This window comes from Marmota monax, unplaced genomic scaffold (genome assembly GCF_021218885.2).
Source record: "Marmota monax isolate L192 unplaced genomic scaffold, Marmota_monax_Labrador192_F-V1.1 WCK01_AAM20220418_F8-fsc00254, whole genome shotgun sequence".
NCBI lineage: Eukaryota > Metazoa > Chordata > Mammalia > Rodentia > Sciuridae > Marmota > Marmota monax.
The window spans coordinates 14,060-136,768 of NW_026694584.1; the positions used below are offsets into that span (position 1 = coordinate 14,060).

The 122,709-nt window shown below is 40.9% G+C and overlaps 1 protein-coding gene and 2 pseudogenes across 1 annotated transcript; 1 reads left to right on the plus strand and 2 right to left on the minus strand.

Annotated features, from left to right (window-relative positions):
• The first annotated feature begins 6,697 nt into the window (after positions 1-6,697).
• LOC124077183 (large ribosomal subunit protein uL22-like) lies at positions 6,698-7,237 on the plus strand (annotated as a pseudogene).
• Positions 7,238-16,961: 9,724 nt separating this feature from the next.
• LOC124077181 (zinc finger protein 850) lies at positions 16,962-94,772 on the minus strand. The gene is made up of 7 exons (XM_046421426.2): positions 94,610-94,772; positions 72,167-72,293; positions 61,153-63,476; positions 32,524-32,571; positions 23,623-23,749; positions 21,249-21,327; positions 16,962-20,027 (listed from the first exon to the last, which is right to left on the minus strand). Exons 1-7 carry the CDS (start codon positions 94,610-94,612, stop codon positions 18,395-18,397), a joined length of 4,341 nt encoding a protein of 1,446 aa, XP_046277382.2. The 5' UTR covers positions 94,613-94,772; the 3' UTR covers positions 16,962-18,394.
• A 24,331-nt stretch (positions 94,773-119,103) lies between these two features.
• On the minus strand, positions 119,104-119,979 carry LOC124077171 (mitochondrial nicotinamide adenine dinucleotide transporter SLC25A51-like; annotated as a pseudogene).
• Positions 119,980-122,709: the final 2,730 nt, after the last annotated feature.

Sequence of the window (122,709 nt, forward strand, 5' to 3'; positions counted from 1 at the left end):
TCCTTGTCAGAGAAAGATAGTTTAAAATGTTAACTGTGCTCATGACACTGTGGTTTTTATGCATAACCTAAAATTTACTGTTAAAAAGAGGTTTGGCATAAATTGGATTTATAAATGTATTAGAGAATATTATCTGATAGATTTGCAAAATTAAAGTGCTAAAACATCAGCTGGTAAATATAAATTCAAATAATTTGGCTTATTAAACTCAGTAATTTGGGTCTACTAATCTGGGTTCCCAAACACCAAGCTGCACTCAGCTCCAGTATCTGCTAGGGGCAATACTTTCTGTACAGTGTTTGGGGACCAGTGGATGGCAAGTTCCACATGTCCCCACATGTCTCCACAGGGTGGGCACCTTGACTGGATTCCCAGTCATACTGGAACAAAGTCTCTTCATCCCCCCAGAGTAAGACAAACCATCTTTCATTTGCACAGCCTTGAAGCCAGCCTCAGCAAAAGCAAGGTGATAAACACTCAGTGAGACCCTGTCTCTAAATAAAATACAAAGTAGGGCTGGGATGTGGCTCAGAGGTCGAGTGTCCCAGAGTTCAATTCCCAGCACACACACCCCCAAAAATCACACTGAGATGCTACTATTCATCTATACAATGTCTAAAAACCAAAAAGACTAACAACTCTGAGTTTTGGCAAGAACATGAGGATGTGGAGGAACTGGACTTCTCCTGGATTGCTGAGACCACTTGAAAGACCGCTTCTTAAAAATATCAAACAGAAGCCTAGGATTTGACTCAGCCATTCCACTTTTAGTTAAATGAAAGCATGTGCCACAAAAAGACTTGAACCTGACTTTTGTTTTTTTGTACCAAGCATTGAACCCAGGGGCAATTAACCACTGAGCCATGTTCCCAGCTACTTTATTATTATTATTATTTTTAATTTTGAGACAAGTTCTAACTAAGTTATTCAGGGACTTGCCAAGTTGCTGAGGCTGGCTTTGAACTTGCAATCATCTTGCCTCAGCCTCCCAAGCCACAGGGATTACAGGCGTGCAACACTATGCCCAGGTGTTATCCGTCTTAAGAAAGAAGGAATAATGGCAAGAGAAGACAGCTCACAGTTTTTTTCCTCTTGTGCTTTTTTTGTGAGTTTTTCCTAAAAGGAATTGGGAAGCTTTTTCATTTCCTATTTCTTATGGGGATGATTGGGAAATAACCACTGTGTAAAACCGAGTCTATTTGGAGTTTAGTTCTTCGCTTTTGTAATTTTCTCCATGCATTTACAGTTACTTGTTCAGTGTTTTTCTTCCTTTCTTCTTTCACATCTAGAACAAAACTTCTGAGATCAGCTTTTCTTCAACAGTGCTAACCTGGAAATAACCACACACCCATCAATGGGTGAGTGGAGAAGCATATTTTGATATAGGCATACAGAAAATACTTCTCAACAATAAAAGGAATAAAGAATTGATAGTTTCTAAAACATGAATGGATCTCACACTAAGTAAAAACATCAGACAAAAGAATATTACATACTATGTGATTCTATATATATAAAATTCTAAAAATATAAGTGAATCTGTAGTGACAAATAGAATATCAGTGGTGACCGTGTGACTGGGGATCCTGAATTGTTTCAACACACCAAATTGCACCCTTTAAGTTATACACCATTTATTTTCTTAAATTATGCCTCAATAAGGCTGTTGATGAACATTCATTCTAGACTTTCCTGTTCTCCAAAGTTCTATTTTAGGCTTTCCCCCTCCAGGAGTTCTCATAGTTTCCCCCCATCTTTGATTATTCTCTCTTCCCCTTTTCTTATGTGAACAACAAAAATTCTCTCTTCATTTCATGAACAATTCTGCTCTTGTCTTCAACTCTTAACTTGTGACTCCAGCTCTGACTTGGACCCCTGGCACTTATCCATCTTGTGATTAAGACCAGAAGTTCTAGAGCCAAAGCACATGGATTCAGAAGCACTGCTCTCCTACTTCTTAGCTGGGAGCTTCAGCAAGTGGCTTACATCTCCACATATCAGTCGCCTTTTTACAACTTTCAAACAACACTAATTTGGAGAGAACCATCTTGGTGAAGTGCTCTCCTACGCTTTACATTTTAAAAGACTTGTATGCTTGGAGAACATGAATGAATCTAATATACAAAGGAGTCAGTAATATTGGCATCACAAATATACAGATGTCCTGTATGTTAACTTAGCTTTTCCTTTAAAATGAAATTTAGAATCTGCAATGAAGGTGTTTATTTAACCAGAATTACAAAGCAATCATTTAAAAAACTTTAAAACAAGACAGGTATGAATCCTAATTATTTTAAGATTTATTTTTTCTAAGTAATAAAACCTAGGAAACACAAGAAATTATCTCAATAAATAGAGATAATGTTTTAAGAAACTCTTGTTGTTTTAACACATACAGGATTAGATTCTGGTTTATATCAGTACAATAAATGTTGACCTTAGAAAAAGCCTTAAATAACTTTAATTGACTGTGATAATTATAGCTGACATAATCACACACACAATTTTTTACCTTCTAAAAAGCTTTTGATACTTAGACTTTACCATAAAAAAATATTTTTATCCAGACACATTCTCTTTTCCTTTTTTCTTACCAAAATATATTTCCATGTCTATAACTTTTATATTTCCTTTTTTTGGTGTTGACTCCTTCTTAAATTTACATTCTGAAACATCCTTACAAAAATTGTGGATTTAAAATTAATCATTTTTAATAAGATGAAATATTTTTCCTCTTACAGATTTTCACCGTAACAGCACAGCTTAATTATTTTTATACTTTTCATATAGAATTGCATGTGTTAATTAGAATTTTAACTTTTAGTAACCTTGCTCTTTGTGAAGAAATATTTAAAAAGTAATCTTAAATTATTTTTGTATATAGTGATAATTTATAAAAACACCTTAAGTTCCCAGGACCATATACTCATACTGATGCCTATGGAGGACAGACAGAGTAAAGACAGTGTCCTTACCACTGAGGATAAGTCATTTGCCCCCATAAGCACATACAGTACATGTGTCTCCTACTCCAGAGAACATCTGAGTATAGGTGTGCTCTAAGGACTGTGGCTGTAGACCACGGTGGGGAAATCTGGCTCTGTGAGGGAGTTCTAAAGGTGGTTGTGAGAGGATGTGCAAATCATGCATGCCAGGTCCTGTCACAACCCCAGAGGACTAAATCAGGAAGCAGTACAGCCTCCCAGGGTATATGCAGCAATTGGAGCTACTGTCTTGGAACTGGAGAAGATGGGTGTAATTGAGCCCACACCGCCCCTTTAATTCTCCAGTGGCCATTGAAGAAGCCTCATGGCACCTGGAGCATGATGTGGCTTATCAAGAACTGAATACAGTGGGGCCTTCTTTGCATGCAGCAGTTCTCTCAGTGCTTGACATCATGGACTAATCAACCTTGCAGCTGGGCACTTTCCACTGTGTGTTGGACCTGGCTAACACTTTCTTCTCTATTGCTCTGGCTCTGGAGAGCCAGGATCAGTTTGTCTTCACATGGGAAGGCCAGTAGTGGACATTTCAACTGTTGCCCCAAGGTTATTCGCATAGCCCAGGTTTGGTGGCCAGTGGACGCAGTCACCCACTGTACATTTCATTATGTTGATGATGGGCTGTTGACTTCTGACTCTGATGCAGATTTAGAGCTTGCAGCCCCAGCCTTAGTCCCATGGAGACATGTGGCTGGGCAGTAAACAGTGCCAAGGTGCAGGGACTTGGCATGTCAGGTTCTTGGGTGTGGTTTGGTTCGGGGAAGACAAATTGTGCCAGAAGCTGTTATTGATGAAATCCAGGCCTATCTGGGACCAACAACTGTTGCGCAATTGCAGATCGATGTGGGCTCATTGGGACATTGGTGACCTTTATTCCCCATTTAGCCCAGTTGTGTCATTTCCAGTATGTCCTAGTGAAGACAGGAGCTCAGTGGGGACTGGACGTAGCAGCTGAACAGGGCTTTCAAGCCATAAAGAGCCATCCAGCAAATGCAGGCCCTACAGGCAGTAGACCCAGCTTGCCCGCTTTGAGCTGGATGTCCATGTAACCCAGGATGGTTTGTGTGAGCCGTAGGGCAGAATGATGCTTGGAAACCAGCAGGTCTGGTCATGGTTGTGGAGGGGTGCAGAGGCTCCTTACACGTGGACAGAGAAGAAGCTTGAGGCCCTGGTGGCCTCAGAGGCCATCTGATGCTGCTGAGGTTTTTGTGTGCACGGTGCATCCTGTGGCAGGATGGGTGTAGAATTGAGCAGTCAGCCCGAGGACAGGGGTAACCCAGACTCCTATACTAGCAAAGTGGGGCACAAGTTTGGAACAAAAAGTGCTTTTTCTACTAGTCCCTTGTCCCACAAACTTCAACAGATTCTAGGGCCGGTACGATATGCAACCGAGGAGGCCCCAGATCGTGCTGATGCACCAGAGACAGCAGAGCCATGGCCCTTTAAGGAATGAGCAGCCCCCGAAAGTGACCACACTTGGTACACCTGTGGATTTAGCAGAGGGTCCTCAGCCATGGGACTGCTGTTACTAACAGCCCTCTACTGACACCTTGTGGCACGATGTGGGAATAGACAGCAGCCAGCAGGCTGGGTCCTGCGCCTTGGCAGTGCATAGACCACGACCCCTGATCGTCTGTACAGACAGCTGGGCTCTTTTTCAGGGGTTAACTTGTGGACTACTACATGGAAAGTGGACAACTGGATGTTAGGGCATCGGCCTTTGTGGGGTTAAGTCATGTGGCAGGATCTTTGGGCCACAGGTCATGAAAAGGGATAACTGCATCACAAGTCACTGGCCATGCCCCCGGAGTAGCCCAGGGAATGATGAAGCAGGTACTTGGGCTAGGGTGCTGCAGTTAGAGCGGCGCCTCCTACCAACTTGGCAGGCAGGCTGCATCCACTTACAGCATGCAGGGGGGGATCTGCCTTTAGGGTAGGAGGCCCTGCTAGCGGAGCCTCACCCCCTACACCGGGGAGCCCCAGGTGGCCAGGAAATGCAGTGGTGCATCCCTCTGCCACGATGGCTGGTTGCCTACATTGGCCCTTTACCAAAGGCAGAGTGACCCTATTTGCCTTGGTGGCAGTGGACATGGTACACGCTTGTTTTTTGCCTGGCCCAGTGGCCAAGTGAATCAGCATGCTACGATTGGCACCCTGACTATGTTGACAGCCTTGTATGGTCCGCCCATCACAATAGGAAGTGACCGAGGGACTCAAGTTACAGGTCAGAGTGTGCAGTGATGGGCAGCTCAGGAACAGATTCAAGGGAAGCCACGTGTCACATACCAACCACAGGCTGCAGGCATGACAGAGAGCTATAATGGCCTGTCTAGCAAGGACCCAGAACGGCAGTCAACCCACCTCCCGTGAAGGGGTGGGCCCAGCACCTGTAGGTCGTTCTGAGGGCTCTGAATGGGCGTCCTTGTGAGGGGACTAGCTCCTATGGAAGTTTTGCTGCATGCATAGCAGCCCAGTACAGGTCCAGGTGACAACAGAGGGTGTTGTACTTAACCCTGGGTTTGGGAAACAAGTTAAGTGTTCTTTTGTCTGCCCTATCCCTGGACTGAATAGGGGACAACTGTGATTGCACATGGCCCTGGACAATGAAGGCCCTCCACCTTCCTTGGGTAGCCTGTTATCCCCATGAATAAAGGGTTGGAAGCGTGTTCTCCTTGTAACCAGTGAGTGGACCCCCTGGGTACATGTGACTTGGACAGGTCCCATGGGTAGGACACAGATTTTACAGGGCCTGTTTGTTATTTCCCTTTGGCCAATTATGAGTTCCCGGGTGCACACTAAGCCCACTGAAGTTCAGGCAAAACTGTACGAGTGTGTTATCACCACCCAGGGAAGCCACTGTAGGTGGTCACTGTGCTTTCCCAGGATTCAAAGCTGACATTCATTTTCCCAGATGGATGTGATTTTCCTGTTCTAATGCCTGTAACTGCCTTGCCCTTTCATCTGTAGGGGTGTTCTGACCAATACCATTGTGAACTGGACACATAGGCATGCAGAGGGGTCCTTCTGGGTATACACTGAAATGTCTGTGAGTTTTACTGGACAACCCTGATGAATCTAGTCTGTCCCTGGATAATTGGATATGACTGGAAAAGACTTTTATTGCCACCTCAATATGGGATGAAAGCAGCAATGATTTTTAGTAATCATAAGTGATGGGTCTTGGCTTTGGGTTGCGTGATTTTGCAGCCTGTATTATTGTTGTGGCCTGTGGATGCAGGACTCTGCCCTCCTTGCTAAGGGATCATTATGGATTGTAGATGCGTAGATGTATGGGTTGTTGGGTGAGGAAACCTAAAGGGGTGGGTAGTGGGGGCAGGCCCCAAATGTCTATAATTAGGCTTCCTCGCTGAGACTTCTGGTAGGCTATGTTGTGTGTTTAGTGTATAGTCAGCTGGTTAATAGCTATGGCCACCTCCCAAAAAAGAATGACCAAGATTCCCACTATGCCTCATCTTCTTTCAATTGCCACATCCTTGAGCCTTGTTTCCTGGGTCAGAGCCCCTGCATGACAACATGCTATGTTCACATAGCTGAAAACCAAGTATAAAAACTCCCTCCACAATCCAGTAAAACTGCTGCCTGTGTATGAGCTAACATAAAATTGACATCTGATTTATCCACAGGAAACATGGAAGCCAGAAGAAAATGCCGCTGCCTGAGATGATCTGTGAAAATGGTTCATTACTCTCTTGACCTGGAAAACCCCACACAATCATGCAAATCAAAAGCTCAAGTTTTTGTGTTCACTTTAAGAACACCCATGAAACTGTGCAGGCCATCAAGGGTATTTGAAAAGTACTGAAATATGTCACTTTAAAAAAGCAACGTGTGGCCTTCTGGCATTACAATGGTGGAGCTGGGAGGTGTCCCCAGGCCAAACAGTGGGGCTGGACACAGGGTTGGTGGCCCTAAAAGAGTGCTGAATTTTTGCTGCTCATGATTAAAATGCAGAGTAATGCTCAACTTAAGGGTTTGGGTAGAGATTCTCTGGTCTTTGAACATGTCCAGGTGAACAAGGCAAGCAAAGTGCCTCAGCACATACAGAGCTCATGGCCAGATTAATATTCATACATTAGCTCCCCTGCTGCACTGAGAGGACCCCCACCAAAAAGGAGCACTTTATTCCTAAAGTAGAAGAGCAGGTTGCACAGAGGGAAAAGATGTCCCAGAAGAAACTGAAGAAACAAAAACATATGGCCCAGGAACTTAAATAACTCATGGCACATAAAAAATGCAAATGAAAGTAAAAAAGTAAAAAAAAAAAAATGAAAAAAGATAATGCAATGTAGTTTTTAAAATTTTGAGAAAAAAGATCTCCAGACTAGAATTCTGAACCCTACAAACCAGAAATTTTGCTTTCTAAAAGAAAAAAATAAAGAATTTTTGCTAGTAGACTTGTCTGGCAAGAAACGTTTTAAAAATTCTTCAAGCAAAAGAAAAATGATAGCTTTTAGAAGCTCATATCTGCATAAATGGTGTCACAGAATAAATAACAGAAAGTAAAATAAATGCTTTATTTTTATGTGTACACTTAAGTGTCTCTGTTCTACCATTGCTAGGTAGGAGTGCTCGGTGTTTGTCATGTCCCTTGGTCCAACATGAAGTTGGCACCTTCTGTTTCCTTGTTGATCTTCAGTCTGCTCTGCCTGTACCAGAGTGGAGTATTGTATACTGGTGTGCTTTCCTCTTCCTTTCCACAATGTTTTCTTCATATATCGGGACATTTTATTTGGAATTTTTATGTTTATATTGATTCTATCTTCTCGGGGAATGGATCCTTTCCAGCACACAATGTCTTTGTCTCCTGTGATGATTTATGACATAAAGTCTGTTTAGTCTCAGTATAGTCACCTCTGTTCCCTTGGAGCTAAAACTTGCATCAAATTTTTCTTCCAATGAAAAAAAGATAATGTCAGCCAAGGCCACAGAGAACATATCACCAGTGACTCTGGTGTTGACAGAGTCGCTGCCCCTGAGGTTTTCAGAGGACTGCAAGTGAGACCAGCCATTGTCCTGGGCTCCATGTGCAGGCCTAGAAGCCATCCAGCAGCCTCAGCTTTGAAATGTAAGATCTCTGCATGAGTGGGTACTCTGGATGCTTGGACAGATTATGGTCACTTCACCAGGAAGGTAAAATGGATCTTTACAGAGGGGAGAGCCTGGGACTATTAAGGTCACCAGTATTTTGGCAGTACTACAACATTAGCCCTAAACTGGAAAAAAATCCCAGAAAAGCTGCCTGGGCTGTGGAGAATGGCCAAAGAGAGCCTGGCCCCTTCCCTGCTTCCAGCCCCTTTTGCTGTTGGGTCCATAAAGAATGTGGCAGTAGATTTCAGCATTGTCAACATATGACTGGGGACAGGCATAGTCTCTCTTTTTAAGCTTTGTCAGGACAACCCATGTGGCCAGGGGATATCCATCACTGGGGCATAAGCAATCTCTGCTATAACCGTATCCGTCAAAGTAAATACCTGGGGAGACAGGCAGAATAAAAAACTGAACCCAGAAAAGAAAAAAGAAACTAAGGCCAACTCATGTTTGTAGGCTGCATCTGCAAAGGGATCATCAAGGAAGCCTAAGAAAAGGATGGAAAGGGCTCCCCCACTGCATATCAATATGACTAGCACAAGGAAAAAGCCCCAAGCAGCCTCTGGGTACAATGATGGTAGGGAACCCACTTAAAGTGGACAGCACTAGGAAAATAATAATGGAGACAGATCAGAGTCAAAAATATCCTGTGCTCCAACCCCTTGAATGCAACGTTGGAGAAAAAAGATTAAGATATAGTTTTTGTATACACTGGATTATCCAACCCTCTCCTAGGATAAGTTTTGTTGTGTAAATTAAATGCACCCACAACATTCATAAAGATTGTTCCAGAATATGAATTTAAGAAAGGATCCAAAACTAGATAATGTAAAAAAAAATACATATGGAATTACTTTAGTATGGAAAATTAAAGGTAAAAGAAGTGTTTCTGGATAAGAAAGTATTTTGTCTAGTAAAGTAATATTCTTGTGCTAAAGTCCAAGATGAAAGAGGGCAAAACTAAGGATGTAAAGAAGTTGTGAATGTTTAAGTAAGTCACAGAAGGTTTGCAGAAGGTAAATCTCAAAAATTTTGTGTTTGTGATTAAATTGGCTATAATTAGCACAGTTGGCTAAAGTTATTTCAATTTTAGTATACTGATATAAAGCAAAGTCTGAAACATCATCTCCTTTTATCAAGATAAATTTCTTGTATCTGTTAGGTTTTATTACTGGGTGAAACTAAGTCTTAAAGGAATTAGGGTTTGTACCTGTTTTAAAATCTTAAATGATTACTTTGTAACTGGTTAAATAAGCAACGGTTATTTAGGTTATAAAAATACAGTTGACATCCAAAATATACGTGACTAAGTATATGTATGCCTCTCACTATATCTGTCTAAGCCTTGTCTCAGAGTTAGGTACTAAATTTATAAAGTAAAAGTTTATGTAAGTTTACTGGCAAGATAACAAATAAGTGTTCTCTTTTATACATTGTATCTGACATAGAAGGGCCACACTGTCATTTGAAGACCTGTCTTATATCTGTTTGCTTTGACTAAGGTAATTTGATCCTTAATACTGTTTCCTAAATGTCTGAGATTTAAGGCTATCCTTTGATTTTGGTTAACCCATGAAGACCTGTGATTATTTTTACCATATACTCTGGATTCTAAATTGTACTTTAAAAGTTAAACTTAGTTAAATCTAAAGCTTAGGAGAGCACTTTGCCAAGTTGGTGTCTCCAAACTAAAATTATCTGAAGCAATAGTTTCAGATGTGTATAGAAATAACAAATTGTGTTGGTATTTATTCCTGTCATTTGCTGTTTTATAGTTGGATAAAATAACCTATTATCAATAAATTATATATACAATTTTGTTTTACTCTTCACACTGGAATTGGAATTTACATGTATTTTTGAAAGATAATAAGGAGAGCCTCATCTGTTTAAAGGGAACATTGTAAACAATGGAAGCATTTTGCCACTTTTTACACAAAAAGAAAGTTAAAAGCTCTCTTAGCCTTTCTTTGATTCATGTTTCAGATGTGATGTTGTATAATTTGTGAAGTTCCCTTCCTTACCTGAGATAAGGCTCTGCCACCACCTTACTCCATGTTAGAATGGCTCCAAAATAGTCTAGGCTTCAGCTCATCTAAAGTTGTGTTCAAAAGATTGATTTTTGTTGTAAAGATTACTGTGATCTGAAACAGGGGATATAATATATAACTAAGTAAGGTAGAAGATTATAAAAATAATTTTTCTTGGTTCATAGTTATTACACAAACTGAATGTTTTTGCTCTGTTAATTTCATTTTATATTTTCCTTGTAAAGTTTATAACTGTTGCCTGTTAGTATTTTGCAGAGATGGTGTTTCTAAAAAAAACCAACCTGGGTTAATTTGATATAATAAGCCATCATTTATAGGAAAGATAGTATATAATGCTGACTTCCAGTACTAATAGAATCCCCAATTAATGAAAGAGGTAATTGTAAAATTATAGATATTAAAGTTACTCCTTCTTTAAAACTGGTGAACTTGGCTTACTGGGTGTTTACAACTGAAAACTTGGAGATCAAAGTCAAGTAAAAGGGCCAAGGGAAAAGCAGCCAACATTTTGGCCCTTGCCTTCTAAGGTCAGCCAGGACCCAGTGAATGATGGGACCCCTATCTGGGTCCTGCAACTCTGGTGAGTCATCTGATCTGCTGATCAGGGAGATTGAGTGGGCCCAGAGAAGACAACCAGTGCACATTTTGCAAACAGAAGGGTCATCAGAGACAGAAATGTCCCTAATGCTTCCAAGAGAAGCCATATATGGACAGCAGGACCCTGACCCATATCCAGGTAGATGGGACCACTGGTAGAGGAAGCTAAAGGAGGCTTTGTGTACATCCCCAAGAGTGACATGAGGAATCTCAGCCAACTCTTCAGAGTAGATAGGAACAAGGTCAGTTTTGACCAACTTGCTTTTAAACACCTGGCAGGAGAGTATAGCCTCAGCAGCCCTACATGGGCATTTAAAAGGAAAAATGTAACTTACGATGTACACTTGTGTCAGCCCTGCCAAAAGTAAGTAGAGCTGGAGAATATAAAGTAAGGGTTCTTGTGTGGGAGTGCTTTATAGTAATAATCACAAAGGACTCTAGAGTCACAGTTAGTCCTGAATTGATTTGAGTCTAATCTCAGACAATAAATCTTCCTAACTTCCTACTCTGATAAAATTGATCTATTTTTCACTGTTGTAATCATGAGTTCCGATCTTTGTGGTTTTCAGAGACTGGCTGAAGTACTTATTGATTTTGTGCTAATTGTTTACAAAAAAGTAATGATTTGCTGTCTTTATTGTTGTCTTAGCATGATCCCTGCCCTATGTGTGCCTTTGTCCACTCACCTGCCACTTCACACTGTGGACCTCTGGACAGCTATGATGATAAATGTTCTTCACTGTCCGCGCCCCTCTGATAGAGAATAAGGGCTATGGGTCACTTCCTTCAACTTTTCCCCCTTTCAGCAGGAAGCAGTTTGGAGATGTTGTCACCCATTTTTCCATAGAAATGGCATGTAGAACTTGACAGTGGGGAAATGCAACAGTGGTCTACTTTGTGATTTAAATACAGCCCTTCCTGTTTTGCCACTACAGCTTATTTTTTTATCTTTGTTTTATTTATTTATTTTTATGAGGTGCTGAGGATCGAACCCAGTGCCTCATGCATGCTAGATGAGCACTCTACCACTGAGCCAAGATCCCAGCCCCACTACAACTTCTTTTTAAAGGAATGTCTCTTCCTCTCCCCCTAATCTCTTCCCCTCCCTAATATCAGGGGAAACATGATTACCTTTCTTCCCCATTCTAGGCTGATTTTTCTGTCCTTGAGTGCACACCCATCAAAGGAAAAAAATAATGCAGACTCTGGGGATGGTATCACAAGAACTCAGAATTGACTATCTCCCAAATTTAACAAGTGAATTAAAACTCCAAAAGAGAACATGTGGAAAGTAGCCCTTAAATCACCTCTATAAAAGCCCCCTATTCCTGTGGATGGAGAATCGTTGTCTTTGGGACAAGAGTCCCCTGTGTTTCTCCTTTGTGAGAAAAGCAATAAACATTCTTTTTCTTTCTTTTCAAAAAAAAAGAAAAATTATTCAAGGAAAAACTGGGCTTCAAAGGACAAAGGTGAATTTGTACCCTGAGCAGTTTGTTGTCAGTAACAACCTCTCAAGAAATGCTAATAGAGCTATGAAGCATAAATGAAAGGATGAAAGACAGTACCTTGAGCCCATGTGAAATAACAAGAAAAAATGGTAAATACAGCCACACAGGTAAATATGCACTCTACTACCACAGACATTCTAGTTTCCTATTTCTATTTGTTTAAAAAATATAAATATAAAAACAATACATAAAAATTTAAGTTGAATGACACTGTGAGAGTCCCTTTTCTATTGCTCTAATACCCAAGGCTAGTTACTTTATAATAAAAATGTCATTTACTCAAAACTTCAGAAGGCTGAAAGTCCAGGATCAAGGTGATCTGGATTCCATCAGTTTGGCCTCTGGGGGGTACACACTTTGTTATGTCCCAGTATGCTGTGTGACATTGTGTCAGGAGGATGGGAAAGAAAAAATCATGTGGACAGACACAAAGCCAGAGAGCAGAGAGGCAATTACATAACAGGGTGACTACAGCTATTCATAATGCACTATGTACTTAGAGGTAAGAAAATAGGCTCAAATTTCTCCCCATAGCAGAGAAAAATATTTGAGGTGAAAGATGTGCTAATTACTGATTAGATTATATAACACATACATGTATTTGTGATGTGAAAGTATTAAACACCTGTGCACCTCCTGAATTTTGTACATCAGATCCAAAAGGCAATGAAGACACTCAATTTACACTGGGTAATGTTTCTTTTAGCAATAATATGGAAGCAGAAGCAAAGGTGATAGTTGAGAAAGAAAGAGAAGAAATTACATCACCAGATTGGGTAAACACCAACACCTGAAGCCCTGTAGCTGGCAGTCCTGGGGCAACACTTCAGGGTCCTGACTGGAAGTCCCAGGCAAAGCAGGTGAGACTCTGAGATCTTATTCCCAGTGGGGCTCTTCAAATACAAGTTAGAGCAAAGAAAGCTCTAGTCTAACAACTTGCCTGGCCTAGTTATCCCCTCAAGGACGCTTCCTCACTTTACAAAGACTGGCCAAATCCCTGAAGGGAGAAAGTGCTAGGGCCTTGAGATGAGTTCATAACTCTGCAGAGTTGCAGGGCCTATAGAAGTATTGTCACTCTATAAAGATGTTAACGTTGAAATTGAAGATACGTAAATCTGGTGCTTATTTTCATATCCTCATATCATTCCTATAACTCTCTTAATTTGTTCATCATTACAAACAGAAAAAATGTGTAAAGAGCTAATTTATGCAAATGGCAATTCCCAAATACAGTCTTAATAAAATGTGTAAAAGAATTAATGGAGATGTGGCTATTAAGGCACTATTTACCCAATATTATGTTTTACTGTTACATAGGTCCTCTAGTAAAGTGGAATAGTGTGATATCTGACATAATGACATGATTCATTACATGACAGTGTTGACATTTACTTTTATGTAGTAAAAATTTCATATATAATGTGAATACAAGTAAAAATTCACTGTAAACTGGGAATGGTGGCCCATGCCTGTAATCCTTGTCCTGTAATCCTTGTGGTTGATTAAGGACTTTCACAAGTTTAAAGCCAGCCACAGTGATTTAACAAGGTCCTGAGCAACACAGTGAGATATTGTCTCAAAATAAAAAATAACAAAGGGCTGGGGATGTTCCTCAGTGGTTATGCATCCCTGAGTGCAATACACAGAACAAAAAATGGAAATTTAAAAATTAAAATTGAGTACAAAATCCCTCAAATACATTTTTCTTTTGTTTTTAATTTTAAAATTTTTTTCAGCTATATATGACAGTAGTGTATTTTTACATATTATACATACATGGAGTGTAAGTTAGGGTTAGGGTTAGGAATTTGTTGAAGTCTTCAAGATTCTCTATTTTATTGAAATACAAATTTTCAGAATAGGTTTTCATTCTCTTTGGTATTTCAATAATGTCCATGATGATACTTCCTTCTTTGTCATGGTTTTAGTAATTTAAAAAATTTCCCTCATTCTCTTGGCTAACTTGGCTAAGGGTTTATCAATTTTGCTTTTTTTTCCCCCAAGAGTCAACTTTTTGTTTCATTGATATTTATATTTTGTTTCAATTTCATCAACTTTGGCTGGTTTTAATTATTTCCTCTCTTCTCCTGCTTTAGATAGTCTTATCTATCTAGACCTATGTTAGGCTTTGTGTGTGTGTGCGCGCGCACGTGACTTTGTATTCTTTTAATGAATGAGTTTCATGCAACCAACTTTCCTCTTAGAACAACCTCCACAGTTTCCAGAGATTTTGATATACCATGTCACTATTCTCACTTACCACTAAGTATTTTTTGTTTCTCCTCTGATTTCTTCTGCTATCCATTGGTGATTTAATATCATATTACCTAGTCACCAGGTGTTAAAGTAGCTTCTATGTTTTATTTTATCATTGATATCTAATTTCATTCCATTATGATCTGATAGAATGCAGGGTAGTATCTCTATTTTTTTTTAATTTGCTAAGCGTTGTTTGTGGCCTAAGATATAGTCTATTTTAGAGAAGGATTCATGTGCTGCTAAAAAAGTGTATTTAGTCTTTGATGGATAAAATATTCTATATAGTCTGTAACATTTAAATTATCAATATTTCATTTAAGTTCAATAGCTCCCTTCTTTAGTTTTTATTTGGAGGATCTGTCCAGTGGTGAGAGAGGAAGTCACCCAGTGTGATCTTTTACATTGAGTCTGCAGATGTCTTTGCTTATGAGGTGAGTCTCCTGGAGACAACATATTGTTGGGTCTTGTTTTTAAATCCAATCCGCTAGTCTATAGCTTTTTGATTGATTTTTACAATGTTATTACTGAGAAATACTTTTTATTGCTCACCATTTTTATTTATGGTTTTTAATTTGAATACTTTCTCCTTTGATATTCTTCTAGTGTAATTCCTCCCTTTGCTGGTTTTCAATTTTATTTTTCTACATTGTATAGGTATTCTAAATATTCTTCATGAAGCATTTTCTTGAATATGTCTTGTGGTACAGGTTTTCTAATTGTGAATTCTCTTAACTTTTACTTACCATGGAAGATTTTTATTTCATCATCAATTCTGAAGCTTTATTTTGCTGGGCATAATAGTCTAGGTTGCTATCCATTTTCTTTCAGAGTGTGGTGTATATTATTCCTGGACCTGCTAGCCTTTAGAGTCTGGACTGAGAAATCAACCAATACCTGGATTGATTTCCCTTTAAATGTGACCCGTCAGCTTTTCTGGCAGCCTTTAAAATTCTATCCTTATTTTGCATGGCAGACCATTTCATGATAATGTGCCTTGTGTGAGCATGTTTTAATTTTGCGTATTTGGAGCTTTGTGGTCCTGCATTTGATTTTCCATTTAATTTTTAAGATATGGGAAATTTTCAAATATATTTGAGAACACCGTGCATTACTTTAGTTTGTATCTGAGCCTTCATTTATCCCAATAAATCTTATATTTGGTCTTTTCATGTTGTCCCAAATTTCCTGGAAGTTCTGTTTATCGACTCCTAACATCTTTTCTTCAGAGTCAACCTTATGCTCAAAATTACATATTTTGTTTTTCTTGTGTGGAACTCTATCTTCCAAATAGTCTATTCAGCCAGTGATGCTTTGGGTTGAATTTTTAATTTGGTTTATTGATTCCATAATTTTGAGGATTTCTTTTTTTAATTTATTAAATATTTATTTTTTAGTTTAAACAACACCTTTATTTCACTTGTTTATTTTTGTATGTGGTGCTGGGGATTGAACCCAGGGTCTCACACGTGCAAGGTGAGCACTCTACTGCTGAGCCACAACCCCAGCCCCAAATTTTGAGGATTTCTGCTTGACTTTTTCCCCAAATCTCTCTTCATTGAAGTGATCTTTCACTTCCTGTATTTTCTGATTACACTCTTTACTTTGTCCTTTGCCACACAGATCAGTTTAAGTATGCACTTTCTAAACCCCTGCTCTGGCATTTCTTCCATGTAACATCAAAGAAATCTGCTATTGTAGTATTATGCTTTGCTTGTGATGTTTTGTTCCCTTGCTTATTCATATTGTTTGTGTGTCTACCCATCGAACAGTATGGATTTTATGCAGCTGAGTTTCCACCCTGTAGACTTATAGTGTCTTTGAAGGTTTTCAGTACCTCACAGCTTAGGGGTGTTGTGATGAGATTACAATAAATCACCAAGTCGATATTAAAGCAGGAGAAGAAAACTTGATTCATTAAGTGGTAGTCTGGATTTACCATCAGATGGGCCACGGATAGACTGCAAGTCTACAACCTTTGACCCCCTCCTAGAGTTTGAGTATACCTTTATAGTCCAAAACCATATTGATCATAAGTGGCTGTTACTACAATTCAAAACCATAAACTAATATCATGAGATCTAAAATCATAAGTAGAAAGGGGAGTGGGCCAAAACATCCCTAGTTGAGTACAAGTTAAAGAATGATTACTAATGTTTAGATAATCTCTGACAGGGTACATTGTCCAAAAAATACAGGAATCAAAAAGAGAACAATTTTACATTGTATAAGAATTTTTTTTTTTTTTTTTTGCCAAATATGCTATGCTACGCCACAACTGATGGATACAGAGGCAGGTGTTCCCACAGGAGAAGCACTTCTTACATGATGTGGAGTCTCAGGGTAAAATGGAGTCTGTTTGGTCACTTCCTATATAGCCTGGCCCATAACAGGCCAAACAAACAATATACAGCATTAGAGACAAATAACATACAGCATTAGAGCAAATAGTTCCTGTTTTGATGTCTACAATGTTATTTATCACAATAAACAGAAATGATGTGATGTGGTTTTGTCCACATTAAAAACAGTAAGTTTTCAAAAGGGTTTACAATTTTCATAGTGAACAGGGAGTAAATGGAAGCAATAGTAGTATGGGGTGTTATGAGGGGGGAGAGAAGATAGAAGAAATAAATTAAAGGAAGTGTGAAAGAGAGAATAGACTTTTGCTGTTAGCAGAATTAAAGAAAGAGACTCAAGAAAAATAGATAAGTGAGAAAAAATATGTAAAGTAAAAATAAGTTAGAACTAAAAGAATACAAAACCAAAATATGCTAATCAAACAGCCCTCAAAATGCCAAGCCATGAAAAAATAACTGCCTCCAAAAAATGCTAGAAATGAGCAGAAACAAATATGCATATGTATAATTGTCCATGAATCACTCAGATCACAGTAAACAAAATTAAAAAAAAAAATTAAAGGTTTTATTGAAAACTTTTAAAAGCTATTTCCATTGGAGTTCAAAAAATTCTTGGCTTCCCTTCTCAGCAGTGTTGGGTGGGAGGTGGGCTGGAATGTGATGTTTGTGCCACACACAGGGAGGGATCATTGGTGTCTGAGAGATCCTGAAAACAGATACTGGAAGTGAAATTTAGGCTGAGGTAGGCTCCATGCTCTTTTTTGAATGGTGATTGATATGAAGATTTTAAATCAGTGTACCTACAGGTCCCAGCAGTTGCCAGTCCATGGTGGGGGACTGAACTCCAGTATCTCCCCTCGGTTCCCCTTGTGTCTAAGGCACCAATCTTTTGTCCCCTCCATCACTCACTGACCCCATTTTTCTATTCTCTAGGGTTTGATCTCCAAACACAATCACCCCCACTCCTGTCCTTTCAAATTCCTGGGCAGGCAAGTCTCTCCCAGGTTGTCCTGTGAGCTGCTGGACTCAAGGAGAGAAGGAAACAGGGTGGGTTTCCATGACCTGTATCACCCCGTGTAAACCCGTTTGTTCTCCTCATCACTTAGGCACTCTCTTTGTCATGTGGTGTGGGTCTGCCTGGCTTGTAGTTTAGGTCCAGGTTGGGTTTCCCTGGAATAGGCTCCCCCAGGTGCCAATTTCCACAGCACAGCTGCAAAATGGCTCCCTCCTCTGACCTGTGTAGGGTGTTAGAGGGAAGTGGCTTCTTTACTGCCCTAGGATACTGATACTATGCACATTATACCTTTCAGGTTAGTATAGCAGTGACTGATCTCTGATCTTTCTGTACCCAGACATGCTACAGGCCTCCTAAAAATGTGGGCTCCTTTAAAGCCCTTATCCCTCTAATTTGCTTGTGGAGGGGCCACGTAACTGGTGCTAGGGATTTCTTCCTTATTTGATTGCATCCAACCTCCTGAGTCATCCATCTGCTTACGAACTCTCTCTGTTCTTTAAGATTTGTGTTTCATTAAAACCTCTGCCCTATTCTTAACATTGTAGGGCTTCTCTCCTGTATGCATTCTCTGGTGTTGAGTAAGCAATGATCTTCGAATAAAAGCTTTAGCACATTCTCCACATTTGTAGGGTTTCTCTCCAGTATGAATTTTCTGGTGATCTTTAAGACATGATCTTTGATTAAAATCTTTGCCACATTCTGTACATTTGTAGGGCTTCTCTCCAGTATGAATTATTTGGTGTTCCGTAAGAAATGATCTTCGAATAAAAGATTTGCCACATTCTGGACATTTATAGGGCTTCTCTCCTGTATGAATTCTCTGGTGTTCCTTAAGATTTGTTATTTGATTAAAACCTTTGCCACATTGTTCACATCTGTAGGGCTTCTCTCCACTATGAATTCTCTGGTGTTCTTTAAGATTTGACGTTTGATTAAAACCTTTGCCACATTCTTCACATTTGTAGGGCTTCTCTCCAGTATGAATTCTATGATGTTCAGTAAGAAAGGAGCTTTTAGTAAAGGCTTTGTCACATACTTTACATTTGTAGGGCTTCTCTCCAGTATGAATTCTCTTATGTTCTTTAAGATATGATCTATGATTAAAACCTTTGCCACATTCTTGACATTTGTAGGGCTTCTCTCCACTATGAATTATCTGGTGTTCAGTAAGAAATGATCTTCGATTAGAAACTTTGCCACATTCTTCACATTTGTAGGTCTTCTCCCCAGTATGAATTCTCTGGTGTTTTTTAAGATTTGATGTCTGATTAAAATTTTTGCCACATTTTTCACATTTATAGGGCTTCTCTCCAGTATGAATTCTTTGGTGGCAAATAAGATACGATCTTTGATTAAAAGCTTTGCCACATCCTCCACATTTGTAGGGCTTCTCTCCAGTATGAATTCTCTGGTGTTGAGTAAGCAATGATCTCCGAATAAAAGCTTTGCCACACTCTCCACATTTGTAGGGCTTCTCTCCAGTATGAATTCTCTGGTGTTCAGTAAGCAATATTCTTCGTTTAAAATCTTTGCCACATTCTTCACATCTGTAGGGCTTTTCTCCAGTATGAATTCTATGGTGTTCAGTAAGAAAGGAACTTTTAGTAAAGGCTTTGTCACATACTTTACATTTGTAGGGCTTCTCTCCAGTATGGATTCTATGGTGTTCTTTAAGATATGATCTTTGATTAAAACCTTTGCCACATTCTTTACATTTGTAGGGCTTCTCTCCAGTATGAATTATCTGGTGTTCAGTAAGCAATGATCTTCTATTAAAACCTTTGCCACATTCTTCACACTTGTAGGGCTTCTCTGCAGTATGAGTATTTTGGTGTTGAGTAAGGATTGAAACATTTTTTAAGACTTTGGCACATTCTTTACATTTTTGGGATCTGTCTCCAGTACAAATTATCAGGTGTTCAGTGCCAAGTGAGCTTTTTTTTCCCTCAGTGCTATGATGTCTGAGACATTCAGAAAGGGTTGAGTAATTGTTAATGACTCTGCCACATTCTTTAGATTTGCAGGGCTTCTTTCCAGCATAAATCCTCGGATGTTTAACAGGAGGTGATCTCTGATTAAAAATTTTGCCACATTCTTTAAATTTGTGGGGTTTATCACTGTCATGGTATCTGTGGGGTTTAAAAAGGGTGGAACAATGAAATGCTTTGATACATTCTTTAAACCCATAGAACCCCCTTCCAGTATAAATTATCTTCTATAGAGGAACTTTTGCAATTTGATGAAGAGCTCCTTCACACACCTTACACTTGCAAGGCTGGTTTTGCCTATGAATATTTGGATGGGTAGTAAGTTTTGAGCACTGAAGTAAGGCTTTCCCACATTGTTTATCTTTGTAAAGGGTCTTGGAAAAGTGAACATACTAATGATTTATTGCAACCAATACTAAATTTTCATGAGTGTCTCTATATTCAAAATTTTTATCACAAATAAAAACACACTGGTAATTAACCAGGGTAAAGACTTGGCTAAAGGTGTTACTTGTTTCATTATGTATGTAGTATACTTTCCATAAATCTATATCTGAATGTTCATTAAACAATAGTGGGTAACTAAGGACTTCCCTAAAATCATTATAATTGTATGTTTGAGCAAAAGGAGAAATTATTGTTTTATTGCAGAATAACACTGTGTATAGGAACTCTCAAAAGGATCACTTTTAGAAATTTGTCCTTAACTTTTTAAAATTTGTTCTTATTATTATACATGACGGTAGAATGCATTTTGATACATCATACATAAATGGAATATAACTTCTCATCCTTCTGGTAGTACATGATGTAGAGCTACAATGAATGTGTAATAATATATGCACATACAGTAATAATGTCTAATTCATTCTATTGTCCTTCCTAGCTCTATGTCCCCTCCTCTCCTTTCACTTCCTTCTGATAACCCAAAGTATCTCTATTCTTCCCTAGTCGCACCCCCACCCCCTGATATTGTGTGTCCTTTACTTCTAAATCTCTTATCTACTCAATTGTTTGACTAGAACTTTAACTCAATGCATTTAAAATTGGTCAAGTTAAAAATGAAAGCACGGAATAGATCTCTTTTCAAATTTTCCACATTTCCTTTCAGAGGAAATGTAAGTTTCAAAAATTGCTGTGGATGTATTCTTAAAGACATACATAGCTCCTCAAAATAACTGGCATAAATTGAATTCTTCTCTGTTGTATTAAATGTTCTGGATGTCTGTTGGCATTACATTACATTACAAACAGTCACTGCTAATTGGCTTTGTCCTTTGTAATGATTTCTAACCTTCACGCTCACTTTAAGTTTCCCTTATTTTTCTTAGTTGTACATAGTCAAAGTCACAATTTTCATACCTTCCCTTCATCATTTTTTGAAATAAAGATTTTATTTCCTGCTCTGGTGGAGATTCATGGATATGATGAGAAGTTGTGGCTGAAATAAACGAAAATAACAATTATTTTACTTATTGGACTGGAGTGAATATATTTAGCAAAGATAACAAAATTTTACCCATGTGAGGACATCAGCAGTAAATCCAAGACATGAATCATTACTTCAGGAATACATAGACTAAATAAAAACGTACAAACTTGTGAGACTGCCCAAACCATTGTAGAGAACAAAGGATCCAAGATGAGTACATTACTAAGGAGAAGAATATAGTAGAGGGAAGGAAACTGTGTTCCTTTTATCAACCACACTCTACCCTCCTCCACAATTTAGCATTGTGCAATTAGAAAAAAAAAATCTATCAACTCCCTTCACTCTCAGTAGTATAAGGGAAATATGAAACTTATACAAATATGTGTGGCTTTCATGGAGAATGTGTGATAATTAGTTTCTAACTGCCATGACACAGACACCTGGAGGTAAGAAAGATTTTGGATGAAATTACCACAGAGATGTTCAACAGGGAAAAAGACACTATAGACTATGAAGAAGAAATATGAACAAAAATATTAAATTGGAAAAAACAACACACATGCTTCAAAAAGATTCACCATGAAAAAAAGCTTAAGAAGCAATAAAACCAAGCATGGCCTATGACCACATTACCTGGATGAAGCCAACACATGGCAATCAAGACACACAACTTGTACTTTTTGTTATTTGTGGACTTATTTCATTGACAAATTTTATATATGTACTAAGCATGTCATATTTTGAAATACATGGTAAAATGAATAAATGTAGTGAATTAATGCATGCATTTTTTCACATAATTATCAGTTGTGTGCTGAGAAGGCATTACATTCATTCTATTAGCATTTATCAAAAGTACAATATACTAAACTCACCATGTACTAAAACACAACTACATCTATTGATATTATGCCCAATTTAAAAAAAAAAATATTGAAGAAAGCAAGTTTTGTTTTGTGGTTTTGAACAAAATCACAATTTCAAACAACACATTAGTTAAATGGAATTGCAAAATTTTTGAAAGCTACCATTAAAATGCTATGGTTTTAACCTATAAATAAAAATAAATTCATCAATATGTAATTGATGGTTATGCATATAATCTCTGCTTCTGGCAATTATGAGGCAGGAGGATTGTAAATTCAAAGCCATCCTTGATAACTTAGAACATTTCTCCAAATATAAATAAAAAGGGGCAGGGGATGTAGCTTATTATTACAGTACCCTGGAATTCAATCTCCATTAAATTTACAGATAGAAAATTTTCATTACTATGTACATAGGCAGGATGAAAAACCAATGCAGGTAAAATATACAAGTCATTAAAAAAAAACAGGTGTAATATTTATCAAAGCAAGTAAAAGCACGTGTAATTTTATTGGCAACAGAAATGTGGTTTAATCATATTTTAATTTCAACTTCCATTGTCCTAATTTTTGAAATGATGGAAATTGCCATCTAATCACAAAATAAAACAGTATAACTGATGTGAGAAAGCCTACTTTATAAAATGAAAGAAAAAAAAACGAAATCGTAAATAACCACAGATGCATTATTTTATAAACCCTTTTGTATAAATACAATTTATACCTGTAACTGTAGACCCAAAAAGAGCAGCCATTGTGAATCTTGACATTCATTACATGGCAGAAAACTTCACAGGAAATCCATTACTAGCATTCAAAAAGAGCTCTGATAAGGGAATTTTAATGAATAAATATACAAATAATGTAAGAGAAACTGATTTATGATGTTAATATATTACAATGATTTGACTTAGAGTTCTCCAAATATTGGCAGAGATATCCAAGAGACCCACAAATACTGGAAGCGCTGTCAGATCATGCTGACCCTCATAAGCAAAGGGAAGTGCTGTGGTGGGTAACTGGGATGAACTGGGGCATCCGTGGAGGAAAACGACAATCTGAAAGCATGACAGATGTCACACCAAGAAAGGGAAAGATTAAAGACTAAAAGAAACATAATTAATATTCTATCTGTATCCAAGCATGCCCTATCTTTTTTTTTTAGAGAGAGAGAGAGAGAGACAGAATTTTAATATTTTATTTTTTAGTTATCGGTGGACACAGCATCTTTGTTTGTATGTGGTGCTGAGGGTCGAACCCGGGCCGCACGCATGCCAGGCGAGAGTGCTACCGCTTGAGCCACATCCCCAGCCCCCTATCTTTTTTCTTGAAAGCACAAATCTGAAAATTATTATTGTAGAGAAGTTCCCAAAAGATATTCTGTAAGAGAATTAAATATAGTAATTAATTAGGAATTCTGAAAGGAAGTCATCCTCACCAAGGAAGACCAGGTTTCTGTAGTTCTCTAACATCACGTCTGCATATAAATTTTGCTGAGCAGGCTCCAGGCATTCCCATTCCTCTTCAGAGAAATCAACGGCCACATCCTTGAATGTCAACAGTTTCTGGAATAGAAATTGTATGTAAATAGCACATTGGCCACATGACCATTCACAGAGTTTTAAATTTAACTGAAGTTGAAATAAGATTTAGTTCAAATGGCTGTCTTGTAAGTGAGGGACTTTCAGTATTTAGTGAGATACTTTTGAACACAGTGATACTCTCTATGATCTAACGCCAAGGAAAAAGGGATGTAAGTCCAAAAAGAGTGCATATACTTGACTTTTATAAAGTAAAATATAAAATTAAGGCATACACAAGAATAGACATTTTAATTGTTATTTTATATATCAAAGGATAAACTGTGTATATTCCTCACATGAGAGAGTTATGGAAGGGTAATTCTCAAATTTTAATTGTACAACCATGAATCAGAGATTTAATAAAAAGGAGACCCTGATTCAGTAGTTCTAAGATGAAGCCTGGTTTTATGAATATGTGGCAAGCTCTTTGGTGATTTCAATAACAGCAATACAAGAAAAACTTGGATTGCAAGGAGGTAGACCACTAAAAGAATCATTCATTGATATTCAAATATTGAATAAGATTTATGTGTGTTATTAAATAGCAAAAACCAACAATTCTTTTTGATAATTTGAAATGTGTACATATCACTCTAAGAGTTTTTCATATCTTAATTCATAAAACCCAAAATAATGGGATAGCAGTAAGAGTATTCATTTTTTTTGTGAAAATATATGAAGCATTCAGTAAATGGCAGGGCTTGATTATTACCAAGTTTGTTTGGTCTGGAATTCAGAAGAAAAGAAACACTAATGTCAAAAGAAAGTGTGAATGATAAAAGAGTTTTCAGAGAAAGGCTGTTATTATAAATGAGATCAGTTTTAGAAATATGTTAAGACAACAAAATCAAATTGATCAAATGATATTTATATTTTCCATACACAGACATAAAAATGTCAACTTTTTATATAGTAAAACAACGACTTAATGTGAATGAAAGAAATATCTTCAATTTTTAAAAACTTATACATGAATTTGGGATAGAGTCCTTTTTTTCAAACACACTATTGACCCAGGCTTGGTGACACACTTTCAAGATATGAGAAGGATCTACTTACAGTTCAGCCCAACTATTAATTCTGATTTTTCAAATATTATTGCTGCACTGAACCACCACAGCTCATGTGGATATGAGGTGTCCATTAAAATGGCTTATTTCATAAACATGTCACCCACCTGGGATTCCAGATTAGCCAATGACCTGAATCTCAATGTCAGATAAAAAGCATACTAGCTTGAGCGATAAATAAGTCAGGACCAGAGACAGGTACATGGGCTCCTGGAAATGTCAATGTTATGATTTAGATTTTAATTGTCCCCAAGATGCTCATGTATGAGACACTGCAAGGTTCAGACATGAAGTGACTGGGTTATGACAGTCTTACCTAGTCAGTGTATTAACCCCTGACAGCTACAGCATGGTAACTGTAGGCAGGCAGGGTGTGGCTGGAGGAGGTGGGTCCATGGGAATATGCCTTTGGGGTTTATATTTTTTCCTTCTTGAGCAGAGCTCTCTCTGCTTCCTGGCACCTTGTTCCCGATTGCTTTTCTCCAGCACAGGCTTCTATCATGATGTTCACCCCGAGGAATGGAGTTGGCCACCTATGGACTGAGACTTCTGACACTGGGAACAAGCAAATAAATTTTTCCTCCTCTAAAATTGTTCTTGCTGTGAATTTTGGTCATAGCACTGAAAAAGTGGACTAGAACAGTCAACATGCTGCCATAATTGGGTCCCTAATTGTGGACTAACAGGTAAACTCTTGTATGAGGCCTTAAAAGAAATAAATAAAACATTTCACTTACACACCAGAATGCCAAGGTGCCTTTGAGAAGTTAAAACAAAGTCTCATGAGAGCCCCTGCCTAGCCCCTTCTGTGTCTGACTCACAGAAGGTGTTAAGACTCTATGTGAATGAGAAACAAGGTACAGATGCTAAAGTTCTCTTACACACACTGGAGGTTTACTGCAACCAGTAGCCTGTGTGTGGGACAGCTTGACCACACCATGAAAGGAGGGTCCTGTGGGGTGTGACTGACACCAGTGATTTACCACAAGAGGTTTAGAAACCCACTCTAGAACAATCCATCACTGGGTTTGTTGCTCACCAAGTCCTGTCCTACTAAAACAGGATGGGTGTCAGCTGACTGCTGGGAGGGTAGGGAGATTCCAGGCCATCCTTTTTGACAATCTAAATGTCAGCTTCAAGAGAAACCATGCCACCTTAAATCAAGGAAACCTGTTGCCAGCAGATGACAATGGCCCAATACAATGTGACTGCTCAAGATGACTTGCCAGACTAAAGTGTCTTCACCAATGAAAGCAAGTTCATAGGCAATGGCCAGTGGATATCTGGGTATTCTGCAGTCATGGCACAACAGGCTGAGACTCTGCTGCTAACAACATCAGCCCAGAAAACCAAGCTAAGTTCTCTCACATGAGCTCTGACAGACCAAAGGAAAGAAGGTAAGCAAGGGGCTGGGGTTGTGGTTCAGTGGTAGAGCGCTCGCCTAGCACGTGCGAGGCCCTGGGTTCGATCCTCAGTACCACATAAAAATAAAATAAAATAAAGATATTGTGTCCAACTAAATATAAATACATAAAATTTTTTTTTAAAAAAACATGCCTCCAAGATGGTACATGCACATGGAGACACCTGGAAAGAAAGAGGATTCCTCACAGCTGAGAAGAGGACACTAAGGATGCCCTTGAAAATACTGTCAATAATACAGGCTGTGTCCACCCCATAGAAGGTGGTAATCCTGCACTATCCTGCCTTGAGACAACTGATACCTGCCTGTGTGGCCAGGAGAAATCAGGCTGCTGACAGGGCAATCAAAAGTGTCAGGAAGGACAAACTCCTTTGTCAGGGCCCTAGCATCTCAGCTTGTAGCAAACCAATTCCAAATCTGTTTATACTGAGGGTAATGAGAAAAGGGGCAAAGAATGGAGTTGGGACTCTGGGACAACAGTGCCAGGTGCAGACAGAAATCGCATAGGCTCACCCCTCTTCCTGAAGCACCCTCTGTTCTTGATGAAACACTCCAAGGAGAGTGCTACTAGGGGAAGGGTGTCGATTTCATCAAGCCCACTTGTGAGGGCCACGCCTCCAGTGGACTGTTCAGCAAGTGATTCAGAACTGTATCTTCTGCACTCAAACAATTCAAAGTCTAATACACACTTAGGGTATAAAAACATAGCCTTCTGATGACTGACAAGCATACTTTACCCAAATGCCCATTCATATAAACCTATAAATATTTGCTTGTACTGGTAGATACATTCTCTGTGAGTCAGGCTGATTCTACCAGAACAGAAAAGACTTCAGAACACTAGTCCTCTTAAAGGAGCTGATCCCAAGTTATGGGCTCCCCTCAATACAAACTAACAGGGACTATCTTTCATTGCAGAACTGACCTATGAGTGAGCAAAATATTGCATATATAATGGAAATATGTATTCTGAAGACCCCAATCTACAGGAAAACAGAAATCATCAATCATACCTTTTAAAAGAAGGTGGCTAAAATATGCCAAGAAACCTACCTGCTGTGGGATAAGGTGCTTGTCAAATGCTCTCCTCAAAAAGGTATCCACAGAACAAGGATCAAATTGAGTATGGGGTGTGGTGCTGAGAATCAAGGTGTCTGACTAACTTGTGATTGTGGTGCGCTTGTGCTAGTATTCCTCCATATGAAAGTATAGGGTTAACATTTCCCTGTGCACAAGTACAGGGTTAAGATTTCCCAGTTGTTATGGCAATGCTGGCTACACTAAAAAAATGCCAAACAAAGGAGAAAGCAAGTCAAGTTAAAATGAATAATAACCCTGAATGTTAATGGCCTAAACTCATCAGTTAAAAGACAAAGACAAAGACAAAGACTGGCAGAATGGATTAAAAAAAAAAAAAAGACCCAACAATATGCTGCCTTTAAGAGACTTATCTCATAGGAAAAGACATTCAGACTGAAGATGGGGAAAAACATATCACTCACATGGACCATGTAAACAAGCAGGGATTTCCATCCTCATATGAGCTAAAGTGGACTAACCAAAGTTAGTCAGAAAGGATAAAGAAGGTCATTTCATACTGCTTAAGGGAATCATACATCAACAAAACATAACAATAATAAATATCTATGCCGCAAACAAAGGAGCATCCATCTATATCAAACAAACCTTTCTCAAAAATTTGATGCTAGATACAACTTAGAATTTTATTTGTTTGTTTGTTTTAACATTCATCTTCTGGGAAGTAGATGCTTTTTATAATGCCCCTCTCAGCCTGTGCTGAACTTGTAAGTAAGAAAACCTATCATTACAAATTTTAAATTGCTTTCCACTTTCATTTCACATGAACATGAAATTGACTCACCTTAAAAATTCTTATTTTTTTACTTTAACTGACAAAAATTGCCTACATTTATGGTGTCAAACATGATGTTTTGATAAATGTATGCCTTGCAAAATGGCCAAAACCACCACAGAGACTTAGGGAAATCACATGTGTCCATGACAACATGTAAGAACACAGCTGTATTCATCCAAACATGGGAAACCCAGGAGGATGGTTCAGGAGAATGTACATTTTGGAAGAGATAAATGAGGAACTGTGGGGAAAATGGTTATTAGGGGCCAGCCACATTCTTGCTCATATCATATCCAGTTTTAAAATAGTACAAAGCACCACATTTAAGTTTTATATAGGTGTCACCTGCATGTGGTATTTCACATGTATACATGTTGAAAAATAAAGTATGTAGAAATTATGACAAAATAAAAATAATCAAAAGCACATGAAAGACTCAAGCACACATCCCATGTGTAGATGTGACAAAACCCGTCATTACAAAGATGACCATTTTCCCCAAAATTAATCTCCAATATTTTCCCATCAAAATTCCTTTGTACATATGTTAAAATATCATAGTGAATTTCATTTTATATATATCTATGAAGCAGGAGTTTTAAAATCAATAAATAAATAGACCAGGAAACAGCGAATGGGGAAGATTAGGAAGACAGGGCAAAGGAAGTACTGGGGCCTGACATGGAGCATATTATATTCCATGCTTGATGATGTATGTCAAAATAAACCTCAATAGTATATATAAATGTAATGCACTAATAAAAAAATTCAGCCTACACCCAAAGGACTTAAAATCATCAAAAAATCATCAAACTACCGTGATGCAGCCACATCAATGTATATGGCAGCACAATTCACAATAGGTATACTGTTGAACCGTCTCCCCGCCAGATGCTCTTCAATAGGTAAATGGATAAAGAAACTGTGGTATATATACACAATGGAATATTACTCAGCATTAAAAGAGAATAAAATTATGGTGTTTCCAGGTAAATGGATGGAGTTGGAGAATATTATGCTAAGCAAAATAAGCCAGTCACCAAAACCAAAGGCCAAATCTTTTCTCTGATATGCGGATACTAGGGAAGAATAGAATTACCTTAAGATTTAGAGGGGAATGAAGGGAGGGAATGGGAGGGGATATGGGAATAGGAAGGTTAATAGAATGAAATGGACATTATTACCTTATGTACATATATGACTGCATAACCGATGTGATTCTAGAACATGAACAATGTTGTAGAATTAAACCTCCTCTATGTACAATATATCAAAGTGCATAAATGCATTCTACTGTCATGTATAACTAATTAAAACAAATTTTAAAAAATTAACAATTCAGCATGCTTTACTTTTTTAAAAATCTTTTATTCTAATTTGTTATATATGACAGTGGAATGCATTAGAATTCATATTACACATATAGAGTACAATTTTTCATATCTCTGGTCATATACAAAGTATATTCATACCATTTGTGTCTTCATACATGTACTTAGGGTTATGATGTCCATCTCATTCCACCATCTTTCCTACCCCATGCCCCCTCCCTTCCCCTCCCACAACTTTGCCTTATCTAGAGTTCATCTAATCCTCCCATGTTCTCCCTCCCAACCCACTATGAATTAGCCTCCTTATATCAAAGAAAACATTTGGCATTTGGTTTTGGGGATTGGCTAACTTCACTTAGCATTATATTCTCCAACTCCATCCATTTACCTGCAAATGCCATTATTTTATTCTCTTTTATTGCTGAATAATATTCCACTATGTATATGTACCACATTTTCTTTATCCATTCATCTACTGAAGGGCATCTAGGTTGGTTCCACAGTTTAGCTATTGTGAATTGTGGTACAATAAACATTGATGTGGCTGTGTCCCTGTAGCATGCTATTTTTAAGTCCTTTGGGTACACACCGAAGAGTCGGACAGCTGGGTCAAAAGGTGGCTCCATTCCCAGTTTTCCAAGGAATCTCTAAACTGCTTTCCATATTGGCTGCACCATTTTCCAGTCCCACCAGCAATGTATGAGTGTGCCTTTCCCCACAAATCCTTACCAACATTTGTTTGTATTCTTAATAGTTGCCATTCTGACTGGAGTGAGATAAAATCTTAGAGTAGTTTTGATTTGCATTTCTCTAATTGCTAGAGATGTGGAAAGTTTTTTCATATATTTGTTGATTGATTGTAAATCCTCTTCTGAGAAGTGTCTGTTCATTTCCCTGGCCCACGTATTGATTGGGTTATTTGGTTTTGGGGTGTTTAGTTTTTTGAGTTCTTTATAAAGCCTAGAGATTAGTGCTCTATCTGATGTGCAAGTGGTAAAAGTTTGCTCCCAAGCTATAGGCTCTCTGTTTACCTGATTGTTTCTTTTTCTGAGAAGAAGCCTTTTAGTTTGAATCCATCCCATTTATTGATTTTTGATTTTAACTCTTGCACTATAGGAGTCTTATTAAGGAAGTTAGGGACTAATCTGATATAATGAAGATTTGGGCCTACTTTTTCTTCTATTAGGCTCAGGATCTCTGGTTTAATTCCTAGGTCCTTGGTCCACTTTGAGTTTTGTGCCTGGTAAGAGATAGAGGTTTAATTTCATTTTGTTGTATGTGGATTTCCAGTTTTCTCAGCACCATTTGTTGAAGAGGCTATGTTTTCTCCAATGTATATTTTTGGCACCTTTGTCTAGTATAAGATAACTGTAATTGTGTAGGTTAGTCTCTGTGTTCTCTATTCTGTATCATTGGCCTACAAGTCTATTTTGATGCCAATACCATGCTGTTTTTGTTACTATTGCTCTGTAGTATAGTTAGGTCTGATGATGCCTCCTGCTTCATTCTTCTTGCTAAGGATTGCTTTAGCTATTCTGGGTCTCTTTATTTTTCCAGATGAATTTCATAACTGCTTTTTCTATTTCTATGAGGAATGTCATTGGGATTTTGAATGGAATTGCATTAAATCTGTATAATGATGTTGGTAGTATGGTCATTTTGACAATATTAATTCTGCCTATCCAGGAACAAGGAAGATCTTTCCATCTTCTAAAATCTTCTTTAATTTCTTTCTTTAGTGTTCTGTAGTTTTGTTGTAGAGGTCTTTTACTTCTTTTGTTAGGTTGATTCCCAAGGTTTTTTTGTTTTGTTTTTTGAGGATATTGCAAATGGGGTGGTTTTCCTCCTTTCCTTTTCAGAGGACTTGTCACTGATATACAGAAATGATTTTGATTTATGGGTGTGGATTTTGTATCCTGCTACTTTGCTAAATTCATTTACTAGTTCTAGACATTTTCTGGTGGAATTTTTTGGGTCTTCTAGGTATAGAATCATATGGTCAAATTAGCAAACAGTGCTAATTTGAGTTCTTCTTTTCCTATTTGTATCCCTTTAATTTCTTTTGTCTATCTAATTGCTCTGGCCAGTGTTTCAAGAACTATGTTAAATAGAAGTGATGAAAGAGGGCATCCCTGTCTTATTCCAATTTTTAGAAGTGATGCTTTCAATTTTTCTCCACTTAGAATGAAGTTGGCCTGGGACTTAGCATAGACAGCATTTACAATGTTGAGATATGTTCCTGTTATCCCTAGTTTTTCTAGTGTTTTGAACATAAAGGGGTGCTATATTTTGAAAAATACTTTTTCTGCATCTACTGAGCATGCTTTACTTTTAATAAAAGAAAGCAAAGGAAAAAGTCCTAAAACTCATCTACAATTAAATGTGTTAAGTAAGCCAAGAAACTTGAATTACAAGAGTAAAAAAGTAGCTAACATTATCTCCCACAAGTATATTAAATATTATACTAAAAAAAAGAGCAAGGAATCACAATATAAACAAGTCCATACAGGAACCCACTATATGTAAGAATTACATTCTTCATTACAATAGAAAAATCTCTATAAATGGAACCATAACAAGGCCAACCTCAGCTACTTAGCTAGTCCCTGTCTCAAATAAATAAAGATAAAGTACCAGGACGTAGCTGGTGGTAAAGCACCCCTGCGATCAGCCTCCAGGAAAGAACCAGGAGAAGAAGCTGCTAGCCCAGGGGAAAGCCAGGTCCCTAGACCGCAGCTCTCCCGCAGGGAAATCCCACGAGCAGGGCAACCCAGACGCCGTCCAACTTGTCAATCACCGCGCCTTCAGGGAAGAGGCCAGCGGCCGCGCTCACGCCAGAACCGGCCAGAACCGACCTGCCGATGCAGCCGAGGACGCCCTGCGGAACCGGGCCGGTTCCTCAGGACACTGCCCCAGAGCGGGGCGCAGGCCCACAGACCCCGGGGGCTGCATGAGTCCAGGCGGTCAGCTCCGTTCCCGCCTCAGCGGCCCCGCGGCAACCAGGGTCTCCCTCCCCAGGCCCCCTCCGCAAGCTCCAGACGCCCCCGCACACTCACCATTTCCCGGCACTGGCGAGCCAGGCCGGCTCCCAGGGACGTCAGCACCTGCAAGCAGAGCGGCACGAGCCTCCAGAGTGCCCACTAGAGCCCCGAGCCTGAGGGCAGGAATGGCGGAGTCCGGGAAAAGCGCCTCGGCTGCATTGCGGAGCCCGCCCCCTCCTCGCCAGCCGTGAGCACGATTGGACAATGCTCACTACACTACGCGCTCCTCATTGGACACGGCTGCAGACCGCGCCCCCTGAGTGTGAGCCCAGTGAGCCTGCCTTCTGAGTGACAGAAGAGGACAACCAATCCAGGCATGCATGAGGCCAGAATGACAGGCTGCAGCTTTCTTTTTCTTTTTCCTTTTTTTCCCTTTGAGATCTGGAAAGGACACCCCAGAGCTCCAGACTGCAGTGATTTTAAGGGAAATTTTCCTCCCAGAAGCAGGGTCAAGCCCAACCATCAGAATATTTGCACTTTAGCTTGCATATGAGGTCATCTCAACTTATGGACTGTATATGTTGCCATATTATTCATGAATGAAAAGAATATAATGACAGTTACTGTAAAATGTCATTTAACTTTTCTGCTCGCTAGTCTTGTGAGGAGACAGATTAAACTTTGAACTGGGAAGCAACCCCCTAAAGCAACGATATCCCATGAAAACCATATGCAAGGCATAGGACTTTTTCTAGTATTTATATCATAAAAGAAAAGAAACAGTTGAAATTGATTTTAATAACATAACCCGATATTTCAGAATATTACCTTTATGTGATTAAAGAAATACTACTAGTAAAGTATTGTTATTTGGAACAACACCCTCAAATCTCTCTCCGGCATATCTCAGTTCACAGCAGCCACCTTCCTGATTTGAGAGCCATGGGTGCCCTCCATTAGGGAGGTAAGGGGCTTGGTCTAACCCTCTATATGCTAGCATTGAGGGATACAGTTGCTTACTAGTATTTCTTCTCAGGTCCAAAGAGCAGGAGAGACAATGCCCTGAGTGAGAGCAAGGAGCTCCAACCAGGAAGTGTCCACTTGATGCTGGTCAGAGGTTCTTTACCATTGCAGAAATCAGACAGCAAACAAAGGAAAATTGGGTACCAGGAGGTGAGGGACAAATGCAATCTGTCCGCAGCCTTGACTCCATTGTTTAAATACATTAAATGCAAACTTCTCATTTGGCAATTTGGCCTTAGACGTAATGGCCAGGCTGTGATATCTGTTTCCTCTGTGGTCAAAGTTCCACAACTAACAAGGAACTAGGCTGGGACTCCTGATGAGCCAAGTCTCATTCCAAAGCCAAAACAGCACCAGGCTACAAGGTTCATGCAACATTTTGTATTTTCTTCAGACTTGGAAAGTGACAATTATTCAAAAAACACAGAATCTGTGAGATATAGGTATAATATAGTATAGTGTATATAGTATAGTGTATTACATATTATAACACAAACAGAACCCTCTCAAATATCTGAGTCATCTTGGGACTCCCTTTCAAGGATCCAGGGAATCTGGTTCTGTTTACACCTAGAGAAAACATCAACTAGAATTAATCTCAACCCACCATTACACAACAAAAAATAGGTTGACATTGAAAATGTGGTGCAGTTAATCAGGGTTTATCAACTATAAAACAGGCTGATCTGGAGGGTTATAAAAGACCACCAAGTCCTGTGTTTTTAAAACGCAGATGGACAGGCACTATAGAGGCGAGCAGCTAAAAACTACTTTATTGGGAGTGTAGCATGAAGGGAGATCAAAGGGGGACATATAATGATTGGCAGAACCACGAATCAGCACAGAATTGGAATCTGGAGCTCAAGACAAGGAAGCTTGAACATGTTGTATTGGAGCATGTGAACAGCATGAGTGTCCATGATGAAAAGGCGTAAGTTTCTGAAACAAAATTGATATGGTGTCAGGTGATGGTCAAGCAGTGCCTACAAAGCAACTTCAAGGTGTTTAGTCACCTGTGGACTCACTGTATCTGCTTATATCAAGAGTCTCCATGGAGCCATTATCAACATAGTCCTCAAAAACCATCCCCAGTTTAGGGAAGAGAAAACACAGGGTTCTAGACATCACATGGCTTCTCAGCAGCATGCATCAGAACTGAGAATTCCCCACAGAGAGAACTGTATAAAATTCCCCCTGAGCTCCTCAATGTCTGGTTTGTTTCTGTATGGAGTATGGAGAAATATTATTTCTTCCTTATTTTAAAGAGAGAGTCTAGAGAAGACATCCCAGGAGGTCCCTTTGGCTTAAGAGATACAATTCTTTGTCCTTCTTTCATGTTGCAGAAAGTCTTCAGAAACAAAGCTTTGTCAGCTCAGATTCCTCCTAGACCACAGGGTGCAAGAAAGCACATTACGGGGCCCAGAACCTGAGGACAACTCTGGGGAGGAAAAGTCCAAATGGCTGAGAATGAACTGAAAGTGACTCAAGTTTGTCAGTTGGGAAATTGGAAAAGAATGGAGCAGTGTGATTTTATTTGCCACGTGGACAGGAGATTAGCCAAACAAAAAAAAATTTTAAATGCCAACACCCAGGGAATCCTGGCTGCAGAGAATCAGCTACAGTCAGAGATTTCTGGTGGCAATGTAACTTCTGCAGCTCTTTGTGATGTAATCTGACTGTGGCTATTAAAATGTTCCCTGTGCATATTTCTTCACTCAGTATTGCCTTTCCTGGGAGTCTGTCTTCAGCAGGAGACTGTTTTAGGTCATCAGCTGAATTGTGTCCTCTCCCCAAATCTCATATGTGGATATCCTAAGTACCAGTCCTTCAGACTGTGACTCTATTTGAATATATGGCTCATGAAGACATGATCAGTGTTAATCCAGTTAGTTGGGGTGAGGGATAATCCAATTAACACTTTGTCCTTATAAGAAGTAGCAATAAGGACACAGAGAAGCACAGGGAAATGTCATGGAAACAGACAGAAGATGGCAATCTCCATGTCAAAGAGTGGGCCTCAAAGGAAATCCTTCTAGCCAGCACCCTGATATGTAGCCTTGGGAATTAGGACAAATAAACTTCTGTCCTAAACCCCCATCTGTGGTATTGTCTTTTGATGCCATATGGTACTGAGGCAGCCCACTAGGACACACATACTCTGTCCCTGCAGCGTGTCTGAATGAAGATGTAATTAAATCACCTCACATTCCACCAGCACTGAAAGGCTGAACTGCTGCAAGAAATGACATTTCTCACTAGAACATTATGAAGGCAGGTGAGGACACAGCTGCTGGCCTGATGGGGCTTTAGAGATTTGTTTTGTGGTGTGGCACAGTCCTGAAAAACTTAGAGAGTACTTTTACCTCATTTCTTTGTGCAACCCTCACTCCTCTTTGTCCCAACACTTTCCTGGCAAAGGTGTGAGTTTTTAAGTCTTGTAAAGGAGTGTAAGTACAGTGGAGATGACTAGCACATGGGCTACCTGGGGCAGGTAGCTAAAACAAAAACAGTAGCCACAGGAAAAAAATATTCAGTGGCTAGTAAACATTGAAAATGATGTGAAAATGTTTTCTCTGTTATTTCTACAAGTGTGCAATCTGGAGATTTACACCTATTCAGTTGCCAAAGGGAGGAATGCAGTCTAGATTTCTTGGGCAATGGGAATGTAGGTCATTCGAGTGGTCAAGTCCTCAGACAGAGACTAGAGGAGTCCCCATGCTTGGCTATTTGTCCTGGCCTATCCTAGAAATCTCCCGTACCTGCTATGGAGACCCTACCCCAGTAGGCTCATCTAACCTCAGACCAGAGATATCATTGTTCATGATGTGGTGAACTTCCTCTTTCCCCAAGGAGACAGAATTAACAAGGAGCTGCATGGAACTCGCAAAGAGTTTGTCTTACATGTAGGCCAAAAATTAACGCTGACCATCCTGGCTGACTCCACAGGGGATACTTTCATTGAAAATCTTTATACCCAGATCAGGTAAATGTGAATAAGTACATAGGCCTCCATACAGTGGTGACACTGGGTCAGAATAAGGTCTCTGGATAAATATTTGGGTAGCAAAACTAGGATCCAATACTTAATAACCAGGCATGTCCAGTGGTACAAACATGAACATTCTGCCAGTTTCAACATGAGATACCCTACTCCTGTCATTGCAGGTCGCCTACAGTCTCCACAACCACAGAGTGAGGGAAAGAGAGGGAGAGAGAGAGAGAGAGAGAGAGAGAGAAGGCCAAAGGACTTCCCAGGGGTGATCACAGGACTGGCCTGAATTGGTCCTCTCTGGGCTGCTCTTTTACCCATGGGTGCCTCCTGATAAGCTGCCACAAGGGTGTTGGGTCAGGGCTGAGTTGACATGTGAAAATGCTCCCACTCTAAACTTTTGGGGCCTAGAACCTTGGAAGGTTTGGACACATCAAAAAAAAAAAAAATCCTGCTCTGTTGTGCATCTCCTTCATGTGAGCTGAATAGGGGACTGTCTCTAGAATGAATGTGCCTGGTCACCAGAGTTCTATGTTCTGTTGGGTCCTAACGCTAAGAAATTGACATCCCTTCCTCCAAGTGCAATGACCTGGACCTCTTCCTGTACTAAGACCTCCCTAAAGTGTCCTTTGGGATGCTGACTGTTAGAGTTGTAAACAAGTCAGGATGGCGCCTGCTGTTAGAGTCTGTAAACAAGTCTGGATGGTGCCTGGCAAAATGCCAGAGGGAGTGGTTTGTGAAGTAACGCCAGCGAGCCATTAAGTGTGGAGATTCCTTATTGGTTGACTGATGTATCTAGTTTATGCTAATTAGATAAGCTGTGTGGAATGTATAAATACTGCTCCTGTCCTGCAATAAATGGCTCCCACTCCTGCTGTATCAACGTACACAAGTTGTTCATCACCCCCCCCACCCCGCCTCCCGTCATTTTGCCCAGCCAGCCAGGCTGCGGCAGCTGACTTGTCATCTGCTTCTCTATGCAAAATGGTACAAACAGCTTCTACCCCTTGGGAAGCTGTCAGTGTGTCGCTGCCCACCTCGGTGGAGGCTCATGGCAGGCCCGGCAGGTGTCCTGGAGAAGACTCAGACCCGGATGGCAACATGAGAACCCGATTAAACTGAACCTAGTTTAATCCATATCTTGAGCCTGTGTTCTGGCTGGAGGCACAAACCCATGATCATCACAGAAGGGGAAAACCCGTCCTGTGCCAATGTAAAACCCAGCTGGGCCTGGGCTCCCTGGCTCCAGGCCAGGCCACTTTGGGAGAGAAATGTCTGTGACGGCCACATGATGGCAGCCTTGCACAAACCGAGGCCAACCTGAGTGCTCTGCCTGGTTCCAGCCAGTCACAGGGATCCCAGGCAGTGGGTGCACACCTGCCTTTCTAAAAAACTTCAGAGGCCCTGCCCAGCGTGCATCCTAAATTACAGCTGGACACTCTGCACTTTACAAGAGAAAACACAGCATCAGAACTGCCCACCCCTGCCTGTCTTGATGCAAACAGAGCTGGTCTTGGTGAGAGGGGTGGGCACTTCCATAGCTAAGGCCATTTCCCCAGCTAAGCCAGCCTCAGACTGGAAACAAATGTGCCCAATGTCCTCCCAGCCTTGGTGTGCCATGTGACTGTGGGAGTCACAACCTGAGGTCAGAGCACTCTTGTCTTATGGAGGTTCAATTAATGCAGCCATTCCTTCCAGGGACCTTGGGCCAGGTGCTGTGCTGAAGGCTGGCACAGACTCTTGGCATGGCAGACATGGCCTGCTCTCTCCTAGAATTTTCTGGCCAGTACAAGTGGCAGCCTCAAGAAGAAGAAAAGGCAGTAGGGGACCAGGCTCTAGTTTCAACCTCGTGTTAACAAGCAGCCTGTGGCCTTAAACAGTGCTGATGAAGGAACTCCCTGCTGGGGTCCTGCTGAGGGGTTGGGCAGCAGGGAGACAGAAAGAGACTCAGAGAACTGTAGGAGTGACTTGTGGCATGGTCTTGTGACCTTGAATTCCCCTGCATGGCCAGAAGAGCAGCCAGAGCAAAGGGTTCACTTGTGAGTATTCACCCTGGATGGTAAACTCCCTGAGACCAGGGTCAGGGCTCAACGTCCAGGCAACACTGACAAGTTCAGCCCCATAGGAATGTCCAAGCCTGAATATTTAGGGGGAAAAACTCAAGATGACTTGGGCTCTGACAATGGAGTGCCATTCTTGGTGTGGCAACTTCCAAGAGGCAGGACATGCTGAACACATCAGGATGAGCTTCCTAACCTGAGTTCCCAGTGACAGCTGTGCGGGGCCTGAAGGGCAGAGCTGGGTGTCCCAGGCAGCTCTGAGGCTCTGAGTAGGGACAGGGGCATAGATGGGTCATATCTTTCTATATTTTACACACCATCCCAGAAGTTCACTAGCACCACTATAGTTGTATATGCTTCGAGACCTTTAGCTCAAGAAGTGCAGCCTCAGAGAGCACAGTAGTAATTTCATCATGTATACAATTTACTCTTTTTTTTTTAACATTTGAGCATTTTCTGAGTTACTGAACCACCCATATTTTTCAACCATTTTTCTTGTGTCTGAACATAAGAGCAGATGGTTGAATCCATCCATATTTCTCCTCTTGAATATTGAGGTTCCTTCTAGTTTTTAGCTAGTATAAAAATAATCTGTAAAATGTAAAGATCTTACCCCAAATAGTAAAGCCAGAGTGAGGGTAGAGGAAGTGTTTTTGGATGGGGGGGGGGGATTTCTGTTCTCTCCCATCCCTTTCCCATAAGACCAGACTTCCTTGGATCCTGTCTCCTTGACACAAGCTCTGCCCTTGAATGGTCTTTGTCCCCTTAGCCTCTTTGTGTCTCTTGCCCCTACTCAGCTCTCTTCCTGGGGTAGTTGTGCTGAATGAAGGTGGTGTTAAGCAGTGGCCCCTCCTGTCCATCCCCCATTAGCACTGGTAGAGGAACCAGCAATGGCGAGACTGAAGCTCAGTTGTAGAATAGGGCTGAGCAGCAGGAAGCAGAGTGGCCCACTGTGAGAGAAAAGGGCCCAGGCCACAGCCTGGCTGCTGGAAGACTCAGTGACTCCACATTGCTTCCTGGGAGAGGTGAAATTTAGTCTGTGTGCAGCATCTGGTTTAAACAGTCACATGAAGCCTTCCCCATCCATAGGGTGGAAAGTCTTAGAGTCTTCAGGATGAGGGTGGGGTGGGATGGTTTAGTCCGAGGCCAGTGCAGAGGGTGTGAAAGGTTCTGTCATGCGGGGAAATTCTCAGGAAGTTTAAATTAAAGACACAGACACCATTTTACCTTTAAACCAGCTCCAGGAAGGCTCCTCAAACCCCCAGTCTCAAGCTCCCCAGGGGGGCAGTGAGGTTTTACTGAAGAGGCTAGGGAGAGAGAGTGAGCACACTAGGAAGAAGGCTTTTATTGGAGAACAAAGAATTCTGGGGAAAATCCCATCCAATGAAGATCAAGGGAGGCAGTGTGGCAAGGTCAGGTGCGATGATTGGATCTTTGGGGCAGAGGTGAAACACGCCTCCATATGTTTGAGCTCTGGAACCCAACAAGGGTGGGGAAAGTTCTACCACATTAAAAGTGACTGAGTGCCTCACACCCAGCTGGGGAGGAAACTCAGTCACGTGCAAAGATGGTCTCCCACAGGAGGGGCTCTTGTGGTCTTTTGAGGTGACCCAAGCCTCTGATGTCCACTTCTATAGGATTATCAGAGTTTAGCAGGTAACGTGGTTCATCTACCAGGTGAGAGAATGTCATTGTGACTGCATGGCCATACCACAGAGACTAGATCATTCTAGAGTGAGAGGTTTGCACTCTCTGTCCTTGGAGCTAGAAGCTCAATGTAATTTGGGGTGGAAACAGTCTCAGTTGAATACAAGAGTCAGGGGACATTGATCCACTTCAGCTGTGCCCCAGCTGGTTGTGCAAGGTGGGAGACAGGGCCCCCCATGGCTGGTTTCCCTCTCTGTACAGTGAGGGGCTTCTTCCACATGCTCTCAAAGGCCCTATTGCCTTTGGAGTTGGTGGCTCCTATGTCTTTCCATGGAAATTGGAACAGCAACTGGACAGAAGGACAGTGGGCAAAGATGTGACTGTGCTTAGCCTAGTACAGCCTGGCTTTCTGGGGACATTGTGCAAAATTGTTTTCTTCTTTCTAGAGCACTTACCCAGAAATAATCACAGAAGAGGTAAATTGGGAGTTATGACATGACTCAGTGATCAGGAAAGAAGGTGTTGGAAGGGACCACAGCCCCGAAAAAGGTCATATGTCTGCAAGGATATGTGTTGGAAACTAAGGATGCAGTGGCCAGGACCAGGAGTCTTGTGATGGGATGTGTGCACTTGGCCACATTTGGGGTAGAACATCCTGGTCTCCTGGCTGAGAGGAGCTGGGACCTCCCTCACCTTGCTCTCAGAGTGCAAGGGAGATTGCAGGCATGCCTGGAAAACTGCATGTGGCAGAGGAGCAGAGGGGTCATTTGTGTTCTAGTGTGACCTGGTAGCTCTAATTCCCCATACTGAGTCTGAACACCCTGCCTCAGATGTGAGATGATTTTGAATGGTGTGCTCTAACTTCCAATAACTGCTCTAGTAGTTCTATGGAATTTTGAAGTTAATTTTTATTTGAGGCAAGTGGTACACAGTTTGATTGACAATCCAAAAACAGTAGAGGTTCTAAATACATTTTTGTAAGCATAACAGGCAAGGTGACATAAGAAAAATAAGCAAACAAAAAGTAATTCAAGTAGCAAAATTGCAAAGGTGATATGCAAAAAATATGTGTGGAAACTTCTAGAAGATGTGAGTAGGCAGGAAGCCTCCCAACAAACTGACCAATACAAGGCCTCTGTGGGGACCTATCGGGTAGTCGTCATCCTTTCTGCTTCCCCTCTTTCCCCTCTAGGTCTAATAATCTTCGTGGATCTGAGGGAAACTAGCAGTGAGCTGGGAGGCCAAGATTGGTTCAAAACATACTTTGGAGACTGGATTTGGCTTCATATTCTGGCTCTACCACTTTCAAGGCCAGTGGCCTTGGGCAGGAAGTTTATTTAACTCCCTCAGAGCCCTGGTCTCCTCATCTATGAAGTGGGGATGTCCTGGTCCCTGGGTGCTTGGACAGTGCCATGAGCTGACATAGACAGGGACTTCCCAGCTCTGTGGAGTAGCCAGCTGTTCCCCTGCAGATCAGAGGGGAGTCTGCCCAGAGGGTGTTATCTGTCTCCAGTGTCTGTTTTCTCTTCTTCCAGGAGTATTCCTGATTCTTCCTGGGATCCCTCCTCTGCATTTCACCCCATGTTGGGTGAGTGGGCAGGTGACTGGGCCTAAGAAGTCACAGCTTGGGGGCTGGGGATGTGGCTCAAGCAGTAGCATGCTCGCCTGGCATGCATGCGGCCCAGGTTCGATCCTCAGCACCACATACAAAAAACAAAGATGTTGTGTCTGCCGAAAACTAAAAAATAAATATTAAAAAAAAAAAAGAAGTCACAGCTTGGAAACTCTCTGAACAAGGAGGCACTTAGCCTGCCAAGTTGGCTTGGGTTGGTCCAGACAGACTGTTCTAGAGGCCCACAAATGACTGTAGGAAGTGAGCATGGAAAGCTTAGTGCCTTCTTGTGTCCAGGGGAAGGCCGAACGTGGAAATGGAGAGATAAGACAGTGGGTCACTGAAACCAGCTGGGCCTGCCCTCAGAACTACCCCCAGAGTTTTCACTTGTAAAAGAAAACACCCCCCACCTTTGTCTCTGTTAGTTTGAGTTGATTTTGTCACTTGAAACCAAGAGTACTGCCTGACCTATTGTTTTTCTCAATTCTCTTTCTTTTATAGTAATGGAGGGACAAGAGAATGGTCACAAGGGTCAGCAAAGATTAAATCTCCAAAAAATTCCAATAACCCAATTAATAATTGGCAAATGAACTAAACAGACACTTATCAAAACAATAAATATAAATGGTCAATATAATATCAAAAAAAAAGTTCAACATCATTACTAATTAGGAAAATGCAAATTAAAACATCACTGAGATTTCATCTCATATCAGTCAGAATGGCAGCCATCAAGAATACAAATAACAATAGGTATTGGAGAGGATGTGGAGAAAAAGCAACACTTTCACACTGTTGGTGGGACTATAAATTAGTACAACCACTATGGAAATCAGCATGGAGGCTCCTCAAAAGACTAGGTGTGGAACCACCATATGACCCAGCTAGACCACTCCTCGGTATTTATCATGAAGAATGAAAGTCATCATACTACAGGTGTTCATGTGTACCCACGTTTATAAGCAGCACAATTCATTGCTAAACTATGTATTTATCATCAATGGATGAATGAATAAAGAAAATATGGTAAAGATACACAATGGAGTTTTATTCAGCCACAAAGAAAAATGAAAATGTTATCATTTGCAGGAAAACAGATGGAACTAGAGACCATGATGTTAAGTGAAATAAGTCAGACTCAGAAGGTTAAGGGTTGTGTGTCTCTCTAGGGAAGCTAAAGAGGAAAAAGGAAAACAAAGCTGGGGTTGGTAAAAATCAAAGGGCAATCAGTAGAGGAAAGGGACAAAGGAGTGACTAAGTGGGGAAGGAGGAAGGGGGAAATAATAGGGAGTGATATTGGCTAAATTATATTGCTTTCTTGTGTGCATGTACAAATATGCAACAACAAATCCCAGCATTATGTGCAACTATAATGCACTAATAAAAATGTGTGTGGGTGCGGTTAAATCCATACAACCTTTGAGAAGTACCTAATTCTGGCAACCGGTTGGAGCACGGCTTTCCAGAGACTTGCTTTTGCCTTCGTGAGGCCCTTGCTATGCAAAGAAAGTTAAAAGTTACATTTTGCTACTGGGCTGGTATGAAGATGAATATAATCCAAGACAGACTTTATTTATTTCAAAATAAAACGTTTCCATGCAACATAGGCACTCTGCCTATTGTGTCCAATGGGTAAATCAACTCTGAAAGTGCTTGCTTTTTTTCCTGTATTATACATACATTTCTGTCAGTGGGCAAACACTTGTAACCGACAATTTCTGTCTAGTTTCGGGCAAATCATTTTTCACTACATCTACCATGCACATTAAGAACCACATATTCCTTTGAGTGATCAGAACAGGTGGAGCCAGGTTGTGGATTCCTGTCACAGGTGTCAGAGCCACAGTCAGTTCTGATTGGCCACATGTATTAGAATTTCTTTAGGCTGAGCAGGATGGAAGGGAGGACTTCAGAGCACTGCTTACTTCTGATTGACTGGACTGAACAGTGGTCTTATTGGACCCAGTGGCTGCCAGAGCCCCCACATGCTGAACACTGCAGGCTGGAAATGGTCCTCTTATGGAATCCTGCCGGTTGTATGGCACAGAGGCTTCCCATCTGTGTAGGTGAATCTCTAGCAGGAAATGTCTAACCTGCAAATCTTTGTATAAAAGTGATGGAAACGTATGTCTGTCTTGTGGAGACATCTAACACATGGCCTGGGGACTGTGGGTGATGAGAACCTGGCCTCACTGACCATGGGCTGCTGCAGCAGGGACCAAGGGCCTTTGCTGCTCAGGAACAGGGCCCAACTGTATCTCCCAGGGGACCTCCCGGCTAGTGTGTGAGAGGGGAGGACAGTCCTGGGGTTTGGCTCTGTCTTATACTTTCCCCTTTGGCTTTTCCTGAAAGGGCTGAGACGGAGGCCCCAGAGAGCTTGGCAGTGGAGCTGGAGCCGATCATGAAAACCTGTCAAGTCTTCACTGTGGCAGGGCTGGTGCCTTCTGGGAAACTGGGGCAGCATAAAGAGCCCCAGCAAACCTGGATTCTTTCCATCAAGTCAGAAAGAGTTCAGAGATTTCACTCAGAGTAATAGGCATAATTTTATTGAAGGGATAGAAGAAGGAAAAGGGGACACTCTTAAGGGAGAGGCTGGGTTCTCCCAGAATGGAGAGAGACAGTGTGCCTCTCCTGCCCTCCAGTATGACTGGGGATCCCTGAGAAGTTTCCAGAGAGTCCTGCCCAGGTTCACCTCTTGACTTTTGACTGACAGCTGCATGACATCAGACTGTGAAATCCCCAGTGACATGACAACTCTAGCTCACTTTGGCCCATGCTGACTGGTTCTCATTGGATTCTTTTTTTTTTTTTTTTTTTTTTTTTTTTTTATATTTATTTTATTTTTTTAGTTTTCAGTGGACACAACATCTTTGTTTGTATGTGGTGCTGAGGATCGAACCCGGGCCGCACGCATGCCAGGCGAGCGTGCTACCGCTTGAGCCACATCCCCAGCCCCTCATTGGATTCTTAACCACAGATTCTTACATATTTTATGGTTAGGAAGAATCATCCTTAGCCCCTGGAATTTTGAGATCTGGCCTTTGGAAAGGATCACAAAAGTCTCCCTCTTCAGGGTAACTTGGGTTCCTCTTACTGATGTTATTTCAGGCCTGAATTTTTCTTGCCAATAACAGGTAGCTTGCTGAGGAATGTGACATAGCCCCTCCACTTATGCCAGGCAGGGACTCAGGTAAATTGCTTCCTGGAAAAGACTTCATGTGGGGGTCAGCACACTGGGACCAGTGTATTAAAATTATTCTCTTAACCTCGTGTTCCCACCAATGATGTCTATCTCCTATCAAAAGGACCTCCCTCTGATACTCAAATAGAACCTACACATGTTCTCTCTGTACCCTTTAAATGATCTCTCCATGACAGATATCACCTAATGCAACGAAAATGCTATGTGGATGGTTGCTACACAGAATCACATAGGGAATCTTGTCAGGAAAGAAGTCTGCTCATTTGGTTCAGGCAAGCTCTTCCCCAAGTGTATCCAATCAGTGGCCACTGAATCCATGGATGCAGAGCTCACAGACACAGTGGTACAACTTTATGTGCCAGGCCTCCTGTGCTGTGCTGTGGTCTGTATGGCAGGCCCAGGTTGAGATGCTGATCTGCAGGGCTGCCAAGTGAGGTGAGAGCAGTGACAGAGGCAGAACTGGTAGCAAACCTTGCTTCTTCCAGGAATTTTTTTGTGAGCTCTGCATCCATGGAGTGCTCATTACCCATGTTATAAGAGGAAGATTTGGTCTCAAAGAACCTCATGATTAATGGTCAGCTGTTCTCTTTGTACCGAGGCCCAACAAACAGCCAGTCTTAGCTATTCAAGGAGTATCCTGAACACCTGAACAGGTAAGATTGGAGACCAAAATCCTAATGGCACGCTCTGCCCTTCTTGTTTTTGTCAAAACTCTCGTGAGCATAATTATCCTGGGACTAGTATTTCCACTGGCCCATCCCTCATGTTGGTGCTCTTTGGATAGAAGCCTTAGCCTCCTCAAAAGCTTTGTTTCTTCTTTACACCATTCTAATATTCTTTCGTTGTCACCTGATATAATGGTTGTATTTGAGTCCTTTAAATTTTGTGCACCACAATTGCACAGATGTTCTTATATTAACTTTGAAAATAAAATTTAGAATCCACCGTGTACAGTAACTATAATCATAGGTCTGCATAGGTTGCTAGGAAAAATCAAAGGATAGCCTTAAATCTCGTATAGTAGGATTTAGGAAATAGCATTAAAGATCAGAAAAAGCCTTAGTCAAAGAAAATGGGTGTAACCCAGTTTTTAAATATTGATGTAGCCCTTTGGTGTCAGATATGATGTATAAAAGAGAACACTTATTGGTTACCTTACCTGTATTAAACCTACACATCTTCTGTTTTACAAACTTTTAAGTAACACTCAGATAAATCTTAGACAAACATATTTAGCTCTCAGAGGTATATATCTCTACTCACATATATTCAGGGTGCGAATCATATTGCAACAACCTAAAATCAGTTGTTTATTTAATCACTTATGAACTAATCATTTAAACGACTTTAAAACAGGTTTGGACCATAATTCCTTTAAGACTTAGTTAAAGTGATAAAACCTAACAGATAAAACCTAAAAAAAATTATCTTGATAAATACAAACAGATCAATGTTTGAAGAAACTCTTGTTACTTCAAACAGAGAGAATTAGAGTCTGGTTTATATTGGTACATTAAGATTTGACTTTAACAAAAACATGAAATAACTTCGGGCTAATTATGTCAACTTAATCACATACTCAATCTCTCTGAGATTTATATTGCAGGAACCCTCTGCGACTTACTTAGACATACTACAACTTCTTTATGTCCTTGGTTTTATCATCTTTTTCATTTTGGACTTTAGCACAAGGATATTACCTTACCATCCAAAATTCTTTGTCATCTATGGGGACAAGTGCATGGAGTGCTGCATCCATGGCATAGGTTAAGGGTGTCTGAGTAGCAGGCCACTCCCCTCATGCCAGGCATGTGAGCAGCAGGCCGCTTACCTCATAGGCACAGCACTGGGCATGAGGCCATGTGTTACAGTCCCTGTGCTTGCTCAATGGCCCACTCCTCGTTTGGTCACTGCAAGGACAGTTAGCAGACATTGCATTGGTGGCTTCCTGTAATCTAATTAGCTACTGTAAAATCAGACCTGCTTCCTGCTTGGTCTCTGGAGGGCTTCATTAGTGACTCCTCCGCCACACTCTCTTCTACCCTGTTCTGTGGACCTCCTCACTGAATGAGAGGCCACAGTCATTCAGAAACATTTCCTATTCTGTAAGAATTCTGTGTTTGAGATTGGGGTCTCTGATGACTTCATGTCTGTGACATGTATGGCGACTGGGAAAGTTTCTATACAAAATCAGGAAGCTTAGCTGCCGTGAAAGTTTCTGTGCAAAGTCACAGGATGCCTAGCTGCTGTAGTAATGCCCTCCATAAGCAGGCTCTGTGCTAGAGTTTTATCAGCCTTGACTTTGATCTCAAGCACACAGCTCCTGGGAATGAAGAAACTCTCTTGCTAGACAATCACAATGTTTCACCAAGCTCCACTGTGCCTGAACCTGTCCACATAACAGTAACTTTAAACAATGGACTTTCTTGAGAGCCACACAAACCTCCTAACTTTGCACATTAACATTCAGGGTTATTATTGAAATATGATGTGTATTCCCAGCTAGTTTAGTTTAGTTGTTTTTTAACTTGACTTGGTTTCTCCTTTGATTGACTTTCCCTTTTGTGTACTTCCTCCCTTTGCTGATTTTCATTGTTGTCTTTCATTTCCTCTACATGGAATATGTTTGAGAATGCTCTGTAATACAGGTTTCTTATTATAAATTCTTTTAACTTTTGTTTATCATGGAAGATTTTTATTTTGTCATCAAATCTGAAGTTTAATTTAGATGAATATAAGATTCTTGGTTGGCATCCATTTTCTTTCAGAGCTTGGATTATGTGTTCCAGGATTTCCTAGCTTTGATGATCTGGGTTGAAAAATCTGCTGAAATCTGAATTTGTTTCATCCATATGTAATCAGAAACTTTTCTCTTGTGGCTTTTAAAATTCTATCCTTATTCTGTATGCTAGGCATTTTCATTATAACGTCCCTTGGTGTGGATCTGTTGTAATTTTGTACATTTAGTGTCCTGTAAGCTTCATATATTTGATTTTTCACACTAAACAGAGGTTCAACCAAGAGATTTTTGGAAGTGAGGATGGCTGCCCACCCGCCCAAGTTGGGAGAGCAGCCATGTGCCCACCGGCACCAGGTTAAGTAGGTTCATTAAAAGGAGGCGGCATGATTTGGTTGGGCCTGAAAATTTTAAAAGGGCAATGCTCTCTCATGGTGTCCTGCTATTTGGAAGGCGGGCTCCTAGTGGGACCCTGCTATTGATGGGTGGAGAGCAGGCAGGGTGACCCACTGCATTGTGTCACTAGGGGGGAAAGGGTGGTGGAGCTGGAGGGGGTAAGGCTTCCACCTGGAAATGGAAACTTAGCTTAGTCAGAGCCCCAACCACAGCCATATAATTCCATTCTTTTTTATAGCTGAGTAGATCTATTGGAGACTGGTGATTGTTATAAAACCTTGGGTAGGGAGTATACTCATTACATTCATCTCCTCTGGCTTTTTCCTACAATGAAGGAATTTTCTGTATCAACATCATAGAAGTTTGGTGGAGATTTCAATATCCATTGTGTGTGTGTGTGTGCATATACATCACAATTTCTTAATCTATTCATCTATTGATGGACACCTGGGTTGATTCTGTAATTTGACTCTTGTGAACAGTGTTGCTATAAACATTAAGGCAGCTCTATCATTCACTATAATATATTGATTTTAGATCTTTTAGGAAAATACCAAAGAGTGGGATAGCTGGATAATGTGGTAGTTCCTTTGCTGTTTTTTTTTTTTTTTTTTTTTTGAGAAATATAGAAACCATTCTTGATAACATAATGTGATTTTGGAGATTGGAGTCCAGACAGTTGTAGTGAGCAGACTCGATGGGTATGGAATTTATATAGATAGGTACAGAAATTGCATTTTATCTCCAAGGATTTCTGTGAATGCCTGGTTGAAAAGTGGAAACAAGTCGGAAAGAAGATTGATTTGGAACAATGTAGTATACCTGACTCACAAATAGAATGGCCCCAAGATAGAGGCTATCTACACCCAAGGGCCTCTTTGAGCCAAACCTATATAAATTGGTGTAAGCCTTCTCTAACCAGAGTAAAAGATGTTTAATTGAACTCAGCTGAGAAGGCAAAGGTCACTGGAAGTCCCTTGTTGCCGCAGTCTGGCTGGGCACAAAATAACCCAGCCACCACACTGCCTTGTAGGTTCAAACAGCAGCTCTCATCGGCACTCTACACACACTTCCCGGGAACACACTGCCTCCACTGGGCTCTGCGCACCAATTCTCTCAGAACCCCGGGAGAACTCAACGGGAACTCCAAAGTAGCTGCGCCCCAGGCAGCAGGATCCACCCTAATCCCAGCAGGATCCGCCCTAATCCTGGAGCAGGGTCACCTTTCAACCATTCCCTCTGGCAAAAATGCCAGGTGTCATTCTGACTAAACTGTGGCTCTCAACACCTTGTCCTAATGGAATTATTATGCAAAGCTGAGGAATTCTGAAGAAATTCCTCAACGGTTTGAGTGCAGGAACTGGTTAAAAATGTTTGCCAAGGCAGACTGAGACCATTCCTGCCTGGCATGTCTTGGGAGGAAGAATTTATATGATTGAGAACTGCTTTTCAGATGTGGAGTGTATGACCTTGGTGGAGGTGAGAGAAGTGAAATGTTCTGCCAGAAGCAACACTTCCCATCTGGGGACATACACAGTATCATTATGCCACCCAACTACTGGGCATAATACATGCTGCATGTTGAGTCCTCAAACATCATTCTTTTTTTAAGGCTAAGCTGCTCTACTTGAATAGAATTTGGCAAGTATTTATGTTTATCTTCATATACACATTCATTTTTATCTCAGGTTTCCATAGGAAACTGAAGTGTGTCCTCTGAATATTTGCCAGTTTACAATGTGAAAAATTATCCCTAAATGCCTATTATATGCCAGTCTAGCTTCCCTGAATTTACTGTAACAAGTTCTTGCTGTGAGGCTTTAGGACAACATAAAAATTTGGCCTGGTAACTCAGTGTGTTTGGGGAAAATTCATAGAAATTCTGGATAAGAAATATTGAAATCTCAACCAAACTTCTATGATATTGACACAGAAAATTCCTTCATGGTAGGAAAAAGCCAGAGGAGATAAATGTAATGAATATACTCCCTACAAGGTTTTATGATATAACCATCACCAGTCCCCAAAGGATCCTAACTTAAAAAGAGGACTTTTACATGGTCATGTCTGTGTTCCTGGAAAGAATCCAGACTACTTTCTTCTAGTCCCCTTCATTGTTATCGTGTTGAAAGGATAAATATCTTTCCCATTTACCAGATTTGACATGGTCTGGGAGATTGACCCTGTCTTCCTGAACATGTAGGGTGATTTTTCCAATGAGTCACAGAAAATTCTTGTCATAATGAATTTGTTGGAGGTGGGACCCCCAGGATGGTGTGGGTGGGCAGATGCAGCCTGGTATGAAGTTGCTGAAGCTGGTTCTTCAAGGAATCTTTGAGAATGTCTGAGAAAAAAAGCTTGGATTACATGTATTTAGAATGTAATGTGGATTTGGAAAATAAGAGACACTTCTCTTGTAGGCAGCGTGACCAAGGGTTGGAAGGCCCACACTCCTGGGGGAAACGTATGGCAGAATATCTGAATTGGAATAAGCCTTCCATAGCCACAGAGAGGACAGCAGTTGGAACCAGCTGGGAATATACTGGACTCCTGAAATTCCTTGCTCTAATGGAACTGCTAAATGAAGGTGGAGAAAGCTGAGTACAACATTGCTCCAAGAAAAGTGGGCCTACATCATAGGCATGGCAGTCTGAGGCTTTTCATGGCAGGAATGCTAATAAATAATTTGAAGACTAAGGAGAGCCACTTCTCTGGGTGTCTTAGTCAGCTTTTTTGCTACTGTGACTGAAGTCTTGACCAGCACAATTGTTTATTTGAGGGCTCACAGTTTCAGAGGTCTCAATCCATAGACAGTAGACTCTAGTCCTCCAGAGCCAAGAAAATGAGCCATCAAGTTTTAGACATACAGCCTCTGGAACTGTGAGCCTAATAAATCTCCTTTCTTTGTACTTTATCCAGCCATAGTCATTTTGTTATAGCAATGAAAAATATATTAACACACATTTGAAACTGGAAATACGATTGAAAGTCATGTGCCCATTCCTTGGATCATCCTAGATGCCTGGGGAGAAGTTGAAGTTCAGAGGAATCCACAAAAGAGCATAGCTTCTTTTTTTGTTTTGTTTTGTTGTGTCTGTTTTTAATTACTACAGAGAGGAATGCAGAGGTGACACTTTTAGACTCTGAGAACACTATGTAGAATAAATTTGGATAAGAGGAACCTAAGGCAATCAGACCAGGGAGGGGACTCTTCTCTGCTCCAGGTATGACTAGGTATGAGGAGAGACACTGGTAATGTGGATAGAGAGGAATGACAAGTTTAAAAGCCATTTAAGGAGTATATTTGAGTAAAATTTTGGCCAGGAATGAGCAAAACTAGGAAAAGAGCTATGAAGTGAACTGCAGGATTGAGCAGATGTGAGGAGGGACGGATGATATCCAAGAAAAAATGATGGGGCATAGGATTGCTGGACACAGTAGGTGATGAGCAATTTGTCTGCCCAAATCTCTGGATGGAGTTGCTCCCAAAGAGATGACACTGGATTGTGGTACACTATCTTTTTGATAGGTTTTGTATGCAATTTGCCAGAATTTTATTGAGAATTTTTGCATGTATGTTCATCAGGGATGTTGGTATGAAGTTTTCTTTCCTTGAGGTGTCTTTCTCTGGTTTGGGTATCAGGGTCATATTAGCTTCCTAGAATGTGTTTAAAAGTGTTCCCTCTTTTCTTTTTTTTTTTTTCAGCATATTATTTTTTTTTAAAGAGAGAGAGAGAATTTTAATATTTACTTTTAGTTATTGGCGGACACAACATCTTTGTTTGTGGTGCTGAGGATCGAACCCGGGCCGCAGGCATGCCAGGTGAGCGCACTATCACTTGAGCCACATCCCCAGCCCCTGTTCCCACTTTACTTGCACGAATGGTGTGACTCTACTTCATGTACAACCAGAGAAATGAAAAATTGTGCTCCATTTGTGTACTATAAATTGAAGTGCATTCTGCTGTCATGTATAACTTATTAGAACAAATAATTTTTTTTTAAAAAAAGAGAAACCTTTATGGGCAGACACTTAAAGTGATGCTTAAAGATTGAGAATGCACTTTTGAAAGTAAACAGCTTGTCCCAGAATCACCAAAAAAAAAAAAAAAAGTAAACAGCTTGTTATATTTTTAGAATTTGTTGATAAAAATTTTCCTTGGTTTCCAGAGGAGGGTACTTTCAATTGAGACACCCAAGAAAACGTAGGAGAGCAGCTACAATGTTGCTATATTAATGAGGGTTCAGATAAAATTCCATGTCAACTTCAACTTTATGGTCATTAAAGAATTTAAATCCTACCCAAGAGAAATCAGATTACCACCCTCTACCAAGACAACAGATTTAAAACAGACTTTACATGGTGTCAGACTCTGAAGCCTTCTGCACCCTTTGCACTCTCTCCCTCTCTACAGATTGTATTGATAAGCTCAGCTACAGGTGACAAATCATTGCCCTTACAATATGTTCAAGAATTAATCTGAGGTGAATCAAGGTCAGCAGGCAGAGAAAGATATTTTTGTTAACATTAAGTTGCCCAGTTAATTACAAAAGCTTGATATCAAGTGCAGTGCCTCTTAAGACTGGATCCTTCTCTTACTGTAATTCCTTTTATTACTTCTGGGCAACAAGATTGGCTTTGGCAAAATTCCACAAGTTGGCAGATTTTTCTGGCCAAATAGTCATTACCCTGCTAATAAAGTTTTACAGTTTGCTTTTATGACTACTTTTGTTTTCCCTAAAACTGTTTGTGCTAAATCAATTTCTCGGGCATTAACAGTTTTTACTGATACGTCCAACTCAGGGAGGGCCAGATTTTATAACAAAAAGAGTCTAGTTCATCAGACAAGTTTTTCCTCTGCACAGCGTGCTGAAACATGAGCTATAATTTTTGTCCTGCAATACTTCATCAGAATCTATAAGTATTTACAGTGACAGTACTTATGCAGTGGGGACAACTCAAGTAATTGAAACAGTCACTATTGGACATACTAACTCTGAGAAATTATTTCAGCTTTTTAAATCTTTACAAAATACGATACAACATTATCCATATTTTATTGGTTATATTCTAGCTCTTTCAGGACTTTTAGAAGATAACAATGTTAAAGATCATCTTGTTACATCAATGAAATATATGTCACCTTATTCCTTAGCTCAAGCATCACACACCCTGTATCATCAAAATGTTTCTGGTTTGCAGACCTAAAAAAATTCACCTTGCTAGGGAACAGGAAAAGACCACAGTTAATGCCCTCAATGTGTTACTCACCTCCCCTTATCAACTGGGTAAATCCTCAGGGGCTAAAACCAAAACCTCCTTGACAGATGTTACCCATGCATGAGAATTTGGAAAACAATGGGTTCATTGACACCTAGTCTTATTTTACTTTTGCTACAGCACAAATGGGAGAAAATGCTAACCATACCATTAGTCCTTGTCTGGCTGTTTTTGCAATCACAGTCAAGTCTCAGGAATGCAAAACATAATGGTCCAGCTTTTACCATTTCTTCAATGCTTTTGTTCTTCTTATCAAATTATTCATAAGACAGAAATCCCATACAATGCTCAAGGACAAGCCATCGTAAAATGTGGCAATAAAATATTAAAAATTCAACTTCATAACCAAAAAGGTATTATCCATCTCTGCAGAAGGAATCACACCATGCTCTTCTTACTTTAAATTTCTTAAACTGTGACTAGGAGGAGGGCTGCACTGTGGCTGAATCTCTGGTTCAGTCTGTTCAGCAGGAATGTTGTGATGTACAGTCAGGAAAATGGAATGAGCCAGATCCAGCAATGATGTGGGGAAGAGGTTATGCCTGTGACTTTCCAGAAGGTAAAGAGAGAAGCTGATCTGGGAACCTGAGAGAACAGTGAGTCATCAACATGGATCCAAAGCCAATTCAAAAGATTGAGGACTGCTCCAGAAATGTGGTGCCACAGCAACAGCCATCCCCAAATCTCAGAAGCAAGGCTGAAACAAGCACCCAGCAAAAGGCACACTGAGTGCAAATTCTCTGATATGGGGTCAGATCAAGAAGTTGATATCAGCTGGCACAGTGGCACACACCTGTAATCCCAGTAGCTCAGGAGGCTGAGGCAGGAGGATCTCCAGTTCAAAGCCAGCCTCAGCAACTTAGCAAGGCCCTAAACAAATCAGTAAGACCCAGTCTTGTAAGGAAAATAAAGAGACACAGAGGAAAGATGCAGAATCATCTTTTCTGTACATCACACCATTCTTGCTGAACAGACTGAACCAGAGACTCAGCCACAGTGCAGCCATCCTCCTAGTCACAGTTTAAGAAATTTAAAGTAAGAAGAGTATGGTGTGATTGCTTCTGCAAAGATGCAGAGTGGCAGAAAGCTTTATTTATATCAATAGGTTACTTTAGGTCATTAGTGCCATAACTACATTTGGTTTAGTGTTCCTTTATTCCCAGGAGCTGATGTCTGAAATCAAGGTCCAGACTCTAGCACAGAACCTCTTCACAAAGGACATTACCATAGCAACTAGACACTGCACCTGTATTAGTTACCTTACTAGCTTCTACAAGAAACTGCCAAGCATTCCGAGTGTGGGAAATAGTTCCAGTTACCCTGGGAGTTTGCTCACCAGAGGAATGCATCCCTGTATACTTCCACAGTCAGAATCCCTACACAGTCTCAAATAAAAATATAAAAAAGGGAATGGGGATGTGGTTTGGTGGTTAAGCACCCTGGGTTTAATACCTGGTTTAAAAAAAAAACAAAAACCTACCAACAAAGAATTTTCTACTTAGCAAAAATAGTATTCATATGTGAAGATAAAAGCCAGGTGTGGTGGCACATGCCAATGATCCTAGCACTGAAAGAGGCTGAAGCACGAGGATTACAAGTTTGAGGTCAGCATCCGAAAAAGACCCTCAGCAACTTAGTGTGATACTGTCTCACAATGAAAAATAAAAAAGGCTGGGGAAATATATCACTGCTAAAGTAGCCCTGGGTTCAATCTTAAGTATCCCCACCACCACCACCAACCACCCAAAAAATAAATAAATAAATAAATAAATAAATGAATAAATAATAAAGGATAGATTTATATAATCAAAAATCAAGAAGTCTGTTGTTGGAAACAAATCCTACAAGAAATGCCAAAGAAGTCATTAATCTTAAATTGAAAGATATACAGTATCTTGAAGCCATGCAGAAAAATAGGAAACAATGTTAAAGACAGCTGCTATATAGGTAAATATATAAGCTACTACTACAGCAGAGTTTGTAACTCTTTATATTTGGTTTAAAATATAAGTGCAATATTCATATATTTGCCAAAGGGCACTGCATTTGACCATTCCCCAATGCTATACAAAAATATGGGGTACATTATCATGAAAAAAAATTTATTTCACACCAGGTCTGGAGGTTATAACTACAATATCCTGATAGCCCCATCAGTTGGTCTCTGGGGGCTACCCATTGATCAGCATAACATGGGATGGCACCAAGGGGAAGAATGTGGAAGAGGAGAAACTAACACGGACAGAAAGAGAGCAAAGAGGGGCAGTTTTGCTTTTTGCATAGCAACTTATTTTCTAAAAACTTCACTCCAAGAGACGAGCATTAATCCCTTTTGAGAGTGGTGCCCCCAATGAGACTTCCCTCCAACTAGACTCACCTCTTAAATCTCAACATTGTCATAGTAAGAACTAAGCAGGCAACGCTTAAATGATAGGGGGACAAAATCACATCTGAATCAGAGCAGGCACACACTATAAAAAAAGTAGCCTGTGGCAAAAGTATGAAAGAGTTTAGGGGAAAAGCTGAAAATAAGCAGAATTTTGTATGTTAATGAAACTAAACTGGTATGAATTCAAACCAATTTTTATAAAGCTGTTAATTAAAACTCATTAAGGAAAAAAAAAACATGTCCAACAGAAAATTAAAATGATACACTGGAAAATCAACTCATCATTAAAAAAGCAGTAAAAAAAAAAGAATGGAAAAACACAAAAACAGCCATAGAAAATAACTAGCAAAATATCATAAGTCCTTTTTAATCAGTGTTATTTTAAATGCAAATATTGCAAAAATGGATTGAAAAGGATGTGGTAGAACACACTTGTAACCCCAGCAACTCAGGAGGCTGAGGAAGGAGTGCAAGCTTGAGACCAGCCTCATCAACTGAGCAGTACCCTGTCTTGAAAGTAACTAAACAAGGGTTGGGGATGTCACTCGGTGGTAGAGCACCCCTGGATTTAATCTAGCACTACATAAAAAAAAAAAAAAAATCCAGCTGTGCACAAGAGATTCACTTTAGATTTAAAAACAAAAATTGGTTGAGAATGAAAGCACTACACAAAAACAACCACCATAAGGCAGCTGGAATGGCTTTGTGAATACCAGAAAATATAGACTCGGGGGCGGGGGGGGGGAGCTGTTGAAGAAAAGAAAGGGAAAGGCCATTATGCGTTAGCAAAAATTGTAAATATTTATACATCTAACCACAGAGTCCCAAAATATATGAATGAAAATTATCAGAATTAAAGGAAAAAAGAGTTACCAAAATGGTTGAATACCATAATACCCCACTTTCAACAAGGCATAGAATGTACAGGGAAAAAAAGATCGATTTTTAAAAGAAGGACAGAAGAATATAAACCAAATAGAACTAAGGGACTGTATAGAGGACTGCCCAATAAGGCAGAGTGCACAAGAACTTGTAAGTGCTCCTGGAACACTGTCCAGGAGAGACCATATTGGGCCTCAGAACGCTTTAAATGACAATAAACATAAAAAGACTGAGATCAGACTACGTGTCTTTTGTGATCATAATAAATGAAGCTAGCAAAAAATAATAAAAGGAAAACTAAAAAATTAACAAATATGTAGAAAATAGCATAAAGAAATAAAAAGTAAAATTAGAAAATACTTTAAGCTGAATGAAAAAGATAATACAACATTGCCAAAACATATGAGGTGAGAAAAAAACAATTATCAGAGGGAATTTATAGCTATAACCCTGTTATAAAATATAAATGAATAACCTATATTTTACACTTTAAGAAGAAAAGGCAAATTAAGCTAAATCCAAAGCTAGCAGAAGGTGAATATAATGAAGACCTGAGCAGAAATAAAAAAGAAAAACTAGAATAGAAAATAGAGGGGCAGAGGTTGTGGCTCAGTGGTAGAGCACTCGCCTTGCATGTGCGAGACCCTGAGTTTGATCCTCAGCACCACATAAAAATAAATAAGTGAAATAAAGGTATCATGTTCAACTAAAAATAAATATTAAAAAAAGAAAGTAGAATGAAAAAAAAATGGCTCCTTGTAAAGATGGATAAAATTGAAAGCATAAGAGAAAACACTCAAATTATCAAAATCAAACTGGGGACAGACATCAATACTGAATTCATAGGAAAAGATAATTTTAAAAGAATACCATGAACAACCATATGTCAATAGATAACCTAGATGACATGGACAAATTTTTTTAAATAAAACTGACTCAAAGGGTTGGAATTGTGGCTCAGTGGTAGAGGGCTTGCCTGGCACGCATGAGGCCCTGGGCTCAATCCTAAGCACTGCACATGAATAAATAAAGATCCATTGACAACTAAAATATATTCTTTTAAAAAGTGACTCAAAAAAAGAATAGGGGGCTGGGTTTGTGGCTCAGTGGTACAGCACTCGCCTAGCATCTATGAGGCCCTGGGTTTGATCCTCAGCACCACATAAAGATAAATAAATAAAGGTATTGTGTACATCTGCAACCAAAAAATAATATTAAAAAAAAAGAATTGAAAATCTAAATATACCCATAGTAAGAGATTGAATCAGTAATCAAAGAAAAATAAATAACATCTAGGTAAGAAATGAAATTAAACTATGTTAGCAGATTAAATGACTTTGTGAATAGAAAACCATCAGGAATCTACAAAAGAACTAACAGCATACAAAAGTGCAGGATCCAAGATGAATACACAAAAAATAAATTCAATTTCAGTAAATTATGATAGCATCAAATAATTAAATAGTAATAACTTTATTAAAAAATGAAAAACTTGCAAGTCTCTGGACATTAAAAATCCCACTGAAAAATTGGTAAAAGAACTAAGTTAATAGAAAGGCATCCCATATTTATAGAAGACTTAAGGTTAAAATGGCAAATATCAATTAGATCACATATTGAGGAAAACCCATCAAAATTTCCACCCGCCATTTTTGCAGAATTTTAAATGTGACCCACTGATTAATACTGATGTAAAGGGAATTGTGTACACAAAATACTCAAAAAAGTACAAAATTGAAAGACTGTACTTACAATTCCAATTCTTAATATAAATATCTTCAGTATTGCTCAAACTGGATATTCATCTCTCACTCTATAAAATCATCTCAAAATGAATAAAGACCTTTCTAGGGGGGATTGAACCCTGGGCACTTGACCACTGAGCCACATCCCTACCCTTTTTAATAAACTGGTCTTGCTGAGTTGCTTAGGGCCTAAGTTGCTGAGACTAGCTTGAAGTTCACACTCCTCTAGCCTCAGCCTCCAGTCACTGGGATTACAAGCATGCACCACCAATATGTTACCTCAAAGACAGAAACTAGAAGGATAAAATATAGGGTAACACTTAAGACTTACAGCATGATAAGGTTTTTATACAACCATAAAAGCACAAAAGACAAACACAAAAATAAACAAATGGGATTACAAACCAAAAGAGCTAGGCACAACAAAGCAAACAACTAAAAAAGTGGAGAGAGGACTAACAAATGGGAGGAAATCTTTGACAGCCATTCATGCAATGCATGAGTAATATGCAGTAATGTAAAAAAAAAAAAAATCTAAAACTGGAGCAATGACATGTAATCCGGGGGGGGGGGGGGGAGTTGTGGGTCAGTGGTAGAGCACTCACCTTGCACATGCGAGGCCCTGGGTTCAATCCTCAGAACCACATAAATATGAATAAATAAAATAAATGTATTTAGTCCATCTACAACTTAAAAATTAATAAATATTTTTAAAAATGTAATCCAATCTAAAAGTGGGCAAATTATCTGACCAATTTTTCATAGAAAATACAAATAGCTGATAAAATGTTGAATATAACAAGCCTTCAGGGACATGTGAATCAAAGCTACAGTGAGATATCATCTCACTGCAGTTAGAGGCCATTTGCCAAGAGGGGAAAAAACTAATTAATGCTCATGAAGATGTGGAGGAAAAGAATTTGCACACTGTTGGTAGTTGTAAATTTGTGCAGCCACTGTGGAAAACTGAAAGTTACACATCCTGCTTAATTTTAACCTAAAAAAAATCAACTCTGTGAATTCACTAAATTTTATGATGTAACATAACAAATTGAAAAAACATAAATTACAATGACTTAGTGTTCTCCCAATGAGAAGGAAATAATGGAATATACTAAGAAAACAAAATATGTATTAACATGACCATTGTGGAACTGTATCTTAAAACTAGTTTCTGAATAACACCAAATGTTCTAACCATCATTCATAAAATCCCTGAACAGGTGATTAAGTAGTGTTTTTATAACATTCAAGTCAGTTATATTAGGTATTACATGAGAAAAAAGAAAGGAGAACAATGAAAATTTGGAGAAATGAGATCATTATACCTAAAATAGGTTTTGTCTTTTTTTTTTCTTTAGGTATCTGAGGTTTCTAGTTTACTACTAAATCATCACCAATCTTGAAATTCTTTCAGTTGAATGATTCCCTTTCCTTCTAAAATCTGGCATAAGAAAACACATGCACACACACAGTTAGTGCCATGAGATTTATCATAAGATTATAACATTTGTATAATTAAGTCAATATGAATCAAACTAATGTTTTGTAGATGTTTTGTTGATACACCGAAGTGACACATGGAAAAAATACTATAGGATAAAATTTAAGATACAGAAGTCTGGATTTATTGGCATTTCTATTTCTCTCCCATAACAGTCTTAATTTACAACTAAATACAAAAAGGAGAAATATTTAAAATACAATTTGTGATAATATTTGCCACATAATTTGAAGCTCAATTACACTTTCTAAATGGTGTAATAACCATATATATCCAATAACATCTTCTATTATCTGTTACCTACAACCTTTAGGAAAGCAAAATTCTTTTATGCCTGGCAGAATAACATGTGACTCACTATATGACAGTGTTAACACATTGAAAAGCATTCACTTTATTTTATTTGAAATACTTTACTCATATTATGCATGAATGTTAACTATTTCAAATTCCATCGTGAAGTCTTTAGAAAAATACAGATTGAATTTTTCATTAATGAGTCTTCTGAAATAATTTTCTAAGTGAGAATTATAATTTCTTCAACTTTCAGGACTGAGTATATTTATGTAATCTTTAATTTATAAGTTGATGTCTTTTAGAGATGTGCTGCCACACTATTCTGATATCTGAGGATTTGTTTGTTTCGCATCAACTAATGAAGTCCAGTAAATTTTAATCAACAGTTAAAGGCAATGCTACCTTCTCCTTTTACAGAATTTCTCTCCATTAATAATTCTCATTTACATCTAGATATAAAGACTTTGCTATAATTTTCTCATTTGTCAAGATTTGATCTCCATTATAAACATTTTGCTGTTATATAAGGCATATATTTTGGACAAAGGTCTTTCCACAGACACTTAGTTCACGAGGTTTTGATACAATATAAATTTTCTGATGTAGAACAAAGTATGAAGTTTGATAGTCATTGACAAAATTATCTTTTTGTTCATTGTAAATGAACCTTTATTGTATTCACTTATATATGATGCTGAGAATCGAACCCAGTGCCTCACACAATAGGCAAGCGATCCACCACTGAGCTACAACCCTAGCCCCCTGACACATTATCTTTTTAAAGTTTCCGTACTATGAATTCTCTGATGTTGAGTAAGATGTGAACAACTACTAGCCACATTCCCTACGTTTGCATGATCCCCTCCAGGATGAATCCCTGATGTTGAGTAAGGATTTAGTTTTGATTAAACGTTTTCAAACAACATTTTCATTTGGAGTGCCTCTCTCCGCTATGAGTCCTGTGGTGGCGAGTTAGGGTTGGACAAGACTTAAAGGCTTTGCCACATTCTTTACATTTGTAGGGCTTCTCTCCTGTATGGATCCTCTGATGCTGAGTAAGGGTTGAGGTTTGGTTAAAAGCTTTGCCACATTCTTTACATTTGTAGGGCTTCTCTCCTGTATGAATTCTACGGTGACTAATAAGGTGTGAGTTTATATTAAATGCTTTGTCACAGTCTTTACATTTGTAGGGCTTCTCTCCTGTATGAATTCTACGGTGACCAATAAGGTTTGAGTTTTGAGTGAAAGCTTTGCCACAGTCTTTACATTTATAGGGCTTCTCTCCAGTATGAACTCTCTGGTGTTGAGTAAGGTGTGAGCTTCGTTTAAAAGCTTTGCCACACTCCTGACATTCATAGGGCTTCTCTCCAGTATGAATTTTCTGGTGCTTATTAAGGTGTGAAGTTCTAATGAAAGTCTTGCCACATTCTTTGCATTTGTAGGGTTTCTGTCCAGTATGAATCCAGTGGTGTTGAGTAAGTGTTAGAGAATCCCTAAAGGCTTTGCCACATTCATTACATTTGTACGGTCTCTCTCCACTATGAATTTTATGGTGTTGAGTAAGCGTTGCAATTTGTTTAAAAGCTTTACCACATTCTTTACACTTGTAGGGCTTCTCCCCAGTATGAATCCTGTGGTGTTGAATAAGGTGTGAACAATCCTTAAAAGCTTTGCCACATTTCTTACATTTATAAGGTCTCTCTCCAGTATGGATCCTCTGATGTTGAGTAAGGTTTGAGTTTCGATTAAAAGCTTTACCACATTCTTTGCATATGTAGGGTTTCTCTCCAGTATGAATCCTCTGGTGTTGAGTAAGGGCTGAACGGTCTTTAAAGGGTTTGCCGCATTCTTTACATTTGTAGGGCTTCTCTCCAGTATGAATTCTATAGTGTTTAATAAGGTGTGAACACTCCTTAAAAGCTTTGCCACATTTTTTACATTTGTACGGTCTCTCTCCAGTATGGATCCTCCGGTGCTGAGTAAGGTTTGAGTTTCGATTAAAAGCTTTGCCACATTCTTTGCACTTGAAAGGTTTCTCTCCAGTATGAATCATCCGGTGTTGAGTAAGGGTTGAGGTTTGATTAAAAGCTCTGCCACAGTCTTTACATTTGTAGGGCTTCTCTCCAGTATGTATTCTCTGGTGTTTAATAAGGTGTGAGCTTATATTAAATGCTTTGCTACAGTCTTTACATTCGTATGGCTTCACTCCAGTTTGAATTCTCTGGTGATTAATATGATTTGAGCTTTGATTGAAAGCTTTGACACATTCCTTAAATGTGTAGGGCTCCTCTCCAGTATGAATTCTTCTGTGTTGAGTAAGGCTTGAAATTTTCTTTGAAGTCCTTTCACATTCTTTACATGTGTAAGGTTTGTCTTCAATATGGATATTTGAATGGATATTAACTTTTGAGCTCTGATGACAGACTTTCCCACGTTTATTAACTTTGCAAAGGTTCTTTGTAAAATGAACACACTGATGTTTTCCATGATTTGAACCAAGGCTAATATTTTCATGAGTTTCACTGCATTCACAATTTTTTTCACCAATATAAATACACTGGTAATTACATAGGGTAGAGACTTGGCTAAAGTTCTTGGAGGTTTTATTATAAACATATAAAACTTTCCAAATATCTTTATCTGAATTTTGATTATGCAATAATGGGGAAGCATGAACCTCCCTACTTTGATTAAAACTGTATATTTTGGCACAAGGAGGAACAATTTGTTGTTGATTGCAAAATAGCAGACTTTTTGTGAAGTAACACTCAACATGATCACATTCAGAAATTTGTTCTTTATTTTTAACTCTCTTATCTATACAAATGTTTGAGTAAAAGTTTAAACCAATGCTGCAATTGAAATTGTTCATGTTGTTAACTGAAGCTTGGGACAGACTCCATTTCAGACTTTCCAAATTTCCTTTCAGAGGGAAGATATGGTTCAAAAACTGCTGTGGATATGTATTTAGAAACACAGAGAGCTCCTCAAAAGTGACTGGAATAAATTGAGCTGTTTTCTGAGATGCTATATGTTCTTGATGTCTGCTGACATTGACATTTTCATCATGGATAGTCATCAAACATTTGTTATGCTCATTATGACAAGATTTCGGAACTTCACTCTCTCTGACACTTTCCCAGTCTTTCCTTAGATGTAAATTTTCAATACCTTGACTTCCATGTCTTCCCTTGATCACTTTTTGAGATAAATGTTTTGATCCCTGCTCTGGCAAAAAGTCTTGGACTTGATGAGAATATACAGCTGAAAGAAACAAAAATAATCAATTATTTCACTTTCTAGACTGGTGAATATAATTTGCAAATATATGAAATTATACGAAGGTGGGACATCAATAAGGGATGTCCCACCTTCATATAGTAAACCCATGACTTTCATTATTCCAGAGAGATGTGAACTTCAAAACCATATTCTGAAAGAACTGATCTGTAAGAATCTTCAAAACTGCCTGAGACTTCACAGCGCCACAGATGAGCACATTGCTACAGAGACATGCAGTAGATGGAGGAAAGGGTTACTTTTATCACCCACAGCATTCCAACTCAACTGTGCAATTAGGGAAAAAAATATATCACCTACAACATTGTGACTCAACTGTGCAACTAGGGACAAAATAGCAATACTTTCTCTCTCAGTAAGAAAAAGGAACAGAAAAGCTTGCAAATATTTCTGACTTTATTGGGGACTTTCTAAACACTAGTTTCTGTCTATCCAGAGACTTGGAGCTAAAAGGTAGATTTTTGGATGACAGTACCCCAAAATCTCAATAGAGCAGAAGAACCCACGGACTTTTAAGAAGAAATATAAGCAAACTTTTATGATGGGAAACATACATATATACTTCTGGAGAAATATTCTGAAAAGAAAATTGAGAGGCAACAACAATCTCATAGAGCAGATATCAATATCACCTAGCCAAAGCTAACCCATAGGGATCAACCAAAATGACTTGCTTTATATTTGTTTCACAATTTTTTCTATTTATTAATTTCACTGACAAGTCAACCTTTATATACTTACCATGTACATCATGTTTTAAAGTATATATACACATACATGGTAAAATGACTAAATCTAACACATGCATTATTTTGTATAATTAGCATTTTTGTTATCAGAAAACTTTACGTCCATTCTAGTAGCACTTCCTAGGCACACATTACACTACCCGGGCATGGTGGTGCACAGCTATAATCCCAGTGACAGCTGTAATCCCAGTGGCTCAAGTGGCTGAGGCAGGAGGATAGCAAGTTCAAGATCAGCCTATGCAACTAGTGAGACCCTGTCTCTAAATAAATAAATGAATAAATGAATGAGTTGGGGATGTAGCTCAGTGGCTATCACTGATACAATTTTCAGTAGCAAAAATAAAATAAAATAGTATTCACCCTTTGTAGAGTAGAACTCTTGACTTATTTACACCCATTTAAGATGAAATCTTGCATCTATGACTAACATTACAACCCCCTAAGTCCCATGCCCTGGTAACCACCATTTTATGTGACATTTGAGATCTACTTTGTCAGTTTCTATGTGAGTCTACTAGTGCAGAAACTGACCTTCTGCCTTATTTCTTTTCTCCTTTTCTTGGGGGAGAGATGAGGAAGGGGGATACTTGTGATCGAACCCAAAGTTTCTTTACCACTGAGCTATATTTGCAGTCCCCCACCTTTTAAATATGTGTGTGTGTGTGTGTGTGTGTGTGTGTGTGTGTTTTGAGACCAGGTCTCATTAGCTGCTGAGACTCATCTCAAATGTGCATTCCTCTAGTCTCAGCCTCAACTAGTGAGGATTACAGGAATGTGTCATTTCATCTGGCCTATTTTTTGTGTATTTAATAACTTTAATACTCCTTTCCCAAATGATGTTAATAATCTACTGTTGGCTGGTTTCCAAGTGAAAAATGTCCAGTGAAAAATAACAGAGAACACGAAGAAAAAGTGAAAAATGACTCCATCAAAGTAACAAAATAAAACAGTGGGAATTGACCATTAGGAAACTATTATAGATAACCTACAGAACACTAAGTAGCCATTTGAAAATGTTCAACAACTAAACCAGAACAATAGGAAAAATAAACAAAATTCAGACGAAAAAATTCCAACATAAGCAAGTAGAAACTGTGTAATAGAATTCCTTAAGAAATAATATTTGAGGGCTGGAGTTACAGCTCAGTGGTAGAGCACTTGCCTACCACGTGTGAGGGACTGAGTTTGATCCTCAACACCACATAAAAATAAATAAAATAAAGGCATTATGTCCATCTACAACTAAAAATATTTTTAAAGAGTTTGAGAAACTAGAAATACAAAAAAAATATAACAGATATCCAACTTTAAGAATTTCAATCGGGGCTGGGGATGTGGCTCAAGCGGTAGCACGCCCGCCTGGCATGCGTGCGGCCCAGGTTCGATCCTCAGCACCACATACAAACAAAGATGTTGTGTCTGCCGAAAAAAACTAAAATAAATAAATAAATATTAAAAAAAAAAAAAAAGAATTTCAATCATCTCTAGAAAAAAGCAAAAGATTGAATATAAAGCACATTATACTCAAAGTGTCAAAGTCACAAAGAAAATTTTGAAAGGACCAAGATAAAAGAGGTTTGTCAGAAGTCTTCCAGAAAAGAATAGGGGAATACAGTCAAAAGGGTGAAAAAACAGAGCTAGGAACCAAGAATACTATATCCAGAAATATCATGCTTCAAAGGTGAAAATTAAGACTTTTAAGATATGCAAATACTCAAAAAGTTCCTTACCACTAGACCTGGTCCTACAAGAAATACTAAAGGAAATCCTTCCCATTAGAAATAAAATAAACCTACACAACAACACAAATAATTTGAAATTTTAAAGCTTTTTGTGAAAAATAAATAAATATAAAATTCTATAGAACTGTAATAATGGTAACTTAAAACAATTTTGCTACAGAATTTAAAAGACAAAAGCACAAAATTATTATACTCTATTAATGCATATGCCATTTCCAAACAGCTGTGACATCAATAACCTAACACTAAGAGAATATTTAAAGAAAATGATTTTTATACAGAATTGACATTAATTTATTATCACTTCAAAATACCATGTAAGCTTAAAGTGCTGTTTTGTATAATCAAAATATAATAAAAATAAATAAATAAGCACAGAAGATATAAGGGGAACAAGGGGAGAAACCAAAGCATGTCACTATAAAAATTAATGAACCACAAATTAAAGCAGTTCAGAAAAGCAGGAAAAGCAATTATAAGAAAAAATAACTTAAAATGGCAATAGTAAGTGCTTCCTTTTCCGTAATATATTAAGTATAAATGAATTATTATTAGCCACTTTTTATAATGCATGACAAGATTAACAGGGTTAAGCCCCCAAATATCCAACTGAATGCTATCTAGGACTATGTTGCATAGTATGTCATCTTTCAACTTTCAATTTTCCTGTCTATATTTTCAAAGATTGATGTTAGTTATACAAGATTTTTACTATTTTTGTAGTATCATAAAGAGTGGTCCCTTTTGTGGGGATCCGCTCTAAATGACCACACCTTCCAGTCCTGAAACACCAGGCTCTGACCAGTCACTACATTTCGTGGTGACTTGGGCGTTGTCCCAGTTTGGATAGCAAGGCATGGCTCCAGGAGTAGGTGTCACCCAGTGGGGTTGAGTCCCACTCTCCTATTCCTTTGTAACCCTACCCCTTGCCTCATTTGATGGCTTCTTCCCAATAAAAGGGTTCAACATGTGCTCCTCTCTCTTCCCATGGACCCCTAAGGTGAGAGGAGCCATCACAGCACCCAAAGAAAAAGGTATGTCTCTGTCTCTGTAAATTATTTCCTGCAACCCAGTTCACCTGGAGTGACCTGAGTGTTTAGTCATGGAACTCAACAATTGGTGGCACATACAGAGACTCCAGGGTGAATTTTAGAAATTTAGTGGATTTGGAATTTCTCTCCAGAAGTTAAGCATGCTTAGGATTTCAGAGTATTGTGGGCTGAATTGCAGAAAGTAAGTGAATTAGAAGAAACATCTGTGACGTTAAACTTTTTTAACATCTGGGAATATTTCGTCTTTAGAAAGATAAAAAATTTTACTTTTGCAATTCTAGAGACTGTAGTTCTCTCCCATGGGAAAAGCGCTTTTGTGTACCTTTTTGGATTGTTTTTGTAAATCTTTATATTTTAAAATATTAGGTATTAGGAGTTACATGCTAAAAACCTGTGCTTGGAGAGTATAAGAGAGAAAAACAAAGAACTTTTTGTGGTGAGACTTAACACAGGAGATATTCTACTTCTAGAGAGGTATATTTGTTTTTCTGTTGTTTTTTAAAGGTACTCAAACAATTTATATCGCACCTTTGTACCGCATTCTTGTCCTACTGGATTAGAATGGCTACAACTCAGCCACTGCGGACAAAAGACTTTAGCCGCTGTTGCCATGAAACTCACCTTTAAAGTGCCCACATGCTACAAGGGAAAGTACAAAAGACAGAAGGACATACACTGCAAGCACAGGTCGAAGAGACAAGGCAAACCACTCCCTCAGAAGGGAAATGCAAACAAACCAGATGGAATGCAACTGGCTCCAGAAGCCTTTGCCCCAACAATGGGCAGCTGGCTCCATGTGGTTTTCAACACCTGGCTACTGCCCAAAGCCTAGCCAGCCCCGCAGGCTTCCTGGTCCCACCTCCCATGTTTTCACAGGCTTCCCATTGGTCCTTCTAATGTCACTCAGACAGGACTTCTGGTCCCACCTCCCAGCCACTAACCTGTACTTCCTGTTTCCCACAGACCTGCTACTGAAACTACACAGAGCCTGCATTTTTAAGAATGCCCACCTGTAAATGCTAATGAAAAGTATCTTTTTCAGACAAAATCTAATTCCTCAGGTTTCTACTTTGCAGCCCTAAGCCTGACTTGCTCTCAAAGCTAAAAATAACTTGATTTTTTATCCCTCAACACCTTTGTTTAAGACCCTTCCTTTTCCTCTCTATGGTAATATTACTAAATAATGTTCTATTGATGAGAGGTATCAAACATATGCTTCTTTGTATTTTGTTTTCAATTTTGAAGACTATGAGGATGCATTTGCTTGTCCCAGGAACAAAAGCTGGCAATGTTCATGTGATAATCAAGAAATCCTTATTCTCATTCCTGAATATAAAATTACAAGAAATGAGCAAATATCTACACAAGGATCTTATTACATGATGTCACAAATATAAAAATGTGCACTACTCATCCAAAGAAAATTAAAATGGATCCAAATATCTTAAGAACCATGTGGTAACATAAAGCTTATACAATCATAAGTTTTGTCCTTATTCTTAATACATATTTTTCTAGGTATTTGGATAGCCTATAATTGTTAATGTATAAAATAATTAGCATATGTCTAATTGTTTAGTTAATATATATTTATCTTATTGTTTTCCTTTAACAGAAAACATATATATAATCTATATATACATTTATCTGATGCTCTGCCTTTTGTAATTAGAAATACCTTAAGATAAATGTATTTTACTGTAAATTTGCTTTCAAGTACAACCATCAAGTAATCTCTAACTCTCAAATTATTGTACAAACTTTATAAGATGATAAACAAATATAATTCTATCTACAGGAATATCTAAAGGCTTTAACTATATTTTTATTCAGATATTTCTCCTTATAAAAGGTACAATAATTTGTTTATATTCTAAGATTTCCAGGAATTATTCCAAATATAGTCCAGGAAAAATTCTAGAAAGAGAAGATGATGCTTCAACAAAGGAAACACACACTGTAGGTCCTAAGAAGAAGAAAGAAATCATCTTTGGGTAAAACAAGATCTTTATATTCTATATTTTATTGATAAAAGTATTTTCCTAAATAGGGAAATCTTTAAATCATTATCTAGACAGATGATATAGAAAATTAAAATAACTGAAAAAGAGATTTATGTATACTGGACTGACTATAAAAATTTAAACTGATTAATTCAAGGATATTTCAGGCTGTTTCCTTGATTTTAATATACTGATATCAGCTAAGACTTTGTCCATATTTTGACATGATAAAGACTCTCAGTAACACAGTGAAGAAAATTTTTGAAATATTTTTAAGATCTAGTATGTGTCTGTGGCTTCTGTTTTCCCCCTTTTCTTTATTTAATAAAATTGAGTTAAGGCCTGGCATCAACAGTAGTATCATCAATTTAAGTTATAGATAATAGTACAAGTATTTAAATAATAAGAAAGGATTTATTATCCTTAGCTAGTCATAAATTTTGACAAAGGGCATCTGCTAGCTATGTTAAGTCCAACATTAATGTGTTGGAAAGGGACTATGGCAAATAGAAACAGCCTTTATTAAATGTATGACTTGATTTTTGTCTTACTGCTACTGAACATGATTCAGTAAATTAAATCAGATTTCAAAAGATAGAGTTTAAACCTGTCATTGTGATAATGACTGAGAAACCTGGCACAGGAAGGTAAATTTCCAGCTGCAGATTTTACAACCATGTAGCTTCACAAGTTTATCTAAGTAAAAATTATGAAGAGACTTCTATGGACTAATATCTCAGGTCCATTTTTAATGTACATCATACTGGGGACTGGAAAGTCCACCAATGAAACTAGATTAACTGTATTGACTGTAATTGTCAGTTATACCTTTATGTTGATCCTATGGTAAACAAGCTGTCCGGGAGTATCTTTTGAGAAAAAGACAGCATATAAGAAACCTAAACCAGCCAATCATGCTGGCCCTTAGAGGTTAAGACTATATTTACTTATCTGGACAAGTGTCAGATAGATTATTAAAATAGATTTTTCCTATACAGAGCAGTTATTTACATAAAATATCCACCAATGTATTACTGTCCTAATCATTCTACAATATAAGTTGGCCCCTTTTCTAAGTGGATGGATTGTGCATGTCTTGTCAGTACAACACAAGATGTCTAGAAGTAGTGGATATTTTAGGCTGGTCTCCTAGAATGGACAAGAATGATTACGAGGATGCCATAACTCCTAAAAACTTTAACTCTCACTGAGACGGCATCCAAAGGGATGTTTTGATGTCAACTTCTGCTAAGTATACTTACATTATTGGCAGACCCAATAGACCCCTTAAATGTGAGAATTAAGAGAAAGAATGATGAATATCCTGTGAGTATACAACTTATCTTATTGTATCACTAGTTATTGCCATCTAATATTTCAGAGCAATAACATGCTGAAGTTAATACTCAGGCTTTGAAACAGGTGCATGCCAATTAGCCAGACCTAGGCAAGCTCCTGGTCTCATGATCCTTGAATAACTACCTTCAGTATTATTCCTTGCTTCTACAATACAGCCATGATGGCTAAGTTCTAGAAATTACAACATATGGATTTTCTTAATAGTTTGACTTAAATTCTAAGTTAAAATGCTCTAGAAGTCCCTGTAATGAATAATGCAAATGAGCCCTCTGCACTATGGTTTGTGGAAAGGCTTAAACACATGCCAAATAAAAATGTCTGTGTTACCATAACCAAACATAATGCTTCCCAATAAAATTGGGAAAAGATTAAGAATCTTCTGATGAGTGTTTGGCAGAATAATAATAATAATCATCTAGATCTTCCAAGTTGATTATGTTGTTGAAATGATATGTTTTCTACTAATTCTTTTTGTGTTTCAATAGTAGATCATGATGACCTTGAACCAAGAATCCAGTGACTGAAAGATATAATTCCCTAGTTGCTTTTTTTTATATTAAGAAAGGGGGAATATGTGGGGAGCCGCTCTGATGACCATGCCTTCCAGTCCTGAAGCACAAGGCTCTGACCAGTCACTACATTTCATGGTGACTTGGGCATGGTGACTTAGGCATTGTCCCAGTTCGGATAGCAACACATGGCTCCAGGAGTAGGTGTCACCCTACCCCTTGCCTCATTTGAATGGCTTCTTCCCAATTAAAGGGTTCAGCATGTGCTCCTCTCTCTTCCCATTAACACCAAAGTTAGGGGGAGGGAGGGGGCTGTCACAGCATCCAAAGAAAAAGGTATTTCTCTGCTCTGTGAGATGATTTCCTGCAGCCCAGTTCACCTGGAGTGACCCTGAGTGTTTAGTCGTGGGACACGACACCCTTTTATCTCTTATTTTACTTTGTCTCTTTATCAAAGTTTTTTCACTTACACGTATTTTACCCTACATGACTTCTAGACTATTTAATCTAAGGTCACGGAGAGTAAAAGAGAAAGGATGGAAAGGAATAACGAAAAATGAATTAAAGGAAGCAGAGGTGGCAAGAATTATATTAAGTAAAACACAATTTTAAACCAAGTTATATGAAATAAAATACATTTTAAGTAAAAAAAAAAAAAAACTTTCATATGAGACAAATAAAAGGGACCTCTCTCTAGGACACTACAGAAACAGTGAATATGTAGGCAATACACCTCACACTTCCCAAATATAGAAAGCAAATTTGAGAGAATTAAAGAAACAGAAAGCAACACGGTAATACTAGGAGAAATCAATCCCTATTTACTATAATGAAACATAAAACCAGACACAATGGTAATCAGGAACTACAAGACTTCAAAAAATGTTATATAGCAATTAGACTTACAGAGTAAATCTTCTTAATAGTTCATAAAATATTATTCTGGATAAGCCAACTTAAAAGCACAAAATGAACATTAATAAATATTGAAATTATTTTCTAAGCATAATATAACTACCACTGATCTAAAGTGAAGGATGTTTATCGCCTTGAGATAGAGAGGTCAATCACAAAGGGAAATATCATTAATATTTTCCTATCTATACTAACAGATGTCCAGTTTTCTCTGAAAGCACGTATCAGAAACATTCATTTGGAGCAGTTTCCAAGAGATAATCTGAAAGGAAGGAGATTTTACACTGATAGCGAATGCTGAGTTCTGAAGGGAAGCCCTGCTCACCCAGGAAGAACAGGTTTTGGTAGTTCTCTAACATCACATCTTTATATAGATTCTGCTGAGCAGGGTCCAGGCAATCCCATTCCTCTTGAGACAAATCAATGGTAACATCCCTGAATGTCAACGGTTCCTGAAAAAAAGAGAATACGTATATGAGTAGCATAATGACCGTGTGATCACCAACAGTCTTTAATTGGACCCCAGTTGAAATGTTACGAGAACCAGTTCCCACCCAGGCAGCTGACCTCCATTATTCAGTAATATACTTTTAAACACAGTGATGTGCTCTAATGTATTATCTAACCCTGAAGAGAGAAGATGATACAAGTAAAAAGCGTATATACTACTAAAAAGAACAAATAAAAAATTTTAAGTATATACTAAACGCTTCTAAAATAAAATGTAAAATTAAGGCATCAACACAAGAATATACATTTTAACCATGTTTGCAGAAGATCAATTGTATATATTTCTCAAATGAGAGTTACATTGAGTAAGAGGATGCTTCTCAAATTTTAACATGTACAAACATGAATTAGAAATTTTATGAAAAAAGCAGGCAATGATTCAGCCATTTTGGAATGTAATATGGATTTCTGAACACAGAGCAAGCCCTCTAGTGATTCCAATGCCAATGGTCCAAAGAAAAGCCCTTGAATAGCAATGAAGTAGAATAATAAAGGAAAAATATTCAATTTTAAGAGATTTATGCATTTCATTATAACAGCAAGGAGCAACAACAATCCTTTTGGATTGTTTTGGTTCACTGCAAATATATAAATATCACTCTAAGTGGTTTTCATACCTTATGTATAAAACCCATAATAACCTATGAGAGACCTAATAGTTTTCATCTTTTATGCCATTTTATCAAACATCCAGTAAATGGTAGAGTCCAGGTTTTATCCAAGTTTTTCTGACATAATTCATAAAAAGGTCATAATAAAGTGTGAATATTAAAAAAATTTTCAGGGGCTGGGGGAGTGCTCAGTGGTACAGCACTTGCCTAGCATCTGCGAAGCCCTGGGTCAGATCCTCAGCACCATATAAAATAAATAAATAAAATAAAGATATTGTGTTCAACTACAACTAAAAAATAAATATTAAAAAATAGAATTTTCATAACAGGACAGTCATTATAACTGAGGAGTAGTGTAAACATTTAAAGAAGGCAGCAAAATCAGACCCATCAATGATATTTACATTTTAGCACACATACAAAACGGCAACTTTTTATACATTAAGACAGAATTGTTCATGTGAACAGAAATAAAAAATATATTCAATTGGGGAAAATTATAAATCAACTGGGGGTTGGCTTTTTATATTACTGACATAAACACACTGAAGAATAAAGGATGAAGAGCTCAGGTTGTGTATTTTCTTTTCCTTTCCTGCATCGTCTGCTCCGAGCTGTGACTTTGACTCTAAGGAAGGTGAGTGTGTGTAACTCCCGCCTCTGTAACCCAGAATGCACCAGGCGAGGGCCCTGCAGGAACCGCGTGCTAATCACAGTCCCTTGAGCCGTGGTTTCTCTGGGACCCACCAGGTGGAGACCGCCGGATCCTGCTGGCCCCGTCTCAGCTCAGAGCCTTGAGGCCTGGCAGCCTCCAGATGGACAAGCAGGCCGGAGGCCACCAACCCCTAGGCAAGGCCCTGCCGCAGGACTCCTGCTGAGACCTCCTTCCCACCCCTTCCTTCTGACCTGTGCCCTCTCCTGAGGCCAGAGCCCTCCGGTTAACCCTAACCCTCTGCTAATACTCTGGCCTGTTGGCCTTTCTTTTCGGATGTGTCCCTTTCATAGCTTTACTGCACAGCCAGCCCCATCCCTGGGGAGGTGACACCAGGAGGCACAGTAAGGTGGAATCCAGTGGAAGCACAGGTGACTAGGGTCTGATTCAGAACCTCCAGTAGCAAGGCCAATGTCTCCCGCAAACAAGAGTGGGAATTTTCCCTCTCCAAAACAAGTCCCAAGCCTGAAGTCACAAAAAAATGAATTTCTGCATCAAATATGATGGTTTATACAAATTATTTTAAAAATCCTGATAAAATACTTAATGATAAAAAGAAAGAAATTAACTTGGGGAAGTCATTAACCATGGGGAAGAATCTGTCACAGAAACTTTAGACCAAGCAAATAAGGTGGAATTTACTGTAATAGGAGAAACTCGTTTAAAAGGAGCATGCAAAAATGGACACACCATCACTGCAGGGTTATCAGCGCCCCAAACAAAGTGAAATAAAAGGTGCCCACCAGTTTTATGTAAAGCGTGAGATGATCACATCTCCTGTGCTCTGTAAGCACCCACAGGGTGGCACTTTCCTAGCACTCTGGAGAATGAATCTCTTGTAATTTTCTCTTCTGTCAGAACTTGGGTACTTTGGCAATGCATGTTATCCCCATCAATATGCCTTCTGTCAACTCTCTTAAAGACGATGCAGCATCCAGATGGAATGTCAACAAAGCATGGCTTATTGTACAATATCTATGAAAAAGCACTGCAGAGACTCGAGGCAACTCCCATCAAAACACCGAGGACACAGGACAGCTCAGCATATGCAAATAAATAAATGTAGTACACCACACGTACAGAACCAACCTAAAAAAGACAAGATCACCTGAACTGATGCAGAAAAAGGCTTCAGTGACATTCAACCCCACTTCTTGATAAAAATCCTTAATAAACTAGGGATAGAAGGAACTTACCTCAAATCATAGTGGCTACATATGACAACCACAAAGCCAACAGCATGATGAGTGAAAGCACTTCCTCTAAAACCAAGAACAACATGAGGATGTCCACACTCATAAATTCTGCTCAATGTCATACTTGTATTTTTAGCTGGAGCATTTGGCAAGGGACAGAAATAAAATAGACACAAATTAAAAAGGAAAAACTCAAAATACCCATATCTGCAAAGGATATGATCCTTCCTATACTTAGGAAATTCTGAAACCTTCAACAAAGAATCCCAGATCTGATCAACAAATCCAACAAAGTAACAGAATAAGAAAATCAATGCCAAAATCAGTAGTTTTTTTTTTTTTTGTACTGGGGACTGAACTCCAGGTCACTCAACCACTGAGCCACATTCCCAGCCCTTTTTTATACTTCATTTAGAGACAGGGTCTCACTGAGTTGCTGAGGCTGGCTTTGAATTCACGATCCTTCTGCCTCTGCCTCCCCAGCCACTGCGCCCATCCTAACCAGAGCTTTTCTATACAATAATCTGCTGAAAAAGAAATTAAGAAGGCTATTCCATTCAAAATAACTTTAAAAAGTAAAATGCTCAGGAATAAATCTGACAACAGAAGTGAAAAACTTTTACAAGCAAAATTACAGACCACTGAGTGAGGCAGAACAGGATGCAAGGAGAAGGGAAGACTCCCAGTGTTCATGGAAAAACTCTAGAGACTCGAGGCAACCCCCTCCAAATACCAATGAGATTCTTCACAGTAGACAAATAATCCTAAAATTCACATGGAATCCTAAAAAGTCCAGCAAGTAAAGCAGTCCTGAGTAAAAACAGTAAAGCTGAAGGAATCACAATACCCGACTTCTGATTACAGACAGAGCAACAAAACATGGTGGTGCTGGAATAAAAGCAGACACACAAGAACAAGCGATGGAACAGAGGAGAGAACAGACAAGAGCCTCATGGCTGTGATCATTTGATGACCGACAAAGGCCAAAATAACAAACATTAGAGAAAAGAAGTCCTCTCTAGTCCTCTCTAACAACTGGTGCTGGGAACATGGGGATGTCTGCATGCCAAAGACTGAGCCTACATTCCTATCTCTAAACCTGCACAAAGGTCAATCCCAAATGGGTCAAGGCCTAAGACCAGAAACTTTACAGCTGCTACAAGAAAACTAGGAACAGTCCAACATAGTGCACAGGATTTGCTTCCCCACTAGGATCTTACAGTTCAATAAATAATCAAGAATCAATAAATGAGGGTTGGGGAAATATCTCAGTTGGTAAGTGCTTGCCTAGCATATATAAAACCCTGGGTTCAATCCCCAGCACCACAGAAAAAAAGAATCAATAAATGAGATGGCATTAAACTAAAAACCTTCTGCATGGCAAAGGAAAAAAACATCAGCCAGAATAGATAGCCTACTAAATGAGAGAAGATCTTTGTCATTTACTACTGATTAATATCCAGAATACAAAATGAACTTAAAATCAGAAAACAAAACAACCCATTCAGCTGGGCATGGTGGTGCATGCCTGTAATCCCAATGGCTGAGGAGGCTGAGGCAGGAGGTTCCTGAGTTCAAAGCCAGCCTCAGCAACAGCAAGGTGCTAAGCAACTCAGTGAGACTCTGTCTCTAAATAAAATACAAAATAGGGCTGGGGATGCAGCTCAGTGGCCAAGTGACCCTGAGTTCAATCCCTAGTACCAAAAACAAAACAAACAAAAAAACAAATCAAACAAAAAAAACATTCAATAAAATAAATATTTCTCATCTCAAAAAAATAGCACAGGGCTGGGAATGTGGCTCAAGCGGTAGTGTGCTTGCCTGGCATGCATGTGGCCCGGGTTCCATCCTCAGCACCACATATAAACAAAGATGTTGTGTCCGCCGAAAACTAAAAAATAAATATTAAAAATTCTCTCTCACTCTCTTAAAAAAAATAGCACAAATAGCAAACAATTATAAAGAAAATGTTCCAAATTTTTAACAATCACGGAAATGCAAATCAAAAGTTTCCTAAGATTCCACGTCACTCCAGTTAGAATGCCAATCATCAGGACTACAAATAATAAATAATAAATGCTGACAAGGACATGGGAGAAAGGGAGTACACACACAACACTGCTGAGAATATAAATTAATACAACCACTACAGAAATCAGTGTGGACGCTTCCTCAGAAAACCCAAAGAACTACTACATGAGCCTCGGGATCTATCTTAACAGTTTGGAGATGGATTCCCATGCTTATAGCACCACAACTCACAACAGCTGTTATGGGACTAGTCTAGGTGTCCATCAGAAGATCAATGGAAAAAGAAAGTGTGGCATATACATACAAGGAAGTTTCATTCAGCCATAAAAAAATAAAATTATGTCACTTGCAGGAAAATGGATGGAACTGGGAAAATCATTTTCAGTGTTTAAATAAGCCAGACTCAGCAATTATTGTAAATTTTCTGTCATATTTGGAAGCTAGAGAGAAAAAAGAGAAAAAGGATCTCATGAAAAAAAAAAAAAAAAAAAAAAAAAGACCATTGGGTAGAGGAAGGACTCTGGAAGAGGGAGGGGAGGGCAAAGGGAGACACTGGGAATGACAGTGATCAACATATTTTCTGTGCCTCTGGACTTAACCCACATTGAAACACTACTATTCAATAAAATTAATACATATCAGTGAAAATTTCATTAAAATTCCACTGACACTTACTATTTTTGCCCCAATTCTGGTTCCAATTTCAAGGTAAAAACTCGTTGAAAACCACACATAGCTTAAATATGGATTAAATAATCAAGGTATTACATTTTCCTGAGGCCAGAAAAAATGGTTTCAATTTATTTTAATTTCCAGTTCCATGAAACCTAATTATAATGACCTTGGGTTCATAACAAGTGAATAGTAAAATAAATGTGAAAGATATATGTGGTTTCAAGTGAGAAATAGTGAATTAGATTAACAAGGAATTAAACCTGGTTTTAAAACAGAGATCAAGTTGATATAAACCTGAACAGGGAAAACAATACTAACGATGCCCCAAAATAGCTCCCAAAATATAATAGAGAAAAAGGAGACTTAAAATTATTAAATTAAATTATAGTTATTAAATTAACTGGCTTCTGAATTAGGTTTGTAGATATGTAGAACTGATGAAGCATTTCTCCTACACAGGAAACAACAAAAATGATGGAAAAACAACAAAGAAGGGTTGGGACACAGCTCAATAGTAGAGTGCCTTCCCTGCATACTCAACATCCTGGGTTTCATCCTCACCCCGCAGAAGAAAAAGGAGCTCAAAAGTTAAAATAAATGATATTTTCTGAACTCATAAGAGGAATAATACCATAACACAAATAATCTGGTATTTTGAGGACACAGAGGCCTGCAGAAGACAAAGGCTACAATGACTTCTCCAAGAAAACTGTTAAACTAGTAAAATGAACCGAGTGTTTTGAGCCAGTTCCCGAGTCCATGTGCAGGTGGTGAGTGTTAAAGTGAAATCCTCCGGTGTACAGACAAAGGGTCCCCTCCATCATGCTTGTTTGTCCTCAGGAATCTAAAATGCCCATCAGAGAAGTCAGGGCAGGATCCTGGGGGTCTTTCCCCCTGGTGCTGAGGAGGAGAGCTCCAACCACTGCTGCACTTAGGAGCCACCTCTCACACATGACTTTAGAGGACAACACCTCTCAGTGAGATAATATCAAACCTGGGCCTTGGGGCACTGTGAGAAACCACCACAGCAGGGTGAGGGACCCAGCCACCAGCAGGTCAGACATGCACACCTCCTCATCCTCTACCCATAAACCTGAGACCATTGAAAGCCATCATTAAACAGATAATCATCTAATGCTCAGAGGGTAATCACCACATTGACAAAGGCTGATGCCCGTTACACCTCGACTGGACTGACACAAGCCCCACACTCAAGTCTAGGGAGCACAGCTCATCAATAGGCTTTAAAATGCTTCCCGAACCCACTATTCTACTTAACACTCTGCCTTCAACAAATAGTTTCAATTGCGTTTGCACAATTTTGTCTTTATTTGAAATGTTGGTTATTTGATTTCCTTTTCATTCCCGTAAGAACCTTAGTCTCAGTTGGTCAATTTCAACAAAAAGGAGATTGGTATTTTGACCTAATTACACGGAATTTTCAAATGCATTTTGGGATACTGTGAATTTATTTTATTTTTTTTAAAATATTTATTTATTTTTTTAGTTCTCGGTGGACACAACATCTTTGTTTGTATGTGGTGCTGAGGATCGAACCCAGGCCGCACGCATGACAGGCGAGCGCGCTACCGCTTGAGCCACATCCCAAGCCCCGGATACTGTGATTTTAACAACATTAAAATTTTGGTCATTAGGGCTGGGGCTGGGGCTGAGCAGTAAGAGCACTCTAGCACCTACAAAGTCCTGGGTTTGATCCTCAGCACCACATATAAATAAGGAAAAAGGTATTGTATTCAACTACAACAATAACAACAAAATAATTCAAACAAATTTTGGTCACTAAATATCAGCTGCTTTTCCATTTGTTTTACATCTCTTTCTTACTTTTCAGACATTGCACATATACTTTTATTTCAAATTATGTTTTTCACACAGTAGTGAATGTAATTGTGTCAATTTTGAGACTGATCACTGCTAGTATGAGAAACCTACATAATTTTAAAAATATTATTATATTTACCCTGTAACCCATGACCTTGATAAAATGATTTGTTAGTTTTAGTGTTTTGTGTGATAATTCTTGAAATATTTTATATTCAGAATGATATCATCTCTGTAGGCTATTTTTCTCTTTGTTGTCCATTCATAATTTCCAGAATGATGTCACAGAAGCCATAAAAACATGTTTTCTTTTTTCCAATGTAAAGTGTAAAGCATTCAGATTTTCACCATTAAAAACAATGTTAACTGTAGGTTTTTCATGACTCACTTTAGCAAAGTGAAAAAATTTCCTTTTAATCCTACTTTACCACATATTTTACCACGGACATTTATCAAAAGCTTTTTTCAAGTGATTTTTATAAATTTAAAAAAAAAAAACCATGGTGTATTACTTGATTGGTTTGGGATATTAAATAAAATCTGTATTTCCAGCATATCCCTCAGCCCTGGTGTCAGATCTCCCTTAATGCACTTCACCTTGGCCTGCAGGTGTCTTAGAAGGTGAGTCCACACCACCAGAATGACAGGTGCTCTGCAACCTCCCTCCTGTCTACTTTTGTTATCTGGTAAATCTGGCCTAACAGATGATAATGTTTCCTCTCTTACTATTGGAAATGATCTTGAACGACTGGTACTGATTCCTATTAAATACTTGGCAGAACTCATCAGTGTTTGGGGACGCTGTTGTTGGTGGTGTTTTTTGTTTTTGTTTGTTGTTTGAGATATGCCCTTGCTCTGCTGCCCAGGCTGCCCCTGACCCCTGGACTCAAGGTTTCTCCTTCCTCAGCCTCACAAACAGCTGGGATTACAGCTATGAACAGCCACGTGCAGCTTCTGAGCTTCTCAGGATATTATTTATAATTGTGTTAGTTTTTACTTTATACATTTATTTTATATTTTTTCACATATAAGTCAACTGGTGTATTCTATTTATTCTCGAATTAACTTTCAAAACTCAAGTATAGCTAAGAATTTGACAGCAGGTTTTAATATTCCATGTTTCTAGACATTTCATAATTGAAATGAAATAATAAAGAAGAATAAAGTTGGGAAATGGGGACTTGGCAATGTGTGAATCCCCCCACGTCTCAAGATGCCTATTGAGGGATGGAGAATATGCTTATACTTACATCTGTGACATAAATGAAGTATAGAAGCTAAAAGAAATTGGGATTTGGGTTAGCATTTTTTTCTGATTTTGAGTACTTTAGTGATGCTGAGCACTTTTCATATATTGTCAGACATTTATCCTTTTTTGAGAAATATCTACCTAGACTTTTACCCATATATGAATTAGGTTATGAGTTTTTTATCTTTCCTTTTTGATGAGTTGTATTCATTTCACTTATTTTGGATTTTAAACTTTCATCAGATTTGTAGCTAGCAAATATCTTCTTCCAATACATAACTACGTTTTCATTCTTTGATTGATTCTTTTGCTGGGTATAAGCATTTTTTTATTTTGGTATGGTCTGTCTTGATTGTTCTTTGTATGTTTTATCTAAACACTGTTGCTAAGACCAATGTCAAAGAATTCCCCCTTTTTACTTTTAGAAATTCTGAGGTGTCAGGTTATATATCATACTGAGATACCATGTCATGCTCATCATCATAAATGTCATTTAAATGATAGTAATAATAAGTGTTGCAGAAAATACTCAGGAAAGGAAACCCTTTCTACACCACTAGCAAGAACATAAATTGATAGAGACATGGAAAACATTGAGGTCATCAAAAATTAAAATTAGGGGGCTGGGGTTGTGGCTCAGAGGTAGAGGGCTCACCTACCATGCATGAGGCCCTGGGTTCGATCCTCAGCACCACATAAAAATAAAATAACAATATTGTGTCCACCTATAACTAAAAAATAAAATTAAAAAAAATTAAAATTAGAACTACCCTAAGATCCAGATATCCTTCTGGACAAATGCACATATAATTTGGAGTTCTTCAGAAAAAACGGAATCAGTATACATGTACATACATATATATATATATATATGGGAGACAGTGGATTTTACAGGCCAAATCACCATATCAGTGTGATATGTCTACATATGCATGTACTGCATTGATAACATCCAACCACACTTATTCCACCCTTCCCCCCAACACGCACACACACACTCTTCCCAATCCCTTTAATCAATACTTTACTTTCAGGTCGACTTACTTTACTTTTACATGTAAGAGAATATATAAGATTTTATTTTCTCTGTCCAGCTTTTTTTTTACTTAGCATGATATCCTCCATTTCCTTCAATTTTGCTGCAAATAATAGGAATTTATTTTTATTTATGGCTAAATCATACTCCATGTGTATATAAACCATGTTTTCTGATGCATATATTAAAGTGCTTACCTAAACCGCTAAAGTTACTCTTTATATAATTGCAAAGCTGTGTAATATGCAACTTTAATTTACACTGCGAAGGAAAGAAATAAACAAGAAAGAAGTAAATTAGAAAGCTAGGCTACTTGGCCTAATTTTACCCAACTTTAAAGATGTATTCCAAAGCATGAAAAAAATCCTATCTCTATTTTACTTTAAATTAATTAATACACAAGAAAATAGTATGGCAATTCTCTTTGGATCCATCACCTGCTAATTTGAGTCGTTAGTAGATTATATTACAGGTATTTGCTATTGTGCAAGGCCTATCCCTATCACAAGACCTATCCCTGGGGATCTCTTTTACTATGTATGCTCTGGATTGTTCCTATTAGAATATATTTTTTGATCCTAAAAATTACCCCTACGAGTCTCTTCTTCAAAACCAAGTAACTCTTTTTTGACTTTCTCAGAGTTCTCACCCCTCACATTTGAAAACCCAAGCCTCCTGTCCTCAAAGTTGTTTTCCACTCTTGTATACAATTATTGTCATACTCTCTGGGGACCTTTCAATACTGAGTAATTGCAGGCTTGGGTGAGTTAAATGGTACCTGGTGTTCTACCTTCCAGGATATGAACTGCTATTCCTCAATCGTAGCCACTAGGGGACCTGAGGCAAAAGTATCATAAATTTGAAGCCAGCCACAGCAACTTAGTGAGAACCTGTCTCAAAATAAAATAAAAAAGGGCTGGGGATGTGCTCAGTGGTAAATCACCTCTGAATTCCACTCCCAGTACTCACGTCCCCTCCCCACCCACACACAGAGCAATCCCTGTCTTCTTCTATGATATTAAAGACCTCAAAGACAAAGAAATGAGGCTTGGGGACACTAGGTCTTCCCCCAAAAAGCCGTGTATTCCAGTTTTCAATGCTCAAGATTTCAAATCTTGGTAAACATTATTCCTAAGAATTTTGATATTATTGTCACTAGAATTGGTTCCTTAATTTTATGTTTGGATTGCCTTTTTCTTGTATACATTAAAAACAACTGCTGGGCCAGGCATGGTGGCGCATTCCTGCCTCAGCAGCTGGGGAGGCAGGAGGATCATGAGTTAAAAACCAGCTTTAGCAACAAGCGAGGCCTTAGCAACTTAGCAAGACCCTATCTCAAAATAAAAACAAAAAGGGCTGGTTATGTGGCTCAGTGGTTAAGCACCCCTGGTTTCAATCCCTGGTACCAAGAGAGAGAGGGGCAGAGAGAGAGAGAGAGAGGTGGGGGGGAGTAGAGAAGGTGGCAACCAGAAGCTTGATAGTGTCAAGGAAGTAAAAAATTAAAAACAGTGTATAGGTCGGTCTGTAGGAAATTTATGTGGTTTAACTGACTGCTGATTTTGAAAGTTAGCCTCCTTTGTTAGTAGCACATGGAACACTTCCTAAAATAGATCATATTTTATGGTACAAAGCAAATCTTACCAAATTAAAAAAAAAAGAGAATTCCTTGTATCCTATCAGATCATGATGGAATGACATTAGAAATCAATAGAGATAAAAAACAGAAACTACTCTAATCCCTGGGGATTAAATAATACTCTTGAGTGAAGAGCCCTGAACCACATAAGAGTCTCAGCTGAATTCTACCAAACTTATTTAAAGAGGAATTAACACCAATCCTTCTCAAATTACTTAATAAAATAGAAAAGAAGGGGACACTGCCAAATTCATTCTTTGAAACCATTATCACCCTGATTCTAAAACCGGACAGACACGTCAAGGAAAGAAAACTTCAGGCCAATATCGTTGGTGAGCATAGATGCAAAAATTCTTTTTCCTGGTACCGAGGATGGAACTCAGCGCTGCTCAATTACCAAGCCACATCCCCAGCCCTTTTATTTAGTTGCTTAGGGCCTCACTAAGGCTGGCTTTGAACTCATGATCCTCCCTCCTCAGGCTCCCAAGTTGCTAGGATAACATGTATGTGCCACCATGCCTAGGAAACTTCATTAAAAAACACATTGAGATGATACTGCACACTGATCAAGTAGATTTCATTATAGGAATGCATGGTTGGTTCACCATACACAAACCAATAAATGTAATTTGCCACATAAATTGTGATAAGGACAAGAATCATATGATATCCAATAGATGCAGAAAAAACATCTGACAAAATCCAGCACCCATTCATGTATAAAACACTAAAAAAATTAGGGACAAAAGTGTTAGATACAGAAAATGAAAAACTCCAACACAGTGTGGCCTGGGAAAAGGGGATAAAGCAGAAAGCCACATGCTGAGGGCACTAATCTCTTCCAAGACAAGCCTATTCCCAGTGCTGGCCACAAAACCCCAACCCAAAAGTCCAAATTCCTGAGGCCCAAACACACTCACTAAATCACCTCTCAGTAGAATCTACATGAGCTCAACTCCTCCTGTGGCCAGTGGCTCATTTTTCACAAGGAAAGTGGGTCCATCAGAGGCCTCACACCTTCCTGCAGGAGACTCCCTTCCTGTATAAAAATCTGAGATGACCCATGAAGTTTGCATCTGGCCTGGCCTTTCCAGCAGTGTAAAGGCCACATGTGACAAAGCCAGGGCCAAGACCACACTGCATGGAGGAAAACCAGAAGCATTTCCCCTAAAACAAACAGCAAAACACCAAGCATGTCCATTCTCACCACTCCTATTCAGCACAGTCCCTGAAACTCCAGCCACAGCACTCAGGCAAGAAGAGAAAATTAAAGGTATAAAAATAAGAAAAGAAGTCAAACTATCTCTGTTTGCTGATGATATATTAAAACAACAACAATAAAAAACCCTCCACCAGAAGACTTCCAGAGCTGATACACAATTTTAGTAAAGGATATAAAAGAAACATACCTCAATCATTTTCCTATACTCCAATAATGAATCTACTGAAACAGAAATTAAGAAAACTATCCCACTCCAATAACCTTAAAAACAATAAATATTTTGAATTAATCTAAGGAAGGAGATAAGAGAAGAATACTTGAAAAGTGCTGAGCACTGAAGGAATTGAAGAAGACCTTAGAAGACGTCTTTGGACAGGCAGAATTAATACTGTCAAAATGCTACACTACTAAAATGCATTACACAGATTAATGCAGTCCCGACCAAAATCCCAATGACATTCTTCACAGAACTAGAAAAAACAGTTCTGAAATTCACTTGGAAGAAGAGAGCCAGAATAGCCAAAGCAATTCTGAGCAAGAAGAGCAACGCTGGAGATCCAACTGTACCAGACCTGGATGTACCACAGAGCATGGTATCGGTGCCTATGGTACCAAACAGCATTAAGTCTAGTGGGACCAAAGACACAGAGACATACCCACAGAGGTAGTCACCCGATGCTTGGCAATCACACAGGTTGGAGAAAAGAAAGCCTTTTTCACAAATGATGTTGAGAAACGGGATGACCCCATCCCTCATCCTATACAAAAGTCAACTCAAGTGAATCAAAGACCCAGGAATTAGACCAGAAACTACACTGCTAGAACAAAACACACTCAACACTCCAACAGAGAGGCACAAGCATCAGCTTCCTTAACGAGACCTCTAAAGTTTAAGAAATAAAACCAAGAATCACTAAGTGGGATGGTGTCAACTTAAAAAGCTTCTGCACAGCAAAGTCAACAATTAATGGGCAAATTGAACAGACAATTCCCCAACAAGAAATACAATGGCCAGTAAATATATGAAAAATGGCCAACATCTTTAGCAATCAGAGAAATGCAAATCAAAACTACACTAAGGGACTGGGGCTCAGTGGCAGAGCACTTGTCTAGGATGTGGGAGGCACTGGGTTCAATCCTCAGCACCACATAAAAATAAACAAATAAAATAAAGATATTCTGACCATCTACAACTACCAAAAAGAAAACTGCATTAAGATTTCAATTCATTTCAATTGAATAGCAATTATCAAAGAATAAAGACACTAATAAATGTGGACAAGTATGTGGGGAAAAGTATACTCATACATTGCTGGTGGAACTGCAAGTGAATAAAGCCACTCTGGAAAACAGTATGTAGACTCCTCAAAAAAACTAGGAATAGAAGCACCATCGGACCCATCGATCCCACTCTGGTACATACACAAAAGCTCTAAAGTCAGCACATTATAGGGATGTAGCCACACCAGTGTTTCTAGCAACACGACTCACACTAGCCAAGCACAGAGGCCTGTCAACAGATGGATGGATGTAGAAAATGCGGGATATAGACACAAGGGAGTATTACTCAGCCACAGAAAAGAATGAAACTATGGTGTTTGCCAGGAAATAGATGGAAATGGAGAACATTATGCTCAGTGAAATGAGCCAGATCCAGAAAGTTGAAGGTCAGATGTTTTCTCTGATCTGCAGAAGCTAAAACAAAATAGGAAATAAAAGTAAAAGGGGGGGGGGGGGGTGGAATTCCACCACAATAGAAGAGAGGTCAGGGGAGTAGAGGAATGGGGAAGAAGGGAGGGAGGAAGGATGCAAGAAAGGAAGAACAGTGGACGGGTCTAGTGCACATGTGAGCATGTGTCTCAGGGAGTCCCACCTTCATCTACATCTGCAACGCACTAATTTAAAATATCTGCAAATAAATATAAAGAGACATCAGGGGCTGGGGATGTGGCTCAAGCGGTAGCGCGTTCGCCTGGCATGCGTGCGGCCCAGGTTTGATCCTAGCACCACATACAAACAAAGATGTTGTGTCTGCCGAAAACAAACTAAAAAATAAATATTAAAAAAAATTCTCTCTCTTAAAAAAAAAAAAAGAGACATCAGTACACTAGGGCAAAAGGAACAGTGGGAGAGGAGAGCAAAGATAGAGGAAGTACTGGGGATGAACTAGAGAAAATCTCTCATGCTTGTATTGAAGTGGCACCCCCTTTCTTCACAGAAAAGCCCTCTTCACCATGGCTGATTTTAGGACTGTCAGCAAAAGAGTCCATTGTAGATAAACTTCCTATTTTCATGTCACCCTGTTTACTTGGCCACTGGCTGAGAAGATACCAGCACTCCAAGTGCTGGACACCCCCTTACTAATTTTTCACAAACGTATCCAGTATAGTACTTTGAAGAAATGTGCAAACAAGGCCTCTGGCCTTGAGCTGGGCTTCACAGAGATATCTACATTTTTAAGATAAGTTACAAATGGGCTCCATGGTAACAGCTGGCAGGGGAAGGATAGAAAGAAGAGAAGAAGCTATCCCCTTCTCAGGTGTTGTCCTTGAAGAGTTAACTTGCCCAGAACAGTGAAAGAAAAAGCTGCTTTTATGTGAACTTCTGAGCCCCTCCCCCCCTTACATGCTGGGTATAAAACTCTGAAACTCCCTGAACTCAGGGTTCAGGGGGATTGATTGATTACAGAAAAGGCTGTATCCTCTGAACCTGGCTGCAGCCAAATAAAACTGTTTCCTGCTATCTTCGGTGCCTTGCCTTGTTTGTCCCTACAACATTTTTGTCGACCCAGATGGGACAGAGGAGGTAAGGAAGGCTGTTCTGCCTCTCTTGTCTCCAGGGACCAGCTTCCCTGGGGCGACGAGGGACAGTGGCCTAAAGGATGATCGACTCACCCAGCGCTCTCTCTGGGGCTGCCACCCCGGAGCACAACGGAACCCACAGGCAGCAGGAACCAGAATTAAGGTTCTGGAGCACCGCCCATCTGAACAGGTAGGACCCGGGTCCATTTGGTTTGTAGCCCACCTGACTTCCCCTTTGAGGCCTAAGCGGGTGGAAGAGAGGCTTGATCACCCTCTGTTGGGTCCCGAGTACCCTCCAAAGTGGTTGGAGCTAAAATGGACCCGGGGAGTCGCCCAAGTAGTCTCTGTTTGGGGTCAGTGAGCAGAGGGGAAACCGTGACTCCCTTTTCTGTTTGGTTTGGAATTGTTGGAATTTGGGCGGTATAGAAATTCTGTCCTGGCCATGTCTGTGTGAAAGTGTGTGAATGAGACGGACAAAGGGAGAAGGGTTCCGACCCAACCCAAGGGCCGAAGCGAGTGCAGAGTCCTGATCCGCAGTTCCATGGCACCTCATACAGTCTATGGCTACGAGGGCCCTAAGTCCCCGCGAGGGGAGCGGCCGGAGATGGACAAAGCGAGTCTTGTCCTAAATGTGTTCTAAGTGTGAGACACCGATGCAGCGTGGAACATGGGAGGCACACTAAGGAAACTGAGCCTTCTGAAATGTGTGTTAGAAACCTTTAGGAAGGTTTTCCTGGTAACTGTGGGGTGAGACTCACTCCACAAAGGTTGCATACTCTGTGAATTAGAGTGGCTCACCCAAGATGTGGTCTGGCCACCAGAAGGATCTTTAGATGAGAGAGTCATTGCTGAGGTCCTTTTGATTGTTGTTGGAACCCCTGAACCAATTCTCTTTTACTGATTGCTGTCAAGAGATAGTACAGAAGTAGTCCCCTTGGTTGACAGCCTGTCTAGATGGATGCTAGCCAGGAACACAGTGGTCTCTAAGACCCAGCGGAAAGCAGCTAAAGAGGAAACCTGACTAGGAAAGACAGGAAAGGAAACAATTTTCCCTGTGAGCCAGAAGAGGACCCAAGACCAACTCTGCCAAGACCACTGGGACAACACTGTCCCCTAGCCTCCTTGTCCTCAGAGGCAACAAATGATGGCCCTCGATACTGGCTATTCTTTCCTCTGTGATGGCCTCAGAGCCAAAGGCTTCCTAGAACCAAAGACTCTTTCACCTCCCAGGATGAAGGTGGGAGATTTGTCCCAAGACCAGAGCCACAACTCAGATGAGAACTCTCCAGATGCCCCTGCAAGGGACTAAAGGACCTGCCCATGTTGACCAGAAGGGAAACATCTGAGGGAGACAAGGCAGTTTTTTGTGCCAGCCTTTCTCCACCATTGTGCTCATAGCTGGAAAAACCATACTCCCTCCTACACGGAGAAACCCTGGACCATGACTGATCTGATGCAGCCCATTATCCAGACCTAGGATGGGGCCCCAACAAAGAAGAAGTTCTAAAATTAAGAGATATCAAGAAGCCCTCATAGAAAGTCTAAAAGAAAAAAAGAGAGAAAATAAAACACACTGTCTGTTCCCAAGAGTTAGAATGAAACGAAGCCAGCCCTGAGCCCTAGCCTAAGCATCTGCAGACAAACAGAGCCGAGATAAGCCTCCCGATGCTCCAGCATCTCCCTCTCGCACCCTCCATAGCCCTGAACATTTCTCTCAGCCCCACATCTGGCTAAGGCCCCTCTGCCCTATGAAACTGGCAGCAATGATCCAAAGAGATGTGCCCAACTGACTCAGAGCTAAATGTCCAGGCCACCGCTGCTGCCACCCCTCTCTCTGCCCAGAGGTGCCCAGGGGAAGAAGGGCACATACAAGTGTAGCAGCCATTGTGCAAGTTTGTCAGTGAGGAAATGCACAGGCGCAAGCAACAGGTGATCAATGCAGCCTTTGTGGGACAGGCTCAAAGAGCCATTTGCCAAAATTTACAATCCTAGAGGGCTTTACTGAGAAGTGTGCCAGTGAACTGATTAAGGTGGCCACCGCAGTTCTCATCAATGGAGATCCAGAGACTCAAAGATAGGCAGACCAAAAAGATAATAAGGAAAAGAAAAGTGTGGCCAGACAAAAAGGGAAGCCACCAATGGCCCTGGCAGACAAGTACCCACTGCCATGCTCAAAAGCTAAGACTTGAACAGAAAAGGAATGAATGTTTTGGCCTCAGCCCCTCCTTTCAGTTTCTTCCCACTTGCTCGGAAGTCTGTGATTGACGAATATGGCATGGGTTTGATAGACCCACACAACCTGCATCATCTGATGCATGGGACCCAGCACCTCAAGAGGGCTCAGCGGCTGCAAGCCCCCAAATGAACCAGGAATATGTTCATGTTAACAGCTGATAGTGAGCCATAGGGTGCTCACTCCAAAAGGATATGCCACCCTGGCTACAAGCCACACGCTGTGAGCCACCAGCAGGAAGGGCCACAGAGCCCCATGAACCCAGGCTTACTGAACAAAACACAAGTGAGGCAGCCACTATATACAATTAGAGCAGGCTCCCACCTGGCAAGAGGAAAAAGCCACGCAAAGAGCAACACCTAGGTGGGCACAATGTGGCTGCCACACTGGGACCTTCACGGAACTGCACTGCTGCCCTCCAACCTTGGCAGACAGCCCACGGCGAAATTGACATAGGTGCCTTTTACACAAATGATGTCCCAGCTCATCAGTCTGCTAAGATTTACATTAGATTTAAGAGTTGGAGAATCCTAGCAGCCAACATCCTGCACTGGGAGATAACAAAAAATTCCTGCATCTTAAAGCGCCAGATACTCTATGGGAACCTCTCCTGGCTCTCTCCTCTGGCTCCACAGCGCCACTTTCTCCTTCTCCCCAGCCTCACTTGGCCTCCCTGGACACTGTCCCCACCCTCATCTGCCACTGTGACCCTCAAACCTGCCATCCCAGTGCCCAGCTGGCCCCACCTCTCCTCCCCTCCTGGGCTCATCCTGCTGACCCCACCTAGACCACAGGACTTTCTTCTTGAGTAGCCCCTCCTGCCTGTACTCTGCACCTCCACCTCATACCCTAGCCCATCCCTTTCCTGCCTGATCCCCAGATCTCAGACCCCTCCCTTAGATAGCCGTGGGCCAGGGTGGGACCAGCCCACAGTTGCCCCCTTTAACTTCCCTTTTGGTACAATTTACATAATAAGTTGTCACACTTCTGTTTTCTTGTTTTAAAGAACACTCCAAGAGCACTAGTTAAAAAAGAAAAGTAGTAGTTATCGCTAACAGGAAGCAGTCAGTATATGCAGTGGAACCATAGTAAGGTCACCGGTTTACTTTAAATTACTTTTAAACTGTTCTTTGTTACTGCTGCCCTGGATGAGTAAATAACAGATAAGCTGCTTAAAAAAAAACAAAAACAAAAACCCCTGGCACACAGACCTGAGAGTAGCAAGCAGAGATAAAAGGAGCTAATTAGGGAGCTGGTTGGGGAAATGCATCAAAAAGAAGGATTAACAACTCTTGACAGGGTCCACCTAGGCCAGGGCCAAGCCAGGAGTCATGGCCACAGATGCCTCCACAGTCTTGGAAGGGAGGCAGGTTTCATTAGTAACATGCACTAAGGTAAATTCTGACTAGCCTGGCCCAAAAACCAACGGAGGATGATTTGTAGATAAAATGCCCTGAACAGGACTGCCACCATGGCAGTTCTGAAGAGGACCAATTAGGGTCAAAACCTGGGTCCTGGACATGAAGGAGGACTGTCCTGGCTCTCAGCAGTGCTCTCTGCCTGGGCCTCACTCTGCTTTTACTTACTTTCACCTCACACTTATACTAAAGTGCTCTAGTCTGACTTTTGGTGTCCGACTTTAAATTGTCTTTTGTGGGAACACAAGCAAAATATAAAACATTAACAGTTTTTGTCTTGTTTTAATAAAAAAAGAGAGCTATAGGGCAGATGAGATGGTATATGCCTGCAATTCCAAGTACTTGTGAGGCCAAGACAGGAGGACTGCAATCGCAAGGGCAGCCTGGGCAAATGAGTAAGGTCCTGTCTCAATTTGCTGGGGATGTAGCTTAGCGGAAGTACGTTCTTGGCTTCAATCCCAAGAACCATACAAGAATTTAATTGTTTTCAAAGTTACACAAAAAGACATGTTAAAAAATGTACAAATTGGATAACATTAAAATAAAATTTCCATCATCAAATGATAATTAAATTGTACAATAAATGATACCATTAAATGGTACAAAGGAAATGACAGCAGGAGAAATTAATTACTTCACATATAACTAAACTTTTAATAAGAAAGGAAAAGATAAAGACCCCAAACCAAGGCAGGCAAGAGACTGCATAGCCACTTTATATGAAATATCTGTGTTCAATAATCATAAAAAGCTCAACATCTTTAGACATTAAAGATATAAAAATAAAATTAGATAAAATTAATCACTGTTGATGAAGATTTGGAACAAATAAATTCTCATGAACTACAGCAGAGTGGAATGAAGATACATGAAGCTCCCCCCAGTAGCTGACTTGCAGGAATGACTGCAAAGTGAACCATGATGATGTGTATGGATACAGCATTATAGATCCCAACACCTGAAATCCAGGGTGGGGAAAGAGGACGCACACATAAGAAGAGGTAAATAATACAGTGTGGGGAAAATGGTCCAGTTCAACAAATATACAAAATACCACTAAGTATTATATAGATGCCACGTTCATGTGAGACCTCACATACATACATCTTTTAAAAGGAAATATGTAGAATACTCATCAGAAAATAAAAATTTCTGGGAGTACTTGAAAGACTAAATTATATACACCATGTGTAGATAAAACTCATCACTAAAAAAATAGTAATTATCCCCAAATTAATCTATAGTATAAAAAATTTTAATATGCTGGGCTGGGGTTGTAGCTCAGTGGTACAGCATTTGCTTAGCACGCGTGAGGCACTGGGTTTGATGCTCAGCACCCATAAAAATATACAGATAAAGGCATTGTGTCCATCTACAACTAAAAAAAATTTTAAAAAATAAATTTCAACATGCTTATCTTTTAATGAAAAAGGGTTTAAAGCAGGGTTTTTCTAAAATTCTCCTGGTGGTAAAGCATACTGATTTATAACAGCAAATGAAGTAGTTTTCAGTACCTAAATTATATACACTATATACGTTAATTATATAAATAATGTGTAAATTATAGGCACTAATGTATAATATAAAACCATAATATTGCAATAATAAAGACCAAGGAACCATAATACAAATAAAATCCACAATTAAATCCACATATACACAAACATTTTTGTATTGTTAGGTCCAACTATATGAAGAACGACATTAGATGTAAATGGATGAAATTACCAAATGTACAAGTAGGTTGAGCCAGGCAAACAGTTCACCGTGTATGTGCAGAATTGAAAGGTCCTAGGCTTTTTTTTTTGGTAGCAAGGATTGAACTCAGGAGCACTTGGCCACTGAACCACATCCCCAGCCCTATTTTGTATTTTATTTAGAGACAGGGTCTCATTGAGTTGCTTAGCACCTCACTTTTGCTGAGGCTGACTTTGAACTCTCATCCTCCAGAGCCCACAATCGGCATAAAAGGCTTTTTTCTAATGGGGATTATTTTGGAAACAGAATATGAGACACCTGATTTTCCCTCCATCTATGGCTACACTGAATAGATGCTCATGTTTTAGGTCCCTTTGAGACAGTCACAAATGAGTTTAAAGACTTAGATCCATTGAACAACTGAGAAAATATATACTTTCAAATGAGTAGGAAAATCTGGGGTACACTGGCCATGGTCCTACACTGCAAAAGTCCCATATCATTGGTACAGAATGGGAGCCTAGGACCATACATACCCTAACTCAAGTTTCCTATGGTTTGCATTTTATTTATTTTTTATTTATTTATTTATTTTTTAATATTTATTTTTCAGTTTTCGGCGGACACAACATCTTTCTTTGTATGTGGTGCTGAGGATCGAACCCGGGCCGCACGCATGCCAGGCGAGCGCGCTACCACTTGAGCCACATCCCCAGCCCTGCATTTTAATTTATAGGGCTGGGAGAACAAGTATCTGCTTAAGTATCAAAAAGTGGTGATTTTCTATGGTCATGCAAGCACTTCCAGGGGTTCATCACCTGGGTTCAGGGCAGAAGCCTTCAAACCCAACCGCATAAGCTTAACCTTGGAAGATACCTATCAGCAAGTTCTGCCAAATGCTGTGGCGACAGTTGAATTTCTATCTTGCTTCAGAGATTTAATAGGAAAAAACAGCGTAAACCACTGACAGCATGAGAGTTCAGCATTTACCTCCCAAACCTCCAACCTCCAACCAAAGCAGCTGAGAGCACGTCCAAATCTCTAGATTGGAAACATGGATTTATTGTTTTGCAAGAGCTTCCATGAGCTACCATCCCCAGCAGTGACGCAGAAAAGGTGTTTAGAAATCATAGATCCCTCTAAATTGCTCTTTCAGTGGCTTCCTGACAGCTCTCATTTTAACAAACTTGTTTCAGGAACTCAATGCACAAGTCAGATAGCAGACCTCCCGCAGCCTGAGTACAGATGCTAGAATGGCTAGTAAAAAAAAAAAAAAAAAAAAAAAAAAAAAAAAAAAATTTTTTTTTGAAAGATAACAAGCACACCAGCGTATACAAACATAGATAAAAGGAAACCCTTATACAACCGCTAGTGAGAACATAAAGTTAGTACAGCTGTTTTTGGAAACCGTATGAACGTACTTCAAAAAATTAAAAATAGGCCACGCGCTGTGGTGCACGCCCATAAACCCGGAGGCTCGGGAGGCTGGGGCAGGAGGACCGCGAGTTGAAGGCCATCTCAGCAACTGAGCGAGGCCCCCTAAGAAATTTAGCAAGACCCAGTCTCTGAATAAAACGTAAAAAGGACGTGGCTCGGTGGCACCGCGCCCTTGGTTCAATCTCGCACGGAAACACCGCGGCCAGCGGCCCTCGCGGGGAGGCCGCGGTCCCACCCGCAGCCGCCTCGCGGTGTGAGCGGAGGCTGAGCCTCCGCACAGGGTTTCGGCTGTGGGTTCCGGGGACGCCGCGGCCGACCCTCCCTAGCGGGCCGGCCCAAGGGCCCAGCCGCGCGCGGGCGGAGGCCGGAGAGACAGCGGGGTCCGCTCGGCCATTTCCAGCGCCCACTGCCGCCCGCCCAGGCGAACCGCCGCGCTGTCCACGGACGCCCCTCGTACACACCATTTCCCGGCCGTAGGGTGCCCGGCCTTCCCCCGCGGAGCTCCGGCGCCTGGCAGCAGAGGAACTCGGGCCTCCCGAGGACTGATGGCAGCCCGGCCTCGCATCCGAGGAATGGCGGGGTCCCGAGACAAAGGCGCCCCAGAGACGAGGCCCGCCCTCTCCGCACGGGGCGGGCTCTGGATTGGGCAGGTCTCGCCCGCTCGTCTCTGATTGGACAGCGCATCCGACCCCCGCCCCCGACCCGGAGCCTAGGGAGCCTGCGGGCTGAGTGACAGCGCTGGCGTCCAACCCCGGAAAGACCGGGCGGAAGGCGGCCTGGCTTTCCGGCTCCGCGCGCCCGCGCTGTCAGGGCAGAGCTGGGGTCCGACGCCAGTGCGCCTAACCGTGGGCCGCCGCCCACGCCTTTCCTTTCCTCACTCCGAGACGAGCGCTCACTAATGGCGCGGCTGCTGGACTCACAGGCCCGCCGCGCACGGCGCTGTTCTGAGTTGCTGGGAATGGAACAAAGGCTCGGCGACAGCCTTTCCAAGGCAGGGCCTCCCTGCAGCAGGGGGCTCTCTGCAGCAGGGGGCTCCAAGCCGGGAAGACTCGTATTTTATGACGTATATAGTCGCATAATTCATGGAATAAGTGCATGTATATTATCCAGGGATGGAAATCATATAACGACAATCACTTTGCATTTTTATGTGACTTTTCTGCTCTCTGGTCTTGGGAGGAGGCAGCGTGAACCTTGAACTGGGAAGCAAACCCCTAAAGCAGCGATTACCCGCACAAATAAAATGTGGGCACACGCGTGATTCTAGGTTTTCCGTTACATGAAAAAAATTAAAAATAACAGGCCAAGGCCACTTTAACAGGACGTCCTCTTCAGGGCGTCGTCGTTATGTGGACAGCATGAAATTCCCGATGAGGTTGGCGGGTGTGGAAGAGCATCCTCGATGGCAGCCACCGCCTCGGCTGGGGGCAGCGCCTCCCGCGACCCCGGGGAGGTGAAGTTCCCAGACGCCTCCTTTGTGTACCAGAGGTGACGAAATACACTCCCTTGCCAATATTTTTTCCTCGGTGCCAAGGAATGGCAGAGACACTGCCCTGGGAGCCAGCCGGGACCTCCCAACGGGAAGTGTCCCAGAGCAGACCTCTGTTTCCCACCTGGCGCTGGGCACCGTCCTCTCCCATTTCAGATGTCATACAGTAAAGAAAGGAAGATGGGTGTCCCAGGAGATGGGGGCCCATGTCTTCAGATCTTTCAGCAGTTTAGACTCTAGCGTTTAAACAGATTAAAGGAAATTTTATTTTGCAATTTTCTTTGATCTTAATGGCAGGACTGGGATGTCTGTTTATATGCATATGTGTCTACACATATTGCCTTATAATTCAATACCCTATCAAAAGACCTAACTTTAAATTAGGAGAAAAGAAGAATCAATGCCTATAACACCTGTGCTATTTTCCAGATAACTTCTGCACCACATGTGACTCAATTTTGTTTATAAAGGGTGTCTTAGTTATCTATCACTGGATTATAAGCCTTTCTAAAACATTAACTCATGCTTGCACTGATCAATTTAGGCTGGGCTCAGCTGGGGGTCTTTCAGCTGCATGTGGTTAGCTGATAGTTGATAAGATTCCTAAACTTCAGAGGGTAAGCTGACTGTGAACTGGAGCACCTTGATCCTCCTCCCAGTGAGAGCTCCTTCTTCAGCAGGCTGAGATGGACTTGTTCTCTTGGAAATGGCAGGGTTCTGAAAGCAAAAACACAAGTATCTTTTGAGGCTAAGTACCCCACTAAGACTTTCACAGTCACAGCTTTATATGAACCATAGCAGAACAGTTGTAGAAACTTCATCTATAAGAAAAGAAAAAATGACAATGAGTGACAAAGCATCTGCAGTTCTTTCGTTTTATCTGTATCCATAACCCTGACAATGTGATTTTACTCCCTTTCCTGTCAAAATACAGAAAGTTTCCCAAGACTTGTGGTTCTGCATAATTGAAGGGGCCTTGATCTTTTTACTGCCAAAAGCAGCTGACTTTTTCTGTACCTAAAGGAGAAATGCTATTTTTATGTCAATCAATCTGGAATAGTAAAGGACAAGATAAAACAACTCCGACAGGACCTTGAACATCAGAAACAACCGCTCTCCTCTACTGAAGGATGGCAGCCAAGTAACCCCCTTCTGGAGTGGGCACTTCCTTCCCTGACCCCTCTCCTTGTCACAGGCCTTCTGTTAATGCTTGCCCCCTGCTTCATTACATTGGTTCAAGACTAGATCCAAAAAGTCTCTAATCAAACTATAAACCAGCTTTTGTTACAGGAATACCAATCCCTCACCAAAATTGGGGCACTGGGGACAGCATTTCACCACCACTCTGTGGAGAATCAGATGTGACTGCTTTACTATTACTGTCCTTGATGGAGTCTGCCTGCAAACGGGATATTCTGTCAAGGTATAGATAGGTAACAGCGGACATGCTTGAAAAGGAGGTGTCTGCTGTCCTTGGGAGGACTTGCCTGCCAATGGGATATTCTGCCAAGTGGGCTAGGAGGGCGCTAAGAAAAATTTTATTATCTGTTCTTAACAAGAACAGAGCTCAGCATGCTCCAGGCCGAGAGTAGATTAGCCATGAGAAGCGGGTCACTTCTGATTAGAAAGTAAAACTTCTGTGTGCTATGTTTAATTAGCTGAAAGACCTGATGCATTGATGTTGGAAGGCTGCCTTCTTTGTTCACAAGACTATAAAAAGATTGCTGTGCACAGTAAAGGACTTCTATTCTGCTGCTGCTTTGCTTGCTCTGCTTCTTCTTTCTTTTCCCATGCTGACCTGCACGTGAATTACTGCAACATTTGGCGTAGTCGGCAGGATCCAGCACCAAAAGGGTAAGCACCCCGGGTTAAGAAAACGAAAGGGGGACTTTCGGAATTAACAAAATATCGAAAGGTATCACCCCGGGTTGAAAGAAACTTTAGGGGGACTTTCAGAACTAACAAATATCAAAAGGTATTGCCCTGATATACCTAGCCTAGTTATCTCATTAGATCAGAAGCCAGCTTGTCACAAGTTATGAAGGATTCATTTCTGTTTTCTGTAAAAATATCAGGATGTCTGTATGGCCTGGCCATTAGTTGATGTTGTAAAGCTGATTGGAATGCCTGCCCGTGCCCTGAACTCACCCATGTCAGGTTTTCCCTGACCATATAACAACCCTTTCCTAAACCTTAGTGACGCCTCATAAATTCTGGCCTTCCCTGGCCGGATAACGACCCTCTCTGAGTCTCTAAGATCTCCATAAATTCTGATGCCGGGGCCAGCAAAAATGTAAACTTGTGTTATGCTCCTCAGAGTGTTGTTATCTGTAACCCCCCTTTGTGTAACTTTTTGGGCTATAAAACTGGGCCACAAAGAAGCCTCGCCGCTGTCCTTGGCTCCCACGATTTTGATGGGCAAGGCAGCCCGGCCGGTCGAAATAATAAGCTTGCTTTAATTTGATTTTAATTGGAGTCTGTGGTCTTTTCTTGCATCGTGGTCTAACACCCCAGGTTGAAAGAAACTTTAGGGGGACTTTCAGAACTAACAAAATATCAAAAGGTATTGTTATGCTCGAATTCGGGACCCCCAAAGATCACCAGAGACCCAAGATGGATGCAAGCAGCAAAGAGGAGTTTATTGTGAGCTAGCTCGGTCCTCCGCGCGCACACACACAGCAACTGGTGACACTGAGAGGCCCCGAACCCAGGGTTTGCAGCATTTTTATACATTCTTTGGAGAGGGCAGGGACTTCACATACATCATAGCCTCTTTTAGCAAATCATCACACACCGCCGGAAAATCAAATAACAACTCTAAAACATGATTAGCACATTCACTGGCGGGAACAAGTTGGGTAGGGGTAATTGGTCAGTACAAAAGGGGTATTCATTTGAACTGATTGGTTTAAGCCAAGAGGGGTGTACGTGCTGAACTACATGGTTTCCCAACTTGTTATCAACCACCATAAACTACTGGGAGGGTCATCTGGCATCCCAGGTATTTCCCTGTCTCATGCTAATTGGTGGCTGCTAGGGGGCTGCTATGGATCCCCACCTAGCCTGACTGAGTCAAGGACACCTGGCGCAGCAGATCTCTCCTGTTATTTGTAGATAAACAACTTAGCAGGGTGGGAATGTGCCTAGGAGTGCTCTGTGGGTTTTTCCAAGGACAAAGGCCATGTCCCTTCCTTGGACAGGCTTTGCTCTGAGATAGAGGCGGTTTTTTCAGTATCGCCCCTGGTTGAAAGAGACTTTAGGGGGACTTCCAGAACTAACAAAATATGGAAAGGTATCGCCCCAGGTTGAAAGAGACTTTAGGGGGACTTTCAGAACTAACATGGAAAACTCCCAGTCCTTAAAGGAACAATATATGGAGTTACTACAAGGATTATTATATTCCATAGGTGTGAAAACATCTCATAAGAGACTCAAGGAGTTATTTAAAATTATAGAATGTCATTGTCACTGGTTCCAGTATCAAACTAAGGTCCAGTTAAATTTAGGGAAATGGAAATTGGTTCAGAAAGAGCTCCATAAGCAGCATCAGGCTGAAAATGTTATTTATTTGAAAATTTGGACATTGTGTAACACTATTACTCAGGCATTACAATTATTAGAAAGCAATAATGAAAAGGGCTCTCTTTGTGAAAGACAAGTTTATACATCAAAATCTGATAATAAGGTTAACAAAACGGAGCCCCAGGAAGATATTTGTGATACTATAGATGACTCTCCTAAATCAGATCTGGGTGATAAGGAAGATTCAAAAAGTTCAGATAGTGACTCCAATATGAAAGAAATTATGGAGGCCTTTGTGGATTAAAATGAAATTAAAAAAGCAAAGGTCCTCTCTTAAACCTACTACTCCTTCTAATGCTTCTCTCTTTCCAATGACAGAGTATAGAGTTGATGTGGGTAGAGAACAACAACGTTTTTCATTTCCTCTTACTATGATACATGATAATGATGATCTTGCAGCTCCTCTTGGTTGTTTTGTTGATCCACCACATTTGTTTCCTATAACTAGACCACAAAACCTTCAAAATCCCCCAGGACCTATGGAGGATAAATTAATGGAGGAGGGTAATTACCGCGCCTTTAGAGAGCAGGCTCAATATACAGATCCAGATCTTCAACAAGTTCCAACGGGTTTTCTTAAGAGCTTGGAGATGTGTGAAACCCACTGGTCAAGCACAACCTTCCTTTACTAAAACTGTACAAGGGGCTACTGAAACTTACACTGATTTTCTTGCAAGACTGTGTACTTCTGTAATGAGGGCAATAAGTCAAGATCAAATAACAAAGGTATTATTGGAAACATTAGAATTTGAAAATGCAAATCCTGAACATAAGCATATTTTGGGGCCATTAAAAGGGCAAAACGCCTCATTGAGTAAATATGTGAGAGCTTGTGCTGGAGTGGGAGGAATTGAACATCAAAGCTTCTGTTTTTGCTGCAGCCATGGCTGGAGCCCTTAAACCCAATAAATCAGGAACTTGTTTCAATTGTGGAAAAGCAGGTCATTTTAAAAGGGATTGTTAAAATAAATAAATAAATAATAAATTTTATGGTACTTTCTAATTATCGGCCGGTCATTTTTTCTAGGACTCTTGCTTTTTCTTAGATTCTGTATTTTTTGAGCTAATAATTTTGATCCTACAGACCTAAGTTAATGTTTTTCTGATCAGTTCTATTTTTGATTAACTGTGAAATATTTAAACATTACAATGAAAATTTCACCTAAAATAGCTACAAGGCCTTTATTGTGTTATGTATGCACATTTGTATTGTATGTTGTATGTCCATATAATGAAAGACCCCAGCCCAATAACTTTAGGCCCAGTAATAAATCACCAGGGCTTGCTTCCGCACCTGCACAGACGTCAGATGTATTTTTCAGAAAATCAGTTAAGCGTAAACGATTAAGAAAGGACAGGATGGTTGGGAAAGGAGCCGGCACGGTTGGGCAAACGGGATCATACAATGAAAAACCATACAATGAATAACAAATGGTTTTTATGTGGTTTTTCCAGGAACCTATAGTGAAAAACAAGTTTACCCTTTAAGTGACCTATATGCTGGATTCAAAAGAGCCAATGAGATACCTGTTACTGTGCTAGGAGGAAAACTGACCACTGTACCCTATAAAAGATCTGTACCCCAAAGCCCGGTGTGCCAGTTCACCAAAGCTCCCGCTGAGGTTTCGCTGAGCACCCGCAGGCGCCTGTGTAGCAATAAATCACCTCTTGCGTTTGCAGCCAGTGCCTCGTGCGTCTTTCTTGGACAGGGAATCGGCGGGTCTTTCAATATCATGTACATGATATAAAGATTGATATATACGTAAAGAGCGCTCATAAAAATTAAAAAAAAATGGATCCAAATATTTTTAATTCACTGATTTAAATGGTTCAATTTAAATTGGGTAAACAGATAAAAAATAAGATGTCTTTAACATGTTAATGACTGATGTGCTTTGGTTCTAGGACTTTTCTTCAACAACAAAAACAAAAAAATAGCTAACACTGTTCATTATACTTGTCTAATGTTTTGATAAAATAAGTAAATTAATTAGACATAGATTACTTGTTTATGAGTACTTTTGTTAAATATCGGATTAATTTACAAGGTAAATATGCTAAATGTTAAATATACCATTAAATGCTTTTAACTCCTTAAATTACATGAGATAACATTATTAACAATTTTTTAAGTTGGTAAATAATAAAAATAAATAAATAAATAAATAAATGGTTGCTTTGTCATCCCTAATATTTAGACACTATATTTTCATAATATGGTAAACAAATGTGATTAATTGTGCACTACAAATAACAAAATATCTCTTATTAAAATGGAATAATTTGCTTAAATTCAAAAACTTACAAGGATTGTTTCAAAATGTGAATAAAGAAGAGGTTAACAAAAAAAATTAGAAGGTTCTAGGTATGGATTTAATAGAAAAAAAATGTGTTTCTGGAAGTGAGTAAATAAAAGGGTTTAAGCAAGTGATAAAGAAGGTCTATGTATGTTGGCTATATAGGTTTAAGCAAGTGATAAAGAAGGTCTATGTATGTTGGCTATATATATAAGTTTTTTAAGCAAATAATCTTGAAGAAATTAAAGATTATACAACTATGATTAACCAACAACTATTATTTTACAATATTCTAATATGTTTCTTTTAGAGCTAAACTTAATTAATATAAAAACATCAATAGTAATTATGGTACTATTACTCTTCTTTGTATATTAAATGTGTTCATATTTTCCAGGTATATAATCATTAAGATAGAAGCTTTAAAAAAAAATTATATCAAGCTGGTGTTCTCCAAAAGGTTACATGGTAATTTTAGGCTTATAAAAATAACATATTGGAGATTTATTTATATCATTTAATTTCTATAACTGGGCCTATTATCAATAAGATATATAAAGTTTTATGTTATTTTTTACACTGAGGTACAATTTAAATGTATTTTTTAAGTTAATGAGAGCCTAATCTACATAAAGGTTAATATTATAAAACACAAAAACATTTTTCTACAAAAATCTAAAATTTTCAGCCTTTCTTTATTTCATGTTTTAGATGTGTTATCATATTGTGTTAGTTTTTACTCAAATAAACAATCAATTATTTATATAAAATTTATAAAATAATATTTAAAAACAAAAATAAACTTTAAAACTACAACACTTACTTAAAATTTATAAAGAGCCCTGCTTACCTAAGATAAGACTCTATGTCCTATCTCACTTCATGTAAAAATAACTACAAAAATAATAGGCCAAATTTCAGTATATTTTACTCATATTAGAGCATATTCTACACTGCCAGGACCATTAACTAAAAAAAAAAATCAAAATGTTGATCAACTATTATTCCCCTTACAAAAGGCTCATCTAGAACATGCTTTACATCATACAAACACTAAAGGGCTTTATAAAAAATACAAAATAACTCAAAAACAAACACGTAAAATTATAGCTAACTGTTCATCATGTGCTCCTTTTAATATTCCTTACTGTCCTCCTGGTGTTAATCCAAGGGGACTCCATCCTATTGCTCTTTAACAAATTGATGTTGTTATAATTCAGTCATTTGGACAACTAAGATATGTACATCATACTATTGACACTCATACTCATTTTCAATGGGCCACAGTTTATCTTAAAAAAAAGCTGATGCAATCATTTCTCATTTATTATCTTGTTTTGCTATCATGGGAATTCCTAAAGAACTTAAAACTGACGATGCACCTACATATACCTCACAAAAATTACATTCATTTTTACAAAAATATGACACTACACATACATTTGGCATACCTTATAATAGTCAGGGTCAAGCTATTATAAAAAGGACAAATCATACGTTAAGAAAATATATACTAAAAATAAAAGGGGGAATATGGCTATGGCTTATACACCTCAAAATATACTTCATAAAACTTTACTAACTTTAAATTTTTTAAATGTCTGGTCAGCTTCCAAGGTTCCTGCAGCCCAGCAACATTTCTCTACATTTAAATCTCAGCCATTATTTCTAAAATTGGAAATAACTATATGGTACAGGGATGAAAATTAAGAATGGATTTCTAGGTTGTTGCACCACATGGGAAGGGGGTTCCTCTTATTTCTACTGAAAACACCTTTCTAGGTACCTTCAAGACTTATCAAATTGCAGAATGAGCAACCCATTTATCAGACAACTTCAGGAGCTGGCAATGCAGAGAACTCCTACAATGGCAATAAGAACAACAGACCCCCCAACGTGGGGACAGATGAAAAGGTTGACTCAAGAAGCTAAAAAAAACCCTTCAGAAGGCAAATCAGCCTTTAAATCCTGTTAATCTTTTATTAGCTATGCTTGCAGTTATTAATTGCCAGGTAAGTTTAGTTTCTGCTCATTCTTTTGCTTATTGGGCCTATGTTCCTAACCCTCCTTTGGTGCGCAGTGTTTCCTGGGGAGAACCTAAAGTTCGTGTGTGTACTAATAATACTAATTCCCCCCCCTCCTGTATGTGGGGGAATTGAAGATATTCCATTCCATAAAAATCTGTATAATATTTCTAATATAACTGTAGCTGTTAAAGGAGTCCCATTGTGTATAGGTGCTCGTTCTTTCTGTTCTTTCTGTTTGCCTCTTATAGCACATAATGACTCTCTTTCTTATAATACTTGGGGAGTTAATTATCTATCGTAGTTATTCTACTGCTGTTTTTACTGTCATGATATCTTCCCGAGGATTTAATACCTCTAATATGTATGTTAATCAATCATGGCTAATATCCGAAGAATGTTTTGTCAAAACTCATCTTCCTTTATGTTCAGATAAATATTCTGAAACATTTTTAATTCATTTAAAGTGGGAAAAATGTCATGATCATCACCCTAAAACAATATTCAAATATCAAAATATCACTATAGTTGATTGGAGTCCTGATCATTCTAAATTTATAGAAAGTTGATCAAATCGTGCTTTAAGATGGCATCGACATAATGGGACAATAAATGCTTGGGGTAATGAGACAATTAAAATGCAACATTATGCTTTGGTCCCTCCAATGTTACAACATATAAAGTTTTCTAATATTCAAGGGGATATATGAAAATTATGGGCAGTATCTGGGGAACTCACTGTATGGACTGGAAATTTCATGTTAGATTTATCCCTTTCTTCTCCTTTTCAAGTACATCTACATAATAATCTGACTTATTTTGCTTCTACATGTGTTAAATTCCCTTATTCTCTTATGATTGGAAACTGGGAATGGAATGAAACTTGGGGAACAATATCATGTATAGACTGTTATCTTACTCAATGTGTAAATAGAACTAATTGGGAATTAATAGAAATTAATAATTATTCTTTAGTTATGTTAAAGCTCGCACAGAATTGTGGGTGCCTGTTAATTTGACTCATCTTTGGTCTGATTCATTGTCTGTTACTCATTTTTACAATACTATTCAAGTTTTGTTACATCGCTCTCGATGATTAATAGGAATAGTTATAGCATCATTCCTTGCAGTTGCTTCTGTAACTGCCACTGCTGCGATAGCTAGCGTTGCTTTGCATCAAGACATTCAAACTGAAAATTTCGTGAGAACATGGCATCAAGATGCTCATTTATTATGGCAACAACAAAAGGACTTAGACTCTCAATTGGCTACAGATGTGATCAATTTACAACATACTGTTTCCTGGCTTGGCGATCAAGTGACTATCTTGGCTACCAGAAGTGTTCTGAGTGTGACTGGAATTCTTCTCATATTTGTGTGACTCCTGTGCCATATAATACCAGTGATTTCTGGGAAACTGTTAAAAGATGGTTAAATGGACATTAAAATTTAACTTTAGAAATTATAAATTTGGAAACAACTATTATGGACACCTTTAGTAAGACATTACCTGAACTAACAGGATCTGACATTTTACAAAAATTGTCTTCAAGTATTGCTAATTTAAATCCTTTAAGACATTTATCTACCTTGTTATCAACTTCTTTAGGTAACACTGTAATCATTTTTGTTTTGTGTTTTGTATATAGTCTTCCAACACTGAAAAAAGCGAAGACAACTGAAACATGAAACCTCTCTTATCGCTTCTGCTATGGCTCATTAACAAAAACAATAGGAGGGAGATGTAGAGAATCAGATGTGACTGCGTTACTATTACTGTCCTTGATGGAGTCTGCCTGCAAACGGGATATTCTGTCAAGGTATAGATAGGTAACAGCGGACATGCTTGAAAAGGAGGTGTCTGCTGTCCTTGGGAGGACTTGCCTGCCAATGGGATATTCTGCCAAGTGGGCTAGGAGGGCGCTAAGAAAAATTTTATTATCTGTTCTTAACAAGAACAGAGCTCAGCATGCTCCAGGCCGAGAGTAGATTAGCCATGAGAAGTGGGTCACTTCTGATTAGAAAGTAAAACTTCTGTGTGCTATGTTTAATTAGCTGAAAGACCTGATGCATTGATGTTGGAAGGCTGCCTTCTTTGTTCACAAGACTATAAAAAGATTGCTGTACACAGTAAAGGACTTCTATTCTGCTGCTGCTTTGCTTGCTCTGCTTCTTCTTTCTTTTCCCATGCTGACCTGCACGTGAATTACTGCAACACCACTCAACCTCTGTCATCGGTCCAATGACATCCCATACCCCTATTCAAATGCTGCCCCTTCCCAGCAGGAAGCAGTTATAGAAGATTGACCTAAGTCCCTGTCCCTTAAGGGGCCCAATAAAAACAAAAAAGAGGGGAATGTAAGGTCCTTGCTTAGCATCTGGATGGCCATCTTAAGTGATGGCTGTCATTTAAGGAAAAAGTCTCACTTTCCCACCCCAGGGCTTCCCACCCCTCATACCAGCCCAACCCCCAACCATCCACATTAGACCACTCGGCTCTGATTCCTGATCCTGCCCCATAAATGTCCTGAACCTCAAGCCTGTGTTGCCCGCTCCATCTATAGAGAGATGGCCTTTATTCGTCAGCTCTGACAGATGATCTCTGTCTGGGCTCCTCCTACATTTCTCGCTGGCCCGCCTCTCCTTCCTCTCTTTCCCTTCAGCAAGACAGTTCTGTTATATCTTATTTTTGGTGTGTTCTGAGGGATGAACTCTAGGCACACAAATTGGTGGTTCAGTGGCATTGTTTACATTTTCTGTTTGGGGACAGGTCCTTGCTAGGTGGCCGAGGCTTTCCTAGGGATGGAGGCCCTGCAACCTCGTGGTCATTGCAAAGGATTTCTTGGAAACACATGAATACTGACCATACGCAGGAACAGCTCCGAACTTGGGTTCTCACTCTGAGGGGTGACCCGTGTGCGCTGGCAGGCGTCCCTACAGGAACGTTGAGTGCTGGGAGCCATTAGCCAAGTAGGTATGACAATTTCCTTGCCAGTGTACCCCATGTTGCTTAGTGGAAGGACTCGTGGAAATAGGACATTTTGCAGTGACATTGCATGTAGGTGACCTTGCTCAAGGGACAGGGCGGATCCGGGTTTAGGGTGTTCCCGGTTTAGGTTCCAGGTTTAAGATTATTCCTGCTGGGAATAGGGCGTATCCTGCTGCCTGAGTTCCCCTTGAGTTCTCACGGGATTCAGACAGTATTTTTTGGGAGACAGAAGCCCAGTGGGGGTGGATTTTGGGCAGAGAACGTGGATTTCTCCAGATGGTGATTGTAGACGGCTGGTGTGAGTTCGGGAATAAAGAGTTGCTGTTTGAATCTACAAGCTGTGTGGTGGCTGGTGATTCTGTGCCCAGCAAGACTGCAGCAGTTGAGGACACTGAGCCTCCCCCCACCCCCCAACACCCCAACACACACCAGGCCCCAGGTTAGGGACAGAGCTTGGCGATGGCACCCTCTGCTGGCAGCTATCATGCCCTGCACACCACACACAGCTGAAAAGAAAAAAAATAGTAAAAAAAAAAAAAAAGTAAAGTAGAATAAACTAGTTAAAAACAAAGTATACAAAAACTAGTATAAAAGGGAAAAGGGCAAGAGTTGTTTTCTTCTTTTAAATATTTTTAGTTTTCTATGGACACAATTCGTCCACTTATTTTTAATGTGGTGCGAGGATGGACCCCAGTGCCTCCCAGGAGCCAGGCAAGCTCCCTACCACTGAGCTCCAGCCCCAGCCAGAGGGGTGTTTTCTTTTGTTTCATCCCTGAGGGCTGAACCAGGGGCACACAGGGGCTCCAGCGTTTTTATTCTTTATTTTGGAACATGTCCTTGCCGAGTCCAGCAGGGAACCACAGCCCTGCAGAGGATTCTTTTTTTTTTTTTTTGGACCAGGGACTGAACCCAGGGGCGCTTACCCACTGAGCCACATCCCCAACACTTTTTTATTTTTTTACTTTGGGACAGTGTCTCACTGAGTTGCTTAGGGCCTCACTAAGTTGTTGAGGCTGGCTTTGAACTTGCAAACCTCCTGCCTCAGCCTCCTGAGCCACTGGGATTATAGGTGTGTGGCTCCACGCCTAGCTAGAAGATTCTTTCTTTTTTTTTTTCCTAAGATATTGATGGACCTTTATTTTATTCATTTGTTTATTTTTAGTGCCTCACACATGCTAAACAAGAGCTCTACCACTGAGCCACAACCCCAGCCCTAGAGTATACCTTTTAAACACACATCTATAATAAACAGATATGGAAACAAAACTAAACCTTGATGCAGAATTCACTTTCTGCAAGACAAACAATTTGAGGGTTGTCTTTAGTGGAGGCAGAACTGCTGGAGAGGCTGAGCCTTCTCCCCTCAGCAAGAAACCGGGGGCATGGATGAGGCGTACAGAGGGCGCCCTCTGCTGGCCGGTGTCCCGCCCTGCATTCCCCACACAGCTGGACCAAAAAACAAAAAAAAAGCAAAACAAGTGTATTAAGATGCAAATAATTAAAAATTTCTCGATTGTATTTATACCTGACCTCCACAAGATTTCTGGAAGCATCCCCCTCCTATAATTCAGTATCAAGAAGATTTTTTTCTCTCCATGTGAATTTTTTTTTTCTGTTTTTGGGTACTGGGGACTGAATTCACCACTGGAACAAGTACAAGGTCCTGAAGTATTAGAAATTATTTCTTAATGCAGACCGTTTAATTTCTTTTTTTCATTTCCCTTATTTGGACTGGTATTTATCTTATGCTATTGTGTGATAAACTGAAAATGTTTTGGTTTGTTATATTCTCAATAATCTAATATTTATAGTACTTTCATAGGGAACGGCCTCTTCACTGATCTCATAACTGTCTTCACTGATTAAGCTGAAACCTCCTTTCCTTTGCTGTCAGGTGACCACAATATGCTTTATGTTCAAGACAAGGAGCCTGTTTCTACCACACCTCTCACTTTTTGTCTCAACAATTAATTGCTCTCATCAAGTCATTTTTTTTAAAGGATTTGAATTTTTTTTTAAGAGAGAGAGAGGTAGAGAGAGAGAGAGAATTTTTTAATATTTATTTTTTAGTTTTCGGTGGGCACAACATCTTTGTTTGTATGTGGTGCTGAGGATCGAACCCGGGCCGCACGCATGCCAGGCGAGCGCGATACCGCTTGAGCCACATCCCCAGCCCTCATCAAGTCATTTTTGTTCTTAAACTTATTTTTATGTAACTGGTGAAATATGAACTCTAAAAGAGATTATTGTTTCCAAGAAAATCAAGGTGAATACTTTGGAAAGACTAAAAAGTGAGTCATTTAAAAAATTGCTACCAGCTGGCCATGATGGAACACACCCAGCAGTTTGGGAAGGTGAGGCAGGAAGACAACAGCCTCACTGATTTAGTGAGACCCTGTCTCAAGATAAAAATTATCAAGGATTAAGGATGTAGCTCAGTTTAGAGCACCCCTGTGTTTAGTCCTAGTTCGAGGAGTGGGCGGAATGTCACCAACTTAGATATTGGGGGGAAACTACAAAAATGTGGGGAAAATTGTTAGGAAAAAGAATTACAGGTTTTTATCTTGTTCTGCTTTGCCAAGGCACCCCCATTGAACCCAGGGTCTGTGCTGAGCTATGTCTCCAGCCTTCTGATTCCTTTTATGTGTTCTGCATTTTTAAATTTTTTTGTGGGGGGGTACCAGGGATTGAACTCAGGAAACTCAACCACTGAGCCACATCCCCAGCCCTATTTTGTATTTTGTTATTTTTTTAGGGTCTCACTGAGTTTATTATTTTTTTCAGGGTCTCACTGAGTTGCTTAGCGCCTCGCTTTTGCTGAGGCTGGCTTTGAACTCGCAATCCTCCTGCCTCAGCCTCCCAAGCTGCTGGGATGACAGGTGTGTGCCCCTGCAGATGGCTCCTCACATGAATTTGCATTTTTCGTTTGACTGGATGAGGCATGTATTGTCCTCTGATTCCCTTTTTCCCTTGGCTGATGGGAAGCTCAGAGCTCAATTTATTGCTTAGTTGGTCAACAGGTCTCTTCAGGAGGCCACAGCATCAAGGGTCTGCCCTCTTCCCAGACTCCCTCTTGGCCTTGGTTCTGTGGTAGGCCAGGGCCTCTGCACAGGCATCAGGAAAAGGCTGTTGGTCTCCACCTCTTCCATCATCTCCCTCTTCACCTCTTGGATGAGTCCTGGGCCCAGGGCTCAGTGTAGAAGTCCTCCCTGCAGGGACCAGGCGGCACAGGATCCTCCCTGCAGTGCCCAGGAGGGTGTCTGCACACCCCCCCAAGGTAGTACCAACCCTTCCTGCCAGCCCTCTGCCTCCAGGCCAGCCTCCGCAAGGCCGACTCGACTCCCTCCCGGCCCGTGCCCCCGCGGGCCTGCCCAGGCGATGTGGTCCCTGCTCACTCTGCAGCATCCTCGCTGGCCTTGGTGGCAGCTGGCATATCAGCGCTGGCAAGGAGGTGGCCATCCATGTTGGTGGGTGGTCATCAGGGATGAAGTCTCCATGGGTGACAGGGACGAAGCCCAGACAGCGGCTGCAGTGTGGGTGGGAGAGACCCGAACCGTGGACCTTCCTTGGCCCCTTGCAGCTAAAGTTGATCCCCTTCCTTCTCTGGTCTGAACCAGGGTTTCTCAACCCCCACACCAGGGACCTTTGGGACTGGTAATTCTACATCAGGGAGGGTGGCCTGGGCAGGGCGGGAGGCTGAGCCTCAACCCTCCAGATGCAGTGAAACCACCCCTCTCCAGTTGTGACCAATGAAGGTGTCAGTCAACAGACTTTGCCACAGATCCCTGGTTGAGAGCCCCCTGTTGTAGGGGCCGGTCTGCCCTAGGGGCGGGGTCTGTCTTAGGAGCTGGGTCTGCCCCAGGGGGCTGGGTCGGCCTTAGCGCCTGTCTGCTTCTTCTTGCTCCACTTCAGTTCCTCCCAGGCTTTCTGCTCACCAACTAAGGGGAGGAGGAAGCAGCTGGGGAGGGGGTAGTGGGGGTCAGGGAATGGGTTCTGATTCTCAGCCAGAGCACAATTGTGCAAGGACTGCACCCCACAGAACCCCGACTGGCCCTCAGAAGACCAGGTGGCTGGCTGGGGGCAGGGCCAGGCCCTGGCTTTCATTAGACCCCCCACCACCACCCCGGCACAGCCTGTGTTCTCAGTGCCTCCAAAAAAGACAGAGCTCAGCTGGAGCAGTGCTCAGCCTACCCGCCCACCCGGGGCCTGAGAGCGAGCCCCACACCAAAAGTGAAAACCAGGAGAGAGCGGCCGGCTTGTGGCTGGGGCCAGGCCCTGTGCTGGCCCTGTGGGCCACGGTGCGGATCCTGCACATGAAGTAGAGATGCCCATGCGTGGCTTCCCTAGACTTGCCTAAGTGAGTGACAGGGTCTCCCGCTCCCAGGCGCCTGAGCTGGCATTCACGGGTGGGTGTGATGGGGTCCTGTCCCAGGACAAAGGCCAAACACTGCAGCAGGGGATGGGGAGAGGGTCTGCCGCACCCAGAAGCCCCCTGTCACTCAGGCTGCACCCAAGCTTGGGCACCACAGCCCAGGCAGGCCACCGAACCTTCCCCTCCATCCTCCAGGGCCTCAATGGCCCTCCCAGCCCCTGGGGCAGGCCCTCCCCCCCAGGGCCCTGGGAGCCGCAGAGAAACACAGGCTCATCCACTGTCGCCCCAGAGATGCTGTCATTGGGTCCCTCCAAAGCCTACCACGCCCCTCTTCACCCAGGGGACGTTCATGTGCTGATCCGAAAGCCAAGGTTCCCTGGGGACAGGGCAAGGGAGGTGTCCACACCCAGGACGCGAGGCTGGAGTGCAGGGTGCTGAGACACGTGGCCCAGGTCTCACACAGCAGGTGGAATCACTGTGGGGGAGGGAAGGGCTCTCAGCTGCATGGAGACCCGTGGACCCCAGGATGGCAAATGGTGGGTCCCAGGAGGTTACATGTGGTGGGGGATCCTCAGTGGGAGACCCCCACCGCCTCTGCACTGATTTCTAGGACATTCCTCTCTGCAGTCTCTAGACAGGACCCAGGGCAGGACAGGGGCTCTGGCCTGGGGGTTTGCTTCAAGGGGTGAGAGAGCCAGACCTCGTTCCTGCATGGGGATCCAGATATGGCATCAGAGGCGGTCTTCATCTCCACGGGTGCTGTCCAGGCTAAGGGTGGCCTGCTGGCATGGCCTCTTGAGGTCCTAAGTGAGTGACAGTCCCTGAGGGAGATAGGAGGGGCAGCTGCCCTCACCACCCCACCCCTGGGCTCGCCTAGCACCTGCCACACCCACCTGGGGGTCCTCCAGGGTCCTGGCAGGGGATGTCCTTGACATAGACTGAGTTCCCCTGCAAGGGGCGGAGCTTCTGATTGATACTTTCCAGGCTTCCTCCCTGGTACAGGCCACCCAGGGGAGGATGAGACACAGCTGGCTCAGGCCTGGCCAGCCCGAGTTCCCAGTGGCCAAACCAAGCAGGCTCCAGTTGCTCAGAGCCCCCAGGGACAGCTGCAAGGGGGAAAGAGACAAGGCGGGCCCCTGTCACTCGCCCTATGCTGGAGACCTGGCTTCCTGTCCCTGTACCCCATGCCAGGCAGCTTCTGCACCCTGGACCTACTTGATTTTTTAAAAATATTTTATAAGTTATTGGTGGCCCTTTATTTATTTTTATGTGGTGCTGAGAATCGAACCCAGTGCCTCACACATGCTAGGCAAGCGCACTGAGCCACAAGCCCAGCCCTACTTGATTTTCCCCCCAGAATTTCTCTCTTTATTTTCACTTCCTGTATTTTCTCTGATTTCACTCCTTACATGGTCCTAGACCTCACAAATCAGTTTTACTATGGACAGTCTAAACTCCCGCTCTGACATTTCTTCCACTGGGGTGTTTTAGAGTATCTTGGTTTGTTTGGGACGATTTGTTCCCTTGTTTTTTCATGTTGGGTGTCCACCCCTCTAGCAGAATGGGTCTGAGGCAGTCGAGTTTCTACTCTGTGGACAGCACCTCACAGCTTAGGGGGAGACAAAAAATAACAACAAATAATGCCAACAATTATACAGCATTAAACCAAATAGTTCCTGCTATGACATCTACGATGCTGTCACAAGAAACAGAAAATATATGATCAGTTATTGCCTACAATAAAAACAGCGAGTTTGCAAAAGGGTTTACAATTTCAAATGGTGGACAGGGAGAGAACCCAAGAGATGTAGAACGTGGTAATTACAAAGAAGAAGAGAAGATAGAGATAAAACATCAGGGCTGGGACCGGGGCACAGAGGTAGAGCACTTGCCTACCATGCGTGGGGCACTGGTTCCATCCTTAGCACCACATAAAAATAAAATATTGTGTCCACCTATAACTAAAAATAAATATTTCTTAAAAATCAAAGGAAGAATAAAAGAGAGAACAACAGACATTGGCTATTAGCAGAAGAGAGAAAGAGAATCAAGATAAAAATTTTTAAAGTAAAAATAAAAGAATACAAAACCAAACCAAAATAGACTAGTCAAACACGCTAGTCCTCAAAATACTGCTCCATGAAAAATAACTGGCTTCCAAAAATGCTAGAATTAAGAAAAAAGAAACAAATATGTATAAGTGTCCATGAACCATTCAAGTCACAATTAAGGCGGGGTGGGGGGGGGTGGAGGGGGGATCTCAATGAAAAACTGTAGAATTGTGTCCTTAGTTCAAACCCGCCTCAGCTTCTCTTCTCAGCAGCCTAGATGGGTGGGCGGAGCTCCTGGGGGCGGGGCCTAGGCCTAGGTGGGCTCCAGGTTCTCCACTGAATGGCGATTGGTCTGGAGGTTTTGCCTCGGCGCACCCCAAGGGCCCAGCATTGCTGTGCTCCAGGCAGACCGTGCCCCAGGGCTCTCCCCTGGGTTCCACTCTCAGGGAGGATCCTTAGTCCCCTCGGCCACCCATAGACCCCTGGTCTCAGGTTCAGTCTCCAAACTCATTTGCTGCCCACCCCCCCAGCTGCTCCTGCAAGCCACTGCTCAAGGGGAGGGAGAGGTGGTTTCCACGGCCTGTATTCCCCTGTGCAAACTCCTCTCCATGTTTGATTTTCTCCTGGTCCAGGTCCTACTGCGTGGGTTTATCAGGCCTGGTCTGCCCAGCTCAGGTTTGCCAGGAGTCTGCGCCCCCGGCAGCTGGCCCCCAAGATGTGGCTGCAAAATGGCTCGGAGGACAGAAGTCCTCTGAGGGCAACTGGAGGGAGGCGCTTCTTTCCCGCCCCTCTCCAGTTGGTCAGCAGGGTCTTTGATCTCCGCTCTCTGGGTACCCAGACATGCCACAGGCCTCCTGAAGGGCAGGTCCCTTTAATTCCCTCATCCCTGCACTTTATCCATGGGGGAAGGAGGGGTTGCTCTGGCTGGGACCCCCATCAGTGGTGGCACTTGTGGCACTGGGTCATCTTCCTTATTTTATTATATCCAACCTCCTTAGGCTCTGGTCTGCTTTGAATGTCTAGGATTAAATCTCAGTAAAGTACCTTTTTTTCTTGGTGTCACATGGAGCAGGCAGGGTAAGTGACCTCTTCCATTTCCCCATTTTCTGTGCCCTGGACCTGGAGGAGGCTGGTTCAGCCCATGTTCCTAAAGAGCCAGGGTGCAGGTCTGGTTGGCTGCCGCTGGCTCTCGGAGACCCGGAGCCTCAGTTTCCCTCAGCAGATCTCCCTGGTGGCCTGCTGGCCAACAAATGGCCCGTGCCGCTGTAGGCAGTGGTGGATGCTGGGTGTATACAGTGCTTCATGCTCATTGAGAACCTCCCAGGCGTGCTCTTTGTTTTCCCGTCCCCTAGCCAACCCCTGTAACGCCTTCATGACTGGACACGGATTAGTGATCCTGTGCCCACATCCTCACAGTCCCTGTGCTCCCTGCTGGAAAGACCTATGGGGGTCCCCTGCCCACCCAGACCAGCAGAAATGCCAGAGGGTGTCCACGCCTGCTGGTGAGCTACCTCAAACTGACCAAGAGTCTGTCCTCGTGAGGGTCCTGGAGGCAGCTGCTCATCTGCCCTGGGGAACTAAAGCATCCTGCTGGGAAGTGGCTGTCCAACCTCAGAGTCCAGCGGTTCCCCTCCTGGTGCCATCTCCTCTCTGTTGGTGCCCAGCACAGGACCATTCTGCTGCTCCACAATGGCCTCTGCTTCCTGGATCTCACCTGGTCCAGGTTCGAGGTGGGGAAAGCAGGGTCCCAGCAGCCCTCTGAAGTCAGGTTAAGGGGCCCTGTCACGCTGGGTGGGAGTGGGGGTGGCCAGACCTGACGAGAGAAGAAGCCTGTCACACCCGCCGGGCACTTGGGCAACCTGGGCCAGGCCCCTGAGCTTCCTGGTCTCAGTCCCCCAGGCTTCTGGAAGGGGGCAAGAGCTGGGTCAGTACCCGAGGGACTGGGAAGTCCCTATCAGAAGTCTCTGTGACTGGTCTGGTGGCCTCAGGGCGGGGGCTCTGGAGTGTGGGGGTCTTCAAAGGAGTGGAAGCATGGGGGTGATGACTGGCTGTTGGAGCAGAAGGAAGGTAGTGGGTCCTTTTGGCACCTCAAAAGGACTCTCCCAAGAAAGAGCAGCATCCCTGGCCACCCCGCATGGCCAAAGTAGCCCTGGACCAGTGCCCCAACTGCCAGGTTCAAGGGCAGGTCCCAGGGGCAGGAGTGGGTGGAGAGAAGGGCCAGCTGGGGAGAAGGGGTGGTGTTTTTTTGGGGGGGAATGAGTGTCACTCTGAAACCAGAGGAGATTATCCAAGTGACAGACTGCCATGCGCTAAGTCTCAGGAGGGTCTTCAAGGAGTTTGCCCACAATTGAGGTCACCTCTCCCTGAAACTCAGGGTGCTCCACCCACTGCACAGCCTCTTCTGGAGTGGAGACAGCCCTGGCCAGGCGCATCCTTTCCAGCCCCTCAGCCCCTCAGGCTGGGTTCTGTAGCCCTCACCCACCTGGAGCCCGTGCCTCCAGCTCCTACTACAGCCCCATCTGTGCCACCCTGCACTGTCACCAGGGCCAGCAGGGACCTGCAGATCCATGCTCAGGCATCTCTTTGTGCAAGAACCTGATCCAGTGTGCAAGTCTTAATGAAGCACGGTGGGTGGACAGAGGCTGGAGGACCCTGGGGAGGGCAGGGGAGGAGTGGGTCACCAGGAAAAGGAGGCAGAAGGATTTGGGCAGGAAGTGCAGTTGGCAACTGGGTCTTTGAGAACACTCATTCTGATTGATTGATTGATTGATTAATACCAAGGGTTGAACCCAGGGGCGCTTAACCACTGAGCCACATCCCAGCACCTCCTCACCTTTTTTGTTTGTTTAATTCAATTTGTTTGTTTAATTTCTCAAAGTTGCTGAGGTTGGCTTTGAACCTATGATCCTCCTGCCTTAGCCTCCTAAACTGCTGGGATTGCAGACATGAGCCACCAGGAACAGCTGACTACTCTAATTCTGAGAGCCTGTGCTGAAGGAGTTAATTCTGAATTGCCCTGGAGTGTGGCAGCTGCTCAAGGACATTCAATGCACTGTCATTTAAAAGTAGCTAAGAGGGCAAAGACAGGAGGCTGGAGGGGAGGCGGGGCTGAGAGCAAAGGAGGCCTATTCCTTCATTTCTACTTTGTATTTAGAGTAGTTTTACATTCACAGCAAAATTGAGCAGAAGGGACTGAGAGTCCCCATAGAAAGCTCCTTCACAATCCAGACCCCCAGGGTGGGGTGGTCCAGGACAAACATGGGGTGTACCATGGACAAACCCCACACTGGCACATCATACACCCACAGTTCCCAGAGTCCCCATTGCACAGAGGGGTCACTCGTAGTGTGGGATGTTCTGTGGGATTGGACGAAGGTCTAATTTCATGTGTCTGTCACCACACATCATCCAGTATGGTGTCCTGCACTCCGCCTGTTCCTACCTCTCACCTGACCCTTTGCAACACTAATCTTTCACTGTCTCTGGAGTTCAGGCTTTTCCAGAATGTCCTAGAGATGGAATCATAAAGCACATGGCCTTTTCAGATTGGCTTCATTCACCAACACACTTAAACTCCCTCCAAGTCTGTTCTTGGCTTAACAGCTCCTTTCTCTGTAGTACTGAATATCTCCATGAGCTATTGAAGGACGCCATGGTTGCTTGCAAGCCTGGGAAATCACCAATAAAGCCTCTATAAATATTTGTGAGCAAGTTTAGGTGTGAATGTAAATTTTCAGCTTCTTTGCGTACACACCAATGAGTGGATTTCTGGGCGAGATGGCAAAGGTACGCAGCCTTTAAGAGACTGCCTGTCCCCAGAGCGGTGGTGCCTTCTTCATTCCCACCAGAGATGAAGGGGCCCCAGGTCCTTGCCAGGACGCCCTGGTGTCAGTCTCGTGGATTTTGGCCATTCCACTAGGTGCGCAGAGGCACTGCACTGTGGTCGATGGACCCTTCCCTGAGGACATGTGATGTGGAGCTCGTCCTCAGATGCCTATTTGCCATCTGTATATCTTGTTTGATTCAGAGCCTGATAAGGTCTTTGGCCCAGGTTGTAATCAGGTTGCTTCTTATTGGTGAGTTTTGCGTGTTTTGTGTAGCATTCTTTTTATTCCATGTCTTTTGCTAAGTTTTCTCCCTTGTCTATGGCTTGGTTTTTTCCTTCTCCTAAGAGTGTTTCTTTTGCAGAGCAAAACTGGAGGACATTAAGTGGAAGAAGCGAGGCATGGAGGACAAGCCCTGCTGACCCCTGTTTGGATTTTGAAGATTGCAACTGAGATATCACTTAGAATTTTGGTCTAGCTTCCATCATTAAACAGGATCTTGGGTCAGAGAAGGAGGATTGATTATGATCATGTTACTTGTTTGAGTTCTTCCTTTCTGAGAGAGAAAGAAAGTCCGGTGGTCCATTTTCAGAACATAGAATAATTGGTAAGACTGGCTCTTAACCAATTTAGCTTTAATTGGTAAGATCCAGTCGCAGCTTATTTCTGTCATTGGCTGTGGTTTGACAAAAAAGAAAATGAGTTACAAATTGGAGAAAGCTGCCCCTTGACTGAAGAAAACCAGATACCCACAAAGAGGAACTTCACCCATGGTAACATGGTGAAGAACTGAACTGCCAAGGTCTGAGCAGAGAAGGACTTCGGCAAGAGAACATATCTTCAGGTGGGCAGGGGACCTAGTGAGGTGGCACAAGACTGTGTGTGTTCTCCCTCCTTTTGGGGGATCTGTGTTCACCTTTTGCTGGTCTCCAGGTATGTATCACTCCTCCATTATGATTCCTAAGCATGCTCAATTGATTCCTGAACATCTCTTTCCTTGGGTTCTCTGAGCACAGCTCAGTACACTGGAATTTGCAGTAAGAAGTTCACCTCTGCAGCTGAACGCCACCAAGTGACCTCAGTCAATTCCACGTGGAATGAAAGGATTGCCCAGCTGAGCCCAGGCTGAATTCCTGATCCACAAAGTCATGGGCTCTGCACCCAGTTTTGCATTTTTCCTTTTAAAAATTTTCACCAGTTAAATGGTGAAAATTTCCTGAGAATAGAGTCTGTCTGCCTCCTCCTCGCTCTGCTTTTCAGGAAGTCCTGCCTTCTGGTTTCTGTGCCGTCCACACCAAGTTCTTCTTCCTGGAAGGGAGATGGAATTCCAGGCTGAAATCTCTCAGGCCAGACAGTTTCAAAGATTTCAGCCCATAATTGCTTGATCTTATTGCAGAACAGAACATCATGGCCCGACTGTGTAACAGAGGATGCTGATCACCTCATGGCACATCTTCAGAGGTCTTAGTCCATAGAAGGCCAGCTCCACTCCCCAGGGCCCAAGGTGAGACTGAACATCATGGCGGGAGAGTATGGCAGAGGGAAGAAGCTCACATCATGGTGATCAAGAAACAGAGAGCCGGGCTGGGGATGTGGCTCAAGCGGTAGCGCGCTCGCCTGGCATGCGTGCGGTCCAGGTTCGATCCTCAGCACCACATACAAACAAAGATGTTGTGTCCGCCGAGAACTAAAAAATAAATATAAAAAAAAAAAAAAGCAGAGAGCCCGGCTCTGTTTTTTTTTTTTTTTTTTTTGCTTAGAGATAGGGCCTCACTAAGTTGCTTAGGGCCTTGTTAAATTGATGGCTTTGAATTTATAATCCTCCTGCCCTAGCCCCTGGGATCACAGGTGTATGCCATGCCCGGCTTTGTTTGGCTTCTTTGTCCTGTCGTGTATATGCTTGAGTTCTGTGAAGAATACCCTTATAACTGCTCCTGGGAGGCGAGAAGCAAGGAATAGAGTAACAAAGCAAGCCAGAGAAGTTCCAGGCCCCCCCAGCATTCTCTCTTACAGGCTGTTCTGGGAAAAGAATCATATCTTTGCTATTAAGTTACCCTAGGAAAGGTCATCAGATAGACAGCTATTTACCAAAAAATCAGCCCAAAACTCTTGGTGAGGATAAAAACAACAAAACAAAACAAAAAACCCTAAATTTTCCTACTGAAACTTTTTATTGTGTGTTGTTGTTGCCTAAGGAAAGTAACTTGACCATAATGCGTGCAGCCTGGACTTAATGACACCAACTGTATCTGAGCCACTTAGGAACAAGACAATCTACATTCTCAGATCTACTTAGTTGATAAATGTCACTTCACCAATGGCTTTTCTCACATAACCTTTAAGAAGAACTCATAAGTTGCACTGATTATGGCCCAAGAGATGAGTGACTGGTGGTAATTCAGATGGGCACCTCTGAAAAGATTTGTCAGTTTCTGGTCTTGTTGTAGCCAGGTTGTTTTGAACACCTTGAGAAAGACTGAAATTTCCCACCAATCTGTGTCTGTGTGCAAGTTTTTATGACACTAATTGGAAAAAGCAAGAATCCCAACGTGGCACCCAATAGACCTCCAAAGATAAAGTCATTGACCAAATGAGCACCACAAGTCCCTGTAGTAGGCTCTTTACTGGACCTCACAGGCCAAAGGAAAGGACATTGCTGAATCCATTAAGGAATAGAATGGGCAGCAACCCCCACCGATACTCTCCACTCCATGGCATTTCAGTGCCCTGAAGCCTAAAGTGTTTGTGACCTTGTCATGATACTGTGGTCTTGAAGCCACGTCTGAACTCCTTCTGATGGAGTGAAAAAATGGATTCTGTTGTCCCTGCCAGTGTGCCACCACGACACAGGGTGCAAACTCTGGGGCACAGAGGCACTTTCAAAGAAGGCAGGGGAAATCCTTAAACAGACCAGACACAAGTGCCAGGGTGGTTGTCTTCTGCATCAGTGGGGAAGGATCCTGCCATACAAGTTCCAAAATCCATCCCTCAGCAGTAGTTCTGCATCGCGAGTTTGGCTTCCATAGAGTTGCTGCTGAGAAAGGATCTCCTGCAAGGGAATGTGAAGGCCACGTTGTTGGAAGCTCCACAGCGGCCGCACAGCAGGGCTTCACTTCTCCAACATTGGTGATGTGAGGTGAGATCTCTGGTTTTGAAGATGTTAGAATCAGTGGCCTCTTCTCATGAGCTTCTGAATTCATCATGTTGCCTAAGTTGCCTCCCCTTTGTGAAGTTTATTTTTTTTAGTTGTAGTTGGACACAACATCTTTATTTCACTTGTTTATTTATTTATTTATTTTTAATGTGGTGCTGAGGATCGAACCCAGGGTCTTGCACGTGCGAGGTGAGCACTCTACCACTGAACCACAACCCCAGCCCCATGTGGAAGGATTTTTTAATAAACTTATTTCAAAATTGCATCTTATGTCAGGTAAGTTGGTACACCCCTATAATACCAGCAATTTGGGATGCTAAGGCAAGAGGATTGCCAGTCCGTGGTCAGCCTGGGCATTTTAGCCAGAACTGTGATCCCAGCTAAGTTACTGTTACTCCATTGTTAAACAGTAACAATGGAGTCAATTTTGTTAACTGGATTTCCAAACAAGAGACTAAATGAGTCAACTCCTCCCTGAGGTGAACAGCTTGTTATTTTCCCCTAAGATGCATTAAGGGTGACCCCAGTTCCAAAGCACCTAACCTGTGCCCCAGAAACACTCTGGGACATGAGGTGTCCTAGCACATCTGATTCTGTGGAATCCTTTCAAAGCAAAGGCACAAGAAGCTCCAACTGGCCAGGTCACCATTCATGTATTTCAAGGGCTTTTGTTTACTAGATTATAGGTAAAGAAACTATAAGGATGGCCTTAGCCTAAGCAACTCCATTTTAAAACTCTATCTTAAAATAAACCTGCATTCTCACCAGGCAAACCACAGAGCCCTCCAATATGTCATCAAGCATAGCCTAATAAAACAAGTCACTTTCCACAACCCTGATAAGAGCCAGGAGGGTGATATTAGGGTGGAAACCACCAGACCATATGTCCTCACTAAGAAACCTGGTAACAGCTGATAGGGACCAAAAGTGCATGCAGAAGCTCTCAAAATTAAGTATAAATAATAGAACAAATGAACAGACATTCAGCCAGCTGATGCTGATGCACACAAGCCTGAGAGCCTGATGAGGACCTAGACTGACATCCCATCTCTCCTCATCTGCCTTATCCTCTGCTTCATCCTCACTACTCTCAAACTCTACAGCAGCTTCTTGACCCTTCTCCTCAGCCAGCCATCAACTCCACACCAGGAGAAGCCTCGGTGCATCTGCTGGACTTAAAACCTAAGACCTCAGACTGTAGCACTTGAACTTGGCAAGCAGAGGGAATGTCTGTAATGAGTCTGTCATGAATTAGTGTGTTTGCAGTGCTTAGAGTTAACTTAGAATTGTTTGCCGTGAATTGGTTTATGTCTATTGGAGAGCCCAGCATTAAGAATTGTCATTTCTTGATTAAGAACCTATAGAGTGAAACGTTTTGAGTGATTTTGAGTGAATAAAACATTGAAAAGGGCATTAGCATGTGGACATTCTTTATTTCTCCCCTCGACTGCATAAGTCATACTTTCGCCCATCACAACAGAAACAGAAGTGGGAATTAAGACCAGCTCAGTAGAGCTTGGCCAAGGAAACCCGGCCCCATGCCTAAGGCTGCCAGTGGCTATAGGACAGTAGCCAGTGAGCCCTCTAGCCAGTGCCCACCCTGACCTTTTCATCAAACCCTACTAAGAAGCATCCCAGCACCATCAGATCCTCTCCTTCACAATGACATAAAGGCTGTTGGTCAAAAAAAAGAGCCACCACATTGACCTCTGTGGGTTTTGGGTTCCTGAATCTCAACCGCAGACCTGGAACCATTGGATAACTACCTGAGAGGGCTTAACAACCATTTGACCCTCTGGGGCCTATCAGAAAGACTTGTTTGTTTGTTGCTGTACTGGGGACTGAGCCCAGGGTGCTCTACCATTGAGCTACATCCCCAACCCTTTTCATTTTTTATTTTGAGAAAAGGTCTAACTAAGTTGACCAGGCTGGCCTTGAACTTGCAATCCTCCTGCCTCAGCCTCCTGAGTCTCTGGGATGACAGGCATGCACTATAATGACCAGTCAGAAAAGATTAATTTTAAAATAACCATTTTCTCCTCATTACTCAAGTAATACATGGAAGGACATCAGCAAATGTACAAGAAGAAAAAAACATCAACAAGTAACAACACTCAGTCTCACTAAGACAAGCATGCCCAAACCATGATCATCTTTCCAGAACTTTTCAACACCTGTACATGCAATTTAAAAATATCTAGACATGTACATGCATTCCAAAAATATATAGACTACTCTAAAAGTTTTATAGATCATTAATATCTTTCCATGTCAACAATACTCATCTGCCCCATTAGCTCAAAAAACAGTGTGATCTGTGAACCTCTGGGGGATTCAGGAGCGCAAACTATTTGTATTTTAATGGTAAGACATCATTTGCCTTTTGCACTTTCATCCTTTTTGTTGTTGTTGTTTTTAGGTATACATGACAGTAGAGTGACATCATACATATATGGAGTATATCTTCTCATTCTTGCAGTTGTACATGATGTGGAGTTACACTGGTCCTGTATTCATCTATGAACATAGGAAAGTTATTTCTGATCCATTCTGTCTTTCCTACCCCCATCCCCCCCTTTCCTTCATTCCCCTTTGTCTAATCCAGTGAACCTCTATTATTCTCTCTCCCCCTTATTGTGTATTAGCATCCTTACATCAGAGAGAACATTTGACCTTTGGTTTTTTGGGATTGGCTTAGTTCACTTAGCATGGTAGTCTCCAGTTCCATCCATTTACCAGCAAATGCCATTATTTCATATTTCTTTATGGCTGAGTAATA

Excerpts from the sequence above, each read along its gene's own strand:
- LOC124077181 (XM_046421426.2), bottom strand. Across the intron at positions 63,477-72,166 it reads CCAAAACCTGTTCTTCCTGG|CTGTATATTCTCATCAAGTC; the intron begins GTGAGCAGGGCT and ends TGTTTCTTTCAG. Across the intron at positions 23,750-32,523 it reads CTCGCCAGTGCCGGGAAATG|AAACTGTTGACATTCAAGGA; the intron begins GTGAGTGTGCGG and ends TTTCTATTCCAG.